Here is a 144,179-nt window from a genome sequence, read left to right as displayed (position 1 = left end):
ACCAAATAATTGCCCTTGATTTCAGCATGTATTACAGTTTTTCTTCATCACTTGGTGAGTAATTCCTTTCCTATAGCCCTGTGCGACTTACGTAGCGACGGGGTTTCATAATTTATGGCTTTGGCAGAAGACGTTTAGGCACCAAACGTGAAACAGTTCAAATCGAACATGCTCTGGAGGTTGGAATTCGAGGGAATGCAGATACCTGAGAGGGCACTTTAAAACATAATCTCGGGTGTCGTGTCCGCTGGCTGGGTTGGCATACTATTGACCAGCTCCGTTTGCTCTTGAGTGGGCTGGACGACATGACAGTGATACATAGAGGGAAGACAGTCAAGAGACTTGTAGAAAATGATGAAACCTTTAAATTTAGCTGCCCAGTGATGGGTGAGCAACTCTTGTTGTGAGTACACCCACATGCAGAAGAGGTATTGGAAGACATCAGGATTACATCATTGGGTGAATACCTGCAACTCCTTCCCTTCCACCATGAGGGAGCCCGTGTGGAAAAATAAAGCTGCGAAGGCCGCATTGCACGTTTGGGAAAATGGGCGTTGGTAAAAATGTCATTCAGGTAATGCACAATAAAACAGTGAACAGAACGCAAGTACACCCTTGAACAGAAGCTGAGGGAGTCCGAGCATAGAACATAGATCATTGAACATTACAGCGCAGTACCGTCCCTTCGGCCCTCGATGTTGCGCCGAACTGTGTACCAATCTGAAGCTCATCTTACCTACATTATTCCATGTACGTTCATATGCTTGTCCAATGACGATTTAAATATACTTAAAGTTAGGGAATCTTCTACCGCTGCAGGCAAAGCATTCCATACCCTTACTACTCTCTGAGTAAATAAACTACCTCTGACACCTGTCCTCTATCTATCATCCCTCAATTTAAAATTACGCCTCCTCATGATGGTTGTCACCATTCTTGGAAGAAGCTTCTCCCTATCCACCCTGTCTAACCCTCTGATTATAATTTATGTCTTTGTTAAGTCACATCTCAACCTTCTTCTCTCTATCGAGAAAATTACAAGTACCGCAGCCTTTCCTGGTAAGACATTCCCTCCATACCAGGCAACATCCGAGTAAATCTCCTCTGCACCCTTTCCAAAGCTTCCATATTCTTCTTATAATGCAGTGACCATAACTGGACACAATACTCCAAGTGTGTCCGCACTAGAATTTGTACAGCTGTAGCATAACCTCATGGTTCCAGAACACGATCCCTCTATTAATAAAAGTTAAAACACTGTATGCCTTCTTAACAACTCTGTCAATCTGGCTGGCAACTTTTAAGGATCTGTGTACCTGGACATTGAGATCTTTCTGCTCATCTACACTACCAGGAATCTTACCATTACTCTAGTACTTTGCATTCCTCTTACTCTGACCAAAGTGAATCACCTCACACTTGTCCGCATTTCCGCATTTGCCACCTCTCAGCCCAGCTCTGCAGCTTATCTATATCTCGCTGCAACCTTCTACGTAATTCGTCACTATCCACAACGCCACCAACCTCAGTGTCGTCTGCAAACGTACTAATACACCCTTCTACACCCTCATCCACATCGTTTATAACGAACAGCATGTGGACCCAACAGCGATCCTTGCGGTTCAGCACTGTTAAGTGGACTCCAGGAGTAACATTTCCGAGCAACCACCGCCCTGTGTCTTCTTTCAGCAAGACAATTGCTGACACAAACTGCTTTATCTCCAACAATCCCATTCCTCCGGATTTTTTACAATAGCCTACTGTGGGGAACCTTATCGTACGCCTTGCTGAAATCCATATACACAACATCATCTCATCTACCTGCTTGGTCACCTTCTCAAAGAACTAAATAATGTTTTTGAGGCACGACGTAACCTTCACAAAACTATGCTGACTATACCTAATCAAATTATTCTTTTCTACAGGATTATAAATCCTATCTCTTATAACCTTTTCCAACACTTTACCAACAACTGAAGTGAAGCTCACCAGTCTATAATAAACAGGATTGTCTCTACTCCCATTCTTGAACATGGGAACCACATTTGGTATTCTCCAGGCTTCTGGCACTATTCCTGTCGATAATGACGATTTAAAGATCAATGCCAAAGGCTCGGCAATCACCCCAATAGCTTCCCAGAGGATCCTAGGATAAATCCCATCCGGTCCAGGGGACATATCTACTTTCACACTCTTCAGAATTTCTAATACCTCCTCCTTGTGAACCTCAATCACACCTAGTCCAGTCGCCTGTATCTCAGTATTCCCCTCGACAACTTTGCCGTTTTCTAGACTGAATACTGTTGAAAAGCACACAACTTCCCAAAAATGTCACTGAATGGCCCTAATCTTACTCACGTCATTTTTTTTATCCGTTAAATACATATCGAAAGCCTTCGGTTTAACTCTGATCCTATCAGCTAACAACTTCTCACGTCTCCTCCTGGCTCATTTGAGCTCTCTCTTTCAGTCTTTTCTGGCTACCTTGTAACCATCAAGCACCCTAAATGAGCCTTCGCATCTCATCCTAACATAAGCCTTCTTCTTCCTTTTGACCAGAGAATCTACTTCCTTCGTAAACCACGGCTCCTGCGCTCTACAGCATTCTTCCTGCCTGATAAATTCATACTTATCTAGGACACACAGTAGCATTTCCTTTAATTAGCTCCACATTTCTAATGTGCCTATACACTGCAGCTTCCTTCACCATCCTACGCTTCCTAAATCATGCCTAATCGTATCATAAATGACGTTCCCCCCGCTGTAACCCTTGCCAAGTGGTATACACCTATCTATATCTATCACAATACTAAACTCAACAGAACGGTGATCTCTATCACCAAAGTGCTCACCTACTTCCCAGTCTAACACTTGGCCGGGCTCATTACCCATTACCGAATCTAATGTGGCCTCGCGCCTTGTTGGCCTGTCTACATATTGTGTAAGGAACCCTTCCTGCACACAGTGCACAAAAACTGAACCAAATATAATAATCGTACTATAGTGTTTTCTGCCAATATTTCGAAAGTTCAAGTCCCCCATGACAACTACCCTATCTCCATCACTCCTGTCGAAAATCATATTTGCTATCCTTTCGTCTACATCTCTGGAACTATTCGGAGGCCGAGAGAAAACTCCCAATAGCGTGACCTCTCCTTTCCTGTTTCTAACTTCAGCCCATATTACGTCAGTTGACGAGACCCAAACATCCTTTCTGCAACTGTAATACTGTCCTTGACCAACACAGCCACACGTCTCCCTCTTTTACCTTCTTCTCTACTCTAACTGAAATCCTGGAATCTGCAAAAACCATTACTGTCCCTGCTCTATTCATGTCTCCGAAATGGCCACAACATCGAATTCCCAGGTACCAACCCATGCTGCAAGTTCGTCCACCTGATTCTGGATGCTCCTGGCATTGAAGCAGACACACTCCAAACCAAATTCTTGCTTGCTGGTGCCATCTTGCGCCCCTGAAACTTGATTCTGGACCTCTCTCCTCTCAATTATTTCTGTACTTGAACTACAATTTTGGTTCCCACCCCCCTGCTGGATTAGTTTAAACACACCCTAATAACCTTAGCGAATCCCCTCCCCCACCCTCACCCCCACCGAAAGATATTGGTACCCCTCTGGTTCATATGAAGATCATCCTGCTTGTACAGGTCCCACCTACCCCAGAAACAGCCCCAATTATCAAAGAATCTAAAACCCTCCCTCCTGCACCATCCGTGTAGACACGTGTTCAACTCCTCTCTCTCTCTCTTTCTCTATTCATTGCCCCACTAGCACCAGAGCAGGGAGGGAATTTGAAAGAACGGGTGGGAGTGTATTATGACCGTGTCGTCCAAACGAATGGTTTCACGTTTGAGCTGCAGAAGGGCAGAGACGTGGAAGAGTTTATGATGTTAATGAAGTGCAAGTTGGCTGACATGGTGATGATGGGGATATGTGGTTAAAAACACATCACGAGGTGAAGGATGTCAACATGGTAATGACGTGTCTGTTCAGACTCAAACAATTGCCAGGGAGAAATTTGAATCAGTGGCGAGGCATTTTCTCCTGTCACGTCGTCGATGATGCCTTCCAGCTCATCTCATCCACTTCCCTCAACGCCACTCCCAAAACCCATCCCTCCAAATATGACGAGGACAGAACTTCCTTCTTCATCACTTTAAAATCTAACAGTCTCTGCAGACATCATGTCATCCTCCGGTATTTCCGTCAGCTGCAAATGAACCCCAACAATTAAGATGGGTTTCCCTCCACACCCCTATCCATTTTCTATGAAGATCATTACCTCTTCAACTCCCTTACAAAGTCCACGCTACCACAAAACCACCCTCCCCTCCCAGCACCTTCTCATTCCAACACGGGATTTGCAAAACATCCACCCACACATCCGTCCTCAACTCCGTCAAAGGCCCAAAAGGACTCTTGCATGTCCATCAGAGATTTATCTGCATTTCCACGCATATCATTTATTGTATCAATTGCTCCCTTTGCTGTATCCTCGACATTGAGGAGATTGGATGCCTAATTACAGACCGCTTCAGAAAACATATCCGCAACACCCGCACCAAACAACACCACTGGCCCCTGGCTGAACAGTCAACTCTCCCTCCCACACAGCCAAGTTCATTCAGTCCAGGGCTTCCGCCACTCTCATGAACTGTCCTATCTGTACATTTTCCATCCGACCTATCTGCTCCAGCCTGCGCTGCGACCTTTCAACATTATTCCTACCTCCATCAATCTATCACTCTCTCAGCTACCTTGTCCCACCCCCATCCGCTTCCATTTGTCTCTGTACCCCCTCGGTTCACAAACCTCTTTTCTGATGAAATCTTGTGTCCAAAACATCGATTGTCCTGTTCATTCGTTGCTGCCTGCCCTGCTGCGCTTTTCCAGGATCATACTTTCGATTCAGTGGAGAGGTAGTGGATTTTGAGTTAGGGATTGAAGTCAGAGGCCTCAGTTTTGCAATGATTGAATTGTAATAAATGTCCGCTCCAACAGGACTGGATGTCAGACATGTCAGGATAGTGTTTGACCTGGATGGAACAAGGAGGCGATCGTGTTCATGTCCACCTGATGACCTGCTCGTTCTCTGTGGTGGAAGTTGTGTGTTTGAAAGATTCTGACAAAATTCTGGACAAATTCTTAGTGTCGAAAATCCCTTACCTTCAGACCATATTTTCAGACAGATTCTAGAGTCTTTTGAAAGACGGTTTCACACTCTCATTTTTGGATCTCATGAATTTCGCAGGATATTAGATGGGGAAGATTTAGAAGTCAACCTCTCCACCATAATCTGATGAAGCCACGAATTTTATCCCAAATACAACTTGATCAGATTTCGAACATGAAAGGAAAAAGCTCTCGTAAAAGTGTGAGATAAGTCGTTCACTTATTGTGCGTGTGGACCAGGTTTTTACCTGTCATCAGACTTGCACACCTCAGTTGCAGTCATATTGAGGAATGATTGTGGAAATGTAGGGATTCATTTCCCTGTCTGAGCTGATTTTCCATGGACACAATGATACCAGGAACAAGCCATTCACCTGCTCAGAGTGTGGGAAGGGATTTACCCTGTCTCTGACCTGCTGCGACACCTGCTCGTTCAAAATGATGAGAAACGATTTCAGTGTCTGAACTTCCGAAAATGCTTTAAAACGTCCAGCGATTAGTCAACCGAACACCACGTTTATACTAATGTGAAACCTTTCTCTCTCCGGACTTTGGAAAATGTTATCAAACCTCTATCTGCTTCATCTCTGAGAAATATGCTCACATAAATACGAGTTCATTAAGATATATGGAGACCACACGTCTGACCCACGTGCTCACCCGGAATAGAGACCTTTCCAATTCCAAATGTGTGGGACCCTGCTGCAAAGTCCGAGCGACCGGATGGCTCATCACCTTTCTCGCAACATTAACAGGTTTTTCTGAATGCCATGAATGCGAGAGGTGCTGCACAAGTTCCTGAATAGTTACGTGTGTTCAACGTGTTCACACTGAATAAAGACAGTAATCATTATAAACTTTCTTGTGGACAGTTCATCATGAACGTCATCACATTGTGGAGAGACCTATCAAATATGTAGCCTGTGGGATGTGCTCTCTAGTCTCTGTAGAACTGATTTCCCATCGATATTTTCGAATTGTGAGAGACGTTTCAAGGAACCTACTCCAGGAATAGGTTCAAGCGATCATCTCAACTCTCAGTACACCATCTGGTTTGCAGTTGGCAGCAAGCATTTACTTGCTCCATGTGAGCAAAAGAGTTAGGTCACTCATCGACCCTGTTGAGAGAATAGAGGATCCCAATGAGGGGAGGAATTCACTCACTCATTGACCCTACTAAGGCAGCGTCGTGTTTACATATCTCAACAGCAATTGAACGTTGTTGTTCTTCACATTCAGGCCTGGAATCAAAGTTGGAATATTCTCGATAACAATCAAATAAATCAGCTTTGTGTTAAATGCTTTGAGTAGGTAATGAGCAACTTAGACGAAGTTAAGCCTGTGGAGGTGACCAGCTTGAATTTCCACAGACATATGTCAAGATGCAATACGGCAAACTGCTAAAGAAGAGGACATGGATTGAGTTTTGGCTGATTGGCAGAAGGCAGACAGTTGGGTAAAGGGGTCTTCTCCAGGATGGCAGCCCGTGACTAGTGGAGTTCAGCAGGAGTCAGTGTTGGCAACACAGCTATTCACATTATGTATGAAGGATCCATTCAAAGGAATTGAGGGTGTGTTTGCTCCATTTGAAGAAGACACAATGAAAGGTGGAAGTGCAGATCTTATTGTCGAAGCGGGCATGCGGCAGAATGACATTAACAAACTGAGTGCTTTGAAAAAATAGTTGCAGTTGCGATACTTTGTGGAAAAGTGTGCGGTCATATGTTTGGTGGTAAGAGTAGAGGCACAAACAATTTTCTGAAAGCAGAAATAATTCAAAGTTCAATTTTCTCTTATGTTTAACATGCAATTTCAGTTGGTGTTTAGGAAGGCAAATACAATGCAGGCGTTCAGTTCAAGCGAATAGGAAAGCACGGGCAGAGGTTTACACCTCAGTCAATAGGAGGCTCTGGACAGATGAATTTGGAACATTAGGAGCAGGTCTAGGCCCCATATCGAAGTGATGATAAGTTTTGAGTGGCGGATAGGAGGTTTATAATGGCTGACTCAGTGGTGAGTACTAATGTCTTGCGGTCTCAGCGATGTTGGTTCAATATCTACTTTGGATGACTGTGTATTTGGAGTTTGTACATTCGTCCTTAGACTAAAGATGTGTGCCTGACGTTCTTTGGTCATGGGAAATGCAGAGTTTCAGGAATTGTGTAGACATGTGAGTTTGGGTGTGATTCCCTTCGCAGGATTAGTGGGGGATTCTTGGTCCGAATGGCCGGGTTCCACATTGTTGGTTTTCCGTTAGAACAACGTTGATTGCAGAGATTTACGCCTTGTCATAAGACTTTTTTTAAAACAAAACCTGACAGCTTCCATATAAACACATGGTTTCAAGTGAATCTCTTGAATGATATAAAGAGTGGAGGGGCATTCTTAAGGAGGACATTATAAAGGTCAATCGAGGATCTGAGATGTCATCAGAAAATAAAATTAAGTATAGTATGAAGAGAATCTACAAGTAATTAAGAACTTGAGACCAAATAGGACCACTTTAAGACGAAAGTTCTCACCTTTGTCTTGAATCTCAGCAGATGAAGAGACATATAATGTTCACTTCGCGTCAGTTTACACAATGGAGAACGACATAACGGGTACAACTAAATATTGATGTTTTCAAAGTAGTTCACATTGAGAAGCGGAAGGGCTGGACGACCTGGAAAATATAAAGTTGGATATTTCTCTGGGATCTGATCTCCTGTATCCCGGAAACTTGTGGGAAGTTAGGTAAAGAAACCTTTGGGACTTTCGTAGAAATATTTTTATCATCCATTATGACGAGTGGGGCACCGAATGACGTGGGGATACCTCACGTGCCTTTGTTTAGAAAGGAGTTCACGGAGAAGCCTGGGAGCGATAGACGTTTGTGTCTGATTAAGGTCGTGGGTAAGTTGTTTGGTGCAATTCTAAACGATAGGATTTATAGGAATGAATCGGGATAATCAGCATGGTTTTGCACAAAATTGATTGAGTTTTTTGAGGGGGTAACCAAGAAGATCAATGAGGACAAAGTAACAGACTTTGCTCACTTGGGCTTTAATAAAAGGTTTTACACGGTTCCTCATGGTTGACTAATTCATAAAGTTAGATCGCATGGAGTTAAATGTAAGTTTTCCACTTAGATATAAAATTAGTTTAATAGCAGGATGCTGAGAATGGTGGTGCAGGGTCGTTTGCAGACTGGAGGACTATGACCAAATGTGACTCATGGGCTGAGCGCACATTTATTTCTTTTACATTTAAATAAATGATTTAGGTGGCAAGATAGAAGTAAGTTTGCAAAATTGGTAGTAGAAGGTTGTGAAGCGATTTTGTCGTCAGGTCAGTTTCTCTCTGGCCTCCAGTTTAAAAAGCATGTGGGAGAGGAGTGGAGAAGGGCCATTTGTCCATCGTGAAGCGCACGATATCAGGCATCCAACTATTCTTGTCCCGGTTTGCAGCAATTAGATTCTCCCTGCGATCTCAAATGACATAACAATGGTACTGAAGGTTGACCTGGTCACAGGTTTGAAACCCTTTTGGGGAACGTATTCACATGTTCACATACAGAGGCACATTCCCCGATAGTGACAGAGTCGTCAGGATTCTCCCCACTCCATGTGCTTTACGTCTGCAAGTTTCCCTGGAGAAAGGCGGCTTTAAGTGGAATACAAGGCACTTCGCCAGAACTTGTGCACCGTTGCGGTGAGCCGCGATATGAAATGGATACTGAGCTGAAATAGTCGAACACGCTTCTCATGTGTAACTTTCAACAACACAAATCCCTCCATAACAAGCCCTCAGGCTCCTGGGACCTGACAGCATAGCGCCCAGCAGACATTCCTCACAAAAAACAACGGATGCACGGCAAAATCTAAGCACTTTCTCGTCTCGTCTTGTTCTATTTCTGCCTCTGTCACACCTCCACTTTCCCCTGAACGTCCAGTCCCGATGTCAATGAGCTGTTTGATATAAACACAGGCACATCGAGAAAGTAATCTTTATCTAAAAAGCAGAGCCAGGGAATGTAAGCTGCAAGGGCTTGCTCTCGGCTGGTTAATAAGACATCACGGTCTCATCGTCCTGATTATCAGATAGACTGATTCCACAAATATGCACCGTAATAGTTACTACCACTTGAAATGTGCCAATGAATACCGTGACAGTCAGAAATATCATGGGAGAGTAGCTTCGACCTCTTCCTCGCCGAGGAACATTTTGCAAAGAATGTCCTGTTACTTCACAAAGTGACCACTTCGCAGCTGGTTATGGAAGTGTCTAGCACAAAAATGCCCTTTGGCCCGCTAAGTCTGCACGAGTCCACACAATCCCCTGAAATTTTCTTATCTCATTTGGCGTCACTTTGTTCAGAGGGGCAAACGTATTCAGTAATGGAAGTGTACAACTAAATGGGTCTTACCTGCTCTGGAGTTTTCTGCCTTTTCCATCCTGACAGGCGGTTGGTTGCAGATTACTAACGTTCCTTGCCTGAATTATACGCATTTCATCTTATCTTGCTATTTGAAGTTCAAACAAGAAAGCAGAGAACAAGCACTCTTCAAGTTCACTCTAGGCTTTCAATTACAGTCAGAAAATGCTTAACGGCAATGAGGAATCCACAGTGGATTTAACGCCCATCACGTCAACCACTTGGCCACAACTGCAGAAGCGCGCTACTAAACTCGTTTCAAGTTTATTTGTTTGAATTCAATCACCACAGTTTCGATAGGGTTAAACGTCAGGACATGTTTGGACTGTGTAAACAATCTTGATGGTTGAATTGGTCATTCAATTAAAAAAGAAAGGGAGTGATTGCAGGAGAAACTGAACAGATCTGGCAGCATCTGGGGAGAGACAAACAGAGATATCGATTCGGAGCTTCTCCAGGAGTTTTTCAGAACTCCATTTTCTCTCACAGGTAATGTTATAACTGCTGAGTTCCTTGAGTAGTTTCTGTTTTTGTTTGAGAGTCCGAGTGTCCAAAACCCTTCACGAGCCATTCAACAATACAGAAACGCATTTGTGTTTCCTCACTGGATTTGTTTTCCGTTTGGGTACACATTACTGACCCTATTAAAAACCAGAAAGTGCACAGCAAAGGAGTCGGATGGATAAGAACAGAGACCGCTCCATGCGTGGGTACACCCTCTCGGTTAACAGCCAAACGAGAGGACTAATTGCTCCACAGAGGCTTGGGAGTCCCTTGTCGTAGGCCCTTTGCAGGATCTCCGAAAGCAGACTGACAGTGAATTCAAGCTTTTGCCTGCCCTTCGCAAAATAAAAATTGCCTTCACTTTGTTTGACGTTTCCAAAATTAATCCTGGAGCATTCATTGTGGACAATGGGAACAGTTTGATCTCACACTTTGCAGACAAATACATGTCATGGGAACCAGCTCTCCTAAAAACGGAACATTCTCCCTTCGAGCCTTATGAGGAATATTTTTCTGACCTCGGTAAAAACCCGTAACTGTGCGGACAAAAAAAAACAGATTGTGTGAGAACAGCTGTCGCTCTGTTCCAGGGTCGTGGGAGAACAGCAACCTGTCAGTGAAGAGCTGAAGGCACTGACTAACATCGGGACAGAGACTGATGATCCAATGGCTTCAATGATCCGTGAATGCAAACTGCAGCCTGCTCCTCCCATATTGACAATCGTCCTTAATTAGTATGACGTTTCCGAAATAAATCCTGGGCAATTCACGGGGAAGACATGGGAATAATCTGATCCCAACCTTTACAGACACACGCATGACACTGGAAATCAGTTTTCCTCCGACTGAGATCATTGCTCATCAGGGCAGTTTGTTCAAACAGAGATCAGAAAAGGAAACTCAGAACTGGCACTGGAGACGGCAGTGAGATTCTGTTTTACTTTAAAAGTTTGCTCTGCTCTACTTTATATCCAGAATAGTGAACGACCGGAGATCCCAATCTCAGGGGAAGGGGTTACCCACTTAAGAAATAAATGAGGAGGATGTTCTCACATTCAGAGGGTAGCAAGTATGAAGAAGCATTTACAGCCAAGGCCTGTCAAGACTGGGTATATTCAACGCTTCAATTATCTCTCTGTTAATAGCATTGAGCAAGGGGCAGTGTAAAATGTGTCCAAATCTGCTGACAATACACACGCGTGGGAGAGCATGTTATGATGAGATCGTGGCAATATGCATAGGCATATAGATCGATTGGATGAGTGGGCAAAAACTTGTCAGATGCAGTTACATGTCCGGATTGTAAGGTCATGCACATTGGTCGGAAGATTCAAAAGACAGAGTACTATTAAAATCGAGAGAAAGTAGAAGAAACGTGTGACACAGAGGAATTTTATACACGGCACAAAGTTTAGGATCATATTATTTCCCTGACAAAAATGTTGGCTCCCTTTCCGATTGCAAACAATGAAAGAGATGGTTTCCCAGGAAAGAAAAAAATGCTGAAACTAATAGCCGAATCGTAAATTGGTTTGTTGGGTAATGGCATGTCCTCCTGGCGTTGGTTTTGGCAATGAATGTGCGGGAATATCTATTGTTGCAAAATATTTCTGGAGGATCCACTAAACAACACAACCAGCTGTTCCGAGTAGCAATGCACAGCGATGACGAGGACAACAGATTCGACTGGGACAACACAAAAATATTAGGGCCAGCTCAACAGAGTGCAGCCAGAGAATTTCTAGAATGACGAGACTCATCCAATGACTCCATCAAAAAAACATGTTGATCTGCACCCAACATACTGGGACATGCAAAGAACGACAAGTACCAGCAACTGAAAGTATTCGGAAATAAATCAAACTAATTCGAAATGCTTCAGGACAGCAGTGTTTCACACGAGTTTCATCTGCCTTGAGGACATCACCGAGAAACGGGCGGAAACGGCCGCCAACCAACTTCCCGAAACCACCGAACATCCCCACACCATCTGCACCCTTCACTGGAACTGCAGATCTTTACACAAACCTTGAAACCCTGAAACAGTCAGAGTCGCCCCAGCAGGAAAATGAACCCTGGCCTCTCACGTGACAACTGAGGTTACCAAACGCCACACGGTGGGTGTCAGAGCTAACTGAGCCTGCAAGCTACTTGCGCATGTTCTTGTCAATAACACCAGCTTGATCATCCTCATCCCATTTTCCATCATTTAACGTTGTATGCCTTAAGCATTACAAATTCACAGTTAAATATCTCTGGAGATTATTAGAATTTCTGCCGCTCTGACATATACAGACAGCGATGTCCAGATTCCAACCACTCCCTAGCTGATAAAGTTTTTATAATGTAGAGCTACTCGAACATTTATGACTCTTATCTTAAATCTATGCTTGATTGATCCATCCATCATCGAGAAAATTTTCTTTAAGTGTACCCAATCCATGCCCCTCATTATTTCCTACATCTCAATACTGTCTCCTCTCAATCTCTCCTGCTCTCACAAAAGCAAGGCCAGTCTGTCTAAACTCTTTCATAGCTGAAGTTCTTCACTACAGACAATATATTGGCAAATCACTTCCGCACCGTTTCCACAGCTGTCATATCGCTTCTTTTATGTGAATTGCAGCATTGCAGCATAACACTCTAGCGAGAGACGAATAAAGACTTGAATTAAATGTGTGGAATTCGCAAATATTGCTCTTTTCCAATAAAGTCTCTTTTCTTCGATACTGTTCTGTGTATTTTTCATGAACCCAGTGCTCAAATGAACTCTGGTCCATGCAAATCAAACACTTTACATGAGGATTGATAACCCAACCACATTATCTGATTGCATTAAGGCTTAAAGTTCCTCATGGTGGTATTCGGGCATGTTCATCTAACAAGAGTGACAGCTGCAGCACTAACTTAACGGTGTCAATGTGAAAGTGAATGTTAGTTTGTGCAATGCCCCAGTGACATGGGAGGAGGGATGGAAATGAAGAATAGTGATTGGGAAAGGGAGAAACTTCTCCGATATTGGGTGCAGATAAAGTTTGAAGCAAAAAAAAATCATCACCTTCGAGAGCATATTAACCTTAAAAATTGATTGTTTCCTTTCTGCGTTTGTTTTGCAAGGGTTATGTGGAGTAACATGGAACAAATGCGCGTTACTGATACTCGGATTTGAATGAAGGTTTCTGCGGCCACAATGCAGTGGACGAGCCACTATATGATCACATGATTAAATAACCAACAGTAAAAGCAATAAATGCCATGTCCGAGGTTGGCGAGGAATAGCACCACATGCATAAGAGGATAACCTAATGAGATTGGGTTGTATCGTCATCTTCGATGTCCTCAGTGGCTGTGGAGATTCCATCATTGAGAATGTTCGAGAGATTTCAAGAAAAGATTAAATGTACAGACGTAGCACACAAATTGTTGAAATGTAGGTTTCAATAACAACGAAGTTTCACATCGTTACTTTACCAGTGCCTCGAGACAAGGTAGCAACTAAGGTTGCACACTTCAATCACACTGGTTTCCAGGTCTGGAATCAGAGAAATTTAGTGACGCAATGGCGAAGATCCGATCGGAAATTGAGAGTGGAATGAACGCGTGAATTTCTCCTCTTTCTGCCAGTGACCAAGTCCGTAAGCATGCAGTCCTTCTATGAAGGCAGAGAGGCGCATGAAACGCCCAGGGAGGAGCTCCAAACTAGGCCGGCGCAACTTCTGTTGACGTGGAATAGGGAGCTGTGGGAGACGAGGCTGGGAGATCTAACCTCTTCTGGATACACTTTAATTGACATGGCGCAGGAAACTTTGGGTTGATGGAACGTATCCTGAGCGATTTTACTCTGAACTGAAATAGTTTTTGGTAGCATACATTTTTGTGGATTGAGGGAGGATTTGTCCCAGGGAATTGTCACAATTATAAATAAACATTTTGCAAAGACTGAACTCGTCGTGGAGTATCTGTGCATTGTGAAATGGGCGAAATATCAGTGCAGTCTGACATTTCTCATATTCTGACTCTGCAGTCGGTTAATTTTCTGGAAGGAATTTAAAAAATCTTTTATGTGTTATTCAACTTCCTGCTAGCTTGTTCTGTTCTGGTCACTGATGTAACATAAAAAACCGAAAATTAATATGATGTTGGGATTCGGTTCGAGGTTTCCTCGAATTACAGAAGAACAATGGGAGAGCAGAGGTGAAATTGTTCAGAACAGCAGTGATCAAATTGAATGAATGGGTTAACAGAGTGTAAAAGGAAGCTTCATGGGGATAAATGTCTTTTCTTTGCCAATGAAACTACCTGCGTCACAAAGTGTCTCACCTGGACTGACAGGAATGGAGTTTATAAGTCCTTCTCCATAGAGTGAGGCGGGGAGAATGTAAACACAGCAAGCTCCAAAAAAAAAAACAGAAATATTTGTTCTTTTCTGAACCTCAGTCTCGGACTGACTAAGAAGACCTTTGGAAAATTAATTTGCACCATGTCAGAAGAGGACTTACAGATTCGACCACGGAAACCAAATTACATATCAAGATAAAGTCATACCACTTTATTCGCTACATCCCCCCTTTTGACACATGGCCCTCACTGTGTGTTAATTGGCATGGAATGGGAATAATGATCGCGTTGACAGGGTTTACCAATGGGGCCACACCACACCCATTCCCTCATTCTGCACCCTGCACCCTTCGGCGTGGCCTGCGACTCGACCTCCCATAAGTCTGCTTTGGATTACAAATATTCGACATACACATGTCAACTGATCACGTGGCGGCTGCTGGGCTGCCGTCCTTCCCGCTGAGTTTGCATTCGCATTGCCTTGAGAAAGGGAATCGTACGTTTTCGTGTGGGCTTCACATTTACAGACAGCGAATGATTTAGGCGGTATGACCTCTTCCAGGAGGTCAGAAGTCAGGCCACGGTGTATTTTGGGCTTTCCAGAGTAGGTCAACAAGCCCCTGTGTTTCCACAGAGTTCCACAATTATGTACAACCCCGTATGCATATCTGCTGTCGGTGTAAATATTCACTATCCTTCACTCAGCCAATTTACATGCCTCAGTCAAGGCAATCAGCTCCACTGCTTGAGCTGACAGATGACAAGGGAGTGATTCCGTTTTGACTACCTCATGAGTAGTTACGACAGCATACCAAACACAATTCTGGCCTATCAATTTGCTCCTGAATGCTGACCCATTCCCAAAAAAAAAACGCCATATCCTGATTCTGAGTTTGTGAATCCTGCATGTCTGGTCTTGGGCTGCAAATTTTATTAGTTACAGGACACAGTCATGTGAGTCTCCGTCTCCTTCTGCGGGGAGAAGGCTAGCAGCATTACGGACGTTACATCTCGTTATTGTAATGTTAGGCATTTCCAATAGCACAGTATTGTTTCTGAGCCAATGTGCTGCCGACATGTGTGCTGTGTTTTGCTCGGACACCAGTAAGGATGCATGTGGGACCAGGAGGGTTAATTATCCAAAGCCGACTGTGTCCCTGGACGCTACAACAAACTTTATCAGCTGCAGCCACGGCTCGCAGGCAATCCTGCCGCTACGGGGTCTAAGTTTAGCCAAAATGTAAGCTACATGCCTCAATTTTCCCACATTATCCTGCATCAGCACAGATGTCATGCATCTACTGTTTGTACCAAAGGCTTGTTTGGATTCGGAATCCCCAGTGTAGGTATGGTTTTGAGCGCGATTTTCAATTCAACTGGTACGGTCTCTGGTTCTGCAATTCCTAGCCATTGGAAATTTCATTTAGGGGGCCTCAAGGGTTGTATAATGTGGGATAATAATTCTACAGTAGGAGTGCATGACCAAAAAGAACAGCAATTGTTTCTTCGTGTGAGGCTTTGGAATTTGCTGGATTGCTTGAACTTTGTTTTGACCAATGGCCTTCCCTTGTTCAGACAAGAAGTGACCTAAGAACTTCACCTGTTGTTGCACAATTTGTAATTTTGCGAAACTAGCTTTGTGCCCATTCCTGGCTATATGGCAGAGCAACGCAAGCGTATCTTTCTCACATTGTTCCTCTGTTGGTGCTGCTGTTAAGCATTCGTCTACATACTGCAGACGCGCTGGCCCCGGGGTTAAAACAAAAATCTCCAGACTCCAGCATCCTGCCCCATTAATTATGGTGGGGGACTCACAGTCATCTTGACAAAGTTGCTTGAATGTATACGATTTGCCTTTGAGTGGAAAAGTGAACCAGAAGTGACTTTCTGGGTGTACCGGTACACTAAATAAGACATTTGCTAAATCCATAGCAGAGAACCATTTACTGTCCGGTGGAATTTGAGCTAATATAGTACAAGGATTAGGAACATTTGGGGCGGGCGGAACAACAGCATAGTTGACTACCTGCAGGTTTCCCTGATTCACATGGAATGTTTGCCTTTTTGACCAGAACAATGGGGGCTCTCATCGGTGATTATCCACAGGGAAATATCACTCAAGCCTTCAGAAGGGATGCAAAGTAGTATCCTTTGAGAGCCTCGGGTTTTAACGAGTCTTGTGTTCTGCAAGGACGATACTCAGATTTCGGAGCTATTCTTATAGGGTTCACAACTTCGTATGAACCCCACATCACGTTTGCCTTTTTCCCTGCACTCAGTAGGGACCCTTCTTAATCTTGAGTCCGAGACATCTGCCATAGCTAATCGCCAGGCTACCCTCTTGGCGGGGTTTACCTGGACTGCTCTATCTGCCTGAGTTAGCCGATTTAGTTTCTTAATATCTGTCCTTATATTTGTATTGAATCAGATACGAACATCGTCGCTGAAGACAGAATCTTTTGTTTTTTTGTGCCTGCCGTACCCATCGTCTCAAATCCTGCCACCTCTCGCTGGATGCCTTCGCCAATGGTACGTGAGGAAAGGTGCCTTCCACATCAAAAGGATAGGGTCTACTTGCCGTCACAGATACTTTGGATAAGTTTAAACTGACTGCACATCTGTGATCATTCCAATAAACCTCGCACAATACTAACTGATCTGGTTTAACCAATCTCCTCAAACAATCCTTCTTATATGATTTGTAAGGGCCATCACGGTGTATGTGTGCTGTGCAGTGCTGCATACCCCAGCAAGGAAATCTGTGTTAATGGAATTAACATGGTTACTTGATTGCTGGGCGAGTGAATCGCTTACTGAACGTTTGGTTCTCTGGCTTAATCGCCACTCATATACATGCATCTTGGTCGTGAGTCGTAATTTACAGTTTGCACTGGTAAATCTTCTTTTCGTATTACCTGCAAGCCTGTCAGGGTACTGCACAACCCGACCCCAATCTCAGAATTTGATCGCGAGCCATCTGAATTAAAGGACAGATTTCCGACAATAGGAATGAGAATCGGAATGCTTCACCATTACTGGTTCTGCACAATAATGGTGCGGTTAAGCTCTCTCGTATCACGACTCCTGATGCATCCACTGCATCGACTTTCTCAACTGTGTTGATTTAAGGACAGAGTATGTTGCTCCTGTATCTACCAAAAAGGAAACTAGCTAACCGTCCACAAATAATACATTTACCCTTGATGCTAGAATTCGCTTCTTCTTATCAGCACCTCAAGTTCAGGGACCTGAAACATTCGAGTTACTTTCCAGATACGGAGTTTTTTTTCTCATTCCTTGACTGTTGATATGGTAGTTTACTGGCCTTGTAAGTCTGCTATTATTTCGGCTTAACTTTACTTTTTTTTTCAGTCTGTCTGCAACACTTGCCTCTTCAAAGTTAGGTACTTACTTATTTGTTTCCCTGTGCTTTTATTGGTTTCAAAATAAATGTTCGTTTTCCATTACAATGAACATCACATTATTTTACAGGTCGCGGCAACAGCCAGGGCCGAAGTGCCTGTACTGCATTGTAACGTTCTATGTTGTAAGTTACATTTCCTGTTGGTTTCCGATATCTCTCTTTACTGTGGAAGCTTCTCGTCACATCTTCCAGAGATTTGTCTGCACTTCATTTAATCGAGGCAACTGTATTTCCTGCTCAGAATGTGAACTTTCTCCAATAGAGAGAGGAAAATAATGTCGGTGACAAAGCTGAGATCAATTACGTTCTGTGCAGAATCAACAAAAACTATCCCGATCTTCCAGTCTCCTGTACTTCAACATGACAATGTGTTCCCACCCTTCTGGGTCTCTGTCTGTATTCCTGATGAAGGGCTGTTGCCCGAAACGTCGATTTTACTGCCCTCGGATGCTGCCTGAACTGCTGTGCTTTTCCAGCCCCACTCTAATCGAGACACTGTGTTCCCAGGCAATCATTTCAGTTTTTGGTCTGCTGCTGTGCTCTTCAAGACACAACACAAGTTGGAAGACCGGCAACTAATTTTCTACCAACAGACCATGCAAACATTAGGACCCAACATCGAGTTCAATCATTTTAGAAACCGTCCGCCCTCTTCCACATTCTTCATCCACCCGCCCTTCCCATCAGTTCCGAAGACGGATCATTGGACTCGAAACGTTAACTTTCCTTTCTCATCAGAGATGGACAAGAGCTGCTGATTTTGTTCAAGCCTTTTGGCTTTCCTTCTGAGAACTTTGCTTTTCCGTTGTAATCGCCAGATACTGGAAGCGTCTGATTGCAGGAGGAGAATTTCACTGGAGATGAAAAGAATGGCAAGGGCTGTACCTCTCCCATTGTGAAGGTACACGAGCTAGGCTGGGAATGTTTATCTAACCGCAGAGAAGGCTGAATGAGAAACCGATTAACGTGCTCATTTTTATGAAGAGGATAGATATGTGTGACAGGGATAAGCCTGTATTGGGAAGGAACAGAGTGACATAAATGAAAGACAGGAAACAAGGATTAGATTTAGGAAGAATACTTTCACCTATAGAGTATTGATTATCTGGAAATTATTATCTGAACATGTGGTAAAGCTAAGCATCATGAGAACGTTTCAGCAGTCTGTAACCGAACACTTGATGAGCCAGAGCAGGAGTGGCAAAGGACCAGGTACTGGAAAGTGTGACGAGGACAGACAGGCGCGAGATGGGTGCCCTGAACGCATTGCGTCAAAGGCAAACTTGTGTGCTTAAAACTCACTCTGTGCGTGGCTCTGTGGCGCAATGGAAAGCGCGTTGGGCTTCTACATCTCTGTACCAGTTGCTATTCAAAGGTTGTGGTTTCGAATCCCATCAGAGTCGAGTTTTAATTTATGTATTGCAAAGTGGTCAGACCAGACACGGCTGTCATCTGAAAACCCAACAATATTCTTGCAGAAACCCACTGTCTCAAAACAGAACCTTTTCCTCTCACAGATTTACATTTTCGAAGTCTATTTATGCTAGAGATCGATAAATGTCTGCTAGCCACTAGGCAACACGATGACGTGGATGGGCTGGAAAAAGACTTAACATTGTTGTGTCAGCCATGATGATATCGAATGCCGTGGCGGGGCAGGATCGGTGTTAAGAATGGCCTCCTTCTGCTCCTTTGTGTCTGTGACATTTCTGGCCCGGGTTTTTAAACAATCACAATGAGGACAATATGAAATAAACGCCAAGTAATATTTTGGTCTCACCTCCACCTCGCTTCCCTCCCAGCTAGAATAGACAGCTCTTGTTTCAGCTTTAGATCAGACAGCAGAGGATTCTCACAAGTTCTCCTTCAGTTTGAATGTTCCTTCACATAGGTTTCCAAGTGGACACATGGAGCAAGCAATTGCATGGATTCAGGGGATTCAGGGGCAGATTTCCCCTTTGCTGGGCTGGAATTCTGCCCAAGGTAATAAACGTGAATTTCTGACATTTTGAATCTTACTCTGGATTCTTGCGACTTTACTAATTAAACTGAATTTCAATTTGCCCTTGCATAACATTATCCGAACTTCACTGTTTATGAAAACTATTCCACATGCTCGTGGATGTAGTATGCTGAACATTGTTGATGTTGTGTGCAGTGTGAGTGGATGTGTCATATGAACATGCCAATGGAAGTTGGTGAAATGTCAGTGAATCGAATTCTCTGACGAATTGACGCCGATAGAAGGAAAATCCCAGTACAGTGGCGACATAACATTTCCTGTGATCAGCGCAGGAAGCCACGGAAAATGTGTGCAGTATTCAATAAAATCGATTTTCACCACATTTTCTGTGCCATTTTCCTGAAGTTGATGCTTCATAATCGGTGATTCATTATCAGTATAACCTGCTCTGCAGTATGTTTCTTTTCAGGTCCACAGAAAAAAAAAAATGAGTAATTGGGTTGAGAGTCCCAGTGGTAAGATCAGGAGACGTTTGTCATCATTAGACGGCAGATCCAGCGGTGTAATGAGTTAGTTTGCTGTAGTTGCATTACAGAATGGCAGTAGATGCACTGCCAAAATTGCGCATTGGATTTTCGCCAGGTGTTTGTTTTACTGATAGTAAACAGAGATGATTGCACCTTCAAGCTGAAGAACAGTTCAAACACAGAATATTACACCGCAATAAAGAGCTTTTGGCACTAACGTTGCACAGACCTGTGATACCAATGTGAAGTCCATCTGACCAGCATTTTGAAATTATAAGCCGTAAATGTATCCAATGATCATTTAATTGCCCTGAATGTTGGTGAGTCTATGACTGTTGAAGACAAGGCGTTCTGCACCCTTACTATTCTCTGAGAAAGGAATCGTCCTCGGCATCAATCACACTCACATTACATCGATGTGCCATTGTGCCAACCATCACCATTTGAAGAAAAAGGCCTTCACTGTCCACCTGAAAGCAACCTCTGATCATCTTTTATGTCTCTATTAATTCACGTCTCAAAATTCTAATCTCAATCAAAAACAGCCTCAAGTCCCTCAGCCTTTCCTCGTAAGACCTTCCCTTCACAGAAGGCAACATCCGAGGAAATCTCGTCTGCAACCTTTCCAATGCTTTCACATCCGTTCTATAATGTGGCGACCAGAACCGCACGCAACTCGACAAGTTTGGCCATACCAGACAAATTTCTGGAGCTGCAAAGGGATCGTTTGGCCTTGAAACTAAATCCCTCTCCCAATAAAAACTAACACACTGTGCTCATTGCAAACAAATCCATCAACGTGTGTGTTAACCTTCAGAGTTTTATATACATGGACGCCGAGATCGCTCTGCTCATCTAAACTTCCAAGAATATTACAATTAGCCCAGAACTTTTTATTCTTGTTGTTCATTCCAAAGTAAATCACCTCACACTTTTCCACAATAACCTCCATATGCCACCTCTGAGCCCCGATCTGCAGATTATTCATATCCCTCTGTAACCTGCAGCAGATTTCGGCACTGTTGACAACTCCATCGACTTAGTGTGTTCTGAGAATTTACTCATCCATCATCCCAAGCCCGAACCCAGGTCATTTATAAAGGTGACAAACAGCAGTGGACCCAAAAAGGAACCTTGTGGTACACCATGTGTAACTGAACTCCAGGATGAATATTTTCCATTAACTACCACACTCTGTGTTCTTTCAGCGAGCCACTTACTGATCTAAACCGCGAAATCACCCTCAATCCCATGTCTCTGTATTTTATCCAACAGCCGACCGTGCATTCGTGAAAATCATATCCACCATGTTAACCACTTTACTCTCATCCACTTGTTTGTTGACCTTTTCAAAGAGCTCAATAAAGTTTGTGAGGCACAACCTGCTATTCGCAAAATCGTGTTGACTGTAGTGAATCAACTTCTTCCTGCTTCGGTGATCATAAATCATAGCTCTCATACCCTTTCCCAAAACTTCACCTTCAAGGAAATACGTTCCACTGTTCTATAATTTCCAGGGTTCTCCCTACTCCTCTTCGTGAAGAAGGGGTCAATATTTGCTGAATTCGAGTCTTCTCCCACTAATCACATAGACACTGACGAACTAAAGTTGGTAGTCAAAAGTTCTGCAATCTCCTCCCACGATTCCCAGAGAATCCTATGATACATCCCATCAAGCCCAGGGGACAATCTATTTTCAGGCTTTCAAGAATTGCTAACAACTCGTCTTTATGAATATCAATTTCGTTTATTCTAACATATTGCATCTCAAAATTCTCTTCGACAGCATTGTCTTTTTCATTTGAGATATGATGAAAAATATACATTCAGCGCCTCTCCTATCCTCGGACTCCGTTGACGACGTCCTCCTACTGTTCTTGACAGGCCCTAATCATATCCTAGATATTCTTTTCTTCTTGAAATGACAAGAAAAATCTTCAGGGTTTTAAATGACCCTGCCAGCTAAAGACCTTTAATGTCCACTGTTGCTCTGAGTAGCTCTCTCTTTTGGCCCTTCCTTGCTTGCTTTTAACTTTCAAGTGCCCTAACTCAGCTTTCATATTACATGTTACATGCACCGCCTTCTCCATCTTGACAAGAAATTCAACTTTTTGAGTAAAAATGGCTCCCTGTCTCAACCTCATATTCCCTGCATGACACACACACGTAGGAAGGACATGCATGAGTGCCTCCCTGAACAAGCTCCATATTTCAGGTGTGCAAAACCCCTGCGTTTACTTTTCCATCTGGTGCATCCTAACCCTTGCCTGATCGCATCATACTGGCCTTTCTCCCAGCGGTACCTCATGTTCTGCGATATATATATATATAATATCCCTATCCATCACTAAATAAACTTACCAAATTGTGGTCACTATCACCAAAGTGCTCAATTATCTCCAAATCGAACAGTTGACTTGCTTCGTTACGCAGTACCAAATCCAATATATTTTTGATTCTTCTTGGCCTATCTACATGCTGCGTCACGAAACCCTCCTGCACACATTGGACAAAGACTGACCAATCAGAGCTCCTCAAACAATAACATTTCCAATCAATATTTGGAAAGTTAAACTTCCACACTACAACTACCTTGTTACTTCCGTTCCTCTCCAGAATCATCTTTGCAATCTTTTCCTCCATATCTCTAGAACGTTTTGGTGGTGACCTCCACTTGCCTGATTTTAATCTCAGCCCATTCTAGTTCAACAGATTGAGTCGGGTCCTCACCAAATATCCTTTCTGCTACCATAGCACTGTCTTTGACTAAAAATGCCACATCTCCCCCTCTTTAACGACTTCCCTGTTCTTACTGAAAAATCGAAACTGAGGTGCAAGGAACAACCATTCATTTCAGTGCTCCATTCATGTCTCTGAAATGGCCACAATATTGAAGTCCCAGTTAACAACCCATGACACCTGCTTTACCCCAGATGCTCCTAGCGGTGAAGTAGACAGACTTCAAACCACCTTCACCCTTGCCAGCATTCACTCGCAAACCCAAAAACCTATTTATGTCCTAACCACTCAAAACTTCCAGCAAACCGCAGCTAAAATTCGGGTTTGCAATCCGCTGCTGAATTCGATTAAACCCTCCTGAAGAGCTTTAGAAAATTATCCACTCAGGATATTGGTAACCTTCCGAGTCAGGTGAAGACCATCTTGCTTGTAGAGGTCCAACCGACTCCAGAATGAGCCCCAACTATCCAGATATCCAAATCCCTATCACCTGCACTATCCTTACAACCACGTGTTCATCTGCTCTCTCACTATTCTTTCGCTCACTATAACGTGGTATGTGTAACCAATCAGAGAGAACAACTCTGTTTGATCTAGATCTAAAATGTCACCCTGGATCTCTGAATTTCTGCCATACATCCACATCAATTTTATTACATAAGTTGTTAGTGCATATGTGAAACATGATCTCGGGCTGCTCCACCTCCCCTTTAGGATATTGAAAACACGCTGCGAGACATCACAAACCTTGGTAACGTGGAGGTATCACTTCAATCACGAGCCTGCCCTGTACCCACAGAAACTGCAATCTGTCCCCCTCACCATGTAGTCCCCAATAACTATTGCTCTCCTTCCCTCTCCCCTACCCTTCTGATCACAGGGACAAACACTGTGCCAGAGATCTGTACCCCATGGCTTACCCCTCGTAGGACATCCCCCCAAAAAGTAACAAATACGGTATGCTTGTTGCAGATGGGCACAGCCAAAGTGGATGCCTGCACTGGCTGCCTGTTCCCTTTTCGTCTCCCGACTGTATACCATCGACCTTTTTCTTGTACCTGAAGTGTAACTGCCTCCATATAACTCCTCTCAATTCACCTCAGACTACCCAAAGATTCAATGTTCAGCTCCAGATCCCTAAAGCTGTTGCCAAGGAGATGGAGTTGGGTGCAATTCCCGTAGATTCAAATGTCAGGGACATTACAGTAAACTCTAAGCTCTCACATTCTACAGGAAGAACATTCAAATGGCCGACCATCCATTTCTAATGTTCTGAATTCACACACACACACACACACACACACACACACACACACACGTGTGTGTGTGTGTGTGAATTCAGAATATTTGGAATTGGTTGGTCGGCCATTTGAATGTGCTAGGAGAAAGTGAGGACTGGAGATGCTGGAGGTCAGAGCTGAAAATATGTTGCTGGAAAAGCGCAGCAGGTCAGGCAGCATCCAAGGAACAGGAGAATCGACGTTTCGGGCATAGGTCCTTCTTCAGGAATGAGGAAGGTGTGTCCAGCAGGCTAAGATAAAAGGTAGGGAGGAGGGACTTGGGAGAGGGGCGTTGGAAATGCGATAGGTGGAGGGAGGTCAAGGTGAGGGTGATCGGCAGGAGTGTGGTGGGGGCGGAGAGGTCAGAAAGAATATTGCAGGTTAGGAAGGCGGTGCTGAGTTCTAGGAATTTGACTGAGACAAGGTGGGGGGGTGGGGAAATGAGGAAACTGGAGAAATCTGAGTTCATCCCTTGTGGTTGGAGCGTTCCCAGGCAGAAGATGAGGCGCTCTTCCTCCAACCGTCGTGTTGCCATGGTCTGGCGATGGAGGAGTTCAAGGACCTGCATGTCCTTGGTGGAGTGGGAGGGGGAGTTAAAGTGTTGGGCTACGGGTGGTTGGGTTGGTTGGTCCGGGTGTCCCAGAGGTGTTCTCTGAAACGTTCCGCAAGTAGGCGGCCTGTCTCCCCAATATAGAGGAGGCCACATCGGGTGTAGCGGATGCAATAGATGATGTGTGTGGAGGTGCAGGTGAATTTGGGGTGGATATGGAAGTGTCCCTTGGGGCCTTGGAGAGAAGTAAGGGGGGAGGTGTGGGCGCAAGTTTTGCATTTCTTGCGGTTGCAGGGGAAGGTGCTGGGAGTGGAGGTTGGGTTGGTGTGGGGTGTGGACCTGACGAGGGAGTCACGGAGGGAGTGGTCTTTTCGGATCGTTGATAGGGGAGGGGAGGGAAATATATCCCTGGTGGTGGGGTCCGTTTGGAGGTGGCGGAAATGACGACGGATGAAACGTTGTACATGGAGGTAGGTGAGGACCAGTGGGGTTCTGTCCTGGTGGCGGTTGGAGGGGCGGGGCTCAAGGGCGGAGGAGCGGGAAATGGAAGAGATGCGGTGGAGGGCATCGTCGACTACGTCTGGCTGGAAATTGCGGTCCTTGAAGAAGGAGGCCATTTGGATTGTATGGTTTTGGAACTGGTCCTCCTGGGAACAGATGCGGCGGAGACGATGGAATTGGGAATATGGGATGGCGTTTTTACAGGGGGCAGGGTGGGAGTCGGTCGGTTTATATTAAATGTCCGTGTCGATTCGGTCACCCGAGATAGAAATGGAAAGGTCTAGGAAGGGGAGGGAGGAGTCTGAGACGGTCCAGGTGAATTTGAGATCGGGGTGGAAGGTGTTGGTAAAGTGGAAGAACTGTTCAACCTCCTCGTGGGAGCACCAGGCAGCGCCGATATAAAGTGGATGAACTGTTTAACCTCCTCATGGGAGCATGAGGCAGCTCGGATATAAAGTGGTTGAACTGTTCAACCTCCTTGTAAAGTGGATGAACTGTTCAACCTCCTCGTCGAATGTTCTTCCCGTCGAATGTGCAAGCTATATGTATATACATATGTGTATGTACACATATGTATAAATGTGTGTGGGCGTGCATGTATGTGTTTGTATGCATATATATTTAAAAGTTGCAAAAGGACATTCAGTAAAACAGCATTTATTCAAAAAAATATCTGATTGTGTGGATAGTTCTGTCCTTGGGAAATACCTCAGTTACTTAAGACCAGCCATATAGACTCCCTGAGTGAATATCCATCACTCACTAGAGATACAGAGGTGATTTTTGAAGTCGATGACGTTTGTCATGTCGCTGATCCTGCGCTGTGTTAAATTCTGGAAAGGACGTTTAGCTCGTATCATATTACTAATTTTGCTGCAAACTCGCACAGTCCATTAAAACAATCCAAAAGTTATTAGGTTTATCTGATTGGACATTTTGCCTGTTCCCAGAAAAACTGGAATAGAAATGACAAAGCTGTTTTTAAGTACTGCTATGAAGATCACAGAATTCAAGCAGGAATTATTTTCGTGTCTTGTCACTAGATATGGTTGGGGGAGATGAGTGAGCATCAAATGAACTCACTCCCTTCTTTGTGATTGCAGCCAAATTTTCTACTGCAACAGATGAAAGAACAAAGATGCATCACATCGGCAGGTCAGTTCCAACTCACGATAGTGTAGTTTCTTTTTGATTCTCGCCATCTTCTAAATTATTAGCTGAATGGGGAGATCAGGATCCTGAAGGTATGCTGAGACATTGCGCAAATTATTCCCACACTGTTGGCATCACTTTACATCATAAACCAGTTATGCAGCAGACTGTGCTAACCGGCTTCCCTTTAATGCTGAGCTAACACAAACAGCTCAATTCTTTTACAATTTATAGAAGTTCACGTAGAACAAGCTGCTAAAGCTTTCCTCACAATCAGCTCATTCGACACTTCGTCGTGCTCAGTTGCAGGTGTTATGAGGCTTCTTTCCAATTAACGTTAACAAATTAGAGAGTGTCCACGTAACGTGTACCCATTCTGACCGCCCAGACTCCCTGTCCCGGTGAAATTCACTCCTTGTGTGTCTGCACGCATCTTTACAAATATTTTAGAATCAGCTTCTGAATAATTTTTCCTGAGAAAAAGTAATCATTTTCGAATTCAATAGCAGTAGAAAGAAAAAGAATGCGAGTTCCAAACTTCTCTTTATCATTCATCGCTGGTTTTCAAGTTCTATACTCTAGATATAGATCCATCCGAATGAGGGAATTTCCCTCCTGTTTACTCTCACCAAATTCACATCGCCTAGAAACCTTCTATACGGACACAACTCAGTTTTACCTGGTGTCACGCCACATGATCTATCCGTCTTTTCCACCATCCCATGATACCCCGCTTTGTCTTTTCAAATGGCATTATCCCCCACTACATCGTTGGCTTCCTTTCCATTTTTCTGTTTCCAAGTAAACGCTGTTCATTCTTCCTGACGTCTTTTCATTCCAGTCATCGCCATCCATGTCTTTTATCATCTCTTTATGTCCCAGTATAGGCCATATTGAGAAAGGATGCTGGGGCCAAAACAACACATGAAAACCCGCTCTAATGCTGTATACTACCATTACCAATGTAGGGAAAATGGGAGCTAGTTCAGTCAAAAGTAAATCCGTTGGTTGTTGCACAATGGATCAATCACTGATTGGGTCGTGACTGTTTCTCCTCACTTTTCTCGCCTGTCTGAACATGTGCTAAAGCAACACAATAAGGGAACATGGAATGCCTACAGTTCAGAAATTACCTATACGATACAACAAATGCACACCAATCCTCCTGGGATTAATCCTCACAGAACAATTCCTTACCCTTTTTCTCTTCATTTGCTCCTGAATAAGGCAACTTACTGACAGTCGACCCAGTTGTCGGCAAATCACATCTCTGGCGCTGTGAGGCAACAGTGATAACCAGTGAGCCAACTTGCGGCCCTGCACAATTATGCAAGGCACATTCGGACGCGTTTGCGGCCCTGCACAATTATGCAAGGCACATTCGGACGCGTCAAAGACGTTCGACTTGTGTTGTTTCCCTTATCAGGAACAATAAATCCAGATTCCCTGACCAAGAAATTAACCCAAACCACAGCGGTGAAAACGCTCCATTGTAACCACTAGTCGACCAGGAAGGACGGCATGTGCAATTGCGTCTTCTCTGAACAACATCGGTTTCTTTTCCTGCGATGCGAAATTCCTTCCAAAAAAGAGTGTTTGTTACACCGTGCTTTTAGAGCACAGAATAATACATTATGTCAGTGCCAGTCATCAAACATCCAAATATTCTCGTTTCCAATTTCCACTAATTGGCCCACAGCCTGACGTCTGAAGTGTTCCTCTGAATGAGACTTTCCCTGCAAAGTTTTAATCTCAAATGAACCAGTGAATGAGACTGAAGTCAGATACCGTCAACTTTGATCATGAACTGCGGGAGAACTGAACCTCATTTTGACCCATAGAGGGAACTTTCCAGAGACATCTTTTGAAAGTGACAAAGGCCTCAGGAGAGCCCAACTTCCATAAAATGAGGAATTGACCCGTTTGGCCTCTTCTTTCTTCATGACTCGCTTTAAAACCGATTCTGTTTACATAAACAGAGGGGTAAACAGGCGGGAGGCTGTACCTCAAGGACTGTCCCAATCGGCAATAATTGGTACCTGCTCAACGTTGACTTCTCCAACTCTGAGGCAGCCTGGCTAGCTGTGTTCGTCCAACTTCCTGCCTGTTTAATTTGATTCCAGCAGATTCCTGTCTCTACATAAGGAACAGAAGCATTCAACCGCATCCCTGTACGTTTTCGTCCCCGATTGTTTCACCGTTTCTTTTCTGCTTTTCATGAATCACGTTGTTCTTCCTGCCAAATGAAGGCATTATTCGCATCAGAAGCTTGTCATCCTCATGTTCCTCGAATGAAAATCACGTATGTGGACTTCCAAACAGAAACAAATGAGGCCTGGGGCGGGGGGGGGGGGGGGGGGGGGGGGGGGCGGTCTGCCTATAAAATGACTTCCAGCTATTCCATCAAAAATAATTCCTAACAACATGGAGAACGCACCTTCCGATGCTTGCTGCAATAGTTGCAAGAAAATTCAGCAAGGTTGTAGTGTGAATCGAGGTTACAACTCCGGGCTCTAACCACTGAGCTATGGGAGCACTAACATATGAAGCGTTTTGAGACTGACAAAAGATTATGACCTCTAGCAGAAAAACTTCGGTCATCTCAGTTTGGTGATACAACCTTCGTTTTGTGTGACAAAATACGACTTGAAACCCACTTCTTTGATCACGTGTTTGATATAACACTTTGTCAGCTTCCCAATATCTCATAATGTGACAGGGATCAACATTTGTTTAAACTCACACAAAGTAAAAGCTTTGAAGCTTCTTTTATATAAAAGGTACGTTGTAGTATTGATACCAGCTCATTACCCTTGATTTCAACATGTATTGCAGGTTTTCTTAATTACTTGGTGAGTAATTCCTTTCCTTTTGCCTGGTGCGATTTACGTTGCCACAGGAATTCATAATTTATGGCCTTGGCAGGTGACTTTTAGGCACCAAACGTGAAACAGTTCAAATCGAACATGCTCCGGAGCTTGGAATTCGAGGAAATGCAGAATATCTGAGAGTGCACTTTAAAACATAATCTTGGGTGTCGTGTCTGCTGGCTGGGTTGCATACTATTGACCAGCTCTATTTGCTCTTGGGTGGGCTGGAGGACATGCCAGTGATAAATAGAGGGAAGACAGTCTAGAGATTTGTAGAAAATGATGAAAAATTTGAAATTTAGCTGCCCGGTGATGGGTGAGCAACCCTTGTTTTGAGTACTCCGACATGCAGGAGAGGTATTGGAAGACCTCAGGATTACATCATTGGGTGAATAACCTGCAACTCCTTACCTTCCACCCTGTGGGAGCCCTTGTGGAAAGATAAAGCTGCGAAGGCCGCAGTGCACGTTTGCGAAAATGGGCGTTCGTAAAAATGCCATTCAGATAATGCACAACGAAACAGTGAACAGAACGCAGGTGCACCCTTGAATAGAAGCAGTGGGAGTTAGACCATAGAACATAGAACATAGAACATTACAACGCAGTACAGGCTCTTCGGCCCTCGATGTTGCGCCAACCTGTCATACCAATCTGAAGTCCATCTAACCTACACTATTCCATGTACGTCCATATGCTTGTCCAATGACGACTTAAATGTACTTACAGTTGGCGAATCTACTACCGTTCCAGGAAAAGCATTCCATACCCTTACTACACTCTGAGTAAATAAACTACCTCTGACATCTGTCCTATATCTATCACCCTTCAATTTAATTCTATGCCCCCTCGTGCTCGCCGTCACCATTCTTGGAAGAAGGCTCTTCCCGTCCACCCTATCTAAACCCTCTGATTATATGATATGTCTCTATTAAGTCACCTCTCAACCTTCTTCTCTCTGCCGAAAACAACCACAAGTCCCTTACCCTTTCCTCGTAAGACCTTCCCTTCATGCCATGCAACATACGAGTAAATCTCCTCTGCACCTTTTCCAAAGCTTCATCATCCTTCTTAAAATGTTGTGACCAGAACTGTATACAATAGTCCAAGTGGGGCCGCATTAGCGTTTTGTCCAGCTGTAGCATAACCTCATGGTTCCAGAACTCGATCCCTCAATTAATAAAAGCTAAAACACTGTATGCCTTCTTCATAAACGTGAGCTGAAAATGTGTTGCTGGAAAAGCGCAGCAGGTCAGGCAGCATCCAGGGAACAGGAGAATCGACGTTTCGGGCATAAGCCCTTCTTCAGGAATGAAGGGCTTATGCCCGAAACGTCGATTCTCCTGTTCCCTGGATGCTGCCTGACATGCTGCGCTTTTCCAGCAAACATTTTCAGCTCTGATCTCCAGCATCTGCAGACCTCACTTTCTCCTCCTTCTTAACAAACTTGTCAACCTGGGTGGCAAATTTCAAGGATCTCTCTACCTGAACACCGAGATCTCTCTGATCACCTACACTACTAAGAAATTTACCATTAGCACAATACTTTGCATTCCGGTTGTTCCGATCAAAAGGAATCACCTCTCACTTGTCCGCATTAAACTCCATTTGCCACCTCTCAGCCCAGCTCGGTAGCTTACCTATGTCTCTCTGTAAACTACAACATCCTTCATCACTATCCACAACTCCACCGACCTTAGTGTCGTCTGCAAATTTACTAACCCACCCTTCTACGCCCTCATCCAGGTCGTTTATAAAGAATAACGAACAGCAGTGGACCCAATACCGACCCTGGCGGTATACCACTGGTAACTGGACTTCAGGATGAACATTTCCCCTCAACAACCACCCTCTGTCTTCTTTCAGCAAGCCAATAACTGATACAAACTGCTACATCTCCCAAAATCCCATTCCTCCGCATTTTGTGCAATAGCCTACTGTGGGGTACCTTATCGAACGTCTTGCTGAAATCCATATACACAACATCATTCGGTTTACTCTAATCTACCTGCTTGGTCACCTTCTCAAAGAAATCAGTTAGGTTTGTGAGGCACGACCTACCCTTCATAAAACCATGCTGACTATCCCTGAACAAATTATTCCTTTCCAGATGGTTATAAATCCTATCTCATAACCTTTTCCAACAATTTACCAACAACTGAAGTGAGGCTCACTGATCTAAATTAATAGGATTGTCCCTACTCCCCTTCTTGAACATGGGAACCATATTTGCTATCCTCAGGTCGCATGGCACTATTCCTGTAGACAATGACGATTTAAAGTTCAATGCCAAACGCTCGGCAATCTCCCCCCGGCTTCCAAGAAGATCCTAGGATAATGCTCATCCGGCCCAGGGGGCTTATCTATTTTCACACTCTGTAGGATTTCTAATACCTCCTCCTTGTGAACCTCAATCCCACCGAGTGTAGTACTCTGTATCTCAGTATTCTCCTCCACAACATTGTCGTTTTCTAGACTGAATACTGTTGAAAAGTATTCATTTAGTGCTTCCCCCATCTCCTCTGACTCCACACACAACTTTCCAGTGCTATTGTTGATTGGCCAGAATCTTACTCTCGTCATTCATGTATTCCTTAAATACCTATAGTGTTTACCCTGATCCTATCCGCCAAAAACTTCTCATGTCGCCTCCTGGCTCATCTGAGCTCTCTTTTACGGTCTTTCCTGGCTACCTTGTAACCCTCAAACGCCCTAACTGAGCCTTCGCCTCTCATCCGAACATAAGCCTTCTTTTTCCTCTTGACCAGACAGTCTACTTCCTTCGGAAACCACGGCTCCCGCTCTCGACAGCTTTCACTCTGCCTGACAGGTACATACTTATCTCGGAAACACGTAGCGTTTCCTTGAATAAGCTCCACATTTCTAATGTGCCTATCCACTGCAGTTTCCTTCTCCATCCTATGCTTCCTAAATCTGGCCTAATCGCATCATAACTGCCTTTCCCCCAGCTGTAACTCTTGCCCATCCATTTCTATGTCAAAAGTAAACATAACAGAATTGTGATCGCTATCACTAAAGTGCTCACATACTTCCAAGTCTAACAACTGGCCGAGCTCATTACCCAGTACCAAATCTAATGTAGCCTCCCCCCTTGTGGGCCTGTCTACATCCTGTGTGAGAAAGCCCTCCTGCCCACATTGGACAAAAATTGACCCATCTATAGTACTCGCACTATGTTTGTTCCCAGTCAATATTTGGAAAGTTGAAATCCCCCATAACAACTACCCTGTCATTCTCACTGCTATCGAGAATCATCTTTGCTATCCTTTCCTCTACATCTCTGGAACTATTCGGACGCCTATAGAAAACTACCAACAGGGTGACATCTCATTTCCGGTTTCTAACTTCAGCCCATATTACCCCAGTTGACGAGTCCCCAAACATCTTTTCTGCAACTGTCATACTGTCCTTGACCAACACTGCCACAGGTCCCCCCTCTTTTACCTTCTTCTCTGTTCTTACTGAAACATCTAAATCCTGGAATCAGCAGCAACTATTCATGTCCCTGTTCTATACATGTCTACAAAATGGCCACAGCACCGAATTCCCATGTACCAACCAATCCTGTAAGGTCATCGACCTTATTCCAGATGCTCCTGGCGTTGAAGTAGACATACTCCAAACCAACGTCTTGCAATCTTGCGACCCTGAAACTTGTTCTGGACCTCCCTACTCTCAAACATTTCGATAGGTGAACTACAATTTTGGTTCCCATCCCTCTGCTGGATTAGTTTAAACACACCCCAATAGTCTTAGCGAATTTACCCTCAGGATATTGGTACCCCTCTGGTTCAGATGAAGACCGTCCTGCTTGTACAGGTGCCACCTACCCCAGAAAGATCCCCAATTATCCAGGAATCCAAAACCCTCCCTCCTGCACCATCCCTGTAGCCATGTGTTCAACTCCACTCTCTCCCTATTCCTTGCATCACGAGCACAACAGCAGGGAGGGAATTTGAATGGACGGATGGAAGTGTATTATGACCGTGACTTCCAAACGAATGGATCAGAGTTTGAGCTGCAGAAGAGCAGAAACGTGGAAGAGTTAATGATGTTAATGAAATGCAAGTCGGCTGACATGGTGATGTTGGGGATATGTGGTTAAAAACACATCAGGAAGTGAAGTATGCCACCATGGTTATGACGTGCCTGTTCAGACCCAGACAATTACCAGGGAGGAGATTGAATCAGTGGCGAGGCATTTTCTCCCAGGACTTGGTCGATAATGCCTTCCAGTTCATGTCATCCACTTCCCTCAACTTCGCTCCCACAACTCATCCCTCCAACTGAGACGAGGACGGAACTCCCTTCTACATCACTTTAAAATCCAACACCCTCAGTAGACATCATGTCATCCTCCGGTATTTCCGTCAGCTGCAAATGAAACCCACCAACTAAGATGTTTCCCTCCCCACCCCTACCCACTTTCTGTAAATATCATTCCCTCTTCGACTTCCTGATGGTTCACGCCCCCACCAAACCACCCTCCCATCCGCTCCCAGCAAACTTCTCATTCCAACAGGGGATTTGCAAAACATCCATCCACACCTCCGCCCTCAACTCTGTCCAAGGCCCCAAAGGACCCTTCCATGTCCATCAGAGTTTCACCTGCATTTCCACGCATGTCATTTACTGTATCCATTGTTCCCTTTGCAGTCTCCTCGACACTGAGGAGATCGGATGCCTAATTACAGACCACTTCGGAAAACCTCTCTGGAACACCCGCACCAAACAACATCACTGGCCCCTGGCCGAACATGTCAACTCTCCCTCCCACACAGCCAAGTTCATTCAGGTCCAGGGCTTCTGCCGCTCTCATGAACTGTCCTGTCTGTCCATCTTCCTTCCCACCTATCTGCTCCACCCTGCGCTGCGACCTATAATCATTACCCACACCTCCATCCTCCTATCACACTCTCAGTTCCTTTGTCCCAGCCACACACGCTCCCATTTGTCTCTCTACCACCTCGCTTCACAAGCCTCTTTCCTGATGGTGCCCGAAACATCGATTGTTTTGCTCATTGGATGCTGCCTGCCCTGCTGTGTTCTTCCAATATCACACTTCTAACTCAGTGGCGAGGCAGTGGATTTTGAGTTCGGGACTGAAGTCAGATGCCTCAGTTTTGCAATGATTCAATTGTCAGAAATGTCTGCTCCATCAGGGCTGGATGGCAGACAAGTCAATACAGTGTTTTACCTGGAGGGAACAGGGAGGTGATCGTGTTCATATCCACCTGCTGACCCGCTGGTCTCTGTGGTGGAGGCTGTGTGCATAAAAGATTCTGACAAAATTCTCTTCAAATTCTTCGTGTCGAAAATCCCTTACCTTCAGACCTTATCTTCAGACAGAATCTAGAGTCTTGTGAAAGACGGTTTCACACTCTCATTTTTGGATAACATCAGTTTCGCAGGATTTTAGAAGGGTAAGATTTACAAACCAACCTCTCCACCATAATCTGATGAAGCCGCACACTTTATCCCGAATACAACTTGATCAGATTTCGAACATGAAATGAAAAAGCTCTGGTTACAGTGTGAGATAAATCGTTCACATATTGTGTGTGTGGACGAGGCTTCCACCTGTCATCAGACCTTACAAAGCTCAATTGCAATCATACTGAAGAAAGACTGGGGAAACGTGGGGATCCACTCCCTGTCTGAGCTGAATTCCCGTGGACGCAATGATACCAGGAACAAGCCATTCACCTGCTCAGAGTGTGGAAAGGGATTCACTCTGTCTCTGACCTGCTGCGACACCTACTCGTTCAAAATGATGAGAAACTATTTCAATGCCTGAACTGCGGAAAATGCTTTAAAACATCCAGCGATTGGAGAACCGAACACCTCGCTCATACTAATGAGGAACCTTTTATCTCTCCGGACTTTGGAAAATGTTAACAACCCTCTATGTGCTTCATCTTTGAGAAATATGCTCACATAAATAAGAGTCCATTAAGAATCAAAGAGACCTGACGTGTGATCCACGTGCTCACCCGGAGGAGAGACATCTCCAGTTCCAAATCTGTGGGACGTGCTGTTACGTCCGAGCGACCTGATGGCTCATCACCTTTCACACAGTATTAACAGGTCTTTCTAAATGCCCTGACTGCGGGAAGTGCTGCACTCTTTCCTGAATAGAAACGTGTCATCAACGTGTTGACACTGAATATAGACATTAATCACTATAAACGTTCCTGGGGACAGTATATCATGAACGTCTTCACATTGAGGAGAGACCTTTCAAACATGTAGTCTGTGGGATGTGCTCTCTAGTCTCTGTAGAACTGATGTCCCATCGATATTTTCGAATTGTGGGAGACGTTTCAAGTGAATGTATTCCAGGAATAGGTTCAAACAATCATCTCAACTCTCAGCACACCATCTGTTTTGCAGTTGTCAGCAAGCTTTTACCTGCTCCATGTGAGAAAAACAGTTAGGTCACTCATCGACCCTGCTGAGAGAGTACAGGGATCCCACTGAGGGATGGAATTCACTCACTCATCGACCCTACTGAGACAGCGGAGTGTTTACATATCTCAACACCGATTGAACTTTGTTCTTCACATTCAGATCTGAAAGCTAAGTTTTAATATTCTAGATAACAACCAAAAAAATCTGCGTTGTGTTAAACACAATATCGAAGGTCATTGAAAGGATGGGATTACAGAGTACGTGAATCATTAGCACAGGTTGTCAAGGAGAAATCACATTTGAGAAATATATTAGAATGCTTTGAGGAGATAATGAGCAAATGAGACGAAGACAAGCCTGTGGAGGTGACCGGCTTGAATTTCCATAGACATATGTCAAGGTGCAGTATGGCAAACTGCTAAATAAGAGGCCATGGATTGAGGCTTGGCTGACTGGCAGAAGGCAGTCAGTTGGGTAAAGACGTCTCTTCCAGGATTGCAGCCCGTGACTAGTGGAGTTCAAAGGAGTCAGGGTTGGCACCACAGTTATTCACATTATGTATGAATGATCCATTCAAAGGAACTGAGGGTGTTGTTGCTCCATTTGAAGAAGACACAATGATAGGTGGAAGGCCAGATCTTATTGATGAAGCGGGCATGCTGCAGAATGACTTGAACGGAATGAGTTCTTCCAAAAACGTTGTAGTTGCCATACTTTATGGAAAATATGAGGTCATGTGTTTGGTGGAAAGAGTAGAGGCATAGACAATTTTCTGAAAGCAGAAAGAATTCCAAGTTCAATTTTCTCTTATGTTTAACATGCAGTTTCAGTTGGTGTTTAGGAAGGCAAATACAATGTCGGCGTTCTGTTCAAGCAAATTGAAAAGCACGGGCAGAGGTTTAGGCCTCAGTCAATAGGAGGCTCTGGACCATTGCATTTGGAACATTGGGAGTAGGTTTTGGCCCCATATATAAGTGATGGCATGTTTTGCGTGGTGGATAGGAGGTTTATAATGGCTGACTCAGTGGTGAGTAGTAATGTCTTGCAGCCTCCACGATGTTTGTTCAATATCTACATTGGACGAATGTGAATTTGGAGTTGGCACATCCTGTCCGTTTCAGCCTGCGTTTCCTCCCCAGACGAAAGATGTGCAGCTGACGTTCTTTCGTCATGGGAAATTCAGAGTTACAGGAATTGGGTAGAGGTGTGAGTTGGGTACGGTTCCCTTCGCATGATTAGTGGGGGTTTCTTGGTCCAAATCTCCGTTTTGCACATTTTAGGTAGAACAACGTTGATCGCAGGGATTTAGGCCTTGTTATAAGAATTTTTTAACCGAGGTGACACCTTCCATATAAACGCATGGTTCCAAGTGAACGTCTTGAACGGTATAAGGAGTGGAGGGACATTCTTGAGGAGGACATCATAAAGGTCAATGGAGAATATTAAATAGCCTCAGACCATAAAGTTAAGCATAATCTGAAGAGATTCTGCAAATACATTAAGAAATTGAAACGAAATAGGACCACTTTAAGATGAAAAAGCTCACCTATGTCTTGATCCTCAGCAGATGGAGAAACATATAATGTTCATTTCTCGTCGGTTTACACTGTGGAGAACGAAGTGGCGGGTACACCTAAATACTAATGTTTTGAAAGCAGTTCACATTGAAAAAGGGGAGTGCTGGAGGACCTGGAAACTATACAGTTGGATATTTCTCTGGGATCTGATCTCCTGAATCCGGACACTTGTGGGAAGTTAGGGAATGAAACTGTTGTGCCCTTCGTAGAAATATTTTTATCTTCTATTATTACGAGTGAGGCGCCGAATGACTGGGGGATGGCTAATGTTGTGCCTTTGTTTAGAAATGAATTCATGGAGAAGTCTGGGATCGATAGACCTGTGTGTGTGGTTATGGTCGTGGGTAAGTTGTTGGATGCAATTCTTACCGATAGGATTTATTTGAATTTTTAGATACAAGGAATGAATCGGGATAATCAGCATGGTTTTGCACAAAATTGATTGAGTGTTTTGAAGGCGTAATCAAGAAGATCAATGAGGACATAGTGGTAGAGTTTGCTCACTTGGGCTTTAATAAAAGCTTTTACACTGTACCACACGGTTGACTAATTCATAAAGTTAAATCGCATAAGTTAAATATAAGGTTTCCAATTAGATATAAAATTAGTCAGATAGCAGGATGCTGAGAATGGTGGTGGAAGGTAGTTTTCGGACTGGAGGACTTTTACCAATGGTATCCCATTAGCTGAGCGCACATTCATTTTATTTTTCATTTAAATAAATGATGTAGGTGGGAAGATGGAAAGCATGGTAAGTAAGTTTGAACAGTTGGTAGTAGAATGGACAATAATAAGGTTCTGGAAGATTGTGAAGCGATTTTCTCGTCAGGTCAGTTTCTCTCTGGCCTCGAGTTTAAGAAGCGTGTGGGGGAGGAGTTGTGAACGGCCATTCGTTCATCGTGAAGCGTACGTTATCAGGCATCCATCTACTCTCGTCCCACTTTGCAGCAATGAAATTGTCTGTGTGATCTGAAATGACAGAACAATGGTACTGAAGGTTGACCTGGTCACACTGTTGTAACCCCTTTGAGGAACGTATTCTCATGTTCAAATACAGAGGTAGTCACGCAGGCACATTCCCCGATAGTGACAGAGTCCTCAGGATTATACCCATTCCATGTGCTTTGTGTCTACAAGTATCTCCAGAGAAAGGAGGCTTTAAGTGGAATACAAGGCACTTCGCCAGAAAATATGCACCGTTGCTGTGAGCCGCGATATGAAATAGATACTGAGCTGAAATGGTCCCAAACGCTTCTCATGTGAAACTTTCAATAACACAAATCCCACCAAAACAAGCCCTCAGGCTCCTGGGACCTGACAGGTTAGCGCCCAGCCGACATTCCTCCCTAAAAACAACGGACACACGGCAAAATCTAAACACTTTCATGTCTCGTCTTGTTCTGTTTCTATCGTTGTCACACCTCCCGCTTCCTCTGAACGTATAGTCCCAATGTCAATGAGCTGTTTGATATAAACACAGGCACATCGAGAAAGTAATCTTTATTTCAAAAGCAGAGCCAGGGATTGTAAGCTGCAAGGGCTTGCTCTCTGCTGGGTAATGAAACATCACGGTCTCGTTGTCCTCATTATCATATAGACTGATTCCACAAATATGCACTGCAACCGTTATTACCAATTGAAATGTCCCAATGAATACCATGACTGACAGAAAGATCAGGGGAGAGTAGCTTCGACCCCTTCAACGCCGAGGGACATTTTGCAAAGAATGTCCTGTTACTTGACAAAATGACCTCCTCGAAGCTGGCCATGGAAGTGTCGAGCACAATAATATCCTTTGGCCCATATGTCTGCACCAGTCCAACACAATCCCCTGAACTGTTCTTATCTCATTTGGCGTCAATTGGTTCAGAGGGGCAAATGTATTCAGTCATGGAAGTGGACAACTAAATGGGTCTTACCTGCTCTGGGGTTATCTGTCTTTTGCATCCTGACAGGATGCAGATTCTTAACGTTCCTTATTTGAGTTTACGCAATTCATCTAATCCAGCGATTGAATTTCAAACAAGAAAGCAGAGAACAAGCACTCTTCAAGTTCACTCTCGGCTTTCAATCACAGTCAGTAAGATGCTTAACTGAATGAGGAATCCACATTGCATTTAACGCCCATCGCCTAAACTACATGGCCACATCTGCAGAAGCGTGCTACTAAACTGGTTTCAAGTACTCCCTCCCTGTGGAGCTGAGGGACAGGCAATCATTGTCCGGTTTGTTTGAATTCAATCACCACAGTTTCGACAGGGTTAAATGTCAGGACATGTTTGGTCTGTGTAATCAATCTCGGTGGTTGAAATGGTCATTCAGTTAAAAAGAAAGGTAGAGATTGCAGGAGAATCTAAACAGATCTGGCAGCAACTGGGGAGAGACAAATAGAGACAACGATTCAGAGCTTCTCCAGGAGTTTCTCTGAACTCTGTTTTCTCCGACAGGTACTGGCAAACCTGCCGAGTTCCTTCATCAGTTTCTGTTTTTGTTTTAGATTCCGAGTGTCCACAACCCTTCACTTGCTTTCCGTTTGGATACATATCCTTAACCGTATTAAAAACCTGAAAGTGCACAGCAAATGAGTCGGATGGATAAGAACACCTGCCGCTCCATGCGTGTGTACACTTTCTCGGTTAACAGCGAAACGAGAGGACTAATTGCTCCACAGGGACTAGGCAGTCCCTTGTAGCAGGCCCCTTGCAGGATCTCCTAAAGCAGACTGTCAGTGAATTCAAGCTTTCGCCTGCCCTTCGCAGAATGAAAATTGTCCTCAATTGCTTACAGTTTCCAAAATGAATCCTGGGGCATTCATTGTGGACAATAGGAACAGTCTGATCTCATGCTTTGCAAACACAAACATGTTACCGGGAAACAGCTCTCCTAAAACGGGGAACTTCTCCCTTTGAGCCTTCTGAGAAACATTTTCCTGACCTTGGTAAAAACCCAAAACTGTGCGCACAAAAAAAAAGATGGTGTGAGAACAGCTGTCGCTCTGTTCCTGGGTCGTAGGAGAACAGCAACCTGTCAGTGAAGAGCCGAACGCACTGACTAACATCGTCACAAAGACTAATGAGCCAACGGCTTCAATGACCCCCGAATGCAAGCTGCAGCCTGCCCCTCCCATATTGACAATCATCCTTAATTAGCATTTTTCCTAAATAAATCCAAGGAAATTCACGGTGAAGACATGGGAATAGTCTGATCCCACCCTCTATAGACGCACCCATGACACCGGAACCAGTTATCCGCCAACCGAGATTGTCTCACTTCCAGCCTTTCAGTGTCCTATCTCTTCCCGTGTTTTCGAATTGCCCTGGAACTGAGATGAGATTTGACATCCTGACGCGCAGGAACGAGAATCCTTCACTATCATACATCATTTCATGTCCGGAGAATATCAGAGTCAAAGTACCGGCCTCCGAAAGAATGGAAAGATTTCTAAACTGTCTCTGCCCAGTCGGCCATTTCACCCTTCATTTTCCACTGAATCCGCGGCCCAAGGAATATCTAAAGATTCTGAACGCACGAGTCTGGGATTTCTGTTTTGCTTGTTGACAGTTTTCCCACTTGACAATTGGCAACATTTTCCCAGAATCTTTTCACAATTCTGCTTTTCACCATGTACAAAGATTCAAGAGCCTTGGAATGTTTTGATTGGAGCAAAGAAGATTAATGGGAAATTTCTTGGGGACGTTTATAATGATGTGGGAGAAAGAGCTGTGGATGGGCGGATTAATCGTCAGGAGGAACTGCTGCCTCTGACCAAGGTAATTGAGCAGAGAACGAGGAGTGAAGACGTTTAATGGAAAAAGACAACTTGTGTCAAATAAAGTCAGTGAAACCTACATATATCCCAAGCGTTTTTTTTATCATCTGTGGATAGAGAAACAGGTCCGTCTTGAGTCAGGTCCGTTTCTTGTTCAGAACGCAAGTTTCCTGCATGTCAAGAAATGAGTAGACCTGAGAACATATCGAGTTGTTTCGGCGGGTTTTCTGGAGTTGCAGCGATAACTCTTCCAACAAGAAAACATTTAAAATCAACTGTGAGGGAAACATGCTCGGTATTGATGAGAGATAGAATGAATATGAAGGATCCCTTTTCATGAGCAGAGAGATTAATAACACGGCAATGTTCGAGGAATAAAGATGCACTTCTATCGCGCTTTTCAGCTCCACTTTAATCACAGGCACTGAAGCACCTGTGAAGCAGATGTGTCATTGTCAATAATAATGTGATAATCAGAACAGTTTGTTTAAACAGAGGTCAAAAAAGAAAACTCAGAACTTGCACTGGAAACGCCAGTGAGATTATGTTTTACTTTCAAAGTTTGTCCTGCTCTTGTTTATATCCAGAATTGTGCAGGACCAGTGATCCCAATCTCAGGGGAAGGCGTTACCCTCTTAAGAAACAAATGAGGAGGATGTTCTCACATTCAGTGTGTAGCAAGTATGTAGAAGTATTTACAGCCGAGGCTTGTCAAGACTGGGTATGTTCAAGGGTTCAATTATCTCTCTGTTAATAGCATGCAGCAAGTGGCAGTGTGAAAAGTGTCCAAATGTGCTGACAATACACACTCGTGGGAGCGCATGTTATGATAAGAACATGGCAATATGCATAGGCATATAGATAGATTGCGGGAGTGGGGACAAACTATTCAGGTGCAGTTTCATGTCCGGATTATTAGGTCATGCACTTTTGTCAGAAGAGTCAAAAGACAGATTACTATTAAAATCGAGAGAAAGTAGAAGAAACATGTGACACAGAAGAATATTATACACGGCACAAAGTTTAGTATCATATTCTTTCCCTGACAAAAAGGATGGCTTCCTTCCCGAATGCTGACAATGAAAAAGATTGTTTCCCAGGAAAGAAAAATAACTGAAACTAATAGCCTAATCGAAAATTTAGAAAAGACTTGGATCGTTCCAATGGACGACGTTGATGTTTATGGCTCGCTAACATTTGTTTACAATGGGGCTGGCAGTGGGAGTTAGGGAACCTGGGGAGTGGAAATCAGGTTACCCATGATTACTGTCATCCTTCATCTGTCGACGTCATTTTGTACGTTTTATTTCGCATTTTGGTTCCTGTCAGTGCCCTTGTAAACTGTACCCGCCGGTGACTTATTTCCCTGGTTGTTCTTCATCACGACTCGAAAGAATTCAAAATTCTTTTCTCCTTGATTTCGGTGATCTCTAATCAAATGTCACCAGTACCTCGATACTTTCCACGCCTGTTAGCCTTCTTGCAATATCAGTTGATCCGTCACTGTGTTTCTGTTTCACAAATCAAGAACAAATCACACAGCACCAATAGCATCTAGGTTCCGAACGCAGAGAACTGCAGCCGCTCCCCAGAGCACTGCCAACTGTGCGATCTCAGAAGCACACATTGAGCAGCCAGGGAACTCAAAACAACATAAACACTCTTTTGGGTTACGTACCTGGTTGTATGTCTCAATCAGCAAACGAATTTTACATTGGTGATCTCAACAGTTCCCTCACACAAGGAACTAACTATTGCTGCAGACGGAGGAGAAAGTGAGGGCTGTAGATTCTGGAGGTCAGAATCGAGAGTGTTGTGCTGGAAAACACAGAAGGTCAGGCAGCATCCGAGGAGCATGATAATCGACGTTTTGGCCGAATGCCTGATGAAGTACTCATGTCAGAAACGTCCATTCTCCTGCTTCTTGGATGCTGCCGAACCTGCTGTACTTTTTCAGCAACGCACTCTCCATTGCTCAGACTGTCACACAACCGAACTTCGAGCCACGGAATCAGCGACACTCAGTCTCATGAGTCAACCTACTAAGGACACCTGTCAGTGGTGTTTTGTGTCAAGTTCATCTTCATGAATGCGTATCGTGAGTTGTCTGTCCTTTATAATGTTTCCAGCAGTGACTACGTACAACATTGTTTGTCCAAATGTGTCCTGCAGATGATGGGTATTGGGCCATTTTTTTGGTGAAATGTTGTCAAACGTGGCTTTCGGTTTATGTTTTCTCCTAAATCCGAGTGGTCAGAGGTGTATGCCTGTACGTGCCGAGACATTTTAACCTATAATGTAGAGAGATTGATGTGTTGGGTCATGGCATGTCCTCCTCGCGTTGATTTTGACAAGGGATCTGCGGCAATATCTACTGTTGCAAAGTATTTCTGGAGGATCCAGTAAACAACACAACCAGCTGTTCCGAGTAGCAATGAACAGCGATGACGAGGACAACAAATTCGACTGGATCAACACAAAAATAATAGGACAAGCTAAACAAAGTGCAGCCAGAGAATTTCTAGAATGACGAGACTCATCCAATGACTCTATCAAAAAACAGTTGATCTGGACCCAACATACTGGGACATGCAAAGGACGACAAGAACCAGCAACTGAAGCTGTGGGAAGGAAATCAAACCAATTCGAAACGCTTCAGGACAGCAGCGCGTCACACGAGTTTCATCTGCCTTGAGGATATCACCGAGAAACTGGAGGTAACGGCCGCAAACCAACTTCCCAAAACCACCAAACATCCGCACACCATCTGCACCCTTCACTGGAACTGCAGATCTTAACACAAACCTTGAAACCCTGAAACAGTCAGAGCCACCCCAGCGGGAAAATGAACCCTGGCCTCCCACGTGACAACTGAGGTTACCAAACGCCACACGGTGGATGTCCGAGCTAACTGAGGCTGCAAGCTACTTGCGCATGTTCTTGTCAATAACACCTGCTTGATTATCCTCATCCCATTTTCCATCATTTAACGTTGTATGCCTTAAGCATTACAAATTCACAGTTAAATATCTCTAAAAATTGTGAGAATTTCTGCCGCTCTGACACATACAAACAGTGATGTCCAGATTTCAACCACTCCCCAGCTGATAAAGTTTGCTATGTACAGCTACTCGAACATTTATGACTCTTATCTTAAATCTATGGCTACCATTTGATTGATCCCTCCATCATAGGGAAAGTTTTCGTTAAGTGTATCCAACCCATTCCACTCATTATTTCCGACATCTCAATACTGTCTCCTCTCAACCTCTACAGCTCTCAGAAAAACAAGGCCAGTCTAAATGAACTCTATCATAGCTGAAGTTCTTCAATCCAGACAATATATTGGCAAATCACTTCTGCACCGTTTCCACAGCTGTCATATCGCATCGTTTATGTGAATTGCAGCATTGTACATAACACTCTAGTGAGAGACGAATGAAGACTTGAAATAAATGTGGGGAATTCACAAACATTGGTCTTTTCCAATAAAGTCTATTTCCCTCGAAACTGTTCTGTGTCCTTTCATGAACCCAGTGCTCCAATGAACTCTGGTCCATGCAAATCAAACACTGTACACGACAACTCACTGTACATTGATAACCAAAAACATTATCTTATTGCATAAAGTGGCTTAAAGGTCCTCATGGTGGTATTCGGGCATGTTCACCTAACAATAGTGACAGCTGCAACACTAACCTACCGGTGTCAATGTGAAAGTGAATGTTAATTTGTGCAATGCCCCAGAGACATGGGCGGAGGGATGGAAAGGAAGAATAGTGATTGTGAAAGAGAGAAAATTCTCCGAGATTCGATGCAGATAAAGTTTGAAGCAAATAAATCATCACCTTAGAGAGTACTTTCACATTAAAATTGATTGTTTCCTTTCTGCGTTTGTTTTGCAAGGGTTTTGTGGAGTAACATGGAACAAATGCGCATTACTGATACTCGGATTTGAATGGAGGTTGCTTCGGCCACAATGCAGAGGATGAGCCACTATACGATCACATGAAATAATAACCAACAGTGAACGCAATAAATACAATGGCTAAGATTGGCGAGGAACAGCACCACATGCACAAGAGGACAACGAACTGAGATTGGAATGAATCGTCATGTTAGATGTCCTCAGTGGCTGTGGAGATTCCATCATTGAGAATGTTGAAGACTGAGTTCAATAGATTTCTAGCAAAGATTAAATGTACAGGCGATAGTACACAAATTGTTGAAATGTAAGTCTCAAAAACAACGAAGTTTCACATCGTTACTTTATCAGTACAGAGGGACCACATAGTAATAACTGTTGAACACTCACATCACACCGGTTCCCAGGACTGGAATCAGAGAAATTTAGTGGTGCAGTGGCGAAGATCCGATCGGAAATTGGGAGTGGAATGAAGGCGTGGATCTCTACTCCACCTGCCATTGACAAAGTCCGTGAGCATGCATTCCTTCTATGAACGCAGAGAGGCGCGTGAAACGCCCAGGCTGGGAGCTCCAAACTCGGCTGGAGCAACTTCTATTGACATGGAACAGGGAGCATTGGGAGAAGAGGCTGGGAGTTCTAACGTCATCTGGATACAGTTCAATTGACATGGCGCAGGAAACATTGGGTTGATGGAAAGTACCCTGAGCCATTTCAATCTGAACTGAAATAGTTTTCGGCAGCATACATTTTTGTGGATTGAGGGAGGATCTTCCCCAGGGAATTGTCACAATTTTAAATAAACATTTTGCAAAGACTCAGCTCGTGTGGGAGTATCTGTACATTATGAAATAGACTAAATATCATTTCACTCTGACATTTCTCATATTCTGACACTGCAGTCGGTTAATTTTCTGGAAGGATATTTTTAAATTTTGTTTGTGTGTTATTCAATTTCCTGCAAGTTTGTTCTGGTCTGGTCATTGATGTAAAATAAACAACCAGAAATTAGCATGAAGTTAGGATTCGGTTCGAGGTTCCGTCGAATTACGGAAGAACAACAGGAGAGTAGAGGTGAAATTTATCAGAACAGCAGTGATCAAATTGAGTGGACGGGCAGACAAAGGGTCAAAGGAAGCTTCATTGGGATAAATGTGCTTTCTTTGCAAATGAAACGTACCGTGTCATAAAGTGGTGACAATTGAAGTCAAGCATTGTGGGTGAGAATATTTGCTGGTTTTGTGAATGTCACACCTGCGCTGACAGGAATGGAGCTTTTAAGTCCTTCTGCACAGAGTGAGGCAGGGAGAATGTAAACACAGCAAACTCCAAAAAAAACCATAAATATTTCTTCTTTTCTGAACTTCAGTCCAGGACTAAGGTGACCTTTGCAAAATTATTTTACACCATGTCAGAGGAGGATTTACAGATTCTGACACGGAAACCAAATTATGTATCAAGATGAAATCATGCCACTTTATTCGCTAAGACAAAAGCAACATGGAAGTTTTACCTTCTGACTCGCAGTAATTCTTGCAAAATATCATAAATTCGTTTCCCATGAAACGGGAATAGCTGCTCTTCCTCTAACTTCCTAAACGTATTAAAACCTTGGTATGTTGAACAAATTACACCTGAATCGTTTTTGATCACTGTAGAACAACTTCAACTTCTCCACCTGATCTTAGATGTAATATTCCGCATTCCTTTGACTGTTCTGATAAATCTCCTTTTCGATTTCTCCACAGACATTCTCATTCTTTGTCGAGATCACCTGTTTGCGCAAACCCAAATGCTGTGTATTCATGTGGGTGATATTATCACACACAGGTAATTGCTCAGTAAGATCACCCTGATTCCCGGATATTTCCTCAAGTGTGAACGTTTGCTTTGACCACAGTGCTTCTGATTTCGTTCGAGCTGCCGGGTCCAACATTTGATTAGCAAGAGGAAATCAAATAAATCACTTCAGTAGTTTTTACTGATAATCTACTGTTACAATCTGACACAATCTTTTGTACTGTCCACTCTACTACCAATCTTGATATCATCTGCAAACTCACTGACCATGTTTTATACATTTTTATCTAAATCATTTGTATGAATGAAAAACGAAAGTGGGCTCAGTATTGAACCCTGTGGAACACAGCTGGTAACAGTCCTCCAGTCAGAACACTACCTTTCACCACCGTTCATGCATTCTACCATTAAATTAATTTTATATCTAATTGTAAAGCTTGCGTTGAATTCTATGTTAAAAATTAATCAACCTTGTGGAACCATTTAGAAGTATTTATGAAATTCCAACTGAACAGTGCTTACCACTTAGTCATCATCAATATTCTTGGTTACGTCCTCAAAAAACCCAACCACGTTTGTGGGACAGACATTCCCTCGCACAAAACCAAACTGATTAGCCCTATTCATTACTCGTCTCTCAAAATACATAGAAATCCGATTGCTCAGAATTGCTTCCAACAACTTACCCACGACCTTAGCAAGCGTCACAGGTATATCATTTTCAGTTTTCTCCATTCATCCCTTCCTCAACAAAACTACACTCTATTTATTGGGCACATCACTCGCAGTGATGCAAATATTTCTACCAAGGGCCCAACAGTTCATTTCCCTGTTTTCCCACAAAGCCCTTGCTGTACGAGATCAGATCCCAGAGAAATATCCAACTTTATATTTTCCAAGTCTCCGGAACTTCCTCTTTTCAATGTGAACTACTTTCAAAACATAAATGTTTGTAGCCTCCATTTCGTTCACTAATGTGAAATGAACATTTAGTGTCTCTCCCATCTGCTGAGGTACAAGACAAATGTTAGCTCTTGCATCTTCCTGGGATCCGATTTGGTCTCGAGCACTGAATGTACTTATAAAGTATCTTTACATTATCCTTAAATTTATGTGCTAAGGCTATCTAATATGCTCGCTTTGCCTTCATGATTTCCTTTGAAGAATGCCCCTCCACTCCTCATATTGTTCAAGAGATTGACTTGAGATTGCATGTTTACATGGAAACTGTGATTTTTTAAAATAATAAATTCTTCGACGACAAGTCCTTCATCCCTGCGATCAACGTTGTTCTAATAGAATCCTGACAATGTGCGAAAAGGCAAATCAGCCCAAGAAGAACCCATGAAACATTCGAAGATCATTGCACATAAGCTCACACCTCTACTCGATTCCTCTAACTCTGCATTTCCCATGGCCAAATGACATCAACAACGTATTTTCCTTCTGTGGAGAAAACTCACGTAGACACGGAAAGAACGTGCAAACTGCAGACAGTCACCCGATGAAGAAATTGAACCAGCGTTGCTGAGGCTGCCAGACAGCAGTGCCACCACTGTGTCAGCCATTGTAAACCTCCTATTCACCACTCATAATATATCTCCCCTTAGAAATGATGGCAAAAGCTATTCCAGATAATCCAAATGCGTCTGACGAGAGCCTCTTCTCGCGTCAGTTGCAAACCTCTGCAGTTGGTTCTTAACTCGCTTGAATGAATGCCAACATTGCATTTACTCTCCTAACGGCCAACAGAACCTGCAAGTTAAACATAAGAGTAACCTCAACTAGGTCTCTCAAGTGCCTTTAACCGAGGGATCTCTGAAGCCTTTCCCCGTCACAAAATGGTCTATGCCTCTAATCATGCCATTACTTTATGACCTCTCTCTTTTCCACACAGTGTTCTAACTGCAACAATTTTTTTATGCATGCATTAATCAAGTCCATGTCATTCTGCAGCCTGCCCACTTCCTCAAAACCATCTGTCCTTCCACCTGTTGCTGTGTATTCTGCAAAATATCAACAAAACTCTCAGGTCCTTTGACCCGATCGTTCACGCATAACGGGAATAGTTGTGGTGCCAAAAATGACTCTTGCTGAACCAGACACTGCCATCCTGGAAAAGACCCTTTCACCCAACTGTTTTCAGCCAGTCAGCCAAAACTCAAGCCTTGCCAGTACTTTGCCCCTGACACCATAGACCCTTATTTCGCAGCTTCCGATACTGCACCTTGACAAATGCCAGCTGCGAATTCAAGCTGATCACATTCACAGAATCTCCTGTTTCTCACTTGCTTATTACCACCTCATAGAATTCTATTACATTTGTACTTAAGAACCTGTGTTGATGCTTCAAGTACTACGGAACCCCATCCTTATATTGACCTCTCGTACGCTATTGAATAAAAAATTGATTTGTTTGACATTTCTCTAAAATATTAAAACTTTGATTTCAGTCCTGAATGTCACGAACAACAAAGTCCAATCGTATTTGAGAGATGTAAAATCTTCGCTCTCTCAGCAGGCTCGATGAGTGAGTGAATTCCTTCCCCCAGTGGATCTCTCTGCGGTCTCAGCAGGGTCGATGAGTGGGCTAACTGTTTTTCTCAAATGAAGCATGAAAATACGTTCTGCCCACTGCAAACTCGCTGGTGTACTGAGAGTTGAGATGATCGCCCGAACCGAGTCCCACAGTGAAAACAATTGAAGTGTCTCTCAACTTGTGAAAATGTCGATGGAACATCAGTCCTGCAGGGACTGGAGAGCACATCCCGCACACCGGATATTTGATAGTCTCTCCACAATGTGAAGACGTTCATGATTAAACGATCCGAAGGAACATGTGTAGTGATTACCACAATCTCAGCATTTGAAGGGTATCTTCTTTGTGAATACGTCGATGCCATGTCAGTCCCCAGGAGCATTTGCAACACTCGTCACGGTCTGGGCGTTGAAAAGAGCAGTTAGCAATGTTGATGGGACTTCACGTCGATCGGACATTTGCAGCATGTCCCACAGTTGTGGAATTGAAGATATCTGTCCTCTGAATGAGCACGTGGATCAGAGTCGAGGCCCCCAGAAGTTCTAAAGGACTTTCATGCGTGTGAGCACATTTCCCATGCATCAACTACACAGAGGTATGATAACATTTTCGGAACTCTGGACAGATGAAAGGTTTTTCATGGGTATGAGCATGGTATTGGATAATCCAATCACAGGACGTGTTATCGCATTTTCTGCAATCCAGACATTGAAATGATTTCTCGTCATTGTGATCGAGGAGGTGTCGCAGTGGGTCAGAGAAGGAGTGTATCCCTTCCCACACATTGAGCTTGTTCCTGGTATCATTGCTTTCATGGGGTTTCAGCTCAGATGGAGAAATGAATCATCACTTGTCTACAGTCTCACTTAAATATGACTACAATTGTAGTTTGTGAGCTCTGGTGGGTGCAGAAGCCTTGTCCACACACACAAGTGAACGATTCTCTCCCACTGTAACCGGAGCCTTTTACTTCCATATTCAAACTCTGATCAAATTCTATTTCGGATAAATTGCGCGACTTCATCTTATCATAGTGGACTGATTGTTTATTAAAACTACCCCTTCTAATTTGCTGTGAAATTGATATTATAATTTTTTTTTAAATCAAGAGAATGAGAAAGACTCTCTCACAGACTGTGGATTGTGTCTGAAGCTAGGATTGAAGTTAAAGGATTTAGGCACCAACAATTTGACAGGAAATCTGCAAGCCTCCACCTCTGCGAAGGAGCAGGTCAACAGATGGATGTGATCACCATCAAATCCCTGTTCGCTCGAGGTCAAACACTGTCCGGACTTCTCTGATATCATGTCCTGTTGGAGCAGACATTACCTACAATTGAATTGTGCAAAAGTGAGGCCTCTATCTTCAGCCCCCAACACAAATCAACTGCCTCGCCACTGAGTGGGGATTGTGGACTTAGAAAGGCACAGCAGGGCAGGCAGCACCCGAGAAGCAGGAGAATCGACGTTTCAGGCAAGAGCTCTTCATTTGGAATGAGGCTTTTGAGCCGAGGCGGTACAGAGACAAATAGGAGGAGTCAAGTTATCTGAGAGTGTGATAGGTGGGTTAAGGTGTGGGTAATGGAAGATTGGTAAGATAACGAGGTTTTTTTTTAATCTTTGTTTTTTTTCAACAGTCTCTTTGGGAATTTAGAATCGTGGGAATGGAGGTGAGGGCATTTGAATGTTCCTCCTGCCGAATGTGAGAGGTAAGGGTCATGACTATTGTCCTTGCTGACTACATCTGCGGGAAGTGCACCCAACTCCAGCTCCACGAAAACCGCGTTAGGGAACTGGAGCTAGAGCTGTATGAACTTTGGATCATTCGGGAGGCAGAGAGGGTTATTGAGGGGAGTTACAGGGTGGTAGTCACTCCTCAGGTACAAGTAAAAGGCAAAATGGTTACAGTCAAGGGACGGAAGTGCAACTGGCAGGCACTGCAGAGCTCCCCTGTGGCTATTCCCCTCAACAAGAAGTATACCGTTTTGAATACTGTTGTGGGGGACGACTTACCAGGGGAAATCAGTGGGACACCGGGCTATGGCACAGTGTTTATCCTTGCTGGTTAGAAGGGAAGGGGGGAGAGGAGCAGAGCAGTAGTCATTGGGGACTCCATAGATAGGGGACAGATAGAAAGTTCTGTGGGGTCGGAAGAGACTCACCGTTGGTGTGTTGCCTCCCAGGTGCCAGGGTACATAATAGCTCTGATCGTGTTTTTGGGATTCTTAAGTGGGAACGGGAGCAGCCACAGGTCATGGTCCATCGAGCACCAACGATATAGGTCGGAAGAGAGATGGGGATTTAAGGCAGAAATTCAGGGAGCTAGGATGGAAGCTTAGAGCTAGGACGAACAGAGTTGTTGTCTCTGTTTCGTTGCCCGTGACACGTGCTAGTGAGGTGAGGAATAGGAAGAGATTGGAGTTCAACACGTGGCTACAGGGATGGTGCAGGCTGGTGGGTTTTGGATTCTTGGATAATTGGGGCTCTTTCTGGGGTAGGTGGGACCTGCACAAGCAGGATGTTCTTCGTCTGAACCAGAAGGGTACCAATATCCTGGGGATGGGATATTCGCTAAGGCTATTGGGGGTGGGTTTAAACTAATCCAGCAAGGGAATGGGAACCAAAATTGTAGTTCGAGTATACAAAAGGTTGAGAGTATGGAGATCCGAAATCAAGTATCAGGGATGCAAGATGGCACCAGCAAGCAAGGTGTTGGTTTGAAGTGTGTCTACTTCAACGCCAGGGGCATCCAAAATAAGGTGGATGAACTTGCAGCATGGGTGGGTACCTGGGACGTCAATGTCGTGGCCATTTCGGATACATGGATAGAGCAGGCACAGAAATGATTGTTGCAGGTCCCAGGGTTTACATGTTTCAATAAGAACAGTAGGTGACACAGTGGTTAGCACTGCTGCCTCACAGCGCCAGACGCCCCAGGTTCAATTCCCACCTTGGGCGACTGTCTGTGTGAAGTTTGCACATTCTCCCCGTGTCTGCGTGGGTTTCCTCCAGGTGCTCCGGTTTCCTCCCACAGTCCAAAGGATGTGCAGGTCAGGTGAATTGGCCATGCTAAATTGCCCCGAGTGTAAGATGTAGGGGAATGGGTCTGGGTGGGTTGCTCTTCGGAGGGTCGGTGTGGACTTGTTGGGCCTAACGACCTGTTTCCACACTGTAAGTAATCTAATTTAATCTAAACAGAGAAGATGGTAAAAGTGGCATTCTTGGTCAAGGGACAGCATTGCAGTTGCAGAGAGGATGTTTGGAGAGTCATCAACTGGGGTAGTATGGGCTGAGGTTATAAACAGGAAAGGAGAGGTCACGCTGTTGGGAGTTTTCTATCGGCCTCCGAATACTACCAGAGATATTGGGGAAAGGATAGCAAAGATGATTCTCGATAGCAATGAGACAGAGAAGGTAGTTGTCATGGGGGACTTCAACTTTCCAAATATTGACTGGAAACACTATAGTACGAGTACTATAGTTGGATCCGTTTTTATCCAATGTGTGCAGGAGGGCATCCTGACACATTATGTGGACAGGCCAATAAGGGGTGAAACCACATTAGATTTGGTACTGTGTAATGAGCGCGGCCAGGAGTTAGACTTGGAAATAGGTGAGCACTTTGGTAATAGCGATCACAATTCTGTTATGTTTACTTTAGTGATAGAAACGGACAGATGCATACTACTGCGCAATATCTACAGCTGGGGAAAAGGCAATTACGATGCGATTAGGCAAGATTTAGGCATATGAGGAAGGAAACTGCAGGTTTTGGGCACATTAGAAATGTGGAGCTTAATCAAGGAAAAGCTCCTGAGTGTCCAACGTAAGTATGCACCTGTCAGGCATGGAGGAAGCTGTAGAGCGCTGGAGCTGTAATTTATGAAGGAAGTTGAATCTCTGGTCACGATGAAGAAAGAGGTTTATGTTCGGATGAGATGTGAAGGCTCAGTTAGGCCGCTTGAGGATTACAAGACAGCCAGGAAAGACCTAAAGAGTAAGCTCAGAAGAACCAGGAGGAGACATGAGACGTTGTTGGTGGATAGGGTCAGCATAAACCCTGAGGCTTTCTACAGGTATTTAAAGAATAAAATAATGACAAGAGTAAGATTAGCGCCAATCAATGATAGTAATGGGAAGATGTGTGTGGAGAATAGGGCACAGGGGAAGCACTAAATGAATATCTTTCGACATTAATCTCCTAGAAAACGGCCATTTTGTCGAGGCGAATATTGAGATACAGACTACTAGACTAGGTGGGATTGAGGTTCACAAGGAAGAGGTATTAGAAATCCTGCAGAGTGTGAATGTAGATAAGTCCCCTGGGCCGGACGGGATTTATCCTAGGATCCTCTGGGGAGTCAGACAGGAGATTGCCGAGCCTTTGACATTGATCTTTAAATCGTCATTGTCCACAGGAAGAGTGCCAGAAACTGGAGGATAGCAAATGTGGTTCACCTGTTCAAGAAGGGGAGTAGAGACAACCCTGGTAATTACAGACCAGTGAGCCTTACTTCAGTTGTTCGTAAAATGTTGGAAATGGTTATAAGAGACATGAGTTATAATCATCTGGAAAAGAATAATTTGATTAGGGATAGTCAGCACAGTTTTGTGAAGGGTAGGTCGTGCCTCACAACTTTTATTGAGTTCTTTGAGAAGATGACCAAACAGGTAGATGAGAGTAAACCGGTTCACTTAGTGTATCTGGTTTTCAGCAAAGCATTCGATAAGATTCCCCAGAGTCGGCTGTTGTACAAAATGCGGGGGAATGGGATGAAGGGAGATATAGCAGTTTGGATCACTAATTGGCTTGCCAAAAGAAGACAGAAGGCGGTAGTTGATGGGAAATGTTCATCCTAGGCACCAGTTCCCAGTGGTGTAAAGCAAGGATCGGTGTTGGGTCCACTGCTGCTCTTCATTTTAATAAACGACCTGGATGAGGGCGTAGAAGGGTGGGTTAGTAAATTTGTAGACGACACTAAGGTCGCTGGAGTTGTGGATAGTGACGACGGATGTTGTAGTTTACAGAGAGACAGAGATAAGCTCCAGAGCTGGGCTGAGAGGTGGCAAATGGAGTTTAATGCGGAAAAGTGTGAAGTGATTCTTGTTGGTCAGAGTAACCAGAATGCAAAGTATTGTGGTAATGGTAAGTTTCTTGGAAGTGGAGATGTTCAGGACCAGAGATCCTTGAAATTTGCTACCCAGGTTGACAGGGTTGTTAAAAAGGCATACAGTGTTTTAGCTTTCATTAATAGAGGGATCGAGTTTCGGAACCATGAGGTTATGCGACAGCTGTACAAAACTCTGGTGCGGCCGCACTTGGAGTATCGTGTACAGTTCTGTTCACCACATTATAAGAAGGATGTGGAAACTTTGGAAAGCGTGCCGATTTCCTTGGATGTTTCCTAGTATGAAGGGAAGATCTTACGAGGAAAGGCTGAGGGACTTGACGCTGTTTACATGGGCGAGAAGAAGGTTGAGAGGTGACTTAATAGAGACATATAAGATAATCATAGGGTTGATAGGGTGGCCATTATTTCTGATGAAAAAGCGTGAAGTAGTTTTCTCCAGGGCTAAGCTGATTGAGTTTGAAATTCCAATTCTGTGTGTCTCCTTCGAGGAACATGTGGATAACAAGCAGCTGACGCGAAGAATGCTACAGTTTGGCAGGAAGAGCATCATAAGAGAGTAGAAGCCGTAGAGTAACGGGGAAACAGTTGGGGAAGAGACGTATGGGAAGCGGCTTAATGCTTCCCTTCCTATGTAACGACAACACAACTAGAGGAATCCAAAGTAAACAGGCAGGATGATGGGAGCTTACAGGAAGCCAGGCTGCCTCAGGAGGTATACATTCAGCGTGTATCAATTCTAAACGGCTTGGCCTGTCCTCGAATGGCAGCCTGCTGCCTGTTTACATCTTTGCTTACGTAAACAGGCTCTGGTTTTCAAGTCTAAAGTGAAGGAAGAAGTAGCCAAATGGTTAAATCCCTAATTTTCTGAAAGTCGGTCTCTACTGAGGCATTTGTCAATCTCACAAGATGTGTCTGTGGTAATAGAAAGAACTAAAATTCCACCGAATCGTTCAAAAGAATTGACGTCTTCATTGGAAGCATCTTGCAAAGCAAGTTGTTTATCTTCTTAAACTCGGTTTTCCTAAATATCTCTCAAAAATGAGCTGCTTCTGAATACTTTGTAGCCAGAACATTTGAAAGAATTTCATTCTGTTTGAATTATTTGTGGCACTTTTTAATATACCGATTAATGTCTCCGATCGATGAATGCAACCGAGAATATCAGAGTCAACCTCACAGCGCTGTCAGAGGAGGGGAAGAGAGGAGCGTCTCGCACGCTGCTCTTGTGCACGTTATCAATTTCAAACCAATCCAATACCTGCAACCCGTGGGAGTTTTAAGAAAACAATTAAAAAGAGCCCCGTTTCAACTCTGTGAATCTTTAGGGGAATGAAGGATGAACTGACCGAATGAGCAGAGACTTTGAAGGAGCAGGGACATGAACTCTGATGTTCTCGAGGCATGAACTGATCTGAGATATTGAAGCATTCCCATCAGAGCTGCTCCACTGTCGTTGTTGTCACTCTCAGCAACAATATAACCTGATTCCCTGACCAGGCACCCAACCCTGGCCGCAGTGAACAAAACACCAACTCTTAATCAATACACCACCAGTGCTTCCTCGCAAGCTGTTGAACTGCTTTTTAATGCCAAAGCATATGGCGTTTAATTTATCAGTACATACGTTTGAGCAAGTCATCGACTGGTTACAGAATGGAAAGAGGCCCATCATCCAAATTTTCAGCTCTTGGCCTCTCCCGTTGTGTTCTCAAAAGTTTCAAGACTTGTCGTAATGCTATCATCCAGGCACGTTTTGCAATGTATCCGACTGAAGTTTAAGATGGATAACCTGTGTTTACACCCCCTCGGTGATCTAAACCCCATTTCACTTACAGAGGCAAACACACAGACACCTTCTGGCGAAATGGCTGTGGCCTTTGGAGAGATCAGCCAGAAAATAGGATTGCACTCAATTGGCTTATTTTGTCCCATTTCAAATTTCAACACCAGAGTTTGATTGCAGCAAAGAAAGGAAGCATTCAGCCATTCCCCTGTCCGTGTTCCTCCCCTATCTAAGCATTGAACTACGGAGGCAGTGTGCTCTGAGAGAAGGATCCTCACTCTTTAGAAAAAGCAACATAATAGATGATTGGATAGCCCATGCATTAGAAACCAATCGGAACAAAACCAAGACAGAACTGAAAGCATCATGAGCAGAAGGATGGGAGACTGTAATGCCGAATCAGACAGGGTCCATGTTGATAGAAACAGCGACTGTCCCTGGAAGTCCAGCCATTTGGATTCCGTGCTCTCACAGCCATGGCCTGCGAATCGTTAGCATTTACTGTTACCAATATGAAATGCTGCCTTCCCCTTAAAAGTAGAATTATGACCTGGACATGCACACATAAATTGTGAAATTGATATAAATTGATGGTTTTTACTTCCATGTTTGGGCTGAAAGTATAACAGGATGATCATTAATATCCAATATTCAAGCCAGTTAGTGTTGTCACAAAACTACAAAACCAGAGGAAGAGCTGGGAGTTGCATGACTGAAGGAGGTGACTGCTCCTGCTTCCGACCCACTTTTCATCCCTTTTGTCCCAAGTTCAAGTGCAGAATCCAAATACTGGCAATCTGATATATATTTTTAAAAAAAACAGAAAATGCTGGAAGTATTCAGCTTGTCTGGCAGCTTCTGAAAGTGTGGTAGATGTTAACACCATCACAACCTGATTGTCATTACTTTGTATTCACGATAACTAATATCCAAGTCACAACTCATTCAGACACATTTCCTCATCTTTAAAATGTATGCACGCTTTCAGTTTACCATGAGAAACGTGTTGTCAATTAATTCAGTACTGACAGGATAACCGATTTAAGCTGTATGAAACATGTTGCAACCGGTCATACCAGACAAAATGAGGTGCCACGTGAAGAAATATGTGTTTCATTCAGGAAAGTTAAAATAGAATTGTTCATAGAAAATTGTGGTGAACTTCCTGCCGATTTTTTTGATGAGGTAAGAACAAGTCTTGATTATGCTAATCCAAAGCGATCAGATAAATGTAGATCGGCAAAAAAAAAGACAAAAGTTCTGTGAGACTGCTGTGCATGAAACCTGGGGATGATGTGCATGAAACCTGGGCGGCACGGTGGCACAGTGGTTAGCACTGCTACCTCACAGCGCCAGAGACCCGGGTTCAATTCCCGACTCAGGCGACTGACTGTGTGGAGTTTGCACATTCTCCCTGTTTCTGCGTGGGTTTCCTCCGGGTGCTCCGGTTTCCTCCTACAGCCACAAAAGATGTGCAGGTCAGGTGAATTGGCCATGCTAAATTGCCCGTAGTGTTAAGTAAGAAGGGGTAAATGTAGGGGTATGGGTGGGTTGCGCTTCGGCGGGTCAGTGTGGAGTTGTTGGGCCGAAGGGCCTGTTTCCAAACTGCAAGTAATCTAATGAAGGAATAGAAGGGATAGTAGCAATATTGATCATAAATTGGCTGCGTGAAAGGTGACTGATGAAGGGTGCCTGCCTGAAACTTCGATTTTTATGATCCTCGGATGCTGCGTGACCTGCTGTGCTTTCTGAGCACGACTCTAATGCTGACTCTGATCTCTAGCATTTGAAGTCCTCACTTTCGTCTGCGGGAAAGGGAACAGAGTCATCATAAACAATTGTGTTTTGAACTGGAAGAATTTTTCAAGCAAACTTTGATTGAGCATTGGTGTGTGGAAGTTCTGGTTAGATTATTTTAGACAAGCAGCATTCTCTGATTTATCAGACCGCCCATCGAGCCCATGAGATTCTCTGATTGGTTGGAGGACCAGCGCCTCCAGCTTGGTCCTGTAGGACCGCCTCTTCTTCGCTGTTGAACATTATACGTCATCACTTGGGATGGATCCTGCAGGATGCATAGGGTTAACATGAACTGTGAGCATGCTCGCGGCGAGTGCACAATGGAACGAAATGTTGTTGTCTCCAATCGACAATCGTTGAGTGAGGGCTAAAGGGGAGGGAAGCACCAGATGCTATAGCCCAGTTAGAGGTTACAGGTTTGGTCATGAAATGATTCTGGAACCAAACATAGTTTATCTGGGATCGCCAATTAAGCCACAGAGAGCATGAGTCTTCTTCTCAGAAACAGACCCCCGTCAGCGACCGCTATTCCTGTTTCAGTTTTATTTTTTAATTTATCAGGTTACGGTGGGTTGATCTATCTTTAGTGTGAATAGAGTTGAAAATAAGTGATATTGTTTGAACTGATTGCGGTGGTCCATGAGGATGTAACGTTGTTGGGAGACGCTTGGTGACTGGAATTGGTGGGAAAGTGTACCCCATGAACACCTCTATCACTGACCTTGCTGTAAATTTGTCAGAGACGGAAAGAATGGAGTAGGAAGTGGAGGGACAGGACTCCTGAGCAGGATAGCGGGTCGCGGGAGTTTTGGAATTTGGGGTCATTCGTGGCCAATCCCTCAACAAAAACCCGACCCATTGTTTTTCTCACTGCTCCCCTTCCCCAAACTTTACTACCACTCCCTCCACCCAGTATTAGCAACATTTTAAAGACGCTTACTTATTTCATACATACTATCTCGCTTTTGTCAGAATATTCAGCAATTTGAGAGCTGAATTGAAATTGAGATATAGAACAGCCAGTGTAAGAATCTCAAAAGTTACTTTGCACCTCCTCGAATTGCTGAAGATCGTATGCTAAAATTGCTCCCCGATTACTGTTTAATAAGTACTTACAGAATTATTCTTTTTAAATCTAGACAATATGTTACTGATATCTGTGTCAGTTCAAACAATTGGTTTTCATATCCCACTTTTAACAGAATGGAAATATGAAATATTAGAACTGGCCTGGCTTGTTGTGATGTTTGATCCTTCTCTATAATTCAGTATGATGTTATATGATCATTCCGCACAGTAACCTGCTACTTCTTTAGGCCTACACCTTATGATTCCTCTTGCCTCAAAACTTTAGATATCTTCATCTTGTCAACATTCCACATTCTGGCTTCAATTACGTTCCATGGCATCAAATTTCACTTAGCAACCAGTCTTTGATTAATAAATAAAATCGTCATCTCAGTCTTAAATGGACTACCCATATTCTTAGAAATGACGCCACCTCCCAACCCTCAATGGTTTGGACGCCCTGGTCATTGAAAGCATCCTTCCTGCATTTACCTTGTTCGTACCTTTTAGCATTTTACTCGTTTCGGTGACATCCTACTTCATCATTCCAAACTTGAGTGATTTTCATCCAAACGAATCCTCATACGTCAGTCCTGTCATTCCATGAATTAGTCTGGTAAACTTTTATTGTGCCATCTCCGAATGGAGAACATCCTTTATTAGATAAGGATCACTAAACTGCACTCTCGGTTGTGCTGTCAACAAGACCCTGCACAATTTCAGCAAGTCTTCCCTGCCTTTGTGTTCAAATCCTCTCAGTCCACAGGCAAACACACCGTTTGCCTTCCTCACCTGCTGCTGCTCCTGCATGCTTACGTTCAGCGATTTGTGTACAAGAAGACGAGATCTCCTTTCCTTTTTTAGTTTCGTAAATTCATGCTGGCTCTGTCCAATCCAGTTACTGTTTTCCAGTGTTAGGCTAACTTTTCTGTCATTCCATGTTTTCTCGCTACTTCCTTTTATAAATCGTGGCGTCATATTAACTGACCTCCAAGCCCTAGATATTGTTTCAGAGTCGATAGAATATTGAAATATGACAATTAATTTACTCCATTTAGACTCCACACTCTAGTTACAGAACGCATTCACTGCAATTAGGGTGGCTTGAAGTACACTGCTGTTTGATTCGCAGTTGGTGGAATTTACTGTTTTTAATCTCATCAATTTCCACAACACTATCTCCCTGATAATACTGATTTCTTCCAGTTTCTCTCTCACTTTTTCTTCCAAGTACTTTAGGAATATTACTTTTATCATCTGTGATGACAGAACCAATATACATATTTATTTGGTGTGCTATATATTTATCCCACGTTATAACATCCTCTGTTTCTCATTGTAATGGATTTGTTTTCAATAATCGTTTTTTTATCTCAATTTATGTACCTTCAGGAGCTTTAACAATTCATTATATGCTAACTGTTAAACGAAGTTTTCGTTCTGTATTAATTCTTTCTTCATCTTCTGCTGATATCTGATGTTTGCTGCTATTTTCAGCCAATTTATAAGGCTCCTTGAGTGCAATACTACGCCGAATATCGCTTGTTATGCATGACATGGCCACGTTTCTCCTGTCAGACAGGAGTGATAAGCAGTTGCAGTTCCTGCAAATGTTTTTGGAATGCTTGTCATCCCTTTAGGTTCTGTTCCACAATTCATTGTACCGTGCTCACGCTTTATATCAGTATCATTTCTTCTATTTAGATTTCGGCTCATAATCTGAGTCAGCTCTATCACTCTCGACCTTAATGACGAGTTCTCTCACTGACTTCTTCAATCTTCCTGGGGTATACCTTCGAGATAGATTGTCAATTATTCCTTGACATATATACAAATAAAGCTTTCAAATCAAAGTTGACATATTCCCAGGCCTGCTGACTCATTAGAGAGAGAGAGAGAGAGAGGGAGAGAGAGAGAGAGAGAGAGAGTGAGAGAGATCGCGCGATTTGACCGATGGTGCTTTAATCTGAGAGTCGTTGCGCCTCAGGCACAAGGTGAAAATGTGGGGACTTCATGAGACCAGTACGAGAACTGTGCACATGCTGCTGCTGTCATTCTTCATCGAAATTTCGTCGACCAGCCGACTAAGCGATCTCTCCAATAGCCATTAAACAGTACGTAATCAAGGATGCTCTGTCCTCCATTTGTGTCCTTAATGTAGCGACTCAGAAAACCATCTCATACATACACCACGTAAGTCTCCTCCATAGTATTGTTACTGATCTGACTTGCTCAGTCTATGGGCAGATTAAAGACACACGCAATAGCGAGAAGGCCACATGATAAAGGAGCAGAATTAGGCCATTCAACCCATCGAGACCTCTCCAATATTTGGTCATGGTTGTTATGTTTCTCAACCTCATTCTTCGGCTTTCTGCCATCTCCTGTAACTGTTGATCCTCTCATCAATCAGGGACCTATCTATGTCTGTCTTGAAAAATTGGAATGACTTGACAACTAAGCCCTCTACGGCAAAGGGTTCGAAAGAATGACTAGCCTCTTGCTGAAGAAATTCCTCCGCATATCACTTCAAAATGGTCACCCTTTCTCTCTATACTGTGCAGTCGGCTCCTGGTCTCTCGTGCTAGTTGAAAAACTTCTCCACAGCCACTTTAATTGCCCCTCTCTGTAAGTTTCAATCAGATCCTCCTCAAACTTCTAAACTGCATCAAGTACAGCCCCCGAGTTTTCAACATTTTATGACAAGCATTTCTTCCCCCCAGGATCATTCTTTTAAACCATCTTCGGACCCTATCCAATGTCATCATATCTTCTGGAGTATTGTGTACAGTTCTTGTTTCCTCGTTACGAGAAGGATTTTATTATATTGGAGAGGGTTCAGAAAGTATTTACCAGGATGATGTCATGAATGGAAGTCTTATGTTATAAAAATAGGCTGCGGTTTCTTTTTCACTGGAGCAGAGGACTTCGACGTTTGGCCTTATAGAGATTTGTAAGATCACGAGGAGCATAGATAAGGTTACTATCAAAGGTGAGGGACTTCGAATCCAGGGGCATATGTTTAAAGTACGAGCAGGAAGATTTATAAAGGACATGAATGGCAGATTTTGTTATACACCCTTTGGTCACTGTGTGCAATAAACCGCTAGAGGAAGTGATGGATGCAACTACAGTTAAATTATTTAAAAGTCATTTGGATAAGTAACTGATTAGGAATGTATTGGAAGTTTTTGGGCCAACGGCAGGCAGGCGGGTCTATTTTAATTTGGCAATGAGTTCTGCATGGTATATATGGAGTGAATGGTCTGCTAGACTGCTGTATGACTCTGAAATACCCTTAGATATCGGGGCTAACTTCCTGGAATATTCCAAATGCAGTCTGACCATGACTATGTAAATGCTCAACTGGACATCTCTGCTCTTGTATTCGAGGCCCGTTGATATGAATTATAAAATTGAATTTTCCTTCCTTAATTCCAACTGAACCTGCCTGATCTAGGGCTCCCAAGTCACTTTGTGCTTCGGATTTCCGAAGGCTTTCCATGAACAGAAATTAGTCGAAGCCTGCCTTCTTCCTCTCATACCGCATGAACTGACACATCCCATTTTGTATTGCATTTGCCACTTATTTGCCCACTCTCTGTGCCTGCCTAGCATGTTATGAAGTTTCCCAGCTTTCTTGACACGAAATGTCTCTCCAACTACGTGTAACGTGAATAATTATGCTCCCAACACCGATGGCTGTGCAAATCTTAAAAAATCAGTAGCTGCCATCCTGTAAAAGACCCCTCTGTTCTCACTCAGCCAGTCAGCCACTCCCCTCCTTGTCACTAATAGCATGCTTTTACCTTATTTAGCAGTCTGCTGTATGGCACCTTATTACATGACTTATGAGTTTTGAATTAGATCACGCCCACTGGCTCTGCTTTCCCGAACTGACTTGGTACTTCCGCAAAGAGATCTCGCATAGCTGTCAGACATGACGTCGACTTGATGAAGACATGCAGACTTTGCTGTATTTTACCATCCATTTCCAAATACTGTGCAACACTGTCGTTAGCATGGCCGACAGTAGTCTGTGTCTGCCTCTCCTCTTTCTTTCAGAAGGGGTGTTACATTTAAAAGTTTGCACTCATCTTGGACCCACCCTGACGCCGATGACTTCTGACTGATCACGACCAATGCTTCCACAATCTCCTCAGCAATCTCCTTCAGAAATCAGGAATGCAGTCCATCTGGTCTCAGTGACTTAATCCGTTCAGACCTTGCAGCTTCCCTAGCATCTTCTGGTTATTGTTGGCATTTCATTCACTTTTTCCCTACGTGTCTATTAATTCACATATTTTGTTGTTGTCTTCCACTGTGAAAACTGATGCAAAGTACTTGTTAAACTGCACCATTTCGTTTTTCCCCATTACGTCTTCTCCAGTGCACCAATTTGCACTCTTCTCTCTGTTGTCTCTCCACCATTCAGGCGCTCTGATTGAATTGCTGATGAAGGGCTTTTGCCCGAAGCGTCAGATTTTCCTGCTCCTCGGAAGATGCCTGAACTGCTGTGCTTTTCCAGCACCACTCTACTCCAGAATCTGGTTTCCAGCATCTGCAGTAATTGTTTTTACCGAGTTGACTTTAACCTTACTGCGAATCCTCTTGCAAGGATGCCTGCCTTGAAGAAATTTTCCACCTCTCTGTACAAGAATCTCAGGGAGTCCTCTTCCACTGCAACTCCCAGGTCATTTCCTCTGCCCTGAAGCTACCTTCCCCCATTCTCCTCACTGCCCTGTCACCTTCATCCCCACCCACACTCACCTATTGTATTCTATTCTACTTTCTCCCCACCCCCACCCTCCTCACATTTATCTCTCCACCCTTCAGGCTCTCTGCCTGTACTCCTGATGAAGGGCTTTTGCCGGAAACGTCGGAATTTCCTGCTACTCGGATGCAGCCTGAACTGCTGTGCTTTTCCAGCACCAGTCGACTCAAGAATCTGGTTTCCAGCATCTGCAGTCATTGTTTTACCTTACTATTCTCTCTGTAACCTTTTAAATATGTGAACAAACTCTTGCACCATTCTTTATATTTCAAGTTCACACACTTACGTCCTAAATCTTAATAGCTCATCTTGCCATTTCGGTTGTTCTCTGATCGTTATTGAACCCTACCAAATGCTCTAGGTTTCACTAATCTATACCAGATGGTGTGTTTTTCTTTTGTTTCTGCGCTCTCCCTGACTTCTCTTGTCAGTCATGTTTGCTTTATCCTCTCTTAAGCATGTTCAGTTGGTGTGAGCAATAGATCCGGTGGTACTGGAGCTGACGGAGTGCCATTTGGACTTGGGATAACGCCTGCCAACTTTACAGTACAGCAGAGTACATGGAACAAGACTGTGACCAGGACACAATGGTTGTGAATTTCTCTCCTGGACTGGTAGAGAAGGGTTTATGAAACTGCATTTTAGTGAGTTCAGAGGAGAGTATTTACACACACCAAACCCAACCCAAGGTATATTTGTGTCTTCTGAATTTCTTACCTGGATTGACAGTGATGAATTTTAGATACCCCTTTTTGTCATTTTACCATAACTATTGTCGACTGTGTCTTTATGGGTTTTCCACCAATTACCATCCCCAAAGCCTGTGACTGTCACAAATCAATTCCATTTTCCTTCTGCTTCCCAGATCATAAGGGTGTAGAAAATCTGCTTCATTTTTATTTCCTGATGTCTGTCTGCGCACGCTAAAACATTCATCTACCTTCTTTCCATGCACATAAAACCCGACCAGCTAAGCTATTCCAGCATAGCCTGTTTTATTAAAAAAAAATTCAGCTACTGCAGTATTTTGCTCTTATTTTCTTGCAGGTGTTTCTCACAGCACTGAGTCTAAAAGTACAGATGTTCCAACGATTAGCTGCTTTCTTACTGAGTGGTGGATACAGAAACAGATCCATGGCCTCCTGTGTGAGTCTTTTTTTCTTTAATTTTAGTCACAATTACCGAATGATTGCAACACAAGGTAATTCGGCGCATCGTGGCCATGCTGGTTTCCTGAGCAGATTAGTTCACCCCATTCTCCAGCCCTTTCATGAGCAAGACTGGCTGATATTGTCAATCTCCAACTGGTTATGTAGAAGTCGATGGTTTATCTTATTGAACTGTTGCAGTTCACGTAGTTCACGTGGTCCCAGATTACTGGCAGGTGAGGAGTTACAGGTTAAACACCTGGAAATGATGAAGTAATTGCAATGGATATCCAAATCAACAACATAAGATTATAATTATACCCCGTCTTCCATCTGTCAAAATGTCTAAAATGATTCACAGGAATGTGAAAAGGCAACACTTGACACTGAGCCACATAAATAGTTGTTTAGGCACTTGACCGAGCATGTTTGAATGGGTTCTCTCACAATTATATGCTTCAAATCAATTTTACACGGTGTTAGAAGGATTGATTTGCACTCAGCAAATTTGGATCACAGATCACAGCAGAGTCTGACGGAGCCACATCATTTATCCGAACCTGAATAGTATGGTGTTCTGAACAGGAAAGGTACAAACTTCGTTGAAAGTGGGGAGAAGCAGAGCACGTGTGTGTGGGCGAGGCTTCAGCTGATCATCTGGCCTGGCAAGACGCAAAGCGAATCAGCACAGTGAGAAACTTTGCAAATGTCAGGATTGTGGAAAAGGAGAAAGTGAGGATCGCAAATGCTTGCAATTAGTGTCGAATAATGTGGTACTGGAAAAACAAAGGCGGTCAGTCAACATCCAATCAGAAGTCCTTCATCAGGAGATTAAATGTCCCAAAAATATGAAACAAGGGGCAAAACAAATAAGAACAGGAAAGAGGTCGTACTTCAAAAGTTAAGTGGACTAAAGTTTGAGTCAATTAGACCAGACAGGCTTCATCCCAAAATGTTGAAGAAAGAGGATGACAATGAGAGAATGTGGATGCGCTGGGAGTCATCTTTCAAGCTATGCGATCTCTGCAACGTCTCCTGTGGAGTGGAATTCACGTTGGTACCTCACTGTTTTGCTTGTTCAGGAGGCTTTTCACCCGGTCCCACACAACTTCACGAAATACAATGTGGTTGTTGTAAACGTACCAGCATTCATTAAGGATTGTTTACCAGCTGGAAAGCATAGAGTAGGAATAAGCGCACTTTTCTCAGGTTGGTGTTCTGTTACTGGTGGAGGAGCACAAGGATCAGTGACAGCACTGCTGCCTCACAGTGCTAGAGACCGGGGTTCAATTCCACCGTCACGCGATTGCCAACATGAAATGTACACATTCTCAGTGTCTGCGTGGGATTCCTGCGGATGCTGCTATTTCTGCACACAGTACAAACATTCAAGGTTCAGGTGAATTGCCCATTATATCCAGGAATGCACAGGCTAGGTGGCTTGGCCATGTGACATGCAGCATTATAGGGAGAGTGGAGCGCCTCATTGCAGCGACTGCATTGCAGGGATTCTATGATTCAATGTTTGAACCAAATTGTTCCCAACTATTATACATGATTTGGACATTTTGACCTGTTGTAATTTTTCCAAACTTGTTGATGACACCAACTGGATCGGAATGTATATTGTGAGTAGGATGGTGGGAGCCTTCAAGTGAGGTTTGACAGCCTCACGAATGGGTCAGCAAATGGCAATTTACCAATAGCACACGATAGCTCCACAAAGAACTTCAATAATCTGGTTAAATCTGACTACCTTTTCGCAAGGTATCTTGAATTTTCGTCATACCCTTGATTTTCTTTCTCCAAGTGTCTTGCTCAACAACTTTATTTAAAAAAAACATTGAGAAGCTTTCATTTGACAGATGTTAAACTAACTGCTTGTCATTTCCTCCTTGACTTCCCTTCTGTTCTGACTAAATAAAACTCACTGATCTGCATTGGTTCCCAGGATGACTCTCCACTGATTTTATAATTCTCAGATTTGTTTTCAAATCCATCCATGATCTTACACCCCATTAATCCACCACTGCTTCCAGCCCAACATTCCTCTGTGCTCTTCCCACTCCTCTACTTCTTTTCTCTGTATTCGAACGCTCCTTACTCCCCCACTGACAAATATGGATTTTACAGTGAATGAGAGAGTCTGAAGCAGTGTTGCATTTCACTAAACACTACGGGCTACTGCTCTTGGCGTTAATATGGAGTTCTACTACATCACCATGTTATCTAAAAAAATTAGATCAAATCATTCTCATGACTATGATGTAGATTCTTCCAAAATACTTGACTATTTTCTGTGTGCTGGCAAGTCCAGTATCTTTCTCTATCCCCTGTTTCACTTTGATTGTGACATGGCACATTTTACTACTCCTTTATTCACTTATAACTGTCCTTTGTTTGAGGTCTGCATTTCTGGTTTTGCGTGTGGTGGGGCAGTTACAGCCTGATGTGGAATTGCAGAGGGTTATGAAGGTGAAAGTGTGTGGTGTTCCTTGAAGAGAGGTAGAATGTTGTTCTACACTAACAGCTAACGAGAGCAGTGTCAGAGTTTACTGGAAAATTGAAAATATATAACATTTGGCTGTGAAATAGGTACCTGAGTTGGTTACCATTTTGACGAAAATTCAACTTTAACCATCGAGATTCAATTACGTCTCTGTAAACTAAAAGCCAATCGATTTCGAATTTATTATTCTCCCAACATCGAACCAATGAGATAATCTGATTTTGGGGTATAAGAATGGTAGGCATTTTGAACGTCAGACAGAGTTACTGCCATCAAATGAGAACTACAGGAGGAAAAGAAAAGCCAAAAACAAAAAGACAGATTGCGAAATTAAGGGAAATGACTCTGGCAATTTGTGCAGCTAACACCAAACAAATGTTAGCATGAAAGCTGCTGGGTTGCGCTATTGGATCTTATCATCACCATGATCACATGTGCCCCACACGCTGACATTGATAACTCGTCCGAATCTCATTTCGTCTGCTGCTGAAACTCTCATTTTTCCCCCTTTGATATCATTAGAGGGGACTTTAAATGAAAAGGCTGGCGAGTTTGCTCCATTGAAAAATTGCAGTTCTGAGGAACGATGTCTTAAATGAATATCAAACGCGACTGTAAAAATTCAGCGAAGGAACAAAAAATGCAGTGACAGTGCGGGAAGAATGCCACAGAGACCAGAACAACTTAGCGGTATAGTTGAGCTAATGGCAGTTCATCTATCAATAATGATCAAATAAAAGGGTAGAAATAACAGTGGATTTACACAACTCCAATGTAGTGTGTCATTGTAATGCGAAATGATTTTTGAAGTGATTTCAAGAGCACTGTTTTGATCAGTCATGGCAAGACCAACAAGAGGAGCACAATAGGAGGAATGGCGTCGGGAGAGGATCATGGTAGTAGAGATCACAAAGCAGTCAGCTTAACATCAGATTGAAAGCCACCTAACACAAGAATTAGACTAGTATGGTTGACCTGGTGTGTGTTTATTTTACCATGGCAAACTGGTTAAAAGCTGAAAATGTGTTGCTGGTAAAGGGCAGCAGGTCAGGCAGCATCCAAGGAGCAGGGAAATCGACGTTTCTGACATGCTGAAACGTCGATTCTCCTGCTCCTTGGATGCTGCCTGACTTGCTGCGCTTTTCCAGCAACACATTTTCAGCTCTGATCTCCAGCATCTGCAGTCCTCACTTTCTCCTCGAAAACTGGTTGAAAGATCACCGGTTGAAAGACTGACTGCGTATTTATTTAAATTGCAGCAAGCTCGTGTAATGATATTACATTTCCTGAAAACGCACGCACATCATTCCAGCAAACTAAACTTCCAATCATTAACGGTATATAACTAGCTCAAAGGGGAGGACCGAGGATGGTGCTGGAGGATGGTTTTTCAGTCTGGAGTCCCGTGACCAATGGAGTGGTACAAGGATCGGTGCTGGGTCCTCTACTTTTTGTCATTTATTTGGAGGTGTAGTGAACAGCGAAGAGAGTTACCACAGATTAGAACAGGACCTTGACCAGTTCGGCCAATCAGCTGAGAAGTGGCAGATGGAGATTAATTCAGATAAATGTGAGGTGCTGCATTTTGGGAAAGCAAATCATAACGGGACTTCAACACTTAATGGTAATGTCCGAGGGAGTGTTACTGAACAAAGAGACCTTGGAGTGCAGGTTCATAGAATTCTGATATTTGAAATTTAATTTGAAAGTGGAGTCGCAGGTAGATAGAATAGTGAAGAAGGCGTTTAGTACGCTTTTCTTTATTGGTCAGAGTATTGAATATATGAGTTGGGTGGTAATGTTGCGGCTGTACAAGACATTGGTTAGGCCACTGTTGGAATATTGCGTGCTTGTCTGGTCTCCTTCCCATCGGAAAGAAGTTACGAAATTTGAAAGGGTTCAGAAAACAAATATGAGGATTTTGCCAGGGTTGGAGGATTTGCAATATAGGGAGAGGTTTAACAGGCTGGGGCTGTTTTCCCTGGAGCGTCGGAGGCTGAGGGGTGACTTATTAGAGGTTTTCAAAATTATGAGGGTCAAAGATAGGATAAATAGAAAAAAGGCTTTTCCTTGGGGTCTGTGAGTCCAAAATTAATGTGCATAGTTTTTGGGTGAAAGGGGAAAGATAAATGACACCGACGGGGCAACGTTATCACACAGAGAGTGATAAGTGCATGGAATGTGCTGCCAAAGGAAGTGGTGGAGGCTGGTACAATTGCAATATTTAAGAGGCATTTGGATGGATATACGAATAGAAATGGTTTGGAGGGATATGGGCGGGGTGATGGCAGATGGGACTAGATCGGGTTGGGATATCTGGTCAAAATGGACGAGTAGGACCAAAGGGTCTGTTTTCATGCTGGACATCTCTCTGACTCTATGACTCTATTTGATGTTGCCATTATGCTCGAGTTTATCTTGATTTATAGAGGAAAAGCAGGAAACTAATGTTGAAATTTATGGGATCACCGATGATCCCATTCAATGGCTGAACAGACAAGAGGCTGAATGAAAGCTTCATCATGACAGATATGTTTTCATTATGAATCGCGCTGAAACACGAAGTGGGGAGGATTGGACTGAAGCAGTGGTGCTGATTTTCTTTCCTGGTTAAATTTTTGAATAGGTCGTCTATTTCTCCTGTCCATGTTAACATCACAACTCCGAAGCGAGAAAGCGTGAAGAACATGTGGGACAAGTGGCGCAAAGTCTAACGTGCCTGACTCCAGATCAGAACATTGCAGGTTTCATTCCTCTCTCGCTCGAGGTTAATGCAGGTATTTATTACACTTACAACCTAATCTTCCTCATTGTTATGAAGCCGAGATGAAGTTTGAGCTCCTGATATGCAGACACGAGAATCTCTTTCAGTACACGTCCAGGAGAACATCACAGTCAATGTCGCAGCGTCATCACAAGTGAGGAAGACGAAATAGTCCCACACACTGCGAATCGGCACTTTTCAATTTCACAGAGCCAAGGACCCAATCGCTGCGGTTCCTCGAATTGGCAAGGAAACAAAATAAATATCTCAGTCTCATGTTGGTTCGTGGAGTGCTGAGGCACTTCTCCTTCTTTAAGAGTCTGGAACATTGAATCTGATGTTCGTGGAGACATTGATTGATTAGAAGCATTGAAAGGAATCCTATCACAGATGCCCATGCTGTTGATGCTGAACAAAATTGCCCTTACTGGGAATTGAACCCGGGCTGCAGTGGTAAAAGTGCCAATTCAGAACCACGACATGACCAGGGACGAGTACAGCGGTCAGACGCACGTAGAGTGACAGCCCTCAAATGTGTTGGACGCGTTCTTTGCAGAAACAAACGCTTCACTATCCTCATTCCATTTTCCATCTCTTTGCCTTGTATGACTTTACATGACAAACACAGACTGAATACCTCAGAAGGTTGTGTTGATTTCATCACAATGAGTTGCAGATTTATCCACCACCACTGGTGGATAAAGTTTTTACTGCTTATCTCCTGAAAATTTCTGTATCTTAAATTTAGTCTCCGCCACATGCCGTTGGACCGAGAGATACCATTTCTTTCAGGCTAATATGCCTTCATCTCTCATTGTTTCGCACATTTCAATCATGTTTCCTCACAATCTCCTCTTCTCCATTGAAATTAGACCAGAGAAACTGATCGTTTCCAAAAAAAACACCCTTTCCCTTTGCTGAATACTGCATTGTGTCCTTTTTCTGAGCATGATGTTCTAGTGATCTCCGGTACATGTCAGTAAAAATTGCTACATGAGCACTAATCTCACAACAGCAGTATAGAAATGGATCGATTGGTTTGAAGGTCCTAATTGTGGGATTTGGTCGCGTTCACCCAACAACATTGACGGCAGCTGCACAGACTGAACAATGTCAATGCGAGTGCTTGATTGCCAAGTGCCTCAGGAAAATTGGAGGAGCGACCTAAAGCAGGGTTACTGATCGTGGGATGGGGAGAAATCTCCCAGAATGGGTGGGTATGAATCCTGAGACATAGACAGCAGAGATGTGAAAGGGCGAGGGTTTGAAGGAGCAAAATCATCACCTCGACGAATATTTTCAAGTCAAAAAAGATTGATTCGCTCCTACTTTTGTTAAGCATGTCTTACTCTGCATAAAACGGTAATAAGTGACAATACTGGAAGTCAAATTGGAGATGATCTTTCTGCTGCCACTACGCAAAGTGCTAACTTTGCACGATACCGGCACCACATGGAATAGCATGATGCTAAAAGCAGCAAAGATAGTGGCAGAGGATATGTTAGGAACAGGACTACATGAACAGTAGTAATACTTGACAAACAGTAACTGAGACATGCAAACTCATGGTGGGCTGAATGGTTAACTTTGGTATCTCCAGAGCCGATGGATATTTCATCACTTAGTTTGTTGAAGGCGAAGATTGATATAGTTCTCTAGAAAATGAAAGCGTCAGGGAATAGTGCAGGGAATTGCTGGAATGTATTTCTGCAGAAGAAATGTAGTTTACCTTCGGTTTCTTAACCCCGATTTCGTCATACAAGCAAGTGACCACTGCCGTGGAATATTATATAGTGCCAGGTTTCAGGCCTGGAATGTGAGAAACTGTATGGTGCAACAACGAAGATCAAACTAGAAATGGGAATGGGGATGAGCCAGCAGATATGGGTTCAGTAATGAAATCAGTGAGTGTGAAGTATTTCGCTGAAAGTATAGAGTGAATTGAAATGCCGGGAACTGGGAGTTCCAGCATTGCGTGGAGCAGATTCTATTGACGTGGTATACATGGCATCAGGTGGGAGCTCCAACGTGAACTGCAGCAGCCTCCATTGACACGAAGCTGGGAGCATTGGGGCATCAAACCGGTCGTTCCAACTTTACCTGGAGCAGCTTCTATTGACATCTGCACTGAGAGAAATGGAGGTAATGTTTTCGCTCTCTGACCTTTCTCAAATAGCTAACTCTGCTCTGGCAGGAAGGGTTTTTTTGCTCATTACATTTTATCGAATTTCTTGTAAACTTACACAGGTCGTTAAAGTACTTTCAAACTTCGAAAATTAGCTTGAATACGATGTTGTGATTAGGCATTGGTTTATCAAAAGTGATGGAGCAAAATCAGTGATGTGAATTTGAAATTCATCAGATGAGCGGAGATACCATTGAATGGCTGAGTAGACACAAAGTGAATGGAAGTTTCATGAGGATGAATGTCTTTTTGTTACAAAACCTCCCGCTGCGCAATGAGTGGATCATTGGAATGAAGCAGTAACAGTGGTTATCTTTCCTGGTTATTCAACTTGTGAACATGAGTACGATTGTCATGTCCATGTTTAGATCACAATTCTGCAGAATACCCACCTCAAGCACGCGCAAGCGCAGTGTCACAATGGATAATACGCTTGGTTGCGGTACAAAAATCGTAGTTAAGGTTTCGACTTGGTTTAAAAGCAAGACTGGCAGGCTTCAAATTCACATACAAGCTAATTTACCGCACAATGTAGCACATACAACGGGCTAGTGGCACAAATGGATGACATGCCTAACTACAGATCTGCTGAGTGGAGTTTCGATTCCAACCTGGCTTGTGGGCAGCGCTGACTTTATTGCACTAATAACTGACTGTTCTGAAGCCGAAATGAGGTTTGCACCTTGAACTGCAGGGACAAGAGTCCCTTCATTAAATGCCCCTGTGAACGTCAGAGTCAATATCCCAGAGTCATCACTGGAGGGGAAGCTGAATTCGTCACTCACGCTGCCCTTTACACCTGTCAACCTTCCAAGGTTCACTGTGGCACCTGCGATTGTGAAGGAAACAAGACACAGAGCCAAGTCTCAGCTTTGACATTTTTGGGAAAATCGTTCGGAATCAGAATCTTAGGAGATTGAAAAGTGAACTGTTTGAATGAGCAGAGACTGCCGAGGCACCGCCCCCTTTATTGAAGAGGCTGGGACGTAGTCTCTCATTTCTCGATGTCATTAATTGATCCGAGGTACTAAAAACACTCCACTTGCAGATGGTCTGCTTTTGCTGATGTCGTTGTCAGAATCGAAACAAACCCCAATTCACGGACTGAGAATCAAAGCCGGGTCACAGCGAAGGAAGCAAAAAAAAAAGGAACTGCTAGCCCCCGACGGACAGCTACACGAATACCACGTATGTGTAGAATGACAGCCCTCAAGGTCGTTTTACATGCTTTCGTCAGATGCAATAGCTTGACTATCTTTATTCATTTTCATCACTTGCCCTTGTTTGCATTCACAACTCAAGTTCAGATCCGTGTATTTCTGAAGGTGATGTGAGTTCGCCTCTGTGCATCTCTTCATACAGTGAATCCAGATTCTACCATACGCTTGCTGATGAGATTTTTCTGCATATCTCCTCAACCCTTTCCACCTCTTAACTTCAGAATATGCCCCTGTTGATCGGTCAAGAGGAAACGTTTCTTTTAGTCTGCATTGTCCATGTCGCTCATTATTTAGTGCATATGAACCATGTATCCTCACAGTTTCCTCTGCCTTAAGAAAACAACCACAGTCAAAACAATCTTTCTTCATAACCTACACTTTTCAACTTGGTCAATTTCTGCACGGTTTCCAGTGCGATCACATGACTACTGTAATGTGAGTTGCAGAACTGCACGCAATATTTCGGGGGAAGCGAATGAACAAATGAAATAAACGACTGGAGAAAGCCACAGAAACTTGTCGTTTCCAATAAAACATATTTTGCTCAATCCTGCGCTGTGCACTTATACTGATCCCGATGCTCCAGTAATCTATTGTCCGTGTCAGTAAAAGCTGTTCCACGAGGATTAATTATAGAAAACCTGCATCTACATGGATTGAATTGCTTGAAGATGCCGAACATGGGATTGAGCACTTTCACCCAAAACAGTGACCGCAGCAGTACAGAATGAACAGTGTAAATGTGAGTATTATATTGTGCAATACCTCAGTGAAATGGGAGGGTGGACGTTTAGGTGAGTTAGTTATTGTGGGAGGGAGAGATTTCTCCGATAAAGGGTGGTTATGATATGTTAAACGCAAAGATGTGAGACAGCGGGTGTTTGAAGAAGGAAACTTATCACCACAAAGAGTATTTTTATGTAAAAAAAAAAGATTGATTTTCCCAGCGTTAGCTAAGCACATATTACATGGAGTAAAACGGGAAAAATGCCGATTGGTGTCACAGTGATTCGAGCAGAACTTGCTGTGTTGACAATGCCAAGGAAGAACCATTTTATGATCTTGGCGCCACATGCAAAAGCACGATGCAAAATGCAATAAGGATCGTGGCAGAGGTTATGCCAGGAAAAGAACCACTCGCACAAAGGAATACTTGTCAAACAGTGACTGAGATGTGGGAACTCAGATTCGGTTGAATCTTTAGCTTCTTTGTCCCAAGAGACTGTAGAGATTGCAACACTGAGGTTGTAGGAGATCACGTTTGCGAGATATCTATAAAACTTCAAAGGGTCATGGTATATTGCTGAAATTTATTTCTCAATAACACTGTATTTTAACATCGGTTACTTCACCAATTTCCTCATTCATTGATGTGATCATATAATGGCATATCATATAATCCCAGTTCAAGGGCGTGGAATCAGAGAATTTGAGTCGCACTGCACCCAATACGAATTGGAAATGGTGATGGCATTGAGCGCGAGCATGTGGCTGCGAAAATGCAATTGGTCAGCGGAATGCCATTCTCTGATGATACAAAGACACATGAAGTATCGAGGCTAAAGGCTCTCGCCTTAACGTCAGCGGCTTCAATTCCCACTTATCAAGAAGCTGTGGGACATCAGGCTGGGAGCTCCAATTTCACCTGCAAGAACTTGTATTGACATGGAACAGGGAACATTGGGACAACAGCTGGGCGAAAAGATAGTCACCTATTTTAATCTTGAGTGAAGTAGTTTTCAGCAGGATACTTGTTTGTGGATTGAGGGAATATCTGCAACTGGGAAAGTCTAAAGTACAAAGAAGAATTCTTCAAAGAGTCAATTCTTGGAGAAACATCTGTGCAAAGAGAAGCAGAGGATTTTTTTACGTCATCCGCCCATCCTTATATTTTTGACTTTGCACTGGATTAATTTCCATGAAGAGATTTTTTTGCTCAGTTCACAGTATTCACTTTACTGCATACTCGCAAAGGTCGTTACTGTAATCGCAATCTCTGAAAGTTAACTGGTATATACAATGTGGTGATTAGGCTCACGTTCACGTCAGTTATGCTGAAGAAGTAGATTCGAAATTCATCAGATCAACAGTAAATGACTGAGCAGACAGAGTGTGAATGGAAGCTTCATGAGGACATATGTGTTTTTTTTTGGAAAATTCACTGCTTTGAAAGGTGAAGAAGATTGGACTGAAGCAGTGACAATGATTATCTTTATCGCTTGTTCAACTGGTGAACATGACTGCTATTAGCCGTGTCCGTGTTAACATCATGGCTCTTAAGGTCACCCCCATGCATTGGGCCAGTGGCGCAATGGATGACGCGACTGACTACAGGTCAGGAGATTATAGGTTCGAATCCTACCTGGCTTGGGAATAGCGCAGACTTATAATAAGCATGAAAACTGATTTTTCCGAAGCCAAAATAAGGTATTAGTTCCTTATCTGCAGGACCGAGAATGCCTTCCTTAAGTGTCCCCGAGAATATGAGAGTCAATATTCTAGCGTCATCACTGGAGGGAAGCCGAATAGTCACGCGTGTTACTCATGTGCACAATTCCATTTCATAAAGCCACCGATCGAATAACTGTTGCTCGCGGGAATGCTCGGCTTTGAGAACTTTTCGAAACTCTTTGGCCAGTGGAATCAGAGAAGAATGAAGGGTTAACTGTCCAAATGATCTTTATAGAGAGTCAGTTCCAGACTCTAACACCGCTGACTGATAAAGTTTTCCTACCAGTCTATTCAAAGCTTTCTGCATCCTATCTGAAATCTACAAACCCTGGTGATCGATCAAGAGCTAATGTGTCCTTCAATCTGTCATTCCATGCTCCTCATTATTTCGGACACGTCGATCATGTCTCCTCACAATCAGCTCTGCTCTGAGAAAAACAACCTCCGTTTTGCCTAGGCCACACCACTCAAAACATTCTTATGCAGGCAATCCAGAGCGTAACTTCGTTATTTGTTTTGGTGAATATATAGTAAAATTTACTCGGAATACTTTAGCTAGGTTGACTTCCAGTTTTTAAAACAGAGAGATAATTATTCACAATATTAAGCGATGAAACACAGTGAACAGAATATAGAATACCCACAGAACTCAGCTATCCAAAATAGATTTAATTATGCTTTTCCAAAAATACACAACAGTCCTGATAAATAAACCCCATAAACACAGAGGAAAAATGAAACAGGTTTACAGGTCGAAATTAAAGGGGCAGAAGAAGAGAGACACGCACATCACTAGCATCGATAGGCACCTGGAAAGCCTTCGTGTAATTAGATGTTGCTGACACTTTGGCAATGGTTTACAAAGTATTTAGGCTGTCAAATACATTTTGAAAGTCTTGTGTTCACTGAAATTTATTGTCTGTTTTTAACAATTCGGTGAGTGGAACAGTCCCATTGGTATCATTCAGCACAAACTTTCAGTAAAAGCCACTCTATCCGGGAACCGTAGTACTGCTCTTTTCGTCAACAATGTGTAAAAGTCCCCTGTAACTTACGATTTCGCATCCCGTGGGGCTATTTGCCCGTCTTCAATGACATATCCCAGGAAGGTGACTTTGGCTTTGGCAGATTCACTTTCAGTTAGGTTTACATACCAGTTTGACTTCCGAATTCGATCAAACAAGCCCTATAAATGCTGTAAATATTCAATCCATGAGAGACTCTTAGTCACGAGGCACAATATACACCACACAGTTGCATATCCGCCAATTAAATTGTCAGTTAACCTCTGAAATATGACTGGTGGTTTCTGTACAAACGGCATTAGTTTACATTTCTGCAGGCCTTTTGGCGTTATAAAATTGCCTTTGATATTTCTGACAAAGTTCACTGCCAGTAACCTTTGAGGAAGTCCAACTTGGAAATGCAAGTTGCTCCTCCAATCTTTTCCACACAGTCTTCCAGCTGCAGATATGTATCTGCATCAGTCTTTCTAACAACATTGATTTTGTGATAGTCCACACATAACTGTTGGGTCTTTTCTGCCTTTGGCACCATGATGATGGGTGAACTCTATTCATTGACACTCACTTCGGTTATGCCATTTTGGAGCATACGTGATATCTCCTTATGAACTTGTACAACTTTAAAGGGTTATGCCTGCAAGGATGTTACAAAGTCAGAACAGCATCTCCTATATTTACATCATCTACAATTAGATTATTAATACCCAGTATATTTCAACAGATCTCCCCATGCAAGAGTAATAACTTTCTATTTTCTTCTGGAAGATAACTGAATAACTTTACCAATATTAGACAACTTTTGCATTGTCCAATTTTCTTTCAGGAACGTCCAATGCAGAATTCCCTGACATTGGTTCTTCCCAGTGTGTCGTAGTCAATAACACATTCTCCTCTTGTGTTCGTTCTCTGCCAAAATACCGTCAGAGTATATTCCCATCGCACATTCTGTGAGATTCCTTCATGCCTGGAGTCCCTATCAAGTAGCTAACCTCACTCAAGTTCCTCTCAATTAAATAAGGTCTTCTAAACCTTACTTTAAAGTTTCACCGATTAATGAAATTTAAATAAATACATTATTCCGAGTGGCAAAATTGTGATTTTTTGATTTCTCATACACTTCCTGCTTCACCATTTGCTGTGATACTTTTTAATACTGTCCTGACAACTCCCCATTATTTAGGCCAACTCTAAAATTTGTTACATCGTCCAAATGCGTGGTCTCTCTAATCTGACTTACTAATTTTGCCTTAATAAATTTTAATGGTCCTCTTACTTTATGCCCACAATTGGTTTCAGACGGACTTAGATTGGTGGATTCTTTTGGTACATCTCAGATCGCAAACAGCACTGATGCAACTCCCTTATGGAAATAATCTGGCTCCTCCGAACCATAAAACCTCAAAATAGTCTTTAATAATTGACTTCACCTTTCCAGTGCACCCTGTGATTCTGGATGGTACACAGTAGATTTGAATCGTTTTATTTCCAAGCTATCTATATACTCCTTGAAAAGTTTAGATGTGAAGTTTGACCCTTGAGCTCATTGTATCTCTGATGGTAGTCTTAATCTCGTTTGTAAAAAAAATCGTACCTCTTCCACAGTCCTTTTAAATGTCATATTGTACGATTGAACAACATTTGGAAATCTCGTCAATACATCCATTACTGTTAATTAATACTTATTCCATCGCTTATTGGATGTAGGGAACCTACACAATGAATGAAGTCACTTAAGAAAGATTCCTCGAACGCTGGAGTAGGTATTAAAGGTGCAGGCTTTGTTATTTCCCATGGATTTCCTATTAGCCGAAATGTATGACACGTCTGGCAAAATTCAAATGCATTCCCCTGCAATCCAGGCCAGTAAAAATGTCTTTGTATTTTAGCCTCCGTTTTCCTCACGCCTAAGTAACCTCCAATTTGTGGCACATGCGGCACTCGCAGCTCCACTTTTCTGTACCCTACAGGAAAATAAATTCTGCCCATTTCTCACTTGCTTGAATATGTGTTGCTCTCCATTTCCTCCTTAACATATCATTTACTAAGTAATATCACACGGGGATGAATTCACTCTCCTTCCAGGTACAGGTCTTCTGATTCAACTGCTTTAATTTTTCATCTTTCTGCTGTAAGTCAGCAGCACAGCAGAGCTGAATATACTTGCATTTATAACGCTTGTCTCCTGCTGTGTCCCACTGATCTGATTTTAAAAATATTTTGTAATCATATTTCAGCTTCCTTATCCCTGCCTTTTGATTTATCCTGCTTCAGCTTGTGACTCTGTGATCGCGTTCAGACACAATCTGGGAAAATTCCTTGATAAACTTCCTGCATGCTGCACTTGCGGACATCTCGACTGGTTTTTCAACTGGATTAGGCAGCACGCTTACCGGCGATTGAGCTATATCATTTGCAAGCACAAATTGTATTATTGGAGCTGAGAGTTTTTCCAGAACTCCCACCACAAATTCTCCACTCTTTTTTGCCCACTCTAGCCTCATTCTACATAACTGAGCAATTTTTCGTCCCACCATGAATTCCCGTGCACATAGTGCTTCAGGACCACATATTTTCCGCTCCTTCAGCATCACAGACAGGCACGATCCTGTGTCCCTGAATATTGTTATCTCTCTATCTGCTACTCCTGGCCAAGGTAAATAAACTTTACCTTTGCAGGTATATTTTTAAAGCAGATCTGGCACTTTCCCCTTTCCAACCTCCGATCGGCTTGTGCACTCTGATGCAGCTTTCCAACCTCCACTGTGCTTTCTATTGCCAAGCCAAAAAAATCCAGGCTTGTTTCGTTTTCCTGCATCTGACTTTCCAGTGCTTCCCCTAGTCCTCCAAAATTGATTTCATGTGGCCTACTTTATTGTAATGAAATCCTCAGATCTTGTTCCCTTCAAGAGTTCCCTATTTAACCTGTGATAAGTTATCCTAATGATCTTCACAGAGATTTAACTTTCCCTTTCCACGTGAGGATTTCTCTTCGCCCCAATTTCGATGCCTCAGACTTAAAATGATTCTGGAAGACCATCCTTGTTTTTTTGACCACTTCATAACAATCAGCCATTTCAGCTGCTAACCTTGCCGTTTGAACAATATGCTCTTCCAGATTAAGCTTATCTTCAGCCTTTATCACCTGCCTTTTAAGGTGAATTCCTTTAATAATTGCCAATTTCTGAAGTTCAAACCCTGTGTCCCTTTCTCTGTGCTCTGCTGCTTTCTCTTCTTCCCTCTCTCTCCTTCGAATCGTATCTCAAACTGCTTCAAATCTGGTGTCCTTTCCTTATCTCTCGCGTCTAACTCAAGCTGCTTCATTTTCAAATAAATGTTAACCATCTCTACAGATTCTTATGGATTTTCCAGCTTAGTTAAATTCTGAGCTATTGCGGGAATTATCTCTCCTTTCCTCACAGAAATCGGCAAATACAACCCCAGCATGTCTGCTAATTCCAGACGCCAGGCCTGAATTATTTAATGTAAGATTACCAACTTTACATCGTCCATAGCCAGACAACTCTTTGTACCTAAATGAGACATTGCTTTCCTCGGCAATGTCTACCCCAATCCAAATCAACACCCGAAATAAAGACGCAAGCATCTATCAGTTACTCTTGTAATCCATCAACTACCTCCCAATTTATTATGGACGAGGCTAAACGATTCAAAATGTTATTAAGCAGACAACCCAGACCGTAACGTTATATTTTTTTCTTTAAGTGTATAGTGAAAATTACTCGAGGAAGCTAGTTACAAAAATTATTCACAAAATGACGGATTGAAAAACAAAAAAACTGAATATAGAATACCCACAGAACTCAGTCTATCCAAAGTAGACTTACTTGTGCTGTTCTGAAAATACACAACAATCCTAAAAAAACAAGAACCTTAAACACAGTAAAAATGAAACAGAAGCTTATAGGTAAAAACTAGAAGGGCAGAAGGAGAGAGATTATTAGTTAGTGCACCACTGCTGCAGGATCTCAAAACCGGAATTCAGCTTTCCAGAATGACCACTCCTATTCTATTAGACAGTTCATTTCTAAAACATAAAATCTTTGGCCTTAAGCTTCAGCTGTTTACGGAGAAACGAAAGGCCTCTCAGCGAACACTTTTATCTCTGTAACACTTCATCCGATTCGGAGCCTGAACTGTTTTACAACGCCTTTGATAAAAAAAGATATCAAGTCACATTATCCTTGAGGAAAAGAACAGCTCCGTTTTTCTTAAAGAAGAGAACATCTTTGTGAGAGCCCAGTCCGTCCAAACTATCTTCATAAGTGAAACTCTTCGAACAGACAATATCCTGGTAAATCTGTTCTGCACCGTTACCAATGCAATCACATCCCTGCTGTAATGATAATTGCAGAAAGCCACACAATACTCCAGCTCGAGCCGATTGGGCAAATGAAATTAACAACTTAGAAAACCACAGAAACTGCACTTTTCCAATAATATGACTTTTACACAATACTGCCCCGTGGAGAAAGTGAGAACTGCAGATGTTAGAACTCAGTGTGGACAGTGTGGTGATAGAAAACACAGTAGGTCAGGCAGCATGCGTGGAGCGGGAGAGTTGATGATTCGGGCATAAACCCTTCATCAGGAATGATGTTCGTGGCCGTGGGGGCTGAGTGATAAATGGGCGGTTTAGGGGGTTTGGGCGCATGATAGCTGAGAATGCGATGAGAAGATAAAGGTGGCGAATAAGATACTGGTTCTGACACGAGGTGGAGCGGATAGGTTGGAAAGGTGATGTGCAGGTCATGAGGGCAATGCCGAGTTGGAATCATGAAAGTAGAATAATATGAGGGAAGGGCGAATGAGAAAACTGGTGATCCCATGTGTCATCAAGGTCCCAAGAGGAAGATGAGGCCTTCTTCTTTCAGTCATCAGGTGTTTAGGGCGTGTCAATGAAGGAGGCGCAGGACCTGCATGTGCTTGGCAGATTGGGAGGGGGAGAATGAATTGCATCAATGATGAGCTCCCAACCACATATCAAACCTATAATTACGAACATGTTATTAGATCACAGGAACAATATCCAAAACTATCACACCTGAGGAGAAGGCGAGGATTGCAGATGCGAGAGATTACAGTCAGGAAGGATGGCGCTAGAAAGCACAGTGGTTAGGCAACATCTGAGGACCAGGAGTGTCAATGTTTCCAACATTCCTGACGAAGAACTTATGCTCGAAACATCGACTTTCCTACTCCATGGATGCTGCCTTACCAGATGCCCTTTTCCGGATCCACGCTTTTAACTCGACACCACCTCAGCTCAACTGCATAGGAAAATTAAGCTGCACCTGTCACCACTCAGTTGATTCTTCTGTCGCATGTGAGACAAACTGCAATATTCATTTCCCCATAAATATCAGGTTATTCAGATCACTAAAGAAATGAAAACTGCAGAGACTGAATGTCTGAGAGAAAAGAAATAATTTTTGCAGAATTCAGCATTCTGTCAGTTCAACTGAACGTTTGAATATTAATCATGGTAAAGGAAAAGAGAAAACTGCAGTTTAATAACTGCTACATTCTGATTCTGAAAAGAAAAACGAGTTTCATGAACTAGAATGTTTCGATCGGGCAATGCATGCTCACCTTGTTAATTGCTGATAGGAATGGAGGAATATATATTGGCTCCGCCACTGCTGAACAGATGAAACATATCATGATGCCTTCCGAATCAGTTGATGATCCTGCAGACAAGTCAATGTGACTCATATCCCAGCACAGCCAGTTCGGTGTTTATTTCAGAGTCCTGCAACATCACATTTAATTTAAATGATCGTTATTGATTGTTCCTTATAAATATGGCATTCTCCATTTCAAAGTGCATTGGACAATATTGTACACACTCACTTATTCATCGGTACATCACTCAATTTTAGTACCCCTAATGTTCAATTCACGACTTCACTACCAAATGACTTTCACGGAAAAGAATGTTTATTTTTAAAACCGAAGACTGACCTGAAGCAATGCCTGTTGGAAATCAACCATCATTCTGTCACGCTCTATAACTGATTTAGTGTGTCTCAGTGCCTGTCACCATAAACCTGTGCCCTTAGTTTTTAACTTCACCATTCTGCGCAAACGATTTAGGTCAGTTGTCTATCCATACCCGTCAAGATTTTATATACGGTGAGAACGTGACGCGCTGCCTGGAACATTCCAGCTAAAACGCTCCTGCCTACCCCATCTCCACGCTTAAATCCAGCCCTCAGGTCCCCGCAACATCCTTGCAAATCATTCGTGTACAGTTTCAATTTTCACAAAATCCTTCCTGTAGAAGTTGACCATAATTGCAAGCAGTATTCTAAGTGTGATCTCACCAATGCTCGAAATCGTCACAACATGACATTCCAACTTGGATAATCGACTTTCTGACGAATGACAAAAAGCTTGCCAAGTACTTTCTTCACCATCTTGTCGACTTGTATAAATTTTGCCTTGACTGATAAAGTTGTGATTGTCACGATGTTCTGCTGCCTTGACGGACATGTGGCCCAACATGCAAAATCTCTCTGTTCCTCTGGGTTTCCGCGTGTCCTGCCTTTCATTGAGTCATCCGTTGAAGTGTTACTTCCAATGTGCATCACCTCATGTTTTTCATGGTTAGTTTCAACATCCCCTATCTGAATTTGACATTTGACAAATCCATCTCTGAGCTCCTCCATCCTATGACCTTCTTCTTCACTATTAACCACTTTGCTAATATTCGTATCATGGACAACTCTGCTTCTCATTTCCCGATAACCTGTTCTATATTCTTTACACACATTCACAAACGACATGGGACCCAGCATTCATCCTTGTGTCACACCATTGATTACCAGTTCCAATCACACAAAAAGCCTTCATCACCATCCTGTGTCTCCTACCACCACCAAATGAAGTTTGGCTCCAACTTGCCAGGGGAGCTTAAATCCCTTTTCACTTTTATCCTCTTACCAGTCTCCAGTGTGGTGTCGTGTTAAAGGCTATGTTGAAATCCACACAAAAAACATCAACTTTACTGCCCTCGTTAAAAAACCCGATCACTTGCCAATCAAATAGACTTCATCCAATCTGTTAGGCATGACATTCTGTAACAAAACCGTGATGACGCTTCCTGATGAAACCTTGCCTGGACAAGTGGCAGTTAACGCTCTCCTTCAGGATTTGCTCCAAAAGGTTCCCTTTAACTGATGTGAGATTCACTGCTGTGTGAATCTCTGGTCTATCTCTCCCAATCTTGCTTAAAAGTGGAACTGCATTAGTCCAATCCAGTACAAACCGAAAGGGGAATGTAAAATATTGCTCAGAACACCTGTAATTTCCACCCTTGTCACAGAGAGGAACATAAGGTGCAAGTGCGTCATGAATTGGGAATATGCCCACGTCAAGTCGGTCAGAACCACGAACACTTCCTCAGTCCCTATGTCAAACTTCTTCAGAACCTTTCCATCCCTATTCCTGCATTTTGCCCCTATATCTTCCCACAAGAGGAATGTTCGCTAGCTGAAAAATTAAAGTGATTCACTCAGTTATCCCATTTGCTAACACAACTGTACTGTCACACTGGAAGGAGATCATTCAGATATTTTAACACGAAAACGCTGTATTCAGCCTTTGTGGTTATAAAACATTGTGCCTTGATAGCCACAGACTATTACAGTGAGAAATGGTTTGAATTTTCTCTCACTGAAAAACATTCTTTTTATTCCTCCTCTTGTGGAGATTCCTATCTGTTCACATCTGACATGACGGAGATTGTTCTCTCTGTTGTTTATCATATCCAGAACAGAACTCCGGCACAAATCCCAAGCACATGATTTCTATATTTATTGACCTACGAAGTCGATGCCAATGCCTCACATTGTAATGGGATTCATCAAAAAGAGAACTTTTCAGGATTAACACAGTTCTGTCTTATGTGCAGGGGGTCATTACACAAGCACAGTATCAAGCTTCCTCAGGGGCAAGACCAAAAGATGCTGGAAAGACAAATCGGAGTTAATATTTTAGGTCCAGTGACGCCGTCCTTAGCACTCATGGTTTCCAGTAAAAGTTTCGTATACATGCAGAAGATATGTGGGGGCGCAGTAATTAGGAGGAAACAAGATGTTGGGATAGAGCCGAAAGAGAGAAACTAACAGTTGGGCATAGGAATTGATAATGATTTGTTTGGAGCATTAATAACTGTTCACGGAGACTGTTTATGACTAACCATAGGTAGTGTATAATGGCTGCTTTGCTATAACTAGGCCTGGGGGTGTGTCGGGGGCCAGGACATGGGAGACTTCAGGCCTCTAAAATGACTGAAATTGATATGGAGGGTTGCGGGGTCCTCAAGCAGAATACCGTCTGTTGCTTTTACAGCATGCGCTGAGCTCTGGTGGAACACTGCAGTAAGCCTGAGATAGAGACGTTGTCTATGAAACATGGTTCTGTGCGAAAGGAGCAGTCAACTTGAAGCTCAGGGACATATTTGGCGATAGAACTTTGTATTCTGCAAAACGGTCATTCAGTCCACACTTCATTTCCCAAGGTAGTGGCGACCACAATAAGAGCAGTGAATCTATTAGACTGGATTGTGCAAAGTGTAGGGAAAGTGTTGCTTCACCTGGAAGGTGTATTAGAGCACTTGTGTACTAAGCAAGGAGGTCAGAAATGGACAAGTGAGAAGAAGCAAGAAGCAATAAGAAAGGATAGCGTCGAAGATATTATCAGATATGTTGTTAATCAATGGGTAAGAAAGCGACCATAACGGCACTATACCTGAATGCTCGTACATTTTGGAAGAAGGTTGGGGATATATCAGCATAAATTATCACGGACAAATACGATTTAGTAGACATTGCAGAGGCATGGAGACAGCATAGTCAAGACTGGGAGGTAAATATTCACGGGCATGAGACAATTTGGAAGGACAGAAAGGATGGTAAGGAAGGTGGTGAAGCTCAAACATTCAAGGACAACCTCAGACCGATGCTGACAGATGATATACGTTCTATGGAGAATAAGTTTGAATCCATTTGAGAGGAAATTAGAAGTTCTAAGAAGAAAATGTCACTGATTGTCTGAGTCTATCCGCCTCCATATTTTAAGATCACATTGGGGAGGGCAGTAAACAAAGGCATAAACAACACCTGAAAAACTGGTATGGCAATTATCATGCGGATTTTAATCAACATGCCAATCGGTCGAAGCAGCTCAGTCAGGGTAGCCCTGACGAGGAGAGTATTGAGTATCTGCGATAGATTCCTCAAATACTGTGCAATGGAACAGGCCAACAAAGGGAGAGGCCAAATTAGATTTGATACTGGGTAATGAACACGGCAAGGTGTTAGATTTGGCGGTAGGTGAGCACTTTGGTAATAGTTACCAAAATTCAGTTATGTTTACTTGAGTTTTTCAATGGGATAGTAATACACCGGAGGACAAGCGTTTCTGCTGGGGGAAAGTAAATTGCAATGCGATTAGATAAGATTACGCATGCACTGGTTGGGCAAGGAAACGGCAGGGAATGGGCAGAATAGAAATGTGGAGCTGATTCAAGGAGCAGGTTCTGTGTGTCTTTAATAACTATATACCTGTCAGACAGGGAGGAAATTGTCAAGCGCAGGAGTCATGATTACTAAGGAAGCCGAATCTCTTGTTAAGATGAAGAAGGCTTGTGTTAGCAAGAGTTGTGAAGGCTCAGTTCGGGCCATTGAGAGTTACAAGTTAAACAGGAAAATCCTGAGGAGAGACTGAAGATGAGCCAGGAGGGGAGCTGAGAATTTGTTAGCAGATAGGATAAGGGGAAATCCTAAAGTTTTCCATAGGTCTGTAAGGATTAAAACAATGAATGGAATAAAATATGGCCAATGAAGGACAGTCTTGGAAAAGTAGTACCTGGAGTCAGAAGCGATGGGGGAAGCGCTAAAGCAATATCTTTCGTCAGAATTCGCACTGGAAAAACAAAATGTTGTCGAGGACAATACTGAGAAACAGGCTACTAGACGAGATCGGATTGAAGTTCCCAAGGGCGAGGTGTTACAAACTCTGAAAATGTGTAAATATATATATTCCCGTGGGCCAGATGGGATTTATCCTCAGATTCTCTGGGAAACCAAGAATCTGATTTCCGAGCCTTCGACTTTGATATTTATGTTGTCATTGTCCAAAGGTATAGTACCAGAACACTACAGGATAGTAAAAGTTATTCCCTCATTCAAGAAGGGAAGTAGAGAAAACCATGGAAATTATAGACCATTGACCCTCCCGTTGGTTGTGGGTAAAGTGTTGGAAAAGTTCTAAGAGATAAGATTTGTAATCATCTCGATTGGAATAAGTTTATGAGGGAAAGTCAAGCCGGTTTTGTGAATGTGAGGTCGAGACTCACAAACGTTATTAAGTTCTTTGAGTAGGTCATTAAACTAGATGTCGGTTTGGTCATTGAACTGGAAAGTTCATTACCAGACGTTTCATCACCCTACTAGCTAACAATTTCAGTGGGTCTCCAGGCGAAGCACTGTTCAAGATTCCTGCTTTCTATTTATATGTTTGAGTTTCTTTGCCTTGATGATGTCATTTCCGTTGGTGATATCATTCCTGTTCTTTTTCCTCAGGGGGTGGTCGATGGCGTCGAGATCGAAGTGTTTGTTGGTCGAGTTCTTGTCGGAATGCCATGCTTTGACGAATTCTTCTGGATGTATCTGTTTGGCTTGTCCTAGGATGGACATGTTGTCTCAGTCCACTGTTGTGTTTGTCGAATGCAATGTTTGTTACAGTTCTTGCACAGTATCTTATAAATGCCATCATGTTTTGCATGTGGACAAATAGGTAGAACACGAGACACCAGGATATATGAACATCAACTAACCACAAAACGACGTGACCCTTTCTCACTGGTATCCTTACATACAGATATGGAAAGACACCACTTTGACTTGGACAACGCATCCATCCGAGCACAAGTGAAACAGAGACAGACACGAGAATTCCGAGAAGCATGGCATTGCAACAGGAAATCTATCAAAACGAGGTAGACTCCGTCTACAACCCCATGAGAAAAAGAACAGGAAATGAAATCACTACAGGAAATGACACGACCAACCCAAAGAACCCCAAACATATAAATAGAAAGAAGAAATCATGAACAGTCCATCGCCCGAAGGCACAATGAAGATGTTACCCAGCAGGGTAACGAAACGTCTGGAAATGAGAAGGAATTTCTTCAACCAGAGGGATGTTACTCTATGGAACTGCTTGCCCAACGAAGTAATTGATGCTACATCAATAAATGTTTTTTTTTAAGCTAGGGCTGATTTTTGTTTGAACAATAAAGGAAGTAATGATTATCTTCAGAGGTTGGTTAAGTGGATGTATGTCCATGGAAATATCAGGCATGATCTTATTGAACGGCGAAGCAGTCGCTAAGGCCCGCATGACATAGTCTTGCTCCTCGTTCTCATGTTCTATGAAAGGAAGAGTCACATATTCCGCGATTTTAGGGAAAGGTTCCATGGGGCTGTTGGGGGAGGTGTTGAGAGAGAAGGCACACTGCACCACAGTGCCACGGAGGGAATAGTTCCTGGGAAAGGCGGACAAGGGCGGGGAGGAGAATATATGTTTGGTAACAGTATTTCGTTGGAGGTGGTGAAATTAGGAAAATATTTCGTTGATCACTTGGAGTACCATAGCGCTTAAGGATCCAGACCAAGTTCTGAAAAACACGGGATGAGAATGGATCGTTGCTTCATGATGGACATTTGCAAGATGGGCCGAAAGTCCTTCTTTGGTGCAGTGAAAGTCACAATGTCTTTGAGAAGCTAACTTTAGCAGCCATATAGCATTGTGGCAAAAAAAGGGACATAATCAGGGATTTTCATGACACCCTCAAGCCTGTCTGACACATAGCCTGCGATTACACGCCACCTATGATTTGGCATCGGCAGTCTCCATTAACAGTTGTTCACTCTCCGAGCGACAGCGTTATTCTCCTAATTGACCAAATGTTCTTCTCTTTCTTTTGTTCTTTCCCGACCAACTGTTTACTCCTTTACAATACAGAACGAGACATGATGGGATAGTTCCTGTTCGTCTGGATGATTGCAGTGTTAAAGAAACAATGCACAGGAGAAGCACAGTAGATTAGTCAGCATCTGAGTTGCAAGAGACATTTAAACCACAACCTTCTTGACGATTCCTTACTTCAGTTGCAGCAATACTGAAAAGCTCAACACCGTCCAGAACAGAGAAACTGAATTGAGCAGCAACACACAACTAATAAAACGTCGACAAACATCCTTTCTCTCCACAACCAAACACTCAGACATGCAGTCTGCACCATCCATAAGATGCACTGCAGATATTCACCAAGGATCCTTAAACAATACATTACAAACTCACAACTACATCCATCTAAAAGGAAAGGGGTAGTAGATAGATAGGAAAGATCTCCAACCCACCTACCATCCTGCTCTGGAAATATATTGCCGTTCCTCCAGAATCACTGGGTCAAAACTGTGGATTTCACTTCCCTATAATTTGGGACTACCGACAGCACACGGAAACGATGGTTCAAGAAGGCAGCTCATCATCACCTTATCCAGTCAAATCATAAATGAACAATAAATGCTGACCTGTTCTGGAATACCCACATCCGACGAAGAATGAAAAATCATACGCTTTGGTGTTCAAAGGAGTTCTCTCTTACTGAGATATTTCTGGATTTATTTGACGGGTATCAAAGATGAGGATTTGCATTTGGGAAACTGAAACGAAGCATCACATCAGAATTTGATGGAGTTGCTTTGTTCCATGTAGCCTGAACCTCACCGGCCTTTGAAAATGAAAGCAGAAAGTTACATTCACAGTGGAGTGGAAGCATTCACATTCTGAACTATCGAGACATAATTGGAGGGGCACTGGAGAGAAACTGCGGTAATGAGGTGACGATTCAATTACTTGTCTGCCCTGAAAATTCATCAGTGCAACCACACCGGGGAAAAACCATTCAACTGTTTTGAGTGTGGAAAGGGAGTTACTCAGTTTTCTAACTTGCTGACTCACCAGTGGGTTCACGCGGAGAAGAAACCATTTAATGATGCAGAGTATAATAAACGCTTTAAAAGTTTTGACGATCTGCTGTACCATCAATGTGTTCACGTTGATGAGAAGCCATTCAAGTGTTCTCACAGAGGGAGTGGGTTCAGGCCGTCATTTGATCTCACTTTACATCTGTGAACTCAGTGGACATAGACCGTTCGCCTGTTCGAAAAATGGGAAAGGATTCATTCAGTCATTCAGTCTGCTGAAACAACAGTGAGTTCATACAGCGTGGAGATCATTCGTCCGCTGTGATTTGAAGTCATTAATTGATTCAGGCAATCTGCTGGAATACAAGAGAGTTCACACTGGAAAGAGACTATTCACCTGCTCTTTCATTTCTCAAACTTACTGAAAGACGAGCGAATTCATATTGGCGAGAGGCCATTCATTTGTTCTGAATTGGGGAAAGGATGCACTTCAGCCATCCATCCTCCTAGTACACCAACGGGTTCACTGTGACAATAATTTGTTTTAATGACACAGTGTGGGAAATGCTTTATAAGGTTCCATTAATTGAGGTCCCATCAACATGTTCACGCTGATGAGAACACAATCTTGTGCTCTCACTGTAGGACTTTTGTTTCTCGGATATAAGTGAATACACTTCACACGGTCTTCATTTCGACGTGAAGAGCATTCAGAAATGCTGAATGCATCGAAATATATTTAAGTACAAATCCACACTTAACAATAAAGAAAAGTGTCAAGAACAGGGCAGTTACTGGATATCTACCAGGCTCCTCTAATTGTACCGAATCAGGGGAAAAAGTCTTTGAATTTGATGTGATTGAAAACTGAACAATTAAACACCAGATCAATTAAAGAGATTAAACACATCCAATGAAGTAAACCCCTACTGACAGAAAGAACACAGTTCAATTCTCGATGCAATAACACTATATCGCATTCACATGCGACCTCACTGGATTGTTTACACTATTACCATCTTACCAGGCCGCAGAGGCTGCTGCCTTCATTTGAGAAAGAAGAGGCTGGTGGTGATTTAACCAGAGCACCACCAGCCCACCGGTCAGAGAATATTTAGTGAAGAACAACCTTTAAATTAACCTCAAAACAGTGATAGGAATTGGAAACACACTGCGAGCATCACACTGCTTTATAATCCAACAATGCAGACAACTAAGCGAAACAGATTCCACCTGAATGGGCTGTCACACGTGCGAATGAGTAATTGAATCCCTTGCTACCCACAGTGCAAATTAACTGCCTCTCCACGCACGGTGGCTCAGTGTTTAGCAGTGCTGCCTCAGAGCACGAGGGGCTGGCGTCGATTCCAGCCTCGGAGGCCTCTCTGTGTGGAGTTTGCACGTTCTTCACGTGTCTGCGTGAGTTTCCTCCAGGTCCTCAAATTTCATCCCACAAGACAAAACGGTACGCCTGTTAGGTGAACTGGACATGATATATTACCCATACCGTAGGTTAGTAGTTGGGGTAAATATAAGGGAGGGTAATGGGTTTGAGTGTTCTTTGGATGGATTGTGTGGACTTGTTGGGCCGAAGGGCCTGTTGTTTCACTGCAGGGATTCTCATGTGTTTTCTGGTGTTCCATCACATCATTGCTACTCCTTAAGCTCTTTTCAAAGTCAGACCATTAAAATTTTCTGTCATTTGTGGGAACAAGTCCATATCAGCTGAGATTGGAGACACGAGTGAATCACTTCCCAGGTAAGGAGCAAGTAAATGTTTCTCGCTCGTGTGAATGTGGTCGTGCTCACTGAATAGAGATGACCAGGTGAATCTCTTTCCACACTCAGTGCAGGCCTCTCTACAGTGTGCCCATTCTTCTTTATCTGAAGCTTTGCTGATTTAATGAATTCCTTTTCATACACAGAGCAGACGAATGGTGTCTTTCCAGTGTCATGTCGATTGGGTGACATTAGGCGGGGTTGTGAAGATAATCACTTACCAAACAGAGCAGACATATTTTCTCTCCCTTTGTTGAATTCGTTTGCTTGCCATTAGGATTGATCCCCGAGTGAATACCTTCCCGTCCATGGAACAGCTGAGTGGCTTGTCCCCATGTGAACAGGTTGATGTTGAATTAAGATTTTGAATTTAAAACCTTTGAAGATCTTAAAGTTTATTTTTCAACAGTATGGGAAATGACTTGCAAACCTGCCTACAGACAGCATGGCCAATAAGAACACAGAAAATCAAGCCTGTCCAAGCCATACAAGGAACACCGAAAATGCCTCAGCATTGACCAAACAGGCTGACCACAGTCATTCACAAACCACCGAATACACTTCCCAAGACAAACTACCAATAAGCTTCCTCGACCAGATAAATAAAGCTGTCCCCAAGGCTGAAGTGTAATCTAATACCCCAGTGATATCAAAGCGACATGAAGCTCAGGTCAGCCAGTGAAGCACCAGAATACCTTGCTCACCTCAGGAGAGCAACAATGGTATCACCTCACAGCCAACGAAAGGGACATTCTCAAATATCCACGAAGAGAGCTGGAACCCCCTGATTCCATTCTAGAACTGATTAATGCTGCTGGATGCTTGATTGAGTCCAGATTGTATTAAGCACGTCCAGAGCTTGTGCCGCGATCCGGATCAAGCCAGGGGAGAGCCGGACGGGCAAGGGAAGCCTGGCAAAATAGAATGAGAGACTGTTGATTAAATTTTTCCCATCAATCCTAAGAGATTCCTCAGCTCGAAGGAAATTGACAGGGGCTCCACCAGTTCACTTTTGTTTCTGTCTTGTGGTTTCTGATCATTTGCTTTGGATGTGTCTGTTTGTTTTGTGGTTGCTGACTGCATGTACTGTCAGTTTCAGGTGTCTCGTCTAAGTGTGTTTATCCATCAGACAAGTGTTTGTTTACAGTGCAGTGAGCGATTGTGCGCTCAGTAATCCTTTGTTGCTTGACCTGTCAATCACTCACTGCTTGTGTGTTCTGTGAATACTCCCTCTGTCTTTCCTCGAAAGTTGAAGTGCAATGCGTAGCAGTCAACGCAGGACGTCCAGTACGCCATGGCGGCAGGGAATTCCACCCACTGCTGGGATGTGCTCGCTGGACAACCCCAACTATGTGGTGAAAACAGCCAAGGACCGTAATTGTCCAAGACGATATTGAGGAGGCATGGAAGTTTAGATTCCCTTCAATGTCGATACAGGCCCGTCGACCCAACCAGTCCACACCGACCCTCAGAAGAGGAAGCCACGCAGACCCATTTCCCTCCCACGAATGCACCTGACACTATGGGCAATTTAGCACGGCCATTTCACCTGACGTGCACATCTTTGTGATTGTGTGACGAAACCGGAGCACGTAGAGGAGTCCCACGCAGACATGGCGAGAATGCACAAACTGCAGACAGACAGTCGCCCAAGGCTGCAATCGAACCTGGGACCCTGGCGCTGTGAGGTAGCAGTGACAACCACGCCGCCCTGTAAATGCGTGAACTTCCAAATAAAGATATGAGATTCTCTTGTTATACCTGGTTCACTGGCAGATACTGTGCTGAAAGAGACAAGGGATGACTGTTACATTACCCACTTTACTTTACCCGCCTCCACCACTACCGCTGGCAGCTTTTTCCACATATACGTGAAAAGGTTACCCCTCAGGTTTTTTTTTCAAATGTTTCTCCTCTCACGTTAAACTGCTGTCCTCTAGTTTTGGACTCTCCCACTCGAGGACAAAGGCCTTGGCTATTCACCATATCAATGCCTGCATGATTTTATAAGTCTTGTTCAGGCCACTCCTGAGCCTCCTTTTCTCTCACTGCAGGGAAAAGAGAAGCCCCAGCCTATTCAGCTTCGGCTTATACCATAAACACTCCAGTTCCAGCATCATTCTTGGAAATCTTTTCTACACCCTCTCAAGTTTCACAAAATCCTTCATAGAAACGGTCAGCCAGATTTGTCTAAAATAATTCTAAATGTGGCCTCACAAATGTTCTGTACAGCTGAGACATGACATCTCGACTCCTACACTTAACATTATGACCAATGAACGAAAGCATGCCAAACACCTTTTTCCCCACCCTGTCTCCCTGCAACTTCACTTTCAAGGAATGATGCATCTGCACCCTTTGGTTTCTTTGCTGAGCAACACTCCCCAAGGGCCCAGCCATTAATTGTATAAGTCCTGGCCTGGTTTGCATTACAAAACCGCAACAGCTACATTTATTTAATGAAGCATGGGTTCATGAAAGGCAAGTCATCTTTAACGGATTTATTGAAATTCTTTGAGGTGATAATGAGCGTGGTAGACAATGGGGAACTGGTGAACGTGTTGTATCTGGATTTCCAAAAGGCATTCAGCAAGGTGCTGCACAAAAGGCTGCTGCATAAAATAAAGATGCACAGTGTTACGGGCAATGCATTAGCATGGACAGAAGAATGGTTAACTAACAGAACGCAAAAATTGGGGATAAATGGGTGTTTTTCTGGTTGAAAATCGGTGACTAGTGATGTGTCTCAGGGATCAGTGTTGAGAATGCAACTGTTTACAATTGTTGGGACTGCAATTATTTACAATTCAGGTAGATTGCTTCGAGGTAGAGACCAAGTGTCGTGTGTTGTAGTTCGCAGAAGCCACGTAAATGAGTGATAGAGCAAAGTGTGCAGAAGGATATAGACAGGTTAAGGGAGTGGGCAAGGGTCTGGCAGATGAAGTACAATGTTAGTAAACATGAGGCCATCCATTTTGGTAGGAATAATAACAAAGTGGTGAAAACAATGACTGCAGATGCTAGAAACCAGATTCTGGATCAGTGGTGCTGGAAGAGCACAGCAATTGAGGCAGCATCCGACGAGCAGCAAAATCGACGTTTCGGGCAAAAGCCCTTCATTGCTGTGCTCGTCCAGCACCACTGATCCATAATAACAAAGTGGACTACTTTAAAATGGTGAAAAATTACAGAATGCTGCTGTGCAGGGGGCCCTAGGTGTTCTTGTGCATGAAACACAAAAGTCTGGTTTGCAAGTCCAGTAGCTAATTAGGAAGACAAATGGAATAACGTCCTTCATTGCCAGTAGATAGAGTTTAAAATTAGGACTTTCTGCTGCAGCTGTATAGGGCGCTGGTGTGGCCACGCCTGGAGTACTCTGTACACTTTTCATCGCCTTACATGAGATGACACTGAGGTGAGGTTTGCTAAGGTGTTTGATTACGTTGATTCTGGAAATGAGGGGGTTGGCTTATGAGCAGACTGGGATTATACTCATTGGAATTCAGAAGAATGGGGGAGGGGATTGTAAAATTATAAATGCGACAGATAAGACAGAAGCAGAGAGGCTCAAAGTTTGTGAGAAGATTTGTAGCTCGGGTGCTCGTTGTTGTGGTTCTGTTCGCCGAGCTGGGAATTTGTGTTGCAGACGTTTCGTCCCCTGTCTCGGTGGCATCCTCAGTGCTTGGGGGCCTCCTGTGAAGCGCTTCTATGACGTTTCCTCCCGCATTTATAGTGGTGTGTATCTGCCACTTCTGGTTGTCAGTTCCAGTTGTCAGCTGCAGGGGCCGGTGTATTGGGTCCAGGTCGATGTGCTTATTGATTGAATCTGTGGGTGAGTGCCATGCCGCTAGGAATTCCCTGGCTGTTCTGTGTTAGGCTTCTCCCAATAGTAGTTTTGTCCCATTCGAACTCATGTTGCTTGTCATCTGCGTGTGTGGCTACTAAGGATAGCTGGTCAAGCCAACGTCTTCACCCAAAGGGTTGTGAATCTCTGGAATCCCCTGCCTCGTGAAGCAGCTGAGGCTAACCTGTTGAATGTTTTAAAGGTGCAGATAGATTTGTGAACAGTAAAGGAATGAAGGGTTATAGTGAGCGGTGGGTAAGTGGAGTCTCAGTCCATTGAAAGATGATCCACGATGTTATTGAAAGGCAGAGCTGACTCATGGAGTCAGATGGCCTACTCCTGATTGTATTTCTAATGTTCGGATGTTGTTATGTTCTAACAGGCCTCCAATTCAAAAAGTAATGCTCTCTAACTACTAAATAAAAACGGAAAGAACTGTGGATGCTGTGTATCAGAAACAAAAGCAGAAACTGCTGGAAATGCTCAGAAGGTCTGGCAGCATCTCTGGCGTGAAAGGCTCACCAGTTTATGGTTCCCTTGCTTTTCCATACAACTTTCTTCAATAATGCTGCCACATTCGTCACTCTCCAGTCTTCTGGCATCTCATCTATGATTATCAACGATACAAATATCTCAGCGAGGGGTTCAGGAATCTCTTCCCTCTCTTCCCACAAAGTTCTGGGAAATATCTAATCAGGTCTCCAGGATTTATTTAAATTCTTCTACTTCAAGAACTCCAACACCTCCTTTTCTGTAAACTGAACTCATTTTAAGATCACATTATTTATTTCCTAAGTTTCTTAGCTTCCCTGCTCCTGTCTACTTTAAGTATTGATGCAAAATATTTGCTTAGTGTCTCTGCCATCTCCTGTAGGTAAGCCATGTTGATCTTTAAGGGCTGTATTCTCTCCTTAGTTATTCTTTTAACCTTAAAATAATTTTAGAATCTTTTCGGATTCTCCTTAATTCTATTTGCCAAAGCAATTTTATGTCCCCTTTTTCCCCTCATGATTTCCTGTTTAAGTATACTCCTACTGCCCTTATATCCTTCTCAGGATCACTCAATCCCAGCTCTCTATATCTGATGAATGCCCCCTTCTTTCCCTGGACAGGAATTGCAATTTCCCTCATCATTGAGCTTTTCCCATGCCTTGCCCTTCACACAAACAGAAACATACCAACACTGAACTCTCATTGTCTCATTCTTAAAGGCCTCCCACTTGTCAGCCATCCCTTTACCTGTGAATAACCTCCTCCAACCAACTTCTCAAAGTCTAATACCATCGAAACTGGCCGCACTCTAATTTGAAACTTTCATTTTTAAATCAATGTTATCCTTTCGTATCATTATTATTAAACCAATAGAATTATGATCACTTTCTCTGAAGCCTACCCCTATGAACACCTCAGACATTTGTCCTGCCTTGGTTCCCAACAGACGGTCAAGTATTGCACACTGTCGAGTAGGTGCATCCACATATTGAATAACAACGTTTTATTGTACACACTTAACCAATTTCTCCACATTCCAAGATCTTAACACTACCCCAAACTCTGTTTGGAAAGTTAAAATTCCCTACCATTATCCTTTTTTCTTAAAGATAGCATAATCGCTTGTAAATTTCCCACTGACTATTAGGAGGCCCATTTTACAATCCCAGCAAGGTCATCACCTCTTTCTTATTTTTAAGTTTCATCCATATAACTTCACTGGGCAATCTACAAGAAATATCCTCTCTACATCCAGCTGTAATGTTCTGTCTATCCAAAAACACCACTCCACCTGCTCGCTTGCTCCTCTTGTCTATACATTCTATACCATCTATATCCTGGAACATTAAGCTGCCAGTCCTGTTCATTCCTGTGCCACATTTCTGTAATGGTAATGATATCCTTGTCCCACATTCCCATCTATGCCCTTTGTTCATCTGTCTCACATGTCAGGCCTCTTGCATCAAAGTAAATGCAATTTAGCAGTCTTACCTCGCTCTTGCCAAACTGTTGTCTGCCTTGACTCCTAGAATTGCTCACCGCATCTCACCTCAAAAATTTCTTATTCTCACTATCTTCTTGGTTCCCACCATACCCCTTACTAGTTTAAAACCTTCAGCATATAGCTAGCAAATTTCCCCACAAGAATATCGGTCCCCTTCCAATTCAGCTCCCTCTTATACAGGTCATTTCTATCCCTGAAGAGATCCCAGTGATTGAAAAGTAGTAATTCTAACCCCTGCAGCAGCTCCTCAGCCACACATTAGCTGCTCTATCTGACTGTTCCTAATCTCAATATTCCATTAGTTTTTAAACAAACCCCAACATGACATTTGCCATCCTTTTTGACAGTTGAAATTAAAAGCTAACTTTTTGTGGTTCGGAGATGCTGACACCCTGTAGATTTCTGAATTCAATCTCTATCTTGCCTGTTAAAATGCATAACTTCACTGTTTATGTCTGTTCTCATTTATTTAATGCACATTACATTATTTTGCAAAGCTCCTTGTTCACTCTCTTGCCCTATCTGTATCCTTGTAAATCCTTTCTGAACCCTTTCCAGTTTCACAACATCCTTCCGATATGAAGGAGACCAGAATTGCACGCAATATTTCAGCAGTGGCCTAACCAATGTCTGTACAGCCGCAACATGACCTCCCAACTCTTGTACTCAATATTCTGACCAATAAAAGAAAGCATACAAAATGCATTCTTCACTATCCTATCTACCTGCGACTCCACTTTCAAGTAGCTATGAACCTGCAGTCCAACGTCTCTTTGTTCAGCAACACTACCTAGGAACTTACCATTAAGTATATAAATCCTACTAAGATTTGTTATCCCAAAATGCAGCACCTCGCATTTATCTGAATTAAACTCCATTTGCCACCTCTCAACCCATTGGCCCATCTGTTAAGGATCCTGTTGTAATCTGAGGTAACCCTCTTCACTATTCACTGCACCTCCAATTTTGGTGTCATCTGCAAACTTACTAACTGCACCTCTTATGCTCGCATCCAAACCATTTATGTAAATGACAAAAAATAGAGGGACCAGCACCGATCCTTGTGGCACTCCAATGGTCACAAGCCTCCAGTCTGAAAAACAACCCTCCACCACCACCCTCTGTCTTCTACCTTTGATCCAGATCTGTATCCAAATAGTTCTCGCTGTATTCCATGACATCTAACCTTGCTAATCTGCCACCCATGGGGAACCATGTCGAACACCTTACTGAAGTCCATATAGATCACATCTACTGCTCTGCCCTCATCAATCTTCTTTGTAACTTCATCAAAAAACTCAATCGCGTTTGTGAGACATAATTTCCCACGCACAAAGCCATGTTGACTATCCCGAATCAGTCCTTGCCTTTCCAAATACATGTGCATCCTGTCCCTCAGAATTTCCTTCAACAACTTGCCCACTGCCGAGGTCAGGCTCACCGGTCTATAGTTCCCTGGCTTGTCCTCAACACCCTTCTTAAACATTGGCACCACGTTTGCCAAACTCCAGTCTTCCGGCACATCACCTGTGACTATCGATGATACAAATAACTCAGCAAGAGGCCCAGAAATCACTTCTCTAGCTTCCCACAGAGTTCTCGGTACACCGGATCAGGTCCTGGGGATTTATCCACTTTTAACCGTTTCAAGACATACAACACTACCTCCTCTGTAATCTGGACATTTTGCAAGATATCACCATCTATTTCCCGAAAGTCTATATCTTCCATATCCTTTTCCACAGTAAATACTGATGCAAAATATTCAATTAGTATCTCCCCCATTTTCTGTGGGGAGATTGCATTTTTGGATTGGGATCCAAAAGGGAGGGTGTGTGAGGTGTTGTCTAGAGTTCAGTCAGGGAGGGGGTGATTGCAGTGTTGTGCAGGGATCAGTCAGGGAGGGTGTGTTTGCAGTGTTCAGTAGGGATCAGTCAGGGACGTGATGATTGCAGTGTTGGATAGAGATGAGTCAGGGAGTGGATGCGTCAGACGTTGTGTAGGGATCATTCAGGGAGAGCGAGAGTGCAGTGTTGGGTACGGATCAGAGAGGGACGGAGAGATTACACTGCTGAGTAGAGATCAGTCAGTGATTGGGAGATTGCAGTGTTGGTTAGGGATCAGTCTGTGAGAGGGCGATTGCAGTTTGGATAGGGATCAGTCAGGCAGGGGGTGAATGCAATATTGGGCAGCGATCAGTCAGGGAGGTGGAGACTGCAATGTTGTGTAGGGATCAGTCAGGGAGGAGAGTCATTGAAGTATTCGGTAGGCATACGTCTGGGAGCGGATGATTACAGTGTTGGGTTAGGGATCACTCAGGGATTGGGAAATTGCAGTGTTGGGTAGGTATCAGTCAGGGAGGGGGTGAGTGCACTTTTTGGTAGCGATCAGTCAGGGAGGGGGAGATCACAATGTTGGGCAGGGCTCAGTCAGAGACGGGGTGATTACAGTGTTTGGTCAGGATCAGTCAGGGAGGGGGTGATTTCTGTGCTGTGTAGGGTTCAGTCCGGGTGGGGGAGATTGCAGTGTTTGGTCGGCATCACTCAAGGAGGGGGAATTTGCAGTGTTGAGTAGGAAACAGTCTGCAAGTGGGAGATTACAGTGTTGGGTAGTGATCAGTCAGGGAGGGAGTGATTGTGGTTTTGGGTAGGGATCAATCGGGGCGGGGGAGACTGCAGTGTAGGGTAGGGATCAGTCAGGGAGAGGGAGATTGCAGTGTTGGATATTGATCAGTCAGGGAGGGGGAGGTTAATTGGGTAGGGATCAGTCAGCGAGGAGAAAATTGCAGTGTTGTGTCGAGATGAGTCAGGGAGGGATTGTTGCAGTGTTGCGTAGGGGTAAGTGAGGGGGGAGATTGCAATGTTGGGTAGGGATCAGTCAGGGATGTGGGAGAATGCAGTATTGGGTAGAGATCAGTTTGGAAGGGTGTTTATGAGTTGTTGTGTGAGGTGTACATTTAGAGAGGGGGAGGTTGTTGTGTTGGGTAGTGATCAGTCAGGGACTTGGAGATTGTAATTTTGCCTAGGGGTCAGTCAGGGAGTGGGAGAATCCAGTTTTGGTTAGGAATCAGTCAGAGATATTGGAGTGTTGAATAGCTTTTAGTCAGGAAGGGCGTGTCTGAGTTGTTGTGTACGGACCATTGAGGGTGACGGTGATTGCAGTGTTAGTAGGGGTCATTGAGGGAAGGGGAGAATGCAGGTTTGGGTAGGGATCAGACAGGGAAGGGATGATTGCTGTGTTGGATAGATCAGTCAGGGCGTGGATGAATGCAGTGTTGAGTCGGGATCAGTCAGCGAGGGGAAAATTACGGTGTTGGGTAGGAATCAGTCAGGGATGGTGAGATTTCAGTGTTGGGAAGGGTTCAGTCAGGGAGGTGGAGATTGCTGTGATGGGTAGGATCAGGCAGGGAGGGGGAGATTGCAGTGTTGGATAGTGATCAGTCAGGGAGCGGGAGATTGCAGTGTTGGGTAGAGATCCGTCACGGTGGAGTAGATTGCAGTATTGGTTAGGGATCAGTCAGGGAGGGGGTGTTTGCACTGTTGGGTAGGGACCAGTCAGGGAGGGGGTGATTGCAGTGTTGGGTCAGGATCAGTGAGGGAGTGGGTGTGTAAGACGTTGTGTAGGGATCGGTTAGAGAGAGGGTGCGTGCAATGTTGTGTTGGGATCAGTCAGGGCAGGGATGATTGTTGTGTTGTGTAGTGATCAGTCAGGGAGGGGGATATTACAGCTTTGAGTAGGTATCAGTCATGGAGGCGGAAATTGGAGTGTTGAGTCGGGATCAGTTATGGAGAGGGAGGGGGAGAGTGCAGTATTGGATAGGGATCAGTCAGGGAGGGTGTGAGTGCAATGTTGTGCAGCGATCTGTCAGGGAGGTGGAGACTGCAGTGCTGGGTAGGGATCGGTCAGGGAGGGGTGTTTGCACTGTTGGGTAGGGATCAGTCAGGGAGGGGGAGATTGCAGTATTGGGTAAGGTTCAGTCAGGGAACTTGAGATTGCAGAGTTGGGTCAGGATCAGTCAGGGAGGGGGAGATTGCAGTATTGGGTAAGGTTCAGTCAGGGAGCTTGAGATTGCAATGTTGGGTCGGGTTCAGTCAGGGAGGGGGGATTGCTGTGTTGGTTAGGGATCAGACAGGGAGGGGGAGATTGCAGTGTTGGGTACGGATCTGTCACGGAGGGAATGATTGCAGAGTTGGGCAGGGATCAGCCTGGGAGCGGGTGTGTGAGGTGTTGTGCAGGGATCTGTTAGGGAGAGTGAGAGTGCAGTGTTGTGCAGGGATCAGTCTGGGAGGGGAAAATTGCAGTGTTGGGTAGGGATTAATTCGGGAGAGGGAGAGTGCAGTGTTGGACAGGGATCAGTCTGAGAGGGGATAATTGCAGCTTTGGGTAGGTATCGGGGTGTGTGAGGTGTTGTGTAGGGATCGGTTAGGGAGGGGGAGAGTGCAGTGTTGGTTAGGGAACAGTCAGGGAGTGGGAGAATCCAGTTGAGGGTAGGGATCAGCCCCGGGGGTTGTGATTGCAGTGTTGGGTAGCGATCAGTCAGGAAGCGGGAGAATGGAGTTTTGGATAGGATTCAGTCAGAGAGTTTGCAGTGTTGAATAGGTATCAGTCAGGAAGGATGTGTGTGCGGCGTTGTGCACGGATCAGTGAGGAAGACGGTGACTGCAGTGTTGGGTAAGGATCAGTCAGGGAGGGGGAGATTGCTGTGTTGGGTAGGGATCAGTCATGGAAGGGGTGATTGCTGTTTTGGATAAATCAATCAGCGAGTGGGTGATTGCAGAGTTTAGTAGGTTTCTGTCAGGGAGGGGGTGATTACATTGTTGGGCAGGGATCAGTCTGGGAGGAGACAATTGTAGTGTTAGGTAGAGATCAGTCAGGGAGGGGGTGATTGCAGTGTTGGGTATGGATCAGTCGGGGGGGGGGTGATTGCAGTGTTGGATATGGATTAGACAGGGAGGGGGTGATCGCAGAGTTGGGTAGGGATCAGTCATGGAGATGGTGATTGCAGTGTTGGGTAGGGGTCAATCAGGGATCGGGAGATTGCAGAGTGGAGCAGGGATCAATCAGGGAGAGTGTGATTGCAGTGTTGGGTAGGCACCAGTCAGGATGGAGGTGTGTGAGGTGTTGTGTAGGGATCTGTTAGGGAGAGGGAGAGTGCAGTGTTGGACAGGGATCAGTCTGGGAGGGGATAATTGCAGCTTTGTGTAGGGATCAATCCGGGAGGAGGAGATTGCAGTGTTGGTTAGTGATCAGACAGGGAGGTGGTGATTGCAGTGTTGGGTAGGAATCATTCAGGGCGGGGGAGGGGTGTGAGGTGTCGTGTAGGGATCTGTTAGGGAGAGGGAGAGTGCAGAGTTGGGTAGGGATAAGTCAAGGATGGGGAGATTGCAGTGTTCGGCAGGGATGAGTCTGGGAGGGAGAGATTGCATTGTTTGCTAGGGATCAGTCAGGGAGGGGGAGATTGCAGTGTTGGGTCGCGTTCAGTCAGAGAGGGGGAGATTGCAGTGTTGGGTCATGGTCAGTCAGGGAGGGGTTGATTGCAGTGTTGGGTATGAGGTCAATCAGGGAGGGGGATATTGCAGTTTTGGTAGGGATCAGTCAGGGAGGGGGTAATTACAGTGTTGGGTAGGGATCATTCAGGGAGGAGAAAGTGAGGACTGCAGATGCTGGAGATCAGAGCTGAAAATGTGTTGCTGGAAAAGCGCAGCAGGTCAGGCAGCATCCAGGGAACATGAGAATCGACGTTTCGGGCATAAGCCCTTCTTCAGGAATGAGGCCTCATTCCTGACGAAGGGCTTATGCCCGAAACGTCGATTCTCCTGTTCCCTGGATGCTGCCTGACCTGCTGCGCTTTTCCAGCAACACATTTTCAGCATCATTCAGGGAGGGGTGCTTGCAGTTTTGGGTAGGGATCAGTCAAGGAGGGTGTGTGTGAGTTGATTTGTAGGGATCTCTTAGGGAGAGGGAGAGTGCAGTGTTGGGCAGGAATCAGACTGGGAAGAGGTGATTGCAGTTTTGGGTAGGCACGGGTCAGGGAGGGGGTGAGTGAGGTGTTGTGTATGGATATGTTAGGGAGTGGGAAAGTGCAGTGTTGGGCAGGGAACAGACTAGGAGAGGAGAATTGCAGTGATGGCTAGGGATCCGTTTTGGAGAGGGAGAGTGCAGTGTTGGGAGGGGATCAGTCTGGGAAGGGATAATTTCAGTTTTGGGGAGGTATCAGTTCGGGAGGTGGAGATTCCAGTGTTGGTTAGTGATCAGTCAGGGAGGTGGTTACGGCAGTGTTGCGTAGGTACCAGTCTGGGAGGGGGAGTGTGAGGTGTTGTGTCCGCATCAGTTCGGGATAGGGAGAGTGCAGTGTTGGGTAGGGATGGGTCAGGGAGGGGGAGAGTGCACTGTTGTGTAGGGATCATTCAGGGATGGGGAGATCGCTGCGTTGGGCAGGGATCAGTCTTGGAGCGAGAGATTGCAGTGTTGGCAAGGGATCTGTCAGGGAGGGGTAGTTTGCAATGTTGGGTTGGGTCAGTCAGGGAGAGTGAGATTGCAGTGCTGGGTAGGGATCAGTCAGGGAGGGGGAGATTGCAGTGTTGGGTAGGGATCAGTCAGGGAGGGGGAGATTGCAGTGTTGGGTAGGGATTAGGCAGGGAGGAGTAGATTGCAGTGTTGGGTTGGGTCAGTCAGGGAGGATGAGATTGCAGTGTTGGGTATGGATCAGTAAGGGAGGGGGAGATTGCAGTGTTGGGTATGGATCAGTAAGGGAGGGGTGAGTGCAGTGCTGGGTAGGGATCAGTCGGGGAGGGGAAGATTGCATTTTTGGGTAGGGATCAGTCAGGGAGGGGGTGATTGCAGTGTTGTGTAGGGATCGGTCAGGGAGGGGGTGATTGCAGTGTTGGGGAGGGATCAGTCAAGGAGGGGGAGATTGCAGTGTTGGATATTGATCAGTCAGGGAGGAGCAGACTAATTGTTGGATGGGGATTAGTCAAGGAAAGCGCGATTGCTGTGTTGGGTAGGAATCAGTCACGGAGTGAAAATTGCAGTGTTGGGTAGGCATACATCTGGGACCGGATGATTGCAGTGTGCGGTTTGAGGTCAATCAGAGAGGGGTGTATTGTAGTTTTTGGTAGGGATCATTCAGGGAGGCGGTGTTTACAGTGTTGGAAACGGATCATGCAGGGAGGGGGAGATTGCAATTTTGGGTAGGTATGTTTCAGGGTTGGGGAGAATGCAGTTTTGGGAAAAGCACAGTCGTGGAGGTGGAGATTGCAGTGTTGGGCAGCGATCAATCAGGGAGGGACGACGTGCAGTGTTGTGTAGAGATCAGTCTCTGAGGGGTGTGTGAGGTGTTGTGTAGGGATCGGTTCGGGAGTGGGTGAGAGCCGTGTTTGGTAGGGATCAATCAGGGAGGGGGTTATTGCAGTAGCGGGTAGGGATCTGTCAGTGACGGGACAATTGCTTTGTTGGGTAGGGATCAGTCAGGAAGGTGTCGATTGCTGTTTTAGATAGGAATCAGTCAGGGAGAGTCGGACTGCTGTTTGGATAGGGATCAGTCAGAGAGGGTGTGCGTGCAATGTTGGGCAGTGATAGTGAGGGTCGGGATCAGTCAGGGAGGGGAGATGGCAGTTTTGGGTAGGCATAAGTCTGGGACGGGATGATTACAGTGTTGGGTAGCGATCAATCAGGGAGGGGGAAATTACTGCGTTGACTAGGGGTCAGTCAGGAAGGGGGAGTTTGCAGTGTTGCGTAGGGATCAGTCAGGGAGGCGGAGAATGCTTTTTTTGACTAGGAATCAGTGAGGGATGGGGGAATTGCAGCCTTGGGCCGGAATCAGTCAGGGAGGGGTGAGTTCAGTGTTGGGTAGGAATAGGTCAGGTAGGGGTAATTGCAGTGTTGAATCGGGATCAATCAGGGAGTGGGAGATTGCAATGTTGGGTAGGGATCAGTCAGGGACATGGAGATTGCAGTGTTGGGTAGGAATCAGTCAGGGAGGGTGAGATTGAAGTGTTGGTAGGATTCAGTTAGTGAGGGGGAGATTGCCGTGTTGGGTTGGGATTAGACAGGGAGCTGGTGATTGCATTGCTTGATAGGGATCAGTTAGGGAGTGGGAGAATGCGGTTTTTGGAAGGGATCAGTCAGGGAGGGAGTGATTACAGTGTTGGGTACGGATCAGGCAAGGAGGATGAGATAGCAGTGTTGGGTAGGGATGTATCAGGGAGGGGGAGTTTGCAGTGTTGAATAGTGATCAGTCAAGGAGGGGGAAGTTAATCTTTGAGTAAAGATTAGTCAAGGAGAGGGCGATTGTTGTGTTGGGTAGTAATCAGTCAGGGAGTGAAGATTGAAGTGTTGGGTAGGCATAAGGCAGGGACCAGATAATTACAATGATGGGTTTGAGATCAATCAGGGAGGGGGATATTGCAGTTCTTGGTAGGGATCAGTCAGGGATGGGGTAATTACAGTATTGGGCAGGGATCAGACAGGGAATGGGAGATTGCAGTGTTGGGTAGGGATGTGTCAGGGAGGGGGGAATGCAGTTTGTATAGGGATCAGTCAGGGTGGGGTTGAGTGCACAGCTATCTGGAGACCTGTCAGGCAGGGGGAGATTTCAGTGGTGGGTAGAGACCAGTCAGGGAGGGGCGAATGCAGTGTTGATTTGAGATCAGTCAGGGAGGTAGTGATTGCAGTTTTGGGTAGGGATCCGGCAGGGAGGGGGAGATTGCAGTGTTGGGTAGGGATCAGTCAGCGAGGGTGTGATTGCAGTGTTTGTAGGTTTCAGTCAGGGAGGGGGAGATTGCCGTGTTGGGTAGGGATCAGACAGGGAGCGGGTGATTGCATTGCTTGGTAGGGATCAGTCAGGGAGTGTGAGAATGCAGTTTTTGGTAGGGCTCAGTCAGGGAGGGTGCGATTACGGTGTTGGGTACGGATCAGGCAAGGAGGATGAGATAGCAGTGTTGGGTAGCGGTCAGTCAAGGAGGGGAAAGTTAATATTTGGGTAAAGATTAGTCAAGGAGAGGGCGATTGCTGTGTTGGGTAGGAATCAGTCAGGGAGTGAAGATTGAAGGGTTGGGTAGGCCTAAGTCAGGGACCTAATTATTACAGTGTTGGGTTTGAGATCAATCAGGGAGGGGGTATTGCAGTTTTTGGTAGGGATCAGTCAGGGATGGGGTAATTACAGTGTTGGGCAGGGATCAGGCAGGGAGTGGGAGATTGCAGTGTTGGGTAGGGATGTGTCAGGGAGGGGGGAATGCAGTTTTGGAAGGACACAGTCAGGAAGGTGGAGATTGCAGTGTTGGGCAGCGATCAATCAGGGAGGGGCGACGTGTATTGTTGGGTAGGGATCAGTCACTGAGGGTGTGTGTGAGGTGTTGTGTAGGGATCAGTTAGGGAGGGGGTGAGAGCAGTGTAGGGTAGGGATCAGTCAGGGAGGGGGTGTTTGCAATAATGAGTCGGTATCTGTCAGGGACGGGGCAATTACTGTATTGGGTAGGGATCAGTCAGGGATGTGGCGATTGCTGTTTTAGACAGAAATCAGTCAAGGAGGGGGTGAGTGCAGTTTGGATAGGGATCAGTCAGGGTGGAGATGAGTGCACAGCTGTATGGAGATCTGTCAGGGAGGGGGAGATTGCAGCGTTGGGTAGGGATTAGACAGGGAGGGGGAGCCTGCCGTGGTGGGTAGGGACCAGTCAGGGAGAGGCGAATGCAGTGTTGATTTGAGATCAGCCAGGGAGGGGTGATTGCAGTTTTGCGTAGAAATTAGTCAGGGAGGGGGAGATTGCAGTGTTGGGTAGGGAACAGTCTGGGAGGGGGTGAATGCAGTATTATGTGGGGATCAGTCAGGTAGTGGGAGATTGAAGTGTTGGATAGGGATCAGTCAGGGAGAGGGAGGTTACAGTGTTGGGTAGGGATCAGTCAGGGAGGGGGTGAGTGCACTGCTGTGTGGGGATCAGTCAGGGAGTGGGAGATTGAAGTGTTGGATAGGGATCAGTCAGGGAGGGGGAGGGTACAGAGTTGGGTAGGGATTAGTCAGGGAAGGTGTGTGTCAGGTGTTGTGTTGGGAACAGTTAGGGAGAGGCTGAGTGCAGTGCTGGGTAGGGATGAGTCAGGGAGAGGGACGGTACAGTGTTGGGTAGGGATCAGTCAGGAAGGGTGAGATTGCTGTGTTGGGTAGAGATCAATCAGTGAGGGGGTGACTGCAGTTTGGATAGGGATCAGTCACTGAGGGGTTGAGTGCAATGTTGGGCAGGGAATAGCCAGGGAGGGGGTGATTACAGTGTTGGGGAGGGATCAGTCCGAGAGGGGGATATTGCAGTGTTGTGTAGGGATCAGTGAGTGAGGGGTTGAGTGCGATGTTGTGCAGCGATCAGCCACGGAGAGGTTGGTTGCAGTGTTTTGGAGGGATCAGTCAGGGAGGGGGTGAGTGCAATGTTGGGTAGGGATCAGTTAGGGAGGCGGTGAGTGCAATGTTGGGTAGGGAATAGTCAGGGAGGGGGTGGTTACAGTGTGGTGTAGGCATTAGTCAGGGAAGAGGAATGTGCAGAGTTGTGTCGGGATCAGTTCTGGAGAGGGAGAGTGCAGTGTTTGGAAGGGAACAGTCAGGGAGGGGGAGGTTACAGTGTGATGTAGGGATTAGTCAGGGAGGGAGTGTGTGAGGTGTTGTGTTGGGATCATTTAGGGAGAGGTTGATTGCTGTGTTGTGCACTGATCAGTCAGATAATGGGCGATTGCTCTGTTTAGTAGGGATCCGTCAGCGAGGGGGCGATTGCAGAGTTTGGATAGGGATCAGTCAGGGAGCGATGACTGCAGTGTTGTGTAGGGATCAGTCAGGGAGGGGGAGATTGCCGTGTTGGGTAGGGATCAGTCAGGGAGGGGGAGATTGCCGTGTTGGGTAGGGATCATTCAGCGAGGGTGTGATTGCAGTGTTGGGTAGGGGACAGTCAGGGAGGGAGATATTGCAGTGTTGTCCAGGGATAAGTCACACAGGGGTGATTGCAGTGTTTGGTAGGGATCAGTCAGAGGGGTTTGATTGCAGTGTTGGGTAGAGGTGAGTCATGGAGAGGTAGATTCAGTAGTTGGTTAGGGATCAGTCAGGGATGGGGAGATTACAGTGTTGGGTAGGGATCAGTCAGGGAGGGGAGTTTGAAGTGTTGGATAGTGATCAGTCAGGGATGGGGAGGATAATTTTTGGGTAGGAATTAGTCAAGGAGAGAGCAATTGCTGTGTTGGGCAGGAATCAGTCAGGAAGGGAAGATTGCACTGTTGGGCAGAGATCAGTCAGGGAGAGCGAGATCGCAGTTTTTGGTAGGGATAGGTCAGGGAGGGGGACATTACAGTGTTGTGAATGTATCAGGCAGGGAGAGCGAGATTTCAGTGCTGATAAGTGATTTGTCAGGGTGGGGGAGAAAGCAGTTTTGGGAAGGGCACAGTTAAGTATGTGGAGATTGCTGTGTTGGGCAGCGATCAATCAGGGAGGGACGATGTGGAATGCTGGGTAGGGATCAGTCACTGAGGGGGTGTGTGAGGTTTTGTCTACGGATCAGTTAGGGAGATGGTGAGATCAGTGTTGGGTAGGATTCAGTCAGGGAAGAGGTGACTGCAGTTTGGATACAGATCAGTCAGGGAGGGGGTGAGTGCAATGCTGGGCAGTGATCAGCCAATGAGGGGATGATTACAGTATTGGTCGGGATCAGTCAAGGAGGGGTGATTGCAGTGTTGAGTAGGGATCAGTCAAGGAGAGGGAATGTTCAGTGTTGTGTCGGAATCAGTTCGGGAGGGGGAGAGTGCAGTGTTGGGTAGGGATCAGTCAGGGATGGGGAGCTTGCAGTGTTGGCCCGGCATCAGTCAGGGAGTGGGTGATTGCAGTGTTGGTTAGGGATCAGTCAGGGAGGGGGGAGTTCAGTTTTGCGTAGGGATCCGTCAGGGATGGAGAAATGGTAGTGTTGAGTCTGGATCAATCAGGGAGGGGAAGATTGCAGTATTGGGTTGCGATCAGTCAGGGCGGGGGAGATTGCAGTTTTGAGGAGGAATCAGACAGGGAGGGGTTGATTGCAGTGTTGGGTAGGCTTAAGTCAGGGAGGGGGAGACTGCAGTGTTTGAAAGGGAACAGTCTGGGAGGGTGAGATTACAATGCTGGGTAGGGATTAGTCAGGGAAAGAATGACTGTAGTGTTGGGTAGGGATCAGTCTGAAAGGGGGAAATTGCAGTGTTGTGAAGGGAACAGTCTGGGAGGGGGTGAATGCAGTGTTGTTTGGGGATCAGTCAGGGAGTGGGAGATTGAAGTGTTGGATAGGGATCAGTCAGGGAGAGGGAGGTTGCAGTGTTGGGTAAGGATCAGCCAGGGAGGGGGAGATTACAGTGTAGGGTACGCATCAGTCAGGGAGGGGGAGATTGCAGTGTTGGGAAGGGACCAGTCAGGAAGGGGAGAATGCAGTGTTGGGTAGGGATCAGTCAGTGACCGGGTGTTTACAGTATTGGGTAGGGATTAGTCAGGGAGGGTCAGATTGCAGGATTTGATAGTTATCAGACAGGGAGGGGGATGTTACAATGTTGTGTTGGGATGAATCAGGGAGGGCGTGATTACAGTGTTGGGTAGGGATCAGTCAGGGAAGGGAAGATTGCTGTGTTGGGTAGAGATCAGTCAGGGAGAACGTGAGTGCAATGTTGGGTCGGGATTACTCAAGGAGGGGTTGTGTGCAGTGTTGGTTCGGGATCAGTCAGGAAGGAGCAGATTGCACTGTTGGATAGGGATCAGTCAGGGAGAGGGAGGTTACAGTGTTGGGTAGGGATTACTCAGGGATGGTGTGTGTGAGGTGTTGTGTTGTGATCAGTCAGGGACAGACGGAGTGTAGTGATGGGTAGGGATCAGTCAGGGAGGGTGAGATTGCAGTGTTGCATATGGATCAGTCAGTGAAGGGGCGAGTGCTGTGTTGGGTAGTGATCGGACAATGAGGGGTTGAGTGCAATGTTGAGCAGCGATCAGTCACGGAGATGTTGATTGTAGTGTTTTGGAGGGCTCAGTCAGGGAATGGGTGAGTGCAATGTTGGGGAGGGAATAGACAGGGAGGGGTGTTTACAGTGTGGGGGAGGGATTAGTAAGGGAGGGGTGTGTGAAGTGTTGTGAAGGGATCAGTTAGGGAGGGGAGATTGCCGTTTTGGGTAGGGATCAGTCAGGGAGCGGGAGATTGCAGTGTTGGGTAGGGATCAGTCAGCGAGGGTGTGATTGCAGTGTTGGGTAGGGATCATTCTGGGAGGGGGATGTTACAGTGTTGGGTCGGGATCGGTCAGGAAGGGGGAGATTGCAGTGTTGTGAAGGGACCAACCAGGGAGGGGGTGATTGCAGTGTTGGGCAGAGCTCAGTCAGAGAGGGGGAACTTGCAGCGTTAGGTAGGGATCAGTCAGGGTGGGGGTGATTACTGTGTTGTGCAGGGATCAGTCACGGAGGGGGAGGTTGCAATTTTGAGTAGGGATCAGTCAGGGAGGCGAGATTTCAGTGTTGGAAAGCGATCAGTCAGGGAGGGGGAGAATGGTATGTTGGTAGAGATCAATCAGGGAGGGGGTGAGTGCAGTGTTCTGTAGGGAATACTCAGGGATGGGGTGGTTACAGTGTGGGGGTGGGATTTGTCAGGAAGGGTGTGTGAAGTGTTGTGTAGGGATCAGTTAGGGAGAAGTTGTGTGCAGTGTTTTACAGGGATCAGTCAGGGAGTGGGTAGGGATCAATGTTGGATAGGGAATAGTCACGGAGGGGTGGTTACAGTGTGGGGAAGGGATCAGTCAGTGTGTGAAGTGTTGTGCAGAGATCAGTTAGGGAGAAGTTGAGTGCAGTATTGGATAGGGATCAGTCAATGAAGGGGCGATTGCAGTGTTGGGCAGGGATCAGTAAGGGAGGGGTTGACTGCAGTTTGGATAGGGATCAGTCAGGAAGGTGATAATTGCAGTGCTGTCTAGGGATCAGTCAGCGAGCGGGAGATTGCAGTGTTAGGCAGTGATCGTGACAGAGAGCGGGTAAGTGCAGTATTGGAGAGGGATCAGTCTGGGAGGGTGTGAGTGCAATGTTGTGCATGGATCAGTCAGTGAGGGTGAAATTGCAGTTTTGACTGGGATCAGTCCGGGAGCGTGTGCTTGCAGTTTTGGGTAGGGATCAGTCAGGGAGGGGTTGATTGCAGTGTTGTGTAGGGATCAGTCTGGGAAAGGGCCATTGCAGTTTTGTGTAGGGATTAGTCATGGAGGGGGTGATTGCAGTATTGTGTCGTGATTAGTCAGGGAGCGGTGATTGCAGTGTTGCATAGCGATCAGTAAGGAAGGGGTGAGTGCAAAGTTGGGTAGGGATCTGTCAGGGCGGGGGTGATTGCATTGTTGGGGAGGGATCAGTCAGGGAGGAGGTGAGTGCAGTGTTGTGTAGGGATCAGTCAGGGAGGGGGTAATTGTAGTTCTATGTAGGGATCAGTCAGGGATGGTGTGATTGCAATATAGTGTCGGGATAAGCCAGGGTGGGGTGATTGCAGAGTTGGGTAGGGATCAGTCAAGGAGGGGGACCGCAGTGTTGTGTACTGATCGGTAAGGGAGGGGGTGATGGCAGTGTTGTGGAGGGGTCAATCAGGGATGGTGTGAGTGCAGTGTTGGGTAGGGATCAGTCAGTGAGGGGCAGATTGCCGTCTTGGATAGGGATCAATCAGGGGGAGGTTCCATTGTTGGGTAGGGTTTAGTCAGTGAAGGGCTGATTGCAGTGTTGGTTATGGGTCAGTCAGGGAGCGGGTGAGTGCAATGTTGGGTCGTGATCACTCAGGGAGGGGGTGAATGCAGTGTTGTGTTGGGATTAGTCAGGAAGTAGCAGATTGTGTGTTGGATACGGATCAGTCAGGGAGGGGAGGTTGCAGTGTTGTGTTGGAATCCGTTAGGGAGGGAGTGTGTGAGGTGTTGTATAGTTATTAGTTAGGGAGAGTTTGAGTGCAGTGCTGGGTATGGAACAGTAAGGGAGGGGCGGTTTGCAGTATTGGGTATGCATCAGTCACTGAAGTGGCGATGCTGTGTTGGGTAGGGATCAGTCAGGAAGGGTCCGATTGCAGAGTTGGATAGGGATCAGTCAGCGAGGGGGTGGCTGCAGTGTCGGGCAGAGTTCAGTGAGGAAGGGGGTGACTGCAGTTTGGTTAGGGATCAGTCAGGGTGGGGGTGTGTGCAATGTTGGGCAGGGGTGAGGCAAGAAGCGGGAGATTGCAGTGTTGAGTGGGGATCAGTCAGGGATTAGGAGAATGCATTATTGGCTAGGGATCAGTCAGGAAGGGTGAGATTGCAGTGTTGGGTGTGGATCAGTCAGGGATGGGGAGAATGCACTGTTGGGTAGGGATTACTTAGGGAGGGTGTGATTGCAGTGTTGGATAGGGATAAGTCAGGAATGGGGAGATTGCAGATTTGGGTAGGGATTAGAGAGGGACCGGTTAATTGCAGTTAGGGTGGGGATCAGTCAGGAAGGGGGAGATTGCAGTATTGGGTAGGAATCAGTCACGGAGTGGGAGATTGCATTTTTGGGTAGGGATCAGTCAGGGTGGGAGAGATTGCAATGTTGGATAAGGATCAATCAGGTAGCGGGTGATTGCAGTGTTGGGCAAGGATCATTCAGAGAGGCTGTGAGTACAATGGTGGTTTGGGATCAGTCTGGGAGCGGGAGATTGCAGTGTTGGGTAGAGATCAGTCAGGAAGGGGGAGAATGCAGTGTTGGGTAGGGATCAGTCAGGAAGGGGGAGATTGCAGTGTTGAGTGGGGATCAATCAGGGATTGGGAGAATGCACTATTGGGTAGGGAACAGTCCAGGAGAGTGTGATTGCAGTGTTAGGTAGGGATAAGACAGGCAGGGGGAGTTTGCAGTGTTTGGTAGGAATCAGTCAGGGAGGGGTGATTGCAGTGTTAGGTAGGGATAAGTCAGGGAAGGGGAGTTTGTAGTGTTTGGGAGGAATCAGTCAGGGACCGGTTGATTGCAGTGATGGGCAGGCATCATTCAGGGAGAGGGTAATTGCAGTGTTGAGTAGTGATTACACAGGGAGGGGGTGAGTGCAGTGTTGAGTAGGGATCAGTCAGGGAGGGAGTGTGTGAGGTGTTGTGTAGGGATCAGTTAGGGAGAGGGCAATGTTGGGTAGGGATCAGTCAGAGATGGGGAGATTGCAGTTTTGGGTAGGGAACAGTCCGGGAGGGGGTGACTGCAGTTTGGTTAGGGATCAGTCATGGTAGGGGTGAGTGCAATGTTGGGCAGGGGTCAGTCAGGGAGGGTGTGATTACAGTTTGGGTAGGGATCAGTCAGGATGGGGGTGATTGCAGTTTTGGGTAGGAATCAGTCAATGAGTGGGAGATTGCAGTGTTGGGTAGGGATCAGTCAGGGACTGGGTAACAGCAGAGTTGGGCAGCAATCATTCAGGGAGAGGCGAGTGCAGTTTTGAATAGGGATCAGTATGGGGCTGGAAGATTGCAGTGTTGGGCACGGATCATACAAGAAGTGGATGAGTGCAATATTGGGTAAGGATGAGTCAGGGAGGGGGTGACTGCGATGTTGTGCAGGGATCAGTCAGGAAGGGGAGATTGCAGTTTTGGATTGCGATCAGTTAGGGAGTGGGTGAGTTTTATATTGGGTATTGATCAGTCAGGGACGGGGTGATTGCAGTATGGTCCGATTAGATTACTTACGTTAGATTACTTACAGTGTGGAAACAAGCCCTTCGGCCCAACAAGTCCACACCGACCCGCCGAAGCGCAACCCACCCATTCCCCTACATTTACCTCTTTGACCTAACACTACGGGTAATTTAGCATGGCCAATTCACCTGACCTGCACATCTTTGTGACTGTGGGAGGAAACCGGAGCACCCGAAGGAAACCCACGCAGACACGGGGAGAATGTGCAAACTCCACACAGTCAGTTGCCTGAGTCGGGAAGTGAACGCGGGTCTCTGGCGCTGTGAGGCAGCAGTGCTAACCACTGTGCCACTGTGCCACCGTGCTGCGTGGTGAAGGGATCAGTCAGGGAGGGAGTGAGCGCAGTTTTGTGTAGGGATTACTCAGGGATGGGGTGAGTGCAGTTTTGCGTAGGGATCAGTCAGGAAGGGGCAGATTGCAGTGTTGGGGGTTTCAGTCAGGGAGGAGGCGTATGCAATGTTGTTTAGGGATCAGTAAAGGAGGGAGTGGTGAAATTGTTGGGTAGGGATCAGTCAGGGAGAGGGAGATTGCAGTGTTGGGTAAGAATCAGTCAGGAAGGGGCAGATTGCAGTGTTGGGTGGGGTTCAGTCAGGGAGGAGGAGTATGCAATGTTGTTTAGGGATCAGTAAGGGAGGGAGTGGTGAAATTGTTGGGTAGAGATCAGTCAGCGACCGCTTGATTGCAGTGTTGGGCCGGGATCATTCAGGGACGGGGTGTGTGCAATATTGGGCAGGGATTTTTCAGGTAAGGGATGATTGCAGTGTTAGGTAGGGATCAGTCAGGGAGGGGGAGATCGCAGTGTTGTGTAAGGACCAGTCTGCGAGGGGTAAGTGCAGTGTTGTGTAGGGATCAGTCAGGAAGTTGGTGACTGCAATGCTGGGCAGGTCACAGTCAAAGAGGGGGGAATTGCAGTATTGTGTCGGGATCAGTAATGGAGCGGTTAATTACAGTGTTGGGCAAGGAGGGATCAGTCAGTGAGGGGGAGATTGCAGTCTTGGGTAGCGATCAGTCATGGAAGGGGTGAGTGCAATGTTGGATACTGATCAGTCAGGGAGGGGGTGATTACAGTGTTGTGTAGGGATTAGTCAGGGAGGGGGTGATTGCAGTGTGGTGTAAGGATCAGGCAGGGAGGGGTGATGCTGTGTTGGGTAGGGATCAGTCAGGGAGGGGGTGAGTGCAGTTTTGCAAACGTATCAGTCAGGGAGGGGGAGATTTTAGTGTTGGATAGGGATCAGTCAGGGAGGGGAAGATTGCAGTGTTGGGTAGGGATCAGTCAGGAAGCAGGAGATTGCAGTGTTGGGTAGGGATCAGTCCGGGAGGGGGAGATTGCAGTGTTGGGTAGGGATCAGTCAGGGAGGGGGAGATTGCAGTGTTGGGTAGGGATCAGTCAGGGAGGGGGAGATTGCAGTGTTGGGTAGGGATCAATCAGGGAGGGGGAGATTGCAGTGTTGGGTAGGGATCAGTCAGGGAGGGGGAGATTGCAGTGTTGGGTAGGGATCAGTCAGGGAGGGGGAGATTGCAGTGTTGGTTAGGGATCAGTCAGGGAGGGGGAGATTGCAGTGTTGGTTGGGATCAATCAGGGAGGGGGAGATTGCAGTGTTCGGTAGGGATCAGTCAGGGCGGGGGTGATTGCATAATTGGATAGGGATCAATCAGGGATGGGGAGGTTGCACTTTTGGGTCGGCATTTGTCAGGGAGGGGGTGATTACAGTGTTGCGGAGGGATCTGCCAGGGTGGGGGATATTGCAGTGTTGTGTAGGGATCAGTCAGGGAGGGGGGTGAGCGCAATGTTGGGTAGTGATTACTCAGGGAGGGGGTGAGTGCGTAGTTGGGTAGGGATCAGTCAGGAAGGAGCAGTTTGTGTGTTGGGTCGGGATTAGTCAGGGAGGTGGTGTGTGAGGTGTTGTGCATGGATAACTTACGAAAAGGTTGAGTCGGTGCAGCGTCGTGATTAGTCAGGGAGGAGTTGGTCGCAGTGTTGGGTATGGATCAGTCAGTTAAACGGCGATTGCTGTGTTGGGTCTGGATTAGGCAGGAAGGGGGAGATGGCAGTGTTGGGCAGAGATCAGCCAGGGAGGGGGAAATTGCAGTGTTAGGTAGGGATCAGTCAGGGAAAGGCAGATTGCAGTGTTGGGTTGGGATCAGTCAGGGAAGGGGAAATTGCAGTGTTGGGTAGGGATCAGTAAGGGAGGGGAAGATTGCAGTATTAGGTAGGTATCAGTCAGCGAGGGGGAGATTGCAGTGTTGGGTAGGGATTAGTCAGGGAGGGGGAGATTGCAGTGTTTGGTAGGGATCAGTCAGGGAGGAGGAGTATGCAATGTTGTTTAGGGATCAGTAAGGGGGGGTTGCAATGTTCGGTAGGGATCAGTCAGGGAGGCGAGATTTCAGTGTTGGGTGGGGGTCTGTCAGGGAGGGGGAGAGTGCATTGTTAGTTTAGGGATCAGTAAGGGAGGAGGTGATTGCAGTGTTGGGTAGAGATGACTCAGGAATGGGGTGAGTGCTTTATTGCATAGAAATCAGTCAGGAAGGGGCAGATTGCAGTGTTCGATAGGGAGCAGTCAGGGAGGGGTAGGTTACAGTATTGGGTCGGGCTTAGTCTGGGAGGGGGCGATTGCTGTTTTGGGTAGGGATCAATCAGGGAGGGGGAGATTGCGGTGTTGGGATGGGATCAGTCAGGGAAGGGGATTGCAGTGTTGTGTAGGAATTGGTCAGGGAGGGTGTGAGGACAATGTTGGGTAGTGATTACTCAGGGAGGGAGTGAGTGCAGGGTTGGGTAGTGATCAGTCAGGAAGGAGCAGATTGGGTGTCGGACAGGGATCAGTCAGGGAGGCAGAGGTTGCACGGTTGGGTAAGGATTAGTCAGGGAGAGAGTGTGTGAGGTGTTGTGTAGGAATAAGTTAGGGAGAGGTTGAGTGCAGTGTTGGGTAGGGATCAATCAGGCAGGGGGAGATTGCAGTGCTGGGTAGGGATCAATCAGAGAGGGGTGAGTGCAGTGTTGTGTAGGGATCAGTCAGGGAGGGGGAGAGTGCAGTGTTGGGTAGGGATCAGTCAGGGAGGGGGGTGAGTGCAGTGTTGTGTAGGGATCAGTCAGGGAGGGGGTGATTGCAGTATTGGGTCGGGATCAATCAGGGAAGGGGACATTGCAATGTTGGGTAGGGATCAGTCAGTGAGGTGGAGATTGTGGTGTTGGGTAGGGATCAGTCAGAGAGGGGATGAGTGCAGTGTTAGGTAGGGATCAGTCAGGGAGGGGTTGATTGTAGTGTTGCGTGTGGATCATTCAGTGAAGTGGCGATTGTTTTGCTACGTAGGGATCAGTCAGGAGATGCCGATTGCAGAGTTGGACAGGGATCTGTCAGGGAGGGGGTGACTGCAGTTTGGATAGGGATCGGTCAGGGTGGGGGTGAATGCAATGTTGCGCAGATCTCAGTCAGAGGGGGGAATTGCAGTGTTGGCTAGGGATCAGTCAGTGAGGGGTGATTGCAGTTTTGGGAAGGGATCAGTCAGGGAAGGGGTGATTTCAGTGTTGGGTAGGGATCAGTCGGGGAGCTTGTGATTGCAGTGATGTGTAGGAATCAGTTAGGCAGGAGATGAGTGTCTTGTTGGGCAGGGCTCAGTCAGAGAGTGGGAAAGTGCAGTGTTGGGAAGGGATTTGTCAGGGTGGGGGTGGTTGCAGTATTTTGTTGGGATCACTCAGGAAGGGGGTGAGTGCAGTGTTGGGTAGGGATCAGTCAGGGAGGGGGTGTGTGAAGTTTTGTGTAGGGATCAGATAGGGAGAGGTTGAGTGGAGTGTTGGGCACGAATCAGGAAGGCAGGGTGAGATTGCAGTGTTGGGTCGGGATCAGTCAGGGAGGGGGAGAGTGCAATGTTGGGCAGGGATCAGTCAGAGAGGGGTGAATGCAGTGTTGGAAAGTGATCAGTCTGGGAGGGGGAGATTGCAGTGTTGTGTAGGGATCAATCAGGGAGGGAGAGATTGGCGTGTTGGATAGGAAGACGTCAGGGAAGAGGACATTGCAGTGTTAGGTAGGGATCAGTCAGTGAGTGCTGTGTTGGGTAGGGATCAGTCAGGGAGGGGGAGATTGCAGTATTGGGTCGGGATCAATCAGAGAGGGCTGAATGCAGTGTTGTGTAGGGATCAGTCAGGGAGGGAGGGAGTGCAGTGTTGGATAGGGATTAGGCAGGGAAGGGGACATTGCAATGTTGGGTAGGGATCAATCAGAGAGGGGTGAATGCAGTGTTGTGTAGGGATCAGTCGGGGGGGGGGGTGAGTGCAATGTTGTGTCGGGATCAGTGAGGGAGGGGGTGAGTGCAGTGGTGGGTAGGGATTAGTCAGAGAAGGGGACTTGCAATGTTGGTAGGGATCTGTCAGTGAGGTGGAGATTGTTGTGTTGGCTAGGGATCAGTCAGAGGGGATGAGTGCAGTTTTGGGTAGGGATCAGTCAGGGAGGGAGTGAGTGCAGAGTTGGGAAGGGATCTGTCAGGGAGTGGTTAATTGCAGTGTTGTGTAGGGATCACATCAGTTCAGGCAGTATCTCTGGAGCAGGAGAATCTCTGGAGCAGGAGTTTCGGGCATAAGCCCTTCTTCAGGAAGGCCTTATGCCCGAAACGTCGATTCTCCTGCTCCTGAGATGCTGCCTGACCTGCTCTGCTTTCCAGCAACACGTTTTCAGCTCTGATCTCCAGCATCTGCAGTTCTCACTTTTGCCTTGTGTCGGGATCAGTCAGGGAAGGAGAGATTGCAGTTTGGGACAGGGATTATTCAGAGTGGCGGTGATTGCAGTGTTGGGTAGGGATCAGGTAGGGAGGGGGACATTGCAGTGTTGGGTGTGATCAGTCAATGACGGGGAGATTGCAGCGTTGGGTAGGGATCAGTGTGAGAAGGGGAGATTGCAGTGTTGGGGAGGGATCAGTCATGGAGGGTGAGAATGCAGTGTTGTATAGGGAACAGTTAGGAGCGGTGAGTGCAGAGTTGGATAGGGATCAGTCAGACAGTGGGAGATTGCAGTGTTGTGTAGGGATTATTCAGGGCGGGGGAGATTGCAGTGATTGGTCGGGATCAGTCAGGGTGGGGGAGATTGCAGTGCTGTTTAGGGGAGGGGGAGACTTCAGTGTTAGGTAGGGATCAGACCCCTCTCGCTCTTCCACCCCTCTCGCTTGCCCTCCCCACTCTCTCGCCCTCACGTCTCTCACGCCCTCCCCCCTCTCTCGTCCTCTCCTATCTCTCGCCGTCCCCTCTCTCAAGCCCTCCCCTCTTTCGCTCACCACTTTCTCGCCCTCCCCTCTCTCGCCGTGCAGTCTCTCTCGCCCTCCCCACTCTCTCTTGCTATCCCCCTCTCTCGACCTACATTCTCTCACCGTCCACTCTCCTGTCCTACTCTCTCACTCCATCCCCTCTCTCTCGACCTCCACTCTTTCTCACTCTCCCCTGTCTGTCACCCTCCCCTCTCTCTCGCCGGTCTCTCGCACTCACCTCTCTCTTCCCTCTCCCCTCCCGTCTCTCTTACCCTCCCCTCTCTCTCACACTCCTCTCTGTAGCCCTCCACTCTCTCTCGCCCAGCCCTCTCTCGCCATCCCCTCTCTCTCGCCCTCCCCTCACTCTCGCCATCCCCTCTCTCGCCCTCACTCTCTCTCTCCCAATTCTATCTCTCAAACCTCTCTCCCACTCCCCTCTCACTCTCTCTCCCCTCTCTCTCGCCCTTCCCTCTCTCACTGTGGACACGCTCGCCCAGGCTTCACTCGCTCTCCCCTCTCTCTCCGTCCACTCTCTCACCCTCAACTTCCTCTCCCCTCCCTCTCGCTCTATCTCCCCTCCCTTCCTTCCTCCTCCTCTCTCTCCCTCCCTAACTCACACCCTCCCCTCGCTTTCCCTCCCCTCTCTCCTTTCCCTCTCTCTCTCTCCCACTTCCCCTCTATCTCCCTCACCTCTATCGAGCCCTCCCCCTCTCTCGACCTGCACTCTCTCCCCTCCCTAGTCTTTCACCCTCCAAACTCTCTCGGCCTCCCATCTCACGCCCCTCCACACTTTCTCCCTCCGCTCTCTAGCACTCGCCTCTCTCCCCCACACCTCTCTCGTCCCACCCCTCTCTCGGACTCTGCTCTCTCGACCTCCCGTCATTTGCCCTCCCGTCTCTCTCATCCTTCCCCCCTCTCTCTCTCCCTTCTCTCATCCTCCTCTCTCTCGCCCTCCACTCCCCTTCGCCCTTCCCTCTCTCTTCCCCTCCACTCTCCCACACTCACCACAATCTCTCACCCTCCCCTCTCTTGCCCTCCACTCACTCTCTCCACCCTCTTTCTCTCCCCCTCTCTCACACTCCCATCTCTCTCACCTCCACACTCTGACCCTCCCATCTCACGCCCCTCTGCTCTCTCACCCTCCGCTCTCTAGCACTCTCGTCTCTCACCTTTCCCTCTCTCGCCCCGCCTCTGTCTCGCACTCCGCTCTCTCTCCCTACACTCTCTCTCCCTCCCCTCACTCAACCACTCCTCTCTCGCCCTCCCCTCTCTCGCCCTTCCGTCTCTCGCACACCCCTCTCTCTCATTCTTCCCTCTCTCTCTCCCTCCCTTCTCTCATCCTCTGCTCTCTCGCCCACACCTCCCTTACGCCCTCCCCTCTCTCTTCCCCTCCACTGTCCCTCGCTCTCCCCATCTCTCACCATCCCCCTCTTGCCCTCCCCTCTCTCTATCTCCACCCTCTTTCTCTCCACCCTCCCTCGCCCTCCTCTCTCTCTCCAACCGCTTTCTCCGTCCCCTCTCTGCCGTCCACTCTCTTGCCCTCCACTCTCTCTCGCCATCCCATCTCTCCCCGCCCCTCTCTCTTGCCCTCCGCTCTCGCCCTCACCTCTCTCTCGCTCTCCCCTCTCCTGCCCTCCCTTTTCTCCTGCATTCCCCTCTCTCCCCATCTCCTATCTCTTGCCCTCCCCTCTCTCGCACTCCCCTCTCTCTCGTCCTTCCCCAATCTATCCCTCCCGTCTCTCATCCTCCTCTGTCTCGCCGATCCCCTCCCTCTCGCACTCCCCTCTCTCTTCCACTCCACTCTCCGTTGCTCTCCCCTAACTCTCACCCTCCCCTCTCTTGCCCTCCACCCTCCCTCTCTCTACCCTCTTTCTCTCCACCCTCACTCGCCCTCCTCTCTCTCTCCACCCTCTTTCTCCCTCCCGTAACTCCCCTCCACTCTCTTAGCCTCCACTCTAGACCTCCCCTTTCTATCGCCCTGTCCGCTCTCTCGCAATCTCCTCGCTCTTGCCCTCCCCTCTCTTGCCCTCCCCTCCCTCTCGCCCTCACCTCTCTCTTCCCCTCCACTCTCCCTGGCTCTCCCCTATTTCTCACTTTCCCCTCTCTTGACCTCCCTCTCTCTCTCTCTCCACCCTCTTTCTCTCAACCCACTCTTGCCCTCCGCTATCTCCACCCTCTTTTCACCCCCTCTCTCCCCTCCACTCTCTCGCCCTCCCCTCTGTCTCGCCGCCGCTCTCTCGCCGTCCCCTTTCTCCCGCCCTCCACACTCTTCCCCGCCCCGGTCTCTTGCCCTCCCCTCTCTCTCGCCTTCCCCGTCTCACAATCCGCTCTCTCCCAGACTCTCCCCTCCCTCTCACCCTCCCGTCTCTTTCGCCCTCCCCTCTCTCTTGCCCTCCCCTCTATTTCGCCCTCTCTTCTCTTTCGCCCTCCCTTCGCTCTTGCCCTCCCTTCACCTGCCCTCCCCTCTCGCGTGGTCCACTCTCTGTCGCCCTCTCCTCTCTCGTTTTCCCCAATCTCTCACCCTCCCCTCTTTCTCTCCTCTCTTCCACTCCCCTCTCTCACCCTCCCCTCTCCCGCGCCTTCCCCTCTCTCCCCCTCCCCTCTTTCTTGCCCTCTCCACGCTTTTGCCCAACTCTTTCTCGCCCTCCCCTCTCTGTATCCCTCCCTTCTCTCTCGGTCTCACCTCTCTCTCGCCATCCCCTCTCTCGCCCTTATCTCTCTCTCGACCCCCTCTTTCTCGCCTTCCCCTCTCTACCCCTCCCCTCTTTCTTGCCCTCCCCACATTCTCGCCCACCTCTTTCTCGCCCTCCCCCTCTCTCACACTCGCCTCTCTCTCGCCATCCACTCTCTCTCGCCCTCCCCTCTCTCTCTCGCTGTCCCATCTCTCACCCTCCCCTTTCTTGCCCTCCCCTCTCTCTCCACTCTCTTTCTCTCAACCCGCTCTTGTCCTCCTCTCTCGTCAACCTCGTTTCCCACCCCTCTCCCTTCCACTCACGCCCTCCCCTCTATCTCGCCCTCCCCTCTCCCACCATTCCCTTTCTCCCGCCCTCCACACTCCCCCGCCCGGCTCTCTTGCCCTTCCCACTCTCTCGCCTTCCCCGTCTCACAATCCCCTCTCTCCCTCACCCTCCCCTCCCTCTCACCCTCCCCTCTCTTTCGCCCTCCCCTCTCTCTTGCCCTCCCCTCTCTTTCACCCTCTCTTCTCTTTCGCCCTCCCCTCGCTCTTGCCCTCCCTTCTCCTGCCCTCCCCTCTCGCGTGCTCCCCTCTCTGTCGCCCTCTCCGGTCTCGTCTTCCCCACTCTCTCAACCTCCCCTCTTTCTCTCCTCTCTTGCATTCCCCTCTCTCGCCCTCCCGTCTCCCGCGCCTTCCCCTCTCTCCGCCTCAGCTCTTTCTTGCCCTCCCCACGTTCTTGCCCAACCCTTTCTCCCCCTCCTCTCTCTGTATCCCTCCCTTCTCTCTCGGCCTCACCTCTCTCTCGCCATTGCCTCTCTCTTGACATCCCCTCTCTCACCCTCATCTCTCTATCGCCCTCCCCTCTCTGTCGCCTTCCCCTCTCTCCCCCTCCCCTCTTTCTTGCCCTCGCCACAATCTCGCCCACCCTTCTCACTCTCATCCTCCCCTCTCTCGCGATCCCCTCTCTCGCACTCCCCAGTCTCACGCCCTCCCCTCTCTGTCTTCATTCCTTCTCTCTCGACCTACCTTCTCTCGCCCTCCCTTTTCTTATCCTCCACTCTCTCGCCCTCCTCTCTCTCCATCCCTTCTCTCTCGCCCTCCCCTCGGTGTTATCCAACCTTCCCTCACGCACTCCCCCTCTATGACTTTTCACCCTCCCGTCTCTCACCCTCCTCTCTCTGTCTGTCCCCAATGTCTCACCTCTCTCTCCCGCCCTCACATCTTTTGCCCGCCCCTTTCTCTCTCCCTCCCTTCTCTCTCGCCCTCCCATCAGTCACCCACGACTCTCTCCGCCTCGCCTCACCCGCTATCTCGTCCTCTCCTCTCTCTTCCACCTCTGTTCTCTTGCGCTCCGCTCTCTCGCTCTCCCGTCTCTCGACCCAACTCTCTCGCACTGCCCTCTCTCGTGCTCTGTTCTCTCGCCCTCCCATCTCTCACCAACTCATCTCTCGCCCTCCCGTCTCTTGACCTCCCCGTCTCGCACACAACGCTCTCACGCTCCGCTCTCTCGCCCTCCGCTCTCTCGCACTCTACTCCCTCTCACTCGGTTCCCTCACGCTCCGCTCTGTCACCCTCCTCTCTCTCGCCCTCCCCTCTCTCGCACACCCCTCTCTCTCACCTCCGCTCTCTCGCGCTCCGCTCACTCACCCTCCCCTCTATCGCACTCCGCTCTCTCGTGCTCCACTCTCTCGTGCTCCGCTCTCTTGCCCTCCTCTCCCTCTCCCACCCATCTATCGCACTCCGCTCTCTCGTAATCTGCTCTCTCGCGCTCTGCTCTCTCGCCCTCCCCTCTCTTTCACTCCGTGCTCTCACACTCCCCTCTCTCACGTTCCGCCCTCTCTCGCCCACTCATCTCTCGCACTCTCCTCTCTCGTGCTCCACTCTCTCACGCTCCGCTCTCTTGCCCTCCCCTCTTGCACTGCCCTCTCTCATGCTCCGCTATCTCGCACTCCGCTCTCTGGCCTTCCCATCTCTCGCCCTTCCATCTCTCACCTTCCCGTCGCTCACCCTCCCCTCTCTCGTCCTCCACTCTCTCGCCCTCCCCTCTATTGCCCTCCCCTCTCTCGCCCTCCCCTCCGTCGCACTCCCCTCTCTCGCGCTCCGCGCTCTCGCCCTCCCGTCTCTCGACCTCCCCTGTCTCGCATTCCTCTCTCTCGCGCTCTGCTCCCTCGCTCTCCGCGCTCTCGCCCTCCCATCTCTCTCCCTCCCCTCTCTCCTACCCCTCACTAGCCCCCTCCCCTCTCTCTCTCACCTCCCTCTCACCCTACCCTCTCGCTAGCCCTACCCTTTATCGCCCTCCCCAGTCTATCGCCTTCACCTCTCTCTTCCGCCCTCCCCACTTTCTTACTGTCCCCGCCCTCTCGCCCTCTCCTCTTTCGCCCTCTCCTCTCTCGCCCTCCCCTCTCTTGCACCTCCGCTCTCTTGCGCTCCGCTCTCTCACCCTCCCGTCTCTCGACCTCCCTCTCTCGCACTCCCCTCTCTCATGCTCCCCTCTCTCGCGCTCCGCCCTCTCTCGCCCATTCATCTCTCGTCCTGTCCTCTGTCGTGCTCCGCGCTGTCGCGCTCCGCTCTCTCGCCTACCCTTCTCTCGCCCACTCATCTCTCGCCCTCCCCTCTCTTGCACTGCCCTCTCTCACACTCTGCTATCTCGACCTCCCCTCGATCGCCCTCCCCTCTCTCGCACGCCCCTCTCTCGCACGCCCTAGCTCACGCTCTGCTCTCTCTCGCCCTCCCGTATCTCGACCTCCCCTGTCTCACGCTCCGCTCCCACGCAATCCGCTCTCTCGTCCTCCCATCTCTCGCCGTCCAATCTCTTGCCTTCCCGTCTCTCACCCTCCCCTCTCTCGCCCTCCCCTCTCTCGCACTGAACTCTCTCACATTCCCCTCTCTCGCACTCCCTCTCTCGCGCTCCGCTCTCTCGCCCTCCCGTCTCTCGACCTTCCCTCTCTCGCACTCCCTCTCTCGCGCTCCACTCTCTCGCCCTCCCGTCTCTCGACCTCCCCTGTCTCGCACTCACCTCTCTCGCGCTCCGCTCTCTCGCCCTCCCCTCCACCACCCACTCATCTCTCACACTCTCCCCTCTCACGCTCTGCACTCTCGCGCTCTGCTCTCTCGTCCTCCTGTCTCTCTACCCACCACTCTCGCGCACTCCCCTCTCTCGCACTCCCCTTTCTCGCCCTCCCCTCTCTCGCGCTCCACTCTCACGCACTCTGCTCTCTTGCGCTCCCCTCTCTCGCCCTCCCCTCTCTCACCCTCCTGTCTCTCGCCCTCCCGTCTTTCATCCTCCCCTCTCTCGCACTCCCCTCGCTCGCACTCCGCTCTCTCACGCTCCGCTCTCTCGCACTCCCCTCTCTCTCACTCCCCTCTCTCACACTCCGCTGTCTCGTCCACCCCTCCATCTCTCCCATCTGTCACACCCTCCCCTCTTTCGCCCATCACTCTCTCTCATCCTCCCCTCTCTCGCCATCCACTCTTACACACTCCTTTGTCTCCCGCCCTACCCGCTCTGCCATCCTCCCCTCTCTCTCGACTTACCTTCTCTCACCCTCCCTTCTCTTATCCTCCGCTCTCTCGCCTGCCCCTCTCTCCATCTCTTCACTCTCGCCCTCCCCTCTGTGTCATCCAACCCTCCATCACGCACTCCCCCTTTCTCACTTTGCCCTCTCTCCCATCCTCCCCCTCTCTCGACCTAATTCTCCCCGTCTCTTCTCTCACACTCTCTCTCTCCTCTCCCCATTCCTACTCTCTAGCGTTCTCCCCTCTCTCACCCTTGCCTTTCCATCGCTATTAACTCTGTCTCGACCTCCTTTCTCTCACTCTTCCCTCTTTCGCCCTCCCCTCTCTCACCCAACTGTCTCTCTCCCTCCACTCTCTCTCGCCAACCCCTCTCTCGCCCTGCCCTCTCTCTCCCGCCGCGCTCTCGTACTCCCCCCTCTCTCCCCTCTCCCGCTCCCCACTTCCTCACCCACACGTCTGTCTTGCCCTCCCCTCTCTTGCCCTCACCTTTCACCCTGCCCTCTAATGCCCTCCCCTCTCTCGCTTTCCCCTCTCTCTCCCTCTCGTCTCTCGCCCTCCCTTCTCTCATTCTCCAGTCTCTCACCCTCCCGCCTCATGCCCTCGCCTCTCTCGCCCTCACCTTTCACCCTGCCCTCTAACGCCCTCCACTCTCTCGCTCTCCCCTCTGTCTCCCTCTAGTCTCTCGCCCTCCCTTCTCTCACTCTCCAGTCTCTCGCCCTCCCGCCTCATGCCCTCCCCTCCCTCACCCTCTCGTCTGTCGCCCTCCGCTCTCTTACCCTCCAACTCTCTCTCGCACTCCCGTCTCTCGCCCGCCCCTCTCTCGCCCTCACCTCTCTCGCACCTCCCCTGTGTCGCAGCACCCGGATGTCACCCTCCCCTCTCTCACACCAACCCTCTTTCACCCTCCCCTCACTCTCTATCTCCTCTCTCGCCCTCCCCTCTCTCGCCTTTCTCTCTCTCTCCAGCTCCACTTTCGTGTCCTCCTCTCTCTCTCGCCCTCCACTCTGTCTTGCCACACTCTCTCTCACCACTCTCTCACCGCTCTCCCCGCCCCACACTCTCGCCCTCCTCTCTCTCAACTTCCCCTCTCTCTCGCCCTCCACTCTCTCTCGTGCTCCCGTCTCCCGACCTCTTCTCTCTCGCATTCCCCTGTTTCTCGCCCTACAGTCTCTCTCGCCCTACTCCTCTGTCCACCTCCCCTCTCTCGTTGTCCCCTCTCTCGCCCTCCCATTTCCCGCCCTTCGCTCTTGCACCCTTCACTCTGTCTCTCATCTCCCTCTTGTACTCCAATCTTTCGCCCTCCACTCACTCGCCCTCCCATCTCGCTCGCCCACAGCTCCCTCGCCCTCCTCTCTCTCGCTATCCCTCTCTCTCACCCTCCCTCTCTCTCGCCCTCCCCTCTCTCGCCCTCCCCTCTCTCTCACTCCCCTCTCTCTCCCTCACCTCTCTCATCCTCACCTCTCTCTCTCCCTCCGTGCTCTCTCTTGCTGCTCTCTCCCCCTCCCCCTCGCTCACCCTATCCCTCTCTCACACTCCCCTCTCTCTTGCTCTCCGCCTTCTCGCCTTCCCTCTCTTTCGCCCTTCGCCATCTCTTGCCCTCCCTCTCTCTTGCCCTCTCCTCTCTTGACCTCCCGTCTCCCGGCCTTCGCTCTCGCACTCTCCTCTCTGTCTCTCCACTCCCTCTTGTCCTCCCCTTTTCGCCCTCCCATCTCTCGCCCTCCCATCTCTCTCGCCCCTCCCTCTCTCACACTCCCATCTCTCTCGCCCTCCCATCTCTCTCATCCTCTCCACTCTCTCGCCCTCTCCTCTCTCACACCCTCCTCTCTTTCGCCCTCCGCTCCCTTGCACACCACTCTCTCGGTCTCCTCCCTCTCGCCCTCCGTGGCCTCTCGTCGTCACCTCCCTCTTGCCCTCCCATCTCTCGCCCCCCCTCTCTCCCTCCGCTCGCTCGCCCTCCCCTCTTTTGCCATTCCGTCTCTCGCACTCCTGTCTCTCGCTCGCCCGTCTCCCGACCTCCCCTTTCTCGCCCTCACATCTCACTCGCACTCCCCTCTCTCTAGCTCTCCCCTCTCTCGCCCTACATTCTCTCTCGCCCTACTCCTCTCTCCTCCTCCCCTCTCTCGTTCTCCCATCTCTCGCCCTTCCATCTCTCTCACCCTCCGCGCTCTCGCCCTCCTCTCTCTCGCTATCCCCTCTCGCTCAATCTCCCTTCTCTCTCACGCTCCCCTCTTTCGTCCATTACTCTCTCTCTCTCTTTCGCCCTCGCCCTCCCCTCTTTCTCGATCTCCTCTTTCTCGCCCTCCCCCCTCTCTCCATCCCCTCTCTCTCTTCCACACCTCTGTCATTCTCCCCTCTCTCTCTCTCTCGCCAATCTCTAGGACTCCCTCTCTCTCCGTCTGCACTCTCTCTTGCTTCTCTCTCGCCCTCCCCCTCGTTCGTCCTGTCGCTCTCTCACCCGGCCCTCTCTCTTGCTCTCCCCTCTCTCTCGCCCTTTACTATCTCTCGCCCTCCCTCTCTCTTGCTCTCCCCTCTATTGCCCTCCCGTCTCCCGGCGCTCGCTCTTGCACCCACCTCTCTGTTTCTCCCCTCTCTCTTGTCCTCCCCTTTTTCGCCCTCCCGTCGCTCGCCCTCGCATCTCTCTCGCACTCCCATCTCTCTCGCCCTCCCCTCTCTCTCGCCCTCCCCTCTCTTACCCATCCCTCTCTCTCACCCTCCCCTCTCTCGCCATCCCCTCTCTCTCATCCTCCTCACTCTCTCACCCTCACCTCTCTCACGCCCTCCTCTCTTTCGCCCTCCCATCCTTCGCACACCACTCACTCGCCCGCTCCTCTCTCGCCCTATGCTCTCTCTCGTCGTCAACTCTCTCTTACCCTCGCCTCTCTCGCCCTCATCTCTCTCGCTATTCCCTCTCTCCCTCCACTCGCTCGACCTCCCCTCTCTTGCCTTCCTGTCTCTAGTCCTACCCACTCTCGCCCTACCATCTCTCGCGGACCTGTCTCTCGCTCTCCCGTCTCTCGCCCTCCCGTCTCTCGTGCTCCCATCTCCCGACCTCCCCTCTCTCGTCCTCCCATCTCACTCGCACTCCCCTCTCTCTGACCCTCCCCACTCTCTCGCCGCTCTCTCGCAATCCCCTCTCTCTCCCCCTCCTCGCTCTGTCTTGCTGCTCTCACCCACACCCTCTCACCCTCCCTCCTCTCGCCCTCCCCTCTCTCGCCGTGCACTCTCCCTCGCCAACCCCTCTCTCGCCCTCCCGTCTCTCTGTCCGTCCCCTCTCTCTCCCATTCCCCTCTCTCTCACCCTCTCATCTCACGCCCTCCCGTCTCTCGCCCACATTCTCTATTCCACCACTCTGTCTGTTCTCTCTGCTTCGCTGGCCCCGCATTCGCTCAAACCTCTCTCTCACCATCCCATCATTCGTCCCCCCTCTCACCTCCCCTCTCTCTTACCTTCCCCACTCATGCACTCCCATCTCTCTCGCCCTCCCTTCTCTCGCCCAACTTTCTCTCTCCTACCCCTCTCTCTCGCCCCTCTCTCGCACTACCCTCTCTCTCTCTCCCCTCTTCCCCAACCAACACTCTCACCCACACCACTCTTTCGCCCTCTATTCGCTCGCTCTCCAGTCTCTTGCCCTTCCCTCTCACCCTGCTCTCTAACACCCTCCCCTCTCTCGCCCTCCCTTCTCTCTTCCTCTCATCTCTCGCCCTCCATTCGCTCGCTCTCCAGTCTCTCGCCCTCCCGCATCATGCCCTCCACTCTCTCGCCCTCCCGTCTCTCGCCCTCCACTCTCTCACCCTCAACTTCTATCTCGCCATCCCCTGTCTCACCCTCCCATATCTCTCGCCCTCCCCTCTCTCGTTCTTCCCTCTCTCGCCCTACACTCTCTCTCTCCCTCCCCATCTCTCCCCATTCCTTCTCTTTCGCTCTCCACTCTCTCGCCCTTCAGTCTCTCACCTGCCCCTCTCTAGCCTTCCCCTCTCTCGCCCATCCCCACTCTCGCACCACCCCTCTCTCACCCTCCCCTCTCTCTCGTCCTCCACACTCTCTCTCGCCACTGTCTCGCACTCCCCTCTCTCACCCATCGCCCCCTCCCCACTCTCTCTCCCTCTCCTCTCACTCGCCCTCCGTGCTCTGTCATCTTCGCCACTCTCTCGCCCTCCACTCTCTCACCGCCCTCTCTCGCCCTCCCCCCATCTCTACGGTCGCTCGCCCTTCCCTCCCTTGCCTTCCAGTCTATCGTACTACCCACGCTCGCCCTACTGTCTCTCGTGCTCCTGTCTCTCGCGCTCCAGTCTCTCGCTCTCACTTCTCTTCCTCTCCGCTCTCTCGCCCTCCCGTCTCTAGACCTCCCGTCTCTCGACCTCCCATCTCTCGCATTCCCCTCTCTCATGCTCCCGTCTGTCGACCTCCCCTCTCTCGCCCTCCTCTGCCTTGACCTCCCATCTCAATCGCACTCCGCTCTCTCTCCCTCTCCCCCTCTCGCCCTCCCGTCTTTCGACATCCCCTCTCTCGCCCTCCCCTCTCTGACGACCTCAACTCCCTCCCGCCGTCCCCACTCTCACCGTCTCCGCTCTCTTGCTTTCCTCTCTCTCCCACTCCCCTCTCTCTTGCCCTCCCGTATCTCGCCCTCCTGCCTCTTCCCCTCATTCTCTCTTCCTCCCCTCTATCTGTCCCATCTCCTACGCCGTTCCCTTTTGCACCCAACCCTCTCTCTCCATCCCATCGCTCGCCACCGCCCTCGCTACCTCACCTCTCTCTCGACTTCCCCAATCTTGCAATCACCTCTCTCACCTTCTCCTCACACGTCATCCCCCTTTCGCCCTCCCCTCGTTCTCGCTCTCCCTTCTCTCACCCTCCCGTGTCTCGCCATCCCGTCTCTCTCGCCGTCCCCTCTTTCCCCCATCACTCTCTCTCCCTCCCATCTATCGCACTTCCCTCTCTCACCCTCCCCTTTCTCGACACACTTTCTCTCTCCCTCCCCTTCTCTCCCCTCCCTCTCTCTCGCCAGTCACTCGCACTCCCCTCTCTCTCTCCCTTCTCCCCTCTTCTCTGTCTTGCACAGTTCTCTCTCTCTTTTCCCTCGCTTCCTCCCGTCTCTCGCCGTCCCCTCTCTCTCTCCCTCACCTCTCTATCACCTTCACCTCTCTCACCCTCCTCTCTCTCTCCCTCCCCTCGCTCACCCTCTCTCTCCCTCTCCCCTCTCTCGCACTCGAAACTCTCTCTCTCCCCTCTGCCCCACTCCACTATCTCGCCCTCTCCCCTCTCTCACCCTTGCATCTCCATCTCTCTCCCCTCTCTCTCGACCTTCCTTCCCTCCCTCTCCCCTCTCTCGCAATCCCCTCTCTCCCTTCCCTCGCTCTTGCCCTCGCCATCTCTTCCTTTCCCCTCTCTCTCTCTCGCTGGGCACTCGCACTCCACTCTCTCGCTCTCCCCCTCCCCTTCCCCTCAACCTTGCCCACACTTCTCTCTCGCCCTAACCTCTCTCGCCCTCTCCTCTCTCGCCCTCCCCTCTCTCGCCCTCCTGTCTCTCTCGCCCTCCCCTCTCTCTCGTTCTTCCCTCTCTCGCCCTACAATCTATCTCTCCCTACCTCTCTCTCCCCATACCTTCTCTCGCACGACCCATTCTCTCACCGTCCACTCTCTCTCACCCTCCCCTCTCTCTCTAATACGTCGTCCATTCCCCAATATTGCACTCTCCTCTCTCTCTCTCTCCCTCCCCTCTCTCTTGCCCTCCCCTCTTTCGCTCGCCCACTCTCTAGCTCTCCCGTCTCTCACCCTCACGTCTCCCTCGCCCTCCCCGCTATTTTGACCTCTGTTGTCTCGATCACCTCTCTGTCACCCTCCTCTCTCACTGTCACTCCCCTCTAACTCTACTTCCTCTCTCTTTCCCGCCTCCCCCCTCGCCCACCCCTCTCTCTCACCGCTCTCTGACACTCCCCTCTCTATCTGCCCTCTCCCCCTCCCCACTCCCTCGCCCATCCCTCACTCTCTCCCTCCCCTCTCTTGCCCTCCCCTCTCCCTCGCCCACCCTCTCTCTCCTTCAACTCTCTCTCGTCATCCCCTCCCTCACCCTCCCCTTTCTCGCCCTCCCCTCTCTCGCCCTCCTGTCTCTTGCTATCCCTTCTCTCGCTCTCCCTTCTCTCGCTCTCCCGCCTCTCACCCTTCCCTCTCTCGTTCTCCCTTATCTCGCCCTCCTGTCTCATGCTCTCCCCTCTCTCGTCCTCCCGTCTCTTGACCTCACCTCTCTCACCCTCCCCTCTCTCTCGTCATCCACTCTCTCGCCCGCCCATCTCTCTCGCCCTCCCCTCACTCTCGCTCTTTCCCCTCTCGCCCTATACTCTCTCTCCCTCCCACTTTCTACCCATTCCTTCTCTCTCGCCCTCCGCACTCTCGCCCTCTCATCTCGCGCCCTTGCCTCTCTCGCACCGTCCCTTTCTCGCCCTCCCCTCACTCTCATTCTGCTCTCTCGCCCTCCCTTCTCTCTCTCGCACTCCCCACTTTCGCCCCCCACTCTCTAGCTCTGCCCTCTCTCGGCTACCCCTCTCACTCGCTATTCCCTTTCTCTCAACATCTCTTCACTCGCTCGAACTTCTCTTGCCCTCCCCACTCACTATCCCTCCCTTCTAACTCTTCCTCTCGTCTATCTCGCCCTCCTCTCCGTCGTCCAACATTTTATCTCCCTTCCCTCTGTCTCGCCCTCCCCAACTCTCGCCCTCACCTCTCTCTCGCCACTCTATCACACTGCCCTCTCTATCCCCTCTCCCCCTCTCACCCTCCCCTCTCTCTCCCCTCTCTCCCCGTTCTCTCTCCCTCCCCTCTCTCTCGCCCTGCCCCCTCTCTCACCGTGCCCTCTCTCTCTCCCTCCCCTCTCTCTCGCCATCCCCCTCTCTCGCCTACCCTTCTCTCTCGTCATTCCCTCTCCTTCGCTCTCCCCTCTCTCTCGGCATCCGCTCTCGCCCACCTATTTCTCACCCACTACTCTCTCGCATTCCCCTCTCTCTCCCTCCCGTCTCTCACCCTCCCGTCTCTCACCCTCCCGTCTCTCTCACCCTGCCCTCTCACCCTCCCCTCTCTCTCTCCCCGTTCGCTCGCCCTCCCCTCTCTCTCGCTCTGCCCCCTCTCTCACTATGCCCTCTCTCACCACCCCCCTCTCTCGCCTTCCCTTCTCTCTCGTCATTCCCTCTCCTTCGCTCTCCCCTCTCTCTCGCACTCCCCCTCCCCCTCGCCCTCCACTCTCATGCTCCCCCCTCTCTCGCCCTCCCCTCTGACGTTCCTCCCCTGTTTCGCACTCTATTCTCTTGTCCTCCCCTCCATCGCCCTTCCCTTTCTCTTCCTTCCCCCTCTCTCTCCCTCCCCTCACTCAGCCTCCTGCATCTCGACATCAACTCTCTCACCCTCCCCTCTCTCGCCCTCCCTTCTCTCTCGCCTCCCCACACTCTCGCCCTCCCTATCTCTCGGCATTCCCCTCTCTCACAGCCTCCCCTCTTTCGCCAACCACTCTCTCGCCCTCCCCTCTCTCGCCCTCCCATCTCTTTGCTATACCCTCTCTCTCGTCCTCCCTTCACTCACCCTCCCCGCTAACTGACCCTCCCCTCTCTCTCGCCCTCTCTTCTCTGAGCCTTTATTTCTCTGTCGCCTCTCTATCGCCCGCCCCTCTCACTCCTCACCCCACAAACACTCCCTCTCCTCTATCTCGACCTCCCCTCTCTCGCCCTCCGCTATCTTTCCCGCCACTCTGTCTCTCACCTCTCTCTGTCCCTCCCCTCTCTCTTGCTCTCACCTCTCTCGCCATACACCCTCTCTCCCCCTCTCCTCTCTCTTACCCTCCATTCTCTCTCCTCCCCCTCTCTTGTCCTCCCGTCTCTCGCCCTCCCGTCTCTCGCCCTTCCCTTTCTCGCCATCCCTTCTGTCGTTCCTATTGCTCACGCTCTCCCCTCTTTCGACCATACCTCTCTCTCACCTTCCCCTCTCTCACCATCCCATCTCTATTGCCATCCATTCTCTCCTCTCCCCTCTCTCTCTTGCCCTCCACACGCTCCTCCTTCCCTCCCTCTCGCACATCCCACTCTCTCGCCCGCCCCGCACTCTCCCTCCCCTTTCTTGCCCTCCCCCTTTCTCACTCTGCCCTCTCACACTCCCCTCACTCTCTCGCCCTGCCCCCTCTAACAAAATGCCCTCTCTCTCTCCCTCCCCTCTCTCTCGCCACCCCCCTCTCTCGCCTTCCCTTCTCTCTCGTCATTCCCTCTCCTTCGCTCTCCGCGCTCTCTCAGCATCCACTCTCGCCCACCTATTTCTCACCCACTCCTCTCTCGCATTCCCTCCCTCTCCTCTCTTTCGCCCTCCCCCCTCTCTCGCCCTCCACTCTGTTGCCCTCACCTCATTTGCCCTCCCCGCTCACGCCTCCCCTCTGTCTCGCACTCCCCTCTCTCTCGCCTTCCCACTCAGTCTCCCTCCCCTCATGCCCTACCCATCGCCCTCCCCTCTCTGTCGCCCTCGCCTCCCTCGCCCTCCCCGCTATCTCGTCCTCCGCTCTCTCTCGCCCTCCCCTCTCTTGCTCTCACCTCTCTCAATCTCTTCTCCCTCGCCATCCTCTCTCTCGTCCCTCTCTCTCGCCCTCCCCACGTTCTTCTTCCCCACTCTCTCGCCCTTCTCTGTCTCTCGCCCTCCCCTCTCTTGCACTCCCCCTCGCCGCCTCTCTCGCCCTCTCCTCTCTCCAGCCCTCCACGCTCGCTCGCCATCCCCTCTCTCTTTCCCAACCCACTCTATTGCCCTCCACTCTCTCTAGCCCTCCCCTATCTTCCTACCCTCTCATTCTCCACTTTCTCTTGCCTTCCCCTCTCTCTCGGGCACCCCTCTCTCTCGCCCTACCTCTCTCTCACCATCCCCTCTCGTCCTTCCCTCTCTCACCCGCACCTCTCTCTCTCGCCCTCCCCTCTCTCTCACCCTCCCCTCTCTATCTCGCCCTCTCTCTCGCCCTCCCCTCTCTCGCTCTCCCACTCCCGCTTCCCCTCTCCTGCTCTCTCCACTCTCCCGACCTCTCCCCTCTCCCGCTCTCACCCCACTCCCGCCCTTTGCACTCTCTCGCCCTCCCCTCTCTCGCCCCCTCAACTCTCGCCCTCTCCTTTCTTGCCCTCCCCTCTCTCGCCTTTCCTATCTCGCCCCCATCTGCCCCCCTCTCTACACCTCTCGCTCCCCCTCTCGCTCCCCTTCTCTCTGCCCCCTCTCTCTCCCCTCTCTCTCCACTACACTCTCTCTCCCTCAGCCTCTCTTTGCCCCACTCTCTCTCTCTCCCACCATCACTCACCCACTCTGTCACCCAGCCTCTAACTCTCTCACCCATTCCCTCCCATCTTATCACTCTCTCTCTCTCTCACTCTCCCCCTCCCTCATTCTCCCCCCAACCCCCTTCTCCAACCCTATCTCTTCTCACCTCTGTCCCCACTCTTTCTCTCATCTGTCTTCTCCCCTCACTCTATCCCGTCTCTCTACACCCTCTCTCTGCCCCCCTTATCCCCTATCTCTATCTCCCTCTCTCCTCCTTTTTCTCTATCTCTGTCTCTCTCTATCCCCCTCACTCTCTCGCCCTCGCACCCTTCCACTCTCTCACGCCCTCCTCTCTCCACCCTCCTCTCTCCCCTCCTGTCGCCACCCTCCTATCTCTGCCCTCCTCTCTTCACCCTCCTCTCTCTTCCCTCCTCTCTCTCTCTCTTCCCCTCTCTCTCCCCTCCCCTCTCTCCCCTCCTCTCACTCCCTTCTCTCTCTCCCACCGTCTCTCCTACTCTCTCTCTCCCACCCTCTCTTTCCCCTCTCCCTCTTTCCGCTCTCTCTCTCCAACTCTCTCTCCCACACTCTCTAACTCTTTCTCTACCCTCTCTCTCTTTTCCTTCTCTATCTCTGCTCTCTCTTCCGTCTCTCTCTCTGTGCTCTCTCCCCTCTCTCACTCCCCTCTCTTTCCCCTTTCTTTCTCTCTCTCATCTCTCTCCCCTCTTTCTTTTCCCTCTGTCTCAGTCTCTCTACCTCTGCTCTCTCTTCTCCCCTCTCTGTCCCAACAAGCTCTGTCCCCACTCTCTTACTCCTCTCTCCCCTCCCTTCCCTCTCTCTTCCAACCCTCTCTCGCCCTTCTCTCTCTCTCCTCTCTCTTCCCACCCTCTCGCGTCCTCCCCTCTCTCAAAACTCTCTCTCTCCCACCCTCTCTCGTCCCCCCTCTCACGCCCCCTCTCTCTGAACCCCCTCTCTCGTGCCCCACTTTCGCTCGCTCCCCTCTCTCTCGCCCCCCTCTCTCGCCCCCTTTCTTTTGCCTGCTCTCTCTCGCCCGCTCCAACTCCAAATCTCTCACCCCATTTCTCTCACCCCATCTCTCTCGCACCCCTCTCGCCCGTGCTCTCTAACCCCACTTTCTCTCGCCCCCTTGCTCCCCCACTCTCTCTCCCCTCTCTCTCTTCCATCTCTCTCTCCCCTGTCTCTTTATCCCACTCTCTCTCTTTTCCCTCTCACTTTCTCCATCTCTGCTCGTCTCGCCTCCTCCCTCTCGCCCCCTCTCTCGCTCCCTCTCTCTCACCCCGTTCCTCTCGCCCCCTCTCCCTAACCCCCTTTCTCTTGTCCCCTTTCTCTCGCCCACACTCTCTCTCGCCCCCCTCTCTCGTCCCCCCCCTCTCTCGCATCGCCCTCCCCTCTATCTCGCCCCCTCACCTCCCCCTCTCTCTCTCGCCCCTCCTCTCTCTCATTTCGCCATCTCCTCTCTGTCGCACCCCTTTCTCTCTCGCCTCTCGCCCCCCTCTCGCTCGCCTTTCTCTCTCGCCCTCCTCTCTCTCTCCACTCTCTCTCGCTCCCTCTTCTCACCCATCTCTCAAATTATCTCCTCCCCGTCTCTCTCTCTTTTTCCCTCGCCCTATCTTTCCCTTGTTCCTCTCTCTCTCCCTGCTCCTTCATTCTCTCTCCACTTTATCTCACTCTCGATCCCCCTCCCTCTGTGTCTCTCTCCCCCCACATCCCTCTGTTTCTCTTTGACTGAATCTCCCTCCCTCCCTCCTTCTCTATTTTACACACTCTGTCTCCCTGATCCTTTCCTCTCCATCTGACTCAGAGACTGGGGGGTTGGTGGTGAGGCTGCGTGTGGGGTTGAGATGATAGAGAGATGTACGAGGTGGGAGAAGGGGGAAATGGGGTAGAGGCGGAATTGTGGGAGGGAGACAGAGACGGCAGGAGAGAGAGAATGAAGGGGAGGGGAGAGGGAAGAGTGGTGGCAGGTGGAGAAACCGGGGTTGGGTGTGTGTGTGTGAGAGAGAGGGGGGACGGGGGAGAGTGAAAGGGAGAGGTGGTGAGAAAGAGAGTGTGCAGAACGAAAGAGAGAGAGTGGGAGAATTGAGGAGAAAGAGTAGGGGAGTGGAAACTTGGAGGTCAGGTTGGAGTGGGGGGGGCAGAGGGAGTTTAACCCAGCTCCTGATCTCAGGGCGCGATGCCCTCCCCTTCCCTGAGGACCAGGACTTGGGGCTGAGTCTGTCTCTCTCCAGCTCAGCTTCTCCAACACAAAGACACACAACAACTTCGGTCACTCTGCTGCTCGGCACGCTTTAATCAACATTTTTATTGTTTAGAAATGGAAGTGATGGATACAGTCAGTGGGATGGTGCCTTTTCTCACTGGCCCCTGAGTTGTGAAAAACATTGATATGTTTCCCTGTAACTCCTCAATGGGATAAGAATGGACAAACCCGCGCTACCCTCAGTCTGTTACCATAGCGACAGGCTGCCCCATTGCTGAAACACTGAACTGAAATGAGAAAATCCCGAATGTATTTATTAATGAGGGAATTTGATGGATGGATGGATTTGGGTGAAGGGATATTTCAGCACATTCTTCAGCTGCTGCCTGAACTTAGTCTGGGTCACGGCATAAATCGCGGTGTTTGTGCAACAACTGAGGAGCTGCAGCATGAAGCCCAATTCCCGCACAAAGAGATGAAGAGACACAGGGGAATACACAATCCAATATATCCGGTACCATATAGAATACAGCATTAATATTGACCATAACAGGATGAAATTGGCCGAGATCATAAACAGTAAAATGATAGATTTTTTTCGGTTTCTCATTTCTGTGTCAGACTGAACGTCCCCATTGGTGTGAGCGCGGAGTCTCCTGCGGGCTCTGCTGGTAACTACAATGTGTCTGACGGTGAGAACATTGAGCAGCAGAATCAGGAGAAATGGGACACACGGGGTTAGAATGTGGTGGAGGAACTCGATTGTGACCCAGACACTGGAATAACGAACAGCATCTGTTACATCACAAAACCAGGGTATGTTCCACAGCCGATACCGAGCCATGAGCATAAAAAACCAGGAAATGTTGTTTAAACAGCTCAGCACAGTCACTGCTCCCAGAACCACAGCCGCCGTTTTCTCACTGCAATATTTACTTTTCAGCTTCTGGCAACAAATGGCCACAAACCGATCAAAGGTGAAAGTGACGGTGAACCAGACAGAGCAGTCAGTGGCTGCATAAAGCAGGACGGCGTGGATATTACACACGGGGACCGAGTCCCTCAGGAAATAAAACTGTTTCCGATAAACAATGGGAATGTGTCTCAGGATCAGGTCGAGGATAATGACCAGGAGATCCGCCGCTGCCATGGCCCCCAGGTAACGTCTGACACATGGAGACAATCCACAATCTTTATAAAGCAGGACGTAGATGGTCACTGTGTTAACTGTGAGGAAGGAAAACAAACCCATTATCCATCAGCCTGGAGGCAAAGGGACCCGTTTGATTGGGGACCCAGTGAGATTTTAAAATTGTCCCTGTCTTCAGGGATTTATTAAAATATTTGGAACTGGAATAGCAAATGGGAAGGTCGGAATTACTGACAAAAATGTGACATAAACCACAAGAAACCCTCCCTCCCCAAACGCACAGAGATACGTCCATAAGGACAGATGGTTTCTAGAACATTCCCACACACTCGATCACTCGAGAGCAGACACAGGTCACTCCTTCCCAGTTCCTAAGACGGAGTGTGGAAACGTTGCTGTCCTGAAGGATTCTCTCCCAGTTTCCTGAGTTTGGGAATTTCTGTATTTTGGTCTAAATTGTGGCCGATCCTGTGACGTGAAGAAATGTAAACGCTGGGAAAAGGTATTCACCGCTTTAACTGCCTGAGGGGCCTTCGGAACAGTGTCTCCTTCTCTCGCAAACGGGATCTCTTCCCTCGGGATCTTATCGATTGTTCAATTCACTGACGTCCAGCCGTTCACAAACAATATCAGGGACAGAACGTTCCGGGGAATGTCAGTTATAAAATGTCAGGGACAGAACGTTCCAGGGAATGTCAGTTGTAGAATGTCGGGGACAGAACGTTCTGGGGAATGTCAATTATAGAATGTTGGGAACAGAACGTTCCGGAGAGTGTCAGTTATAGAATTTTGGGAACAGAAAGTTTCGGGGAATGTCTGTAATAGAATGTCGAGGACAGAACTTTCTGAGGAACTCCTTGACGTGTCCATCACCTGTCCCACTATGTCCACTCTACCCTCCTCTCTGACCTATCACCTCTCCCCCACCTCTATCTACCGATCACATTCCCAGCTTCCTTCCACCCAGCCACAGCCTTACCCACCTCCCATTTATCTCTCAGCTCCCCGGCCCAAAAGCCTCATTCCTGATAAAGGGATTATGCCGAAACGTTCATTCCCCTGAACTTCGGATGCTGCCTGACCTGCTGTGCTTTTCCAGCACCACCCTCCCAGTCAAGAAACAGTCTGATACCGTCATACTCACGGGACCAGGTCTGATGGGTCATGTTTCGTGAAGCCCCATCACCATCCCTGGGTATATACTGTCCTACCGGCAGGACAGACCCACCAGTGGTGGGGACTCCCTGGGATACAGTCAGAGAAGGAGTTACCCTGAAATTCCCCAACATTGATTCCAGAACCCAGGAAGGATCATGGTAACAGATCACAAATGATCAAGGAAATCGCCTGAGGATGGTCATCTCCTGCCCCTCACCTGTCCCTCGGTGATAACTTGGTTTCTCTCGATTTTGGAAACAAATCAGAGGAAGCACTGAGGGTGATAAGGACACAGACCGTCCTCTGGGTGTGGGACTTCAAGGTCCATCACCAAGAGTGTCCCCATAGGCCCACCGCTGACTGACCAGGGAAAGACCTCACATACACAGCAGCCAGACTGGGGGAAGTGATGGGGGAACCAACAAGAGGGAAACATTCTCACCAAACCCTTTGTCCCACATCAATCTGTCGCTAACAGTATTTGTAGGAGCACCCAGCACACAGTCCTGGTGGAGGGAAATTCTCAGCCTCATATAAAAGACCCTGCCCACTGTTTTATGTGGCACTCCCTCCTGTGAAATAGGACATACTTCTCAAGGACCGTGCTAATGGAAAATGGACATCCATGAGGCACTGTGAGCTCGCAACACTGCAGCATCAATGGCCTTCCCTCCATGGTAAAGTCAGAAGTGGGCTGTTCACTGATGGTTCCAAAACATTCAGCATCATTCCCAACTACACCTGTATTGAAGCAGGCTATTCAGCCCATCTAGAGATTTATCTAGGAAAGAATGTGGCCATTCGGCCATTGGAGTCTGTTACTCAGCAATTGGAGCAGATCTTTTAATCTCTCATACCTGTTACACAGGAAATGGAAGGGAATATTCAGCATTTCAAACCTGCTACACAGGAATCCGCGGGGGACGGTATACTGAGCCAGAGCAGGGATAAATTAGGAAGCAATCAGTCTCTATCATTTTAACACAAACACCGACTGCAGTGACACAGTGACTAGTGCTGGGACCTCAAATATTTGCAAACTATATCAAGGCTTTCCAGAAATGGAACAAACATGTTCTAACTATATTTATGCTGACACTAAGATTGAGAGAAACTGAAGTTAGCGAGGGAGGTAATGGGTGGCACGGTGGTCCAGGGGATAGCACTACTGGCTCACAGAGCCAGAGACCCGGGTTCAATTCCTGCTTCAGGCGACTGACTGTGTTGAATTTGTACGGTCTCCCCGTGTCTGCGTGTGTGTCCTGCGGGTGCTCCGGTTTCCTCCTACAGTCCAAAGATGTATAGGTTAGGTGAATTGACCATGCTAAACTGCCCGTAGTGTTCGGTAAGGGGTAAATGTAGGGATATGGGTGGGTTGCGCTTCTGCGGGGCGGTGTGGACTTGTTGGGATGAAGGGCCTGTTTCAATATTGTAACTAATCTAATCAGAATCTGTAAATGGATAAGTAACGCACAACGACTTGGTAGATTGAATATAATGTGGGTAACTGCGAACCTGTGATTTTATTTTTCAGGGAGAATAACAGAAATGGAGAGGGATTACAGGACTTTGTGATACCATGTGTACTGGAGGGTTCACTCTGACCTGTCCAGACATTGGAAGTGTGGCCCCATCTCTCTTATGGTCTGCTCACTGATGTTCACAGTGGCCCCATTATTCTCTGTACACACCGGCTATTTTGATGTGGTTGTTTGTTGGTGGGACTTGGTGAGGGGGAGGATGCTTTGCGCCCTGTACCAACTGGACAGCCTTTATCTGAAAGGCCATTATTCCTTTCTCCGTGGAGACCCGAGGACAATGTGAATGGCTGCCTGCTTCTGAATGAAGAGGCTGGGGCTGCTGCCAGGAGAGTGGGTATTCACCAACATGATGTACTGTGCCTGGGCACACTGTAACGTTATGGGGTGAGAGGCGGAGGGTTCAATTAGAAGAATGGGAGCTAAAGACCTTACTTGATCAGTTGAAATGTTGCGATATAAGACATTCTCAATCCACCTCACAGAACTAGCCCAGAGGAGATATCTGTTCACCCCAGAACACTGTGTAGTCCAGGCTAGTGTACTGTTCAGTACAACCCAGCAATCTGTCCAGAGTGCAACACTGCACAGATCAGATCATGGCATTTATCTTTAAACCATCTGTCGAGTATGGGAAGCTGGGTTAGAGACAAAAAAAACTGCAGATGCTGGAATCCAAAGTAGACAGGCTGGGGGCTGGAAGAACGCAGCAAGCCAAGCAGCATCAGCAGGTGGAGAAGTCGACGTTTCGGGAGTAACCCTTCCGCATGAATCCTGAAGAAGGTTTACACCGGAAATGTCAAACTCCACACCTCCGGATGCTGCCTGGCTTGCTGTGTTCCTCCAGCCTCCTGTCTGTTCAGTGTGGGAAGCATTGGACACCACATCCATGCATTGATCAATAAACCCGGATTAGATATCTGTCCAGCACAGAGAGCTGTCCAGTGATCACCAATTTGTAACCTGGAGCAGTTAGCCTCCTCGCCTGCAGAGTTATGTATTCCACCCAGTGCATTGGTCAGTAACATTGTGTTAGATTCCTGCCCAGCGTGGGGAAACGTGCAGCCCATGCTGACCGTGACAGGATGTACAGGTCCCATCCATTTCACAGCTCCTTCTCTCCATTGTGCCCTGACAAGGGGATGCTGTGGGTGTGAACATCACTTCTAGAGAGATGGAGGGGAATCAGTTTAAACAATAACAAATGGGAGGAGTATGGGAAATAGACAGAGAGGGGGAGGCCGAGGCACAGTGTCATGGGAGAATGTGTTCCCAGTTTTCATAATGGTGAAATGAAAACATTTTGACAGAATTCTGGACAGAATCAAAGCACATCGACCTGGATCCAATGTACCGGCCACTGCAGCGGACAGCTGGAACTGACAACTGGAAGCAGCAGATACAAATCACTATAAATGCCGGAGGAAACATCACAGAAGCGCTTCACAGAAGTCTCCCAAGCACTGAGGATGTCACCGAGACAGGGGATGAAATGTCTGCAACACAAATTCCCAGCTCGGCGAACAGAATCACAACATGCGTTATAGCAGCGATCCCCGATAAAGGCTCATGATCCATCTATCTCTCTGCTGCATGAACCACCTTCCCCCCACCCCATCTCTCTCTCTCTCTCTGTCACCCCTTCCATTACACTAATAACACTGCCTGGATACAACACTGTAGACTGACTCTCCCTGGACACCTCACCATGACCCTGTCCCACACCTACAGCAGCACTAACAGCAGTGCCACCCACTCCCTCCCTCTCTCCCTCCATTGCTCCCATTACAGGAGACACAGCCTGGAATAGGACAATAGGGCCAAGCCGGGCGGTGGAGTGCCCGATATCCGTTCCCTCCACCCCCCCTCCCCCGCCATGTGGGGAGGAGCCTGGTATGAGCCGGAGAGGACCGGGATGCCTCGTGTGGAGATTATGAAATATCCACGTCCCACCGACCGTAAGGAGCAATATTCAGTGAAGAGCAATTCTCACTTTAAACCCATTGGCAGCTCTCCCCCCTCTCTCCCCCCCCCCCCCCCCCCTCCCGGCACAACTTAGAAGCCGTGGCCCTGATGCCATCTCCCTTTTGTGTCGAGCTGGTACAAATGGAATCCCCACGGTCTCGGTGGGCAGGAGGGTGGGCTCACAACACATAGTCACCACCAACTCCCAGGAAGGGAGCACCGAGACTCCCTACAACACCTCATCCTGTAAACAGCTCAGATACTGAAACTAATCTGTAAAAGTTACTGCTCTCCTCACTTGTCCTGACATCTTCAACAATCTGTGCTCATATACAGACCCTCTGCTCCTCCACCCCCATTATAACGGTGCAGCCTGTTTTACACTGTCTTTCATTGTCGTTCCTACCAAAGTGCATCACCTCACACTGCTCTGCACTGATCCCCATCTGACATACACCTGAACAATACACCAGCACGTCACTGTCCTGTTAGAGTTCCTCACTGTCCTCCATAGACTTTACAATTCTTTCAGTTTCAGTGCCATCTACAAACATTGAGATTATTATAGCGTCACAGTCCCCATGAAACAACTGAAATCCTGCCCCACACATATGAGTGTTACCAAGTGAAATACTGCTATATTCCCACGGACAGAGTCGAACAATCCGATGCTGCCAATGGAGCTACAAAAATCCTGTCTCACACGAGACGTAGTGGATGGAATATTGAAAAACCACAGAGCAAGATAAATCCGGATAGGTTCCACTTATCTATATTCATCAGGTGATCAAGTTGAAAACGTGAACTGTACCTTTAA

This window comes from Chiloscyllium plagiosum, unplaced genomic scaffold, assembly GCF_037043375.1.
Source record: "Chiloscyllium plagiosum isolate Xiang-an unplaced genomic scaffold, Cpla_swu_hap1 HiC_scaffold_38, whole genome shotgun sequence".
In the NCBI taxonomy this organism is placed as follows: Eukaryota; Metazoa; Chordata; class Chondrichthyes; order Orectolobiformes; family Hemiscylliidae; genus Chiloscyllium; species Chiloscyllium plagiosum.
Note: the sequence above shows the minus strand (reverse complement) of the source record.